The sequence below is a fragment of the Hippichthys cyanospilos genome, chromosome 22 (genome assembly GCF_059441005.1).
Source record: "Hippichthys cyanospilos isolate Australia breed blue-spotted pipefish chromosome 22, RoL_Hcya_1.0, whole genome shotgun sequence".
Classification (NCBI taxonomy): domain Eukaryota; kingdom Metazoa; phylum Chordata; class Actinopteri; order Syngnathiformes; family Syngnathidae; genus Hippichthys; species Hippichthys cyanospilos.
This window is the reverse complement of record NC_142390.1, coordinates 4706094-4848174: the sequence shown is the minus strand read 5'-3', so window position 1 is coordinate 4848174 and position 142081 is coordinate 4706094. Positions and strand designations below refer to the sequence as shown.

General features: G+C 41.3%; 8 protein-coding genes across 21 annotated transcripts; 3 read left to right on the top strand and 5 right to left on the bottom strand.

Moving 5' to 3' along the window:
* The first annotated feature begins 14113 nt into the window (after positions 1-14113).
* On the top strand, positions 14114-29008 carry ntf3 (neurotrophin 3). The gene is made up of 2 exons (XM_088406647.1): positions 14114-14259; positions 27449-29008. Exons 1-2 carry the CDS (start codon positions 14242-14244, stop codon positions 28244-28246), a joined length of 816 nt encoding a protein of 271 aa, XP_088262773.1. The 5' UTR covers positions 14114-14241; the 3' UTR covers positions 28247-29008.
* A 7666-nt stretch (positions 29009-36674) lies between these two features.
* On the bottom strand, positions 36675-58870 carry LOC148405580 (anoctamin-1-like). 5 transcript variants are annotated; one of them, XM_088406151.1, is made up of 27 exons: positions 58049-58870; positions 55872-56068; positions 55236-55268; positions 53087-53473; positions 49343-49441; positions 49116-49267; positions 48983-49037; positions 48856-48907; positions 47521-47576; positions 47397-47444; positions 47253-47317; positions 46960-47094; positions 46724-46884; positions 46517-46599; positions 46360-46446; positions 45600-45683; positions 44225-44299; positions 43937-44138; positions 43681-43792; positions 43557-43614; positions 43385-43485; positions 43180-43322; positions 42139-42291; positions 41929-41981; positions 41010-41188; positions 39231-39336; positions 36675-38301 (listed from the first exon to the last, which is right to left on the bottom strand). In XM_088406151.1, exons 1-27 carry the CDS (start codon positions 58083-58085, stop codon positions 37930-37932), a joined length of 3285 nt encoding a protein of 1094 aa, XP_088262277.1. In that variant the 5' UTR covers positions 58086-58870; the 3' UTR covers positions 36675-37929. The 5 variants fall into 5 exon arrangements, with proteins under 5 accessions (XP_088262277.1, XP_088262274.1, XP_088262278.1 ...); XM_088406148.1 differs by lacking the exon at positions 55236-55268 and having other exon boundaries at positions 58049-58868; XM_088406152.1 differs by lacking the exon at positions 45600-45683 and having other exon boundaries at positions 58049-58863.
* A 1992-nt stretch (positions 58871-60862) lies between these two features.
* pik3cg (phosphatidylinositol-4,5-bisphosphate 3-kinase, catalytic subunit gamma) lies at positions 60863-68131 on the bottom strand. 3 transcript variants are annotated; one of them, XM_088406145.1, is made up of 24 exons: positions 67955-68131; positions 67259-67478; positions 67018-67189; positions 66669-66931; positions 66386-66472; positions 66212-66315; positions 65980-66149; positions 65678-65865; positions 65452-65559; positions 65163-65247; positions 64669-65092; positions 64000-64098; positions 63804-63939; positions 63551-63616; positions 63321-63464; positions 63015-63096; positions 62828-62931; positions 62600-62746; positions 62398-62488; positions 62205-62335; positions 61727-61838; positions 61507-61664; positions 61366-61447; positions 60863-61084 (listed from the first exon to the last, which is right to left on the bottom strand). In XM_088406145.1, the coding sequence occupies exons 2-24, from the start codon at positions 67469-67471 to the stop codon at positions 60885-60887; spliced, it is 3366 nt and encodes a 1121-aa protein (XP_088262271.1). In that variant the 5' UTR covers positions 67472-67478; positions 67955-68131; the 3' UTR covers positions 60863-60884. The 3 variants fall into 3 exon arrangements, with proteins under 3 accessions (XP_088262271.1, XP_088262272.1, XP_088262273.1); XM_088406146.1 differs by having other exon boundaries at positions 66212-66312; XM_088406147.1 differs by having other exon boundaries at positions 66669-66884; positions 67034-67189.
* A 934-nt stretch (positions 68132-69065) lies between these two features.
* On the bottom strand, positions 69066-100167 carry ptprz1b (protein tyrosine phosphatase receptor type Z1b). Of its 3 annotated transcripts, XM_088406651.1 has the most exons (32): positions 99928-100167; positions 87491-87559; positions 81817-81996; positions 80248-80399; positions 80071-80166; positions 79910-79976; positions 79631-79788; positions 78773-78920; positions 77978-78162; positions 77776-77902; positions 77649-77698; positions 76989-77462; positions 76740-76923; positions 76463-76654; positions 76092-76236; positions 75928-76019; positions 75767-75852; positions 74316-74336; positions 74090-74186; positions 73938-74020; positions 73086-73220; positions 72869-73000; positions 72635-72792; positions 72429-72564; positions 71972-72118; positions 71804-71897; positions 71654-71727; positions 71445-71573; positions 71215-71367; positions 70914-71056; positions 70569-70704; positions 69066-70213 (listed from the first exon to the last, which is right to left on the bottom strand). In XM_088406651.1, exons 1-32 carry the CDS (start codon positions 99983-99985, stop codon positions 70070-70072), a joined length of 4245 nt encoding a protein of 1414 aa, XP_088262777.1. In that variant the 5' UTR covers positions 99986-100167; the 3' UTR covers positions 69066-70069. The 3 variants fall into 3 exon arrangements, with proteins under 3 accessions (XP_088262777.1, XP_088262776.1, XP_088262778.1); XM_088406650.1 differs by having other exon boundaries at positions 75767-76019; XM_088406652.1 differs by lacking the exon at positions 74316-74336.
* Positions 100168-105630: 5463 nt separating this feature from the next.
* On the top strand, positions 105631-106479 carry coa6 (cytochrome c oxidase assembly factor 6). Its single transcript, XM_088406673.1, has 3 exons — positions 105631-105763; positions 105930-106087; positions 106183-106479. The coding sequence occupies exons 2-3, from the start codon at positions 105944-105946 to the stop codon at positions 106279-106281; spliced, it is 243 nt and encodes an 80-aa protein (XP_088262799.1). The 5' UTR covers positions 105631-105763; positions 105930-105943; the 3' UTR covers positions 106282-106479.
* Positions 106475-114534, bottom strand: slc13a4 (solute carrier family 13 member 4). Of its 2 annotated transcripts, none has more exons than XM_088406670.1 (16): positions 114184-114534; positions 112185-112313; positions 111295-111431; positions 111000-111163; positions 110853-110916; positions 110291-110330; positions 110125-110211; positions 109879-110063; positions 109571-109690; positions 109410-109511; positions 109226-109327; positions 109031-109140; positions 108548-108657; positions 108318-108479; positions 108143-108215; positions 106475-107445 (listed from the first exon to the last, which is right to left on the bottom strand). In XM_088406670.1, the coding sequence occupies exons 1-16, from the start codon at positions 114304-114306 to the stop codon at positions 107378-107380; spliced, it is 1776 nt and encodes a 591-aa protein (XP_088262796.1). In that variant the 5' UTR covers positions 114307-114534; the 3' UTR covers positions 106475-107377. The 2 variants fall into 2 exon arrangements, with proteins under 2 accessions (XP_088262796.1, XP_088262795.1); XM_088406669.1 differs by having other exon boundaries at positions 106475-107515; positions 108078-108215; positions 114184-114533.
* On the top strand, positions 113901-126005 carry LOC148405575 (uncharacterized). Of its 2 annotated transcripts, XM_088406671.1 has the most exons (7): positions 113901-114006; positions 114163-114522; positions 116921-117320; positions 123691-123882; positions 123964-124117; positions 124363-124548; positions 124614-126005. In XM_088406671.1, the coding sequence occupies exons 3-7, from the start codon at positions 116933-116935 to the stop codon at positions 124951-124953; spliced, it is 1260 nt and encodes a 419-aa protein (XP_088262797.1). In that variant the 5' UTR covers positions 113901-114006; positions 114163-114522; positions 116921-116932; the 3' UTR covers positions 124954-126005. The 2 variants fall into 2 exon arrangements, with proteins under 2 accessions (XP_088262797.1, XP_088262798.1); XM_088406672.1 differs by lacking the exons at positions 113901-114006; positions 114163-114522 and having other exon boundaries at positions 116832-117320.
* Positions 126006-128998: 2993 nt separating this feature from the next.
* LOC148405574 (basic helix-loop-helix ARNT-like protein 2) lies at positions 128999-141585 on the bottom strand. 4 transcript variants are annotated; one of them, XM_088406805.1, is made up of 17 exons: positions 141363-141585; positions 137706-137820; positions 137590-137628; positions 137445-137483; positions 137059-137216; positions 136919-137001; positions 136741-136833; positions 136320-136437; positions 136090-136239; positions 134151-134385; positions 133970-134076; positions 132827-132977; positions 132658-132716; positions 132453-132564; positions 132230-132314; positions 132069-132147; positions 128999-131364 (listed from the first exon to the last, which is right to left on the bottom strand). In XM_088406805.1, the coding sequence occupies exons 1-17, from the start codon at positions 141403-141405 to the stop codon at positions 131207-131209; spliced, it is 1824 nt and encodes a 607-aa protein (XP_088262931.1). In that variant the 5' UTR covers positions 141406-141585; the 3' UTR covers positions 128999-131206. The 4 variants fall into 4 exon arrangements, with proteins under 4 accessions (XP_088262931.1, XP_088262933.1, XP_088262932.1 ...); XM_088406807.1 differs by having other exon boundaries at positions 132453-132561; XM_088406806.1 differs by having other exon boundaries at positions 132658-132713.
* Between the last annotated feature and the right edge of the window lie 496 nt (positions 141586-142081).

The following is a 142081-nucleotide window of genomic DNA, read 5'->3' as shown; positions in this document are numbered from 1 at the left end:
AACTCACACCAATTGCATACGTTAAGAATCTCCACCTACTATCAACTGAGCATTTCCCTCAGACTGCCCGATTATTTTTTTTAACTCCTACAATTCTTCACATAAGACCGCTGCATAAATCGCAAACGTACGCGCTCACTTCGAGCAGGGGCGAGGCCGGGAATTCTTTCATGATGCCGTTTGGGGATTCAAGCGCGAGCCTCACTGAGAGATCGGACTGATATGCAGTCAGGCAAAAAAAAAAAAAGCAAAATGTAGTCAAATATAACTGGGGATGGTTACAAGTGAGCTAAAGTTGTCCGTAATATGGCCCAAAAAATATTGATTTTGTTCGAAGAGAGAGAGAGAGTTTATTCATTCTTTGAAAGAAATTACAGCCCTTGATTTTGGATTTTTATGATTGTAATTGAATTTAGTACAAGAAAGAACCCAAGGTTTCTCAAAAGGTTTGATTTGTTCAAAGAAAATTGAAAAACAAAAGAAAACCAAAAACGGAATACCGATTCGCTTCACTTAATATTCCATTTTTCCCCGTCAAACGTTCATATTTTGTCTTAAGACGATTCCATGAATTTTTTTCTCCATGCTGTCGACCGAAGACGACATCACCTGTGCCTCAAACTCGGCTGACGACCAATCGTTTTTGACCTCTTGGTCATGTGACATTCTTTTTTCTGGATGGTGATTGATCAGCGGTGACCTGCGCCTTTAGCACATCTGATGTCATTTCCATTTGACAGCAAGTGAAAAAAAATGACGCATTATACTACCGTAAACATGTTTTGCAAACTTTTTTTTGAACTAAATATCCAATCTCCTATCTTTACGTTGAATTAACGATCGCATAAATGCCCCGAGAAATCGAAGAACGTACATTGCATCCTGGCGCGGACATAAGCGAGCGTGCAATCTTCGCGTGCAGCCAGATGAGCAGCGATTAGCACTCATCTCTACTTCCTGATGGCTTAATACGACGGCGCCGAGCGTGGCGTGACGACAGCAAATAGGATGTGACCCACTGCGGGCGCGGTGACCCCCGCCCACCCGCCCGCCATCTACTTTGCGCCCGAGTGCCAGACTGACACATTTCATCCAATAATCATCGGCATGCTAAATAATCATGCGTCTGGCCAGCTTGGGGGCTTTTGGATTTGCGCTCGACACAGATAGCGGATGGAACGTGAAAAAAGCCGGATGTGTTGCTTTACCGCTAAATCACCATTTGCCACTAAGTTGGGAGCTTTGATTACAGCGTGCGTGTGTTTCCGAATGCTTTTTAAAAAAGGCCGGTGCCATAAAAGCTCAATTGATATGCTTGATTTAGCCTGCCCCTTTTTTTTTTTTTTTTTAGGAAACTACTTTTGATTTTTTTAATTACCGTATTTTCCGCACTATAAGGCGCACTGGATTATAACGCGCCCCCCCAATTAATGACACATTTTTCAAACTTTTCCATATATAAGGCGCACCGGATTATAAGGCGCCCCCAATTAATGACACATTTTCAAACTTTTTCCATAGATAAGGCGAACCGGATTATAAGGCGCGCCCCCAATTAATGACACATTTTCAAATTTTTTCCACATATAAAGTGCACCGGATTATAAGGCGCAGCCCCAATTAATGACATGTTTTCAAACTTTTTCCATAGATAAGGCGCACCGGATTATAAAGTGCCCCCAAATAATGACACATTTTAAAACTTTTTCCATATATAAGGCGCACCAGATTATAAAGCGCACCGGATTATAAAGCACCCCCAATTAATGACACTTTCAAACTTTTTCCATAGATAAGGCGCACCGGATTATAAAGTGCCCCCAAATAATGACACATTTCAAAACTTTTTCCATACATAAGGCGCACCAGATTATAAAGCGCACCGGATTATAAAGCACCCCCAATAAATGACACTTTCAAACTTTTTCCATATATAAGGCGCACCAAATTATAAGGTGCACCCTCAATCAATGACATATTTGAAAACTTTTTCAATCACAATATAGTAATACTCAAAGTAATAACAATAATAATTTAAATAATATCTCTCGACAGCAAAATAACTGTCAATATGAGCAACCTTGTTCAACTGTAAACACACAAAAGAAAAAGATCAATCTTACTTTATCAGTTTATTCCCCATCTACCAATCTCAATATTGATCCATATATAAGGCGCACCTGATTATAAGGCGCACCATCAGCTTTTTTAAAAAATTCAGGCTTTTAGGTGCGCCGTATAGTGAGGAAAATACGGTATCTGTACATTCTATTTTGTATTTAATAACTATTTTTATATTGACTTTTTTAAATTTTGGAAACATCAATTGACTTACTGTGGAGTAGTGTAAAACGAAGCAATTTGCCTCACAAAGCCGTTTAGTCCTAATTCCTTGAGCCATCTTTACATGGTCTTACTTTCAGGAAAAAAACATAGCTGCCCTTGTTATTTGCCACAAGTGCTTTTTGGCAGAAGAACAGCCCGCAGGCTTGAAAAGTGGTCATGAAAGAAGCTTCTTATTGTCACTGGGATTACATAACACTCATCCATGAAATGCCAACCGCTGGCACCAAAACGGATGCGAATCAATCACTCCGTCCAGGGGGAAGTCTGCACTTGTGTGAGCCCGGTTTCACATCTATGGCGGAACTCGCTCCAAAAGCTTGACCGTGTTTGGTTTTCCCATTTTGACCCTTGTTTGCAAACTATACAAATTGCATTTTGTAAAGGCGTAGAAATTATAGTTATTTTGGATTTTTTTTTTTTTCCTTCAACTGCTCAAATTGTTCAGTGGCATCAGTTTTACACATTAACAGGTCTCTACCGCCACCTACTGTCTTGAGGTGAAACGCAAGTCAAAGAATTTTCTGTTTGCTGACATATTTTGACGAAATGTTGCAAAAATCGCGGGAAAATCAATGTCATGAATCCTATGAAAATGCATCTCAAAAATTGTAATTATAATGGTTTTATCCGGTAAAAAATTTGGACAACGGTTATTTTTGTGGGTAAAATCTCGCATATCCCGTTGCAATCACGTAGAAATGTCATGATCGTTGCATTTTTAAATTTTACACGTTTGAATCATCTGCCGGAAAATTTCAGTTCCCTAGTGTTTTTTTTTTTTTACCCTTTCTTTTATGATATCATAAAGATAATCAAAGGAATTTCCGTAATTTGTAACAAAATGCCACAAGGGTTAAATCTTCCACATAGCATCCATTCAGGCTTTCCAGATGAAGAATTCTTTCATGACCATGATTAACGGCGGACTTGGAAGAGAGCGTTCTGTTACGACGGTTTTGCCGGATAATTGCCGCATTTATCGCGGCAAAACTGTGACTTGTCCATGGCGGATAAAATGTGACTTTTCCCAAACCAAACACTGGACCTATTGAAAAAACAATCAATCATAGACAAAAAAAAAAAGCAACGCTGCTTTTCTGATGGCGCCGAGAAAAACGACAATACGATCACACCTGTACATTTAGCCACTTGGGGGCTAGCTAAAAAATCTTGATTTGATTGGGAAAATGATTAATAAGCTCCAAAATGACACACACACACACACACACACACACACACACACACACACACTGCGATTCGTTAAAACCATCAAACTGACCTTGCTTTGTCTCTCGAAACAAAAATTCCCAATTTTTTGAGTTGCGCAAGGGGAATTTTTCCTGTTTTCACTTGAGAAAAAATAGACTTGTTATTCAAAAGCGGATTACATAAAATGAGACTGGAGGCTGGAGGAAAAATATCGAATTGCCCGAATGTCCAAAAAAAGACAATGGCGGCGCGTTTGGTATCAACGAAACCCCATAGCAACGCGAACTCAACGGCTAATTATGGTTTATAATAAATTATGGGATAGCGTGACGTCACAATGGCAACATTTCATGACGGGACGTTGCGATGATTCAAAGCGTTGCTTAGGGGATTCTAAGAATGAATTATGAATCCTTTTTTTCAAAGTGACTATACCGAGACGTCCCGGCCTTGGGCTTTTGAACCTTTTGAAGACTATCGATAAATAGGTGATTGTTGAAAGAATGCTTCGCTTGTGAATGTGAAGAAATGCAGCGGCTAGCACCTACAGGAGTTAACTTGTCACAAATGGACTTTTTGTTCCGATCGCAGTGTAGCTTTCAGATGACGTTGGTTTTATCTGATCCCACGTCTCTCTGGGGTGATAAACAAAACATTTTTCATGTTCGGCAGCCCCTCCGCTGCTCCTTGCGTCGCGAGGAACGCGTGGGTAAAAATAGCAGCGATCGGACTGCCAGCGATTGCTTTCGTCTTATTTTTTTTTTAATGTACGTTCGAGTAGCGCCCGGATGTCACGATGTCAAGCGGGCTTAGAGGGGATGCGAGGGAGAGCAGATGGTCCGGCTGATGAGCGGACAGCCAGATGATGGGATGCAAGGAAGCAATCAATAAAAGGAGGACAAGCAAACTCATGGCTCTGGAAGCAATGTATATTTATGAAGAATTGATAGTAAGTTAGTACGTATAGTCCTTTTTACTTCAATTTGGGTGAATTTCGCAAAAACGCCATAAGGGAAACCGCCGCTTTTATCGACTTATAAGCAGATGATGTCATTTTACAACGGTGCGGTCGACGCGCTTCGCCGAAGGACGTGAAATACAAGTAGGACAATAAGGACCATTCCAAAATTAGAGGACATTTTACGTCCCACATCTAATTTGAAAGAATCTCCCGTATTTTCCGCACTATAAAGCGCACCTAAAAACCTTATTTTTTTTAAAAAAAGCTGATGGTGCGCCCTATAATCAGGCGCGCCTTATATATGGATCAATATTGAGATTGGTAGATGGAGAATAAACTGATAAAGTAAGATTGATCTTTTTCTTTTGTGTCTTTACTGTTGAACAAGCTTTCTCATATTGACTGAGTTTAGAGTTATTACTTAAGTAATTATTGAGTATTACTATATTGTGATTGAAAAAGTTGAAAAATATGTCATTAATTGAGGGTGCGCCTTATATTCTGGTGCGCCTTATATATGGAAAAAGTTTGAAAATATCTCGTTAATTGAGGGTATGCCTTATAATCCGGTGTGGAGTTTGCATGTTCTCCCCAAGCCCGCGTGGGTTCTCTGGACATACTGAGGTGTGATTGGGTGCATGAACGGTCGTTTGTTTCTGTGTGCCCTGCGATTGGCTGGCAACCAGTTGAGGTTGTCCCTCGCCTACTTCAGGGCCACCTGGGATAGGCACCAGCAAGCCTGCGACCCTTGTGAGGAGAAGCGGCTCTAAATAAAGGATGAATGGATGGCGTTAGCCTTACTTGAATGTCTCAATCTACGCCAGCAACAATTTCATGCATTTACTCAGAATTAGACAATCATTTTGATTGCTTTTTTTTATTTATTTACATAAGTGAGTTTGTCCTCTTGGTCAGCTAGCTAAACTGCTTCCCCTCTTGAGAAAAAGCTAAAATTAGCGCAGCTATGCAACCCTGGGAACATTTTTTTTAAATGTATTGATAAAATCATGTAATAAAAAAAATGTAGCAATGTGTAGCTGAAAATCAGAAAGCGAGCGAGAGCGAGAGAGAGAGCGTGTGAGAGACTTGTCAAAACCTGGCCCGGTTTGCAACTTCCTTTCAGCATACCACTTTCAGCTACGTGTGCTTGCGTGCTCGCCGCCCTCCGACCATCGCCGTCAAAAACCACGTCCGAGTTCGCAGGGGGACCGACAACTTCGATCCGGCCCCGACTGTTATCGCGCGGGGCCCCGACGCATCACGGCCCGAACGATGTCCCGCGAACTCCCCGAAGGCGACGGCGCGTCGTCGGTTTGCTTCGAATTCGACACGCGGGCAAGAACCGAATCAAGCCCGCCGGCAGTTTCCAAGAGCTCCTCCGGGACTCTTGAGCGTTCCCGGACGTCAATTTGAAAAGGAGACATCAGTTTTTATTTACAAATCCACAATCATTTCTCGTCTATTTATGGCGCGGTGTTGATTGCGGTGCCGGAAATAATCTATTTACCGGTTCTTAACCACGAGCCTTCCCGCAACAAATTGATTTCGAGCCCTGGGACGACAAGGACTCGGTCCTCCAGTTTCGCTGTTAATTTGAAATGAATAGTCGGAAGGAATGAAAGACAAATAATGGGGATGAGGGCTCACGAGGGAAAAGATAATGGAGGAAAAAAAGGAGCGATGAAAGAAAGTGTCTCACCGGTCTGAAATGCTAATTTGGTAATTGATCCTCGGAGGGTCTACTGCGTTTTCACTGAGTGTGTGTGTGTGTGTGCCTTGAGTGTTCTCAAGGGGGGGGGGGGGGTGTCACAGAAAGGAATTTCGCAAAGCGAAAAATAGGCTAACAGACTTGCATTTATGGCGGCCATCTTGGCAGGGGCGACATTACACAAATACATAATAAACTCAACGGAATATTCTTTGAGAATAATATATTACAAAAAAAATGGCGGGAATTGGAAGCGGGGGGGAGTCATTAAAAGCTTCCAATTATCGCCAAGTCGAAATCCGAGCTCGGGGCGGATGAGTCGGTGTGGTCCGGCCGGGTCGAAGGAGCGTTTTGGGTCAGTCGGGCGAAGGCTTGCGATCACCGCCCAGGGAACGTCCGACACCCGAACTCCTGTCTTTTTATAAAGAAAATCTTTCGTAATGCTTCCCAGAACATTGGGATTTTACTAGAGTGACCTTGGCGGCGCAGTGTCAGGTATTAAACGGGCACGGCGCGTAATTCACGACTGTTTACTTTCAAGGCATAATTGTGATATACGCAAAGTTGCTTGGGAAAAGCCTGACCTATTCCTATTGGGGGAGAAAAGGCAGTTTGGGTCAGTGCTTAGGGTAAGTCGAGCGGTTACTGTGCGCTGGTTGTCTATGATATGTGTGTGTGTGAGTGTGTGTGTGCGTGAGAGAGAGAGAGAGAGACAGAGAAAGTGAAAGGGAGACAAAAGTAAGACCCAAATCCTAACTGACAGGAAAAGCAATCTCCAAGGTCAAAGTTGAAAAGTATCACCTTGTTTTCTAAATTTCATGTTCGAGTAACCATCCTGACTCCAGATAGATTTCCCAATATACTCCCTATATATATATATATATATATATATATATATATATATATATATATATATATATATATATATATATATATATATATATGTGATGATGAATATGTCTAACTTTTAATGCATTCAAATTGCCCGACATGGCATAGGATATAATTGTGAAACTTTAAAAAAAAAAATGTAATAGCTCCAGTGTTGCAACTCGTTCTATATATTTATATTTATATATATATATATTTATGGATATATTTCTTGCACATATGCATTATATTTTGCAGGAGTCTCAACTTAGGGCAGTGCTTCTCAAATAGTGGGGAGGGGCGCGGATGACCCCAGGAAAAAGGCTTTGTTTTAGTCATTTGGAATGTAATTGCAATAAAGTCATCATTTTCATCATTTTCTTTTAGTTTCAGGCACTTTGGTGCACTTTTTTTTTTCCGTTTTAGACTAAGCTGTAACCCGTATAAACGCCATGTTGAAAGTTGATTTATATTGCGTTTTTCTGTTGGTAATGTTAAAAAGGATACATGTTTACTTATACTCAAAACAATTTTCATCAATAATAATCTTATTTATAGTCAGTACATCGACTGGGGGGGGGCACAAAAAGTTTTCTATTTTCTAGGGGGGGCGCTGGCAAAGTATAGTTGAGAAACACTGCTTTAGGGAATCAGGCACTGGAAAATGTTTACTGTGCAAATAACGCTAGAAAAGAAATCTGTCTGATGTCACAGCGGTTTAGAAAGCTCTCCTTTTCAGCAGCAGGGGGGGGGGGGGGGGAAGAAAAAATGGGGAATTCCTTGCGCAAAGATAATAAACTCAGTAAAAGTGTTTTAAAAAGCAGTCGAGCTCATCTTAAAGCAAACAGTGCAGGCGGCGCAACTTGACAGTTAATGAGCCACAAAATAAACATTGGAGCACCAGGAACGCATGAAAAAAAATAAGTTGTGCTACACTGGTCAACATTTTTAGTGTATCATTAAAGTACGTGTATATGACGTATTATGTATCATTTTAAAGCAAATTAAGTGAAGAATTAGTAAACATAATATCTCAATTTTCATTTTCAGAGTCACGAGCTAAATTTTTGATTAAAAAAAAAAAATATATATATATATATATATATATATATATATATATATATATATATATAAAAGCCCATCTGGGAGGGCTTTACGAAGATAATAGCGCAGGTGGTTTGGCCTATACAAGCAAGATCCACTTCAGATCCAAAAGAGCAGACTGATCCAAAGATATCAATTATGTCTAATTTGAGCGCGTCGCCCCAACTTGCCCGACGCGGAAGCACACATTGCGAGGCACGCTATGGTTTCACGGCTTCCTTCTTTGGATCCGGCGGGAACGCGGGCAAACGTTGGCCCGCGCCCACCGGGATGACATCACGGTCGGACGCGTGGAGAGGATATCGAAGAAAAGAGCGTCAACATAATCTGGGCGTTGCCTGGGACCCCCCTCCTCAAAAGAGGGAACAATAAAAACTGTCACATACCTTTCTTTAGGTTGCTCTTTGCCGTCTGGATCGACTTACTGCCAACACGTCACGCGGACGTGTTTCCCAACAAGCACGGCTCCCTTCCTCTGCACATTAAAAAAAAAAAGAGAGAGAATTAATCGCCGTCTGCGTCGCCAGTCGACACCCTTTTCCTACGCTATTGTTGGCTTCTCCCGTTCTCAGCCTCTCACGACTGGATTTGGAGGAGCGACTTGGCCAGGTCGACACAATTGGAGTAATGGACTCAAATCAGATTACATCACGCGGCGGACCGGCGGCGAATGTTGAGGATTACCACGCAGCCATAATGAGCAGTGTATATGAGACAAATCTGACGCTAGCGCCTTTTAAAGTTCTCTCCGAGTTTTTCTTGAGAGGCTTTCATTTATTGGAGCACTTACTCTTGTGTTACATTCCTTCCACGATCCGAGACTTATCTGACGCTGCAATCTAACCCAGAAACTCTCTCACCTTCTCTCTCGGACAAACACGGAGAACAAAAAAATCTCTTTTCCCGCCCGTTTGGCTGTGAGCTTGCCACGACAAGTAAACCGAAGCCGTGACCTTGAGTTGACCTATCCTCTTCCATCCATGCCATCCACTTACGCATGAACCACTTGCTGTCGTGGACAAACTAGTCTGACCAATTGAAGGCCTTTTTACATTTCTCTGCAACAGATAAAATGCATACTCTATAGGGTTTAAGTCGCTCGATTTGAAGGGCTTTTTACGTTTCCCTGCAACAGATAAAATGCATACTCTATAGGGGTTAAGCCGCTCGTATTGAAGGGCTTTTTACGTTTCTCTTCAACAGATAAAAAGCATACTCTATAGGGTTTAAGTCGCTTGAATTGAAGGGCTTTTTATATTTCTCTGCAACAGATAAAATGCATACTCTATAGGGTTTAAGTCGCTCGAATTGAAGGGCTTTTTACATTTCTCTGCAACAGATAAAATGCATACTCTATAGGGTTTAAGTCGCTCGATTTGAAGGGCTTTTTACGTTTCCCTGCAACAGATAAAATGCATACTCTATAGGGGTTAAGCCGCTCGTATTGAAGGGCTTTTTACGTTTCTCTGCAACAGATAAAAAGCATACTCTATAGGGTTTAAGTCGCTCGAATTGAAGGGCTTTTTATATTTCTCTGCAACAGATAAAAAGCATACTCTATAGGGTTTAAGTCGCTCGATTTGAAGGGCTTTTTACGTTTCTCTGCAACAGATAAAAAGCATACTCTATAGGGTTTAAGTCGCTTGAATTGAAGGGCTTTTTATATTTCTCTGCAACAGATAAAAAGCATACTCTATAGGGGTTAAGTCGCTTGAATTGAAGGGCTTTTTACATTTCTCTGGAACAGATAAAATGCATACTCTATAGGAGTTAAGTCGCTCATTTGCATAACAGTTGAGCGTAACTCTTCTGCGACCTACTCATAGTTAAAAAAAACAATTTCTACCTTTTATTGACAGAAAAATGGCATCTGTCCCCGTTGGCGCCTGTAAGCAGCAGAAAGTGGGTCAAAGGCAGGGAAACACCTTTGCCAAGATAACTGATTTAAAGTTGCACAATCATGTATTTTTTATGCAGAAAGCATCTATTTAATTCGGAGCAAATTATTCATGGGAAATATGCATAATGCACGATGTGTGTACACAGTGTTGGACATATCATCCACACAGAAGCTTACACATTATGCTGTACTTTTTTTCCATGCATACGTGCATGATTTGCTGAAAACGCCGTGCAGGTTATTGTTGTGTGGACACATCACACGAGGGATGCTGAGTCACATGGCACTCATCCGCAAAATCAGAGAAAGTCATTGAAAATTGATCTTGCAGCACAAAAATACAGAATGTAAGTCAATATCATTACTCTGACTACAACACGAAGGGAAAGTTGCGGAATCTTTTGCAAAAGATTCAAAAGTTTTATTGTCGTTTGCATAGTAACACTACACAATGAAATTCCGATTCACTTCACATTACACACAATAGAGCAAATAATAAAGAAGGCAATAAAAACACTAAGAGGGCAATAAGGGCAGTGATAATAGAAGAATAATATAAGAATATACGCAAAAGAAAAAAGTCATCAAATAATTCTTTATGACCTCACAAGACATTCAGAATGTCATATGGACACACCCTGCTGAGCAAATTCACCCCCCCCCCCCAAAAAAAAAAAAAAAAAAAAAAGCCGTTTGGTTTTCCATGGAGTCCAAGCACTTTCTTCCTACTTAAAAAATTCAAAAGGCTTTATTAACCCTGTCTAATTCATAACGCATCGAAGCACTCCTGCACACAGGCGCCCCGTGCAGAATGCAGCAAAAGTGCATTTGGATGGACTTGAAAATAAGAAATAAATAAACTAAGTGTGAATAAATGCAAGGAATCCCAAACAAAAACAGGCAGTTATCTGTGTAAATGAGTTGAAAATAAAAATAAATTGCTGATTTTTGCATTTTTTTGACGCATCTCCATGACTTTTGTTTGCATAAAGCTGCCATTGCTCCAACTTGATCAGCGACGGCGCCGCTGCACCTTCTCCCCAACCGCGGTTCCCTCCTCGTGCTTCTACCTCCCAGATAGAGTGTGGGATGAATAATGCAGTGTTCTGCTCTGATAATCATCAACGCTTTCCCTCTGAAAAATGGAGCAAAGAACCCGCCCCTCAACCAAAATCACGTTTGCGATCCCCGCTCGCTCTCTTGCGTACGACGCAAAAAACCTGACTGATTGTCAGGTTCGCTTTAATCTCCTAACCTCCTAGCGAAGTACGTACGTCAAATTTGGATCGATTGAAAACAATAATGTGCGGGCAAACTGGCTGCAATTTTATTTGTTGTTTTATTTGTTACTTTCCTACAGGGGCTCCCTATCTCCAAAATGTTTGAGAAGCCCTGATCTAAGCGATCCATGTGGAAGTAATGCATCGCGTCGGTGCAGTGAACGTTTCTTTTACCATCCGCTAGCTAGAAGACGCTAGCGCCTTTGCATTCCTTTAAGAGAGGCGGCCTCTCGTTGGGATACTTGATACTTGGCTATACTTGTCAGATGGATGATGAGTTTTATTGTTGGAGTTTACAGTATGTACTCGGTTGTCAGAATCAACGATAAAACTCCGGGTAGTAAATTTGGGCTTGGATATCAAAGTGAAAATACGGCTCACGTTCAGTTCTTTTTGTGTGTCTACACCTGCGGTTGGCATGCATCTGGTTCCGATAGGGTTTTATTTGCTGTTCTTTTTGCTAAGGGGAGCTGGATGTCGGTCAACGATGGCAAGGCAAACAGCGAGGGCAGAGCAAGACTTCAAAGAAAGATATCGTCCGGCCCATTTTTGATCACGCGCTCACAAAATGTGGGCGTCCATATCAAACGTGACAAAATCAAGAAACGTAGCACAATTTAGCGATATTTGTTTCTTGGTCCAATTAATTTGCTCTTGTTTTGAAAAGAAAAATGGCCTCAAGCGTTTGATAACATTCGCTGATACCTGCAGATACCCTGTTGCCTTCACACACCCAGTGGTACGCGCACACCCATTAGCTGGACTGTTTTGAGACCTTTTAATTTAATATTGTCCAAATATTGACCTATAAGCAGCAACGAATGTCGTTTTTTAGTCACCTACGCAAACGTTTGCTTTTACGTTGAAAAAAAAATGAGATCGACTTTATATATAATGCTTGCCCTTTGACAGACATGTTAGGGACATTCATCTTTTCTGAGTCATAGTTTCATCTGTCAGCTGACTTGCCTTTTCATGTCCTCTCCCACTTTCATCCACGTAAAACTTTCTCCCCTCCCGCCTCGCTGCTTGCATATTTGATGATTTCACTCTGGTCCAGGAAAATAATTACTCAGCTTGGCGTCATGCGCGGAGCCCGAGGGGCCGCGTGAAGAAAAGCATTGCCATTGCGGACATTAAAAATGCAAGACGCGCTACAGTGATGACGCCGGAACAGGAAGCCCTCGTAACATATGATGAATGCTTTGTCATGGAAAAAAAAAGAACGACGTGTGGCGAGAATATTTTTGGAGTTGCATTTGTATGCTGACATTACAAACGAGGCTTCAAAGCGTCACATGTCTGCAGCACAAATCCTTGAGTTTTAGTACGCCCCGAAAAAAATCATTGAATAACACGGGCCCGTCCATCAGCACCCCCGACCGTTATCAGACAGGTCGTATCAGGTCTCGTCTGTGGCGTGCGAAAAACCATTTAGCAGATGTTATCGAGATTGAGCGACGACGGAGGGGGAACGGCCAGATGTGAGGCCAACTCTGGCGAGTTTGTCAGCTCGCAAAAGAGCTGTGCTCATAAATACATTGGGTGAACTGTCCAGTCGATTCAGCGAGTATCGCATGCTGCGATGCTAAAAATCGAGTCGAAAATTGACTTTAGATTTCATATTTTGTGGTGGCGTCAACATTAATGAATAAAGACTATCTATCTATCTATCTATCTATCTATCTATCTATCTATCTATTTATCACTAGCTTGAATGCTATATATAGCTAGCTTGATTTCTATCTATCATCTATCCATCTATCTATCACTAGCTTGAATGCTATATATAGCTAGCTTGATTTCTATCTATCATCTATCTATTGCTAGCTTGATTGCTATATATAGCTAGCTTGATTTCTATTTATCTATCAATCTATCTAGCTATCTATCACTAGCTTGATTGCTATATATAGGTTGCTTGATATCTATCTATCCATCTATCTATTGCTAGCTTGATTGCTATATACAGCTAACTTGATTTCCATCTATCTATCAATCTAGCTATCTATCACTAGCTTGATTGCTATATATAGCTAGCTTGATATCTATCTATCCATCTATCTATTGCTAGCTTGATTGCTATATATAGCTAACTTGATTTCTATCTATCTTTCTATCTATTGCTAGCTTGATTGCTATATATAGCTAGCTTGATTTCTATTTATCTATCTATCTATCTATCTATCTATCTATAGGCTGCAACAAATTACCATAAAAAACAGTGTTGATTGTCAATTAATCCATGCAAAACACCCCCCCCCCAAAAAAAAAAAAAAAAAAAAAGATTTTAAAGTATTTAAAAATGCATGTTTGCTCCATAGCTTGTCGGAAGACCAAATGCTTTGATACATGTAAAAAAATATATATATATTTGAAAGTTGTTCCATATTAAATGACAGTTTTAAGACCATAAAATTGCGGTTGTCTTTTCAATACTTTGAATTCATTTCCCCCCTTTGCCGCTGAGCTGAACTGATGGACTCTGGCTGAAGTTTGATCACTTTGCAGCGGAGCGCTCACTTTCGATCACGAGTTCTACGTAAGGGGAATAAGAATACACTCCCGAATGACAAGTGGTACATCGGGACACGCACGGAGAGCCAGCCATCTGTCCCGCATCAGGGAGCGTGCGTAGATTACGCCGGGTGAGGAGGGAAGAGAGAGCGAGCGAGAGAGAGAGAGAGAGAGGGAATTACGCACACCCTGATCCTCTCCTCCCTTCCAGAAGCAGCGTGACGGCGTCGGCGTGCAGGCGCTCCGCAGCCCGAGTCAAGTGAGACCGAAGTTTTCGCCAAAGGATTCCGTCCAAGAATTAAATCACCTTCATGTCGACTCTGTTGGATACTAACCGGCCGATGCTATGGTTACCTTTATTACGGTAGGAAGACCACCTTTGGTTCCACAAAGACTCACTTTGGTCATCTTCAAGCGAGTGCATTTGCAGGGATAAAACTTTTTGAATGAACTGCGCGAAGCGGCTTTTAAAGAGTAAATATTGACCTTTTTGTACAAAACGCTGGTTCAAAGCTGATTTATTCCGATACAAAGCCGCATAAGACAAACGAGACCATGCAGGGAGGAGGAGAGATTCCCCAGGTCTTTGTGCAGGTAGAGGGTTGGGTTTCTTTAAGTTGCGCATAAATATTGTGAGAGTCCCCTGGAGCAGTGTGCAAAGGCGTGTGGACGTGTTCAAGGGAGTGGAATAAGCTGATGTTGCTCTGCTTGTATTTTTGGAAATATGAAGCCCATTCAAGTTGATAACGTACTCGTTTTACACTAAAAACGAGTAAATCTGAAATACTTTTTTTTTACAAGTGTAACATATTTGGCTTATTTTTAACACGAAGCAGTAAACTCAATTTTCGCTCTTCTTTTTTTTGGACTTGACTTTTATTACTCCTCCAGCTACTCCCATAAAAGTTCATTATGTACTGATTTTAGCAGTCATGTTACAACTTGGCATATACACGGCGGATGTTTACTAGTTTTTCCTATAGGCAGAGTCTATTTTTCTCAATTTCGAATTGGAATGCAACCCTAAGATTCTCCGGTACATGATCCAGCTATGCAGATTTATTTGTACAGTGCGTATAAGAAAAACACCGCTTAAATTCTGATCCAGAGCATCGCTTGCCGTGTTCACGGCTGTGATGGATTGACTGCAGATCTCAAATTTCCTGTGTGCGTGCGCATGACAATAAAAAAGATCTTCGCAGTAATATGTGCGAAAGTGAAGCAAATTCATTTGAAAGTTAACGTTTGCTGAACCTATGTCACGTTCCGTGCCTAAACCTGAAAAAAACGTCACATCCTCCCGAGAGCCGGCCGATTCGTTTGCGCGCGCTGCAACGGACGTTTGACTCGTTCGGGCTACACCGCTAAGTCCTACTGTGCTCAGAAGTGGACATCTTGCTTTTTCATGACTCATGAGTTGAATTTTGTGTTTTGCTGAGACTAATAGGAAAATTTTGCCCGCACAAGGCTTGCAGGTGTGATAGTTTGGATGCTCTTTTTTTTCCCATGTCCAACTGGAACCGACAGCTGTTGCTTGCGTCGCAGAATTAGCACGCGGACAAGGAGGCGAGACGTGCCCCAGCGCCGCGACTTCTTTATAGGCCGGGCTAGTCGATGCATTTCACTAGCGCAACGTTGGCCAGTTGCGTGCCGCTGGGGGACAGCTGCAGCTATTCGGTTGAGAGATTTCCCGCAGGACGAAGGAGAAACATGACAATCGGGCGTCAAAAAAACGCTTCCCGAGGACACGGGGCTAATCGTTACCTTGACGGGCCGACAAGGAGAATGTAAACGCTATTGCGGTGAAAGCAAAGCCGGAGCCATTCAAAACAAATCAAGGCAGGACAACTGCCAGTTTTCTTGTTCAAAAAGAAGAAAAAAAGTTACGGCTCGTAGAGACAACTTCCATTAAATGGGATCGTGTTTACTTTACGAGGAGTAGCCACATCTTCACGAGGGTCTTAATGGCTTGCTTTTGCTAGGAAGGACAAACACTTAGCCCTGTAAACTAAAAGCGTGTTAATACAAAGCGCTCCTATAAGCGCAAAATGGTCAAGAACAGAGCCTTGAGGTCCACCTCAATTACTGTAGGTTAGCGCTGGTGGATATGAAATCTCGATGTTCTTCAGTCATTCTGGACAGTTTTAATCCAAGGAGTACAAGTATTTATTGAAAGAAAAACTTGCTTGAAGGGATAAGTCCATCGATGTAATTTTTTTTCTTTTTAGTGATAAAAAGCTAATATTTTGTCTATAGTTTATTCGCTAACTAGATGCTTTTTCATGTACAAATAGTACCTTGAAAAACACACTTTCGACTTGCTGTGACCGCAAAATGGCATCAACTGTGCTCAAGGATGGAGTAATGACCAATCTGTCGGTATTGTATTTATATATTTGTATTTATTTGACAGAATGGGAAAAAAAGTGTTTTAATAGTATTGATCTGGCATGAAAAATAGTGTCATTATCAAATGAATCAATTCAAACCTAAAGACGTAATTTCACGTCTTTTTAAGTCCAGATACCCGATCTTAGGTATTTTTTAGGCCCTAAAATGGCTAATACTAAGAATTAAAGGCTATTTTTTTACTTTTTACTGCTAAATAAAGGCTAAAAAAGCGGACTGTCCCTTTAAATGCCACAATTTAGTAGTAAATACAGATTGTAAACATTATAACGGCACCTAGCCATCTCTGCAAAATCTCGATTTCACCATTGAAGAGACTGAAGGCTGGAACTAAGTTTTTGTGGTTTGAGGAGCTCCAGATGATGGGATGTCTGGATCACACCGAAACGCGCATAACGGGAATCATTTTCATAGCCAAGTTGGGGGAATTCCTGATGACTTTCAACGTGTTTTATTTTGCGCGGCATTTTCGGCGCCAATGGAGTGGTCTTTTTCATCGTATGCGATCGCAATTTTCAGAGCGGCGCTAGCCAGCTGATAGTTTATCCTTGCAGCGGAGTGTTTATACGCGGTACATTCTCATGGCTTGTACGAGCGGAGAAAACATAAGGCCTTTGATTAAACGCATGCCGCGGCACTTCCTTTTCCACTCACACGGCCCGATGGGAAAAAACATATGTGAGTTATTGCTTTGTGCTCGTGGCCTCGCGCTTATCTTAAAGCAATTTCGGTACGGCCGAGTTGGACGGGAAAAACTGAATAACTCTGTGTCCTATTGATTTTGACGGACAGGAACGCCGGATAGGGATCTTCGAAGATGAGGTCGAGACTTCCCGGCACTTTGGTCACATGACCGCTGGTCTTTCTTCTTTCTGTCCCTTTTGACCCTCTAATCTGCTTCTCTATCGGGAATAATTTACCGCCTTAACTTTCAGTGTGGCGATAGTTAAGTACCCGATTTTTCTATTTTATGAGCCCATCTTTCAAGCTCGCCATTCATCCTATTTGAAACCGCGGACTCTGCAACCTGCTGATAAAGGCGGCGGCCGTGGAACGATGCTGATAAATGAACTCAGAACTCAGAAGCTCCGTCTCGCCATTTTCCAAGCCAGTTTGGGACAAAAGTGTGACTGCAGCAGTTGCCCTCAGTTTTTTCTGCAGCCAAGTTCCCTCTTATCAGATCTTGTCATTTCATTTGCTTTATTTCAGGCTTGCCTACAGTCACAAATAAATGCGCACTGTTAAAAAAAAAAAGATCACCCGAGCACAATTTTGCAATAAATTGCTTCATGTTGCAATTATTTTGAGAAGAAAAAAACACATTCAAAAAGCATTCAATTTGTTTTGCTGAGGCCTACAAAAAAAAAAAAAAATCTCACGTCCCCCAATTTGGACCACGGGACTACACCGTAAGCAGACTGGTGTAAAAAAATACGCCAAGTAAACAAATGTGTTGGCGATGCGGCGCTAAGTCGCTGCTATGACAACAAAACGCCCGTAGGTGACTGTGGCGACGTGTGACTCGAGTTAGCGGGCGCTTTGATATTTGAGCTGGCAGATGTTCTAATGGCCGACGAGCAGAACTCGCTGCCCACTGTGTCAACCGCGTACATGCACACACACACACACCCACACACACACACACACACACACACCTAATCCTTGCTTGTCCTGCCATTTGGTTTTAACCCTAACCTTAAAATAAAACTAATCCTAACTTTAATCTCCGCAATGAAGCTAAATATTGAAACCTAAAAGTGACCCAATAGAAGCCAGTTTCCTCTCCATGCAACTTGCTGGGTTGTGAATTCAAAATGGCCTTTGATTGGTTGGACAAGAATATGAAAGTACTTTTATCGGTTGTCGACGGAGCTTCCTTTACTTTCACTGTTGTCATCTGCGTCCATGCATAGTTGTCGATTCCATCTATGTTATGGGGTCTGGTTAGCATCTGTTTCAGAGTTCTAGTATCACTGTGGTAGTTTGCAATTTGGAATGGACAAGATGCCCTCTGATGTGCGCCACTGAATTAGTCATTGTGAGAACAAAGCAGCATGTGCAATGACTCAGATTTTTTTTTTTTTTTTGTCTTATAGTTTGGATTCCGTCAGGGGCACATTCGGTTCTCGGCTACATCTAATTTTGGCTTTGTATCACAAGGAGCGTTGTAGCGCTTCGATTCAACATGCTGGAGAAGCGCTCACTTTTTGAAAGGGACCCGAACTCGAAAAGTCAACTTTTGATGTTGATTTCTCACCCTAAAAATTCCCAACAAATTATTTTCCTTTCTTGATGCATTTCTAAGCATTCCTTGCTTATTCTGTGGCTTGAAGTTTGCAATTCGAACCTCCCTGCGCCGCCTGTGCAAGAAAAATACAGGCTGACCTCACTAACGTCTTTTAGTTTGGTTTTGGTTCCAGAGCTGAGGAGTAGAAATTTTGCACCGAGTGGGCCAAGTAAACAGCAAGGATTCATTTAATAGCTACAATTTTTGACTGTAGAAATGCTTAAGTGGCCAAAATGTGCGTTTGGGAGCTCGCAGCCGGACAATTAGAGTCAGTAGAAAATAATTCACCTGCGAGCGGAACTAATATTACAAATACTGGGTTCCCACGGGGACTGATTTGATAGAAGGACCGCGTGGATTTTAATGGCTGTTTTTGGAAAGTACTTCAATATGTTACGTCCCCTTTACTGCCATTAAATGAAGTCATTCTACAACGTCCAAGTTTAGCCTCTAATTGTGCATGAGGGGATATTTTTTTTTTTTAATCTCGTGGATCTTTGGTCTGGTGCCAGCCTAGACAATGATAACATTGAAGCGCTAGTCACATAAAGCGCATGCAGCACACATTTCCAATGCTTACATTTTAGTTTAGTTCTCCTAACAGATTTAGAAATTGGATACAATACCGCGAACAATAAATGTGTGCCACAAATGAAGGATTCCTTGGAATGGCAGCTGACTTGCACCGTGCTAACCGCTAGCTAGCCTAGAGGCTAACGTTTGGCAAAAACATTGCGATCTCCTCTAAATTAAGACAAGCTGTCAACTCCATCCCGAGTTATTAAACACTCTCGCGTTTAATTCTGCTCGGTTTTGCACACGGTTGGAGCAGTACGAGATATCGGACGGCCGGTGCATACAAAGTCTTTTTAGTCCTCGTTGTGACACGCCTAAATAAATACAAAAAAAAAAGATTAGCTAATCCAAATTTATTTTGCGGTTTAGCCATAAAAAAATGAACAAAAATATTCAGGGATCACAAGTAGATGTTAACGAGTGCCAGGAAGAACAATGGCACCGCGGCTCGAATCATGAGACGCTTTGACAACGGAAACTTGGCCGTTATCTTCTATTGTTGTCTTTATTTTGAGGTGAATCATGTGCACTGAGTGAGGCAGGCTCCGCTAACAATTTTTTGGATTACGGCCGGAGGGCTACGACAAACAAGTACTAATTATTCTCACAAATTGACTCTTTTAATGTGATCGCTTACTTCCGTTGTCAACGGAGTAATAAGAATGGTCAGTTTGATGTTTCGAGATGATCGTTTGCTTCATCGTGGGGATAAAACTCAAACGCAAGCAACACTTCATAAATTCAAAAAAAAAAATGGTCGCCTCCTCAACCGCAGCCACTCTTTTATTGTGGTTAAGATAATGCCAAAGCATATGAATTCGATTTAGGTCCCGAAGGAGCAAAGCAGCCCCAGATCATCACATTTTTAAGAATATTTTAGTTTTTTTGGAAGTTTATTGAATATTTCTCCAAAGTCAGGTGTTTTTTTAAAGATGTGAGGCTAACGTTTGTACGTATTTTTTTGTCCGGTGTTCCCTCCCTGCCCACCAACTCAATTTTTACCCAATTTCATCCTTTTCTCTGAATCTCGTCCAGTCAAACTGAGAAAAAAATAAAACAATCCATCCGATGATGTTTTTCTATTTGCTTTATCGGTCTTAGCCATGATCCATCACAACCCCTCGGTTTTGTCCCGCGTCGCTGGGCGCTGAGTCCGGACGATTACCGGGTGCGGCGAGCAGCGACTATAAAATACTACCACTGCGCACGCACGCATACGAAACGGGGGAAGGAAGGTCAGAGCCACTGTAGAGCCTTATAAGTCTATTCTTGTATTGGTGATTCCATTAGGCTTGACGCTGGATTAACTCGGCCTGATCTCCGAGGGCGATTTGCTTTATAATACTGAATCAACTGTACTCCCGGTGTTTTATACACACGGCTTGTTTGGAGTCCAACAATCTCTCAGCGTGAGCGCCGACAGGTCTATTAGCTCAGTGGAGTTGGACCGTCCATCTTTTCCGTTGCCAAACGTCTTCGAGTATTGAAGGATGCTATTTACGCGTCTCGGAGAAGCTAGCGGACGCGTTCCTTTATTCTTAAAGAGTGTCGAAAATACACATTTGGGACAGTGGCGGAATGCGATTGAACCGCGCCGTCATTTGGTGTGAAAATATTTTCTTCCAAAAAGATAACTGGGAGGACTCCCTGCCGCTAATTGACTGAGACTTCTACAAGAGCAATTACTTTTGATGATAGTCATAAAAGCAAATTTGATCCAAATCTTGCCAGCCAAATTGCGGTTTGATAATAAAATGACCAGTGGAGCGTACAGAGTTTTTTTCCGTGACAAGGTCCTGTTATGGAAATAGTAATAAATAATATTCGCTATTAAATTAGTCCCTGAAGGGGATCTCTGGAACAACAATCAACATCCAGATGAACTTTGAAATGAGGCTTCATAGGACCGTTTCTTTTGATTTTTTTTCCTGACCAGATGGTAGAAATGCATGTTGTGGACATTCCTGTTATGTCTGCTTTGGTCTCTTAGGTTAAGCGGGAGTTTTTTGTCTTGGGAAATTCTTTTGTTGGCGGCGTATCGTATTGTGCTTTCAAAGCGGGTCCGGTATCATAGATCTTTTCAAGTATTTACCTTGTGGATTGAACTGAACGTAAATATGTGGTATAACTACAGCAGAAAAACGAAGGTCTCTCCTCAGTAAGTTTGTTTTTACGATCTTTATATACTGTCCGTGTTAGGAAAGTTGAACAATCATGCTTTTAGGTTGAGGTTTTTAAGTGATGCTGGCCAGCCTTGTATAATAAATAACTACATTTGTAGAAAAGGAGACTCGCAGCCTATATATTGGTTTTATTGGCCCACTTTTCATTTTAAATCAAAAGTCATCGGGTGGATACCAACCAGATTGCAATCGGAATTTTTAAAAAAATGGAGGGTCCTTATGTTTGAAACGCTCAAGACAAAAGGTTTAGAAACTGCGAAACCGCATTATAAATAATTCCAGGGGTGCATTAAACAAGGTCGTCCGCCCACAGGTTACATCTAAGCTGAAATTTCGTGAGGTTTTTCTTATTTTTCTGTTTAATTAAGCGAGGTGTGAATAACTACCTGCACCTACAGTAGTAATTTCCTGTCAAAATGAAGGCCCGTATATAAGTTCTCGTCAGCTGTTGCTACCACAAACACCCTCTGACGTCAGCTTCCCATCACGTCGGTGAGCGCACTCATACCCGCTAATAACCTGCCGGGCTAGCATTCACAAATACCATTCAAACTAGTTTTGTAACGGCATAATGGCGGGATGACTCACCTGTCCTGAGGCTGTAAAACATTTATTGAGATTCCCTATTATCAGTGGAATTTTGCCCTTCCCCTTTTAACTAAGTTTGACAAGTTCAGGGCTGAGAAGAAGTGGAGTTTGGAGGATGAAGAGGAGCAAATAAAACAAACAGGAAATCTCATGCTCGCCACTATTTACCAAAACACGGGCGTGCTGACCTTTCTAACCTACTGTTAATCCTGTCTAGGCCCAATTTAGCCCGCGCTGATTATGATGATGATTATTGGGAGGATAAAAAACTTGGCAGGAAAACCAGCCGTAGGCGTGACCTTGCGCTCGGCATTTTTCTCCGCGCAACGTCCCACATCTGGAGTCGAGCGGGTAGCATTAGCGCTCGGATGAGGATTTGCCGCTTTGGCGCACTGTCCATAAGCCCGTCTTATCAATGGGGGTCTCCGCGTTAAACGCAACACTCGCGGCGGCGCCTCACAAACCATTAAAGTCCTTCGATTTCTCAAGATCGAGAAAAAATCAAAAGGGAAAATTAAAAAAAAAGTGTCATGACCCTAGGGGCTTGGCTGTATTTGTTTTGTTTCATCTCCATTTGCAGACGTTTTTAGTCAATTGCACTTATTTTCCGCCGTCAAACTCCGTCCCTGCAACGAGTCACTACAATGCTGGTCTGCTATTGGTCGGCCTCTCTCATTTTGGTGCCAATTTTTAATATGTATGTACAATTTTGATGTTTTTACCTGGGGTTCTAAACGCATTAGCTGTTTAACAAAGCTATTTAACCGCGGGATGGATGAATCTCGTAACACGGGGGCCCACTGTAATTTATATTCTATGTTTATTTCCACTGAGCCGTTCTAGCACCGAAACAAGCAATTTATAACGCACAGCCCTGCCTAATGTAATATCTGCAAATATAAACATGAGTCTGCCGCCGAGTGCGCGCGTCGCGCTGCATGCTACAATTAATCACTAATTAGTTTACAGCGCCTTAACTTCATAGCCTGGCGGCCCAAATGCAAGTCAAATCACTTTGCCCTCACCATCGGGTCGGCGCAGCGTTGACCCTATCTGCACGCTTGAGCGTTAACCCGAGCAAAGCTGGAACAGGTTAAGTGCTATGCTAACAAATCTTGAGGTTTTAAATAAAAACAAACATGCAAAAGTCCTTTCAAAATAGTTATTGAATTAATTAATTGTTACAGCAAAATACAAGTTCATAAAATAAATGTTATGTACAGTAGGTTATTCATTTTCACGAATATAAAAAGCCAGATTCCCCGTATTAGAATGGTTGGACTCTACTTGTCATGTGCCACCTCTCGTTACCTGTCATGATCCTAAAAGAGGACACTTTAAGTTGAATATTTTTCTGTGGCCAAATATTTATTTATATTTCTTTTTGAGAACAGGTCTGACACTATATGTTGATTTTTTTTGGTAGGGGGGGTACATTTTTATTAATAATTAAGTTAATCATGTATTTTTTTTTGGTCTGGTCTGACACTTTAGGACGATTTAGATTGTACAGGGTCTGAAGTTTAATCCACCAGACACTGATGGCATCTTTTTCAATTTGATCAATTTAAATGCTCCTTAAACCTTTCAGGGTAAAGGCGTTAATTTAGAACAGAACGTTCACAGGGAAAAATCCGTTCCTTGGTGCTGGTGGCGAAAATGATAAGATTGTTTTTCTGAAAGTGGGCGCTGCGCTGTCTATTTCTCATATGACCCACTTTGCTTGCAGAGGTCTTGTGATAACGGAAGGGTGAATCCCTCCCATGCTGCAATGATGAGCCAGAAATTTGATATATATATATATATATATATATATATATATATATATATATATATTAGCAGATATTACATTATAAATTGCTTGTTTCGGTGCTAGAACGGCTCAGTGGAAATAAACATAGAATATAAATTACAGTGGGCCCCCGTGTTACGAGATTCACCCATTTTATATATATATCTGATTGAAAAAATTGAAATAAATAATCCAACAGACTGCATACAATATTTAGTGTCCTACACCGTATTTTTATGCGTTCAAAAACGTTGAGAATGTGCTGCAAACTATATAATAGAGTCATTAACAGTATTAACAGAATGAGGACAGCTACAACTTTTAAAAAGGTATTCTTCTGATTTAATTGGGTCTGAAATGTTTCCCCCACCGTATCCACGCCTGAAAGTTATATTTGAATTGGCCGGGAATTGCGAATAGACAAATAGCAACTTCCACACGCAGACGCACACACACACACACACACACACTGGCAAGAGGTCAAAGCTACATTTGGCTTCCAATCAGAATGACAAAAATAAAGAAAAGACTACACACAAGAGTTCATCTGGAGGTCCTTGTCTCTTATGAACTTACAGCACCTGGGGCCAAATGACTTGTAAATCCAGCCATCCATTCATCCTTTGCTTTTAACGTATCATTTTGAACACATTCCACATTGTAGTAACACGTCTGAATGAACGCTTGTGAAATCGCACATCGCGCGGATCCACAACGTTACCAGCGTGCCGTCGTGAGAACTTTGCAAGCCCGATATGTGAAGAACAAGCAAAAACAGGAGGCTAGATTTCAGAATGTTTCGCGGGATACATCGCTCGAATTATTTTGACGCGCAGTGCACATTTCGAAGGAAATCCGTGATATGGTGCGTTTGTTTTGCCGCGACAAGGATCTCTTACCGTTTCTCCGTTCTGCAGGGTCGCTCCAATGGTAATTGTTGTCTAAGTGGAGCTTCTGAGAAGAGCTTATCGCAAAATCACATGCGGGACAACTCCGTCGGTATCTGCAAAACCATCAAAGCGTTATTGCAAAATACCACTTTTACGTTGTGTTATTACATAATTGCCCACCAGGGGGCAGTATACTAAACTACACGCAATAGTCGTTTTGTTGCAGGGGATAAAGAATATACGCCTAGGAGGGTTGTTATATTTTCTGTTTACATGTGTTGCGCCACCGCCTGTGTTCCTAAATTGTTACTTACAGTATCACACTTGTTAAAATGAAGTTGAATCAAGTTTTGTTTTCATTTGAACATGCCAAAACCCGCTTCTTGAAGTTATTAACTGCTCCTATGAAGCATCTTTGTGATGAGCATTTACATTCATTGTCATGGTGCAGTCATGTGACTAATGCAGATTTATGGCCTCATAAATCCGACGCTAAGAATGTGACACAATGAAGCAAATTGCCGCGCCGTTTGAATGAATCGCTTTGTGTACGGATGAATTGTACGTGAAATCCATAAATCTTCGAAATTTATGCTGGGAAATGAAAAAACAACGTAACAAAACTGGGGAAATGTCTGTTCAAAAAAAAAAAAAAAATCGACATATGTTGTCCCAAAGCCGCCCAAATAAACGATTCGCTTGAATGTTACACAATATTATGTTGACAAAACACTCGGCGTAATCTTTTGCCTCTATCACTTTGGTTCGAAAACAAACCAAAACATCAGAACTTGATGAGAAAAGATAAGAACTTGACATATGAATAAAAGCGTGGCTTGTGCGGTTAAGGCTGACACCTTAAAAAAAAAAAAAAAAAAAAGTGTTTCGTCAAGCCCTGGCGTGTCTGGAAACATCTGCTTTGCATGTTAGTGACAATGAGATGGGAGGGGAAAAACAAACAAACAAACACAAAACAGCTTTCGTCTGGATATGTATAGTGACACATATTCAACAAAGTCAAATCTCAAATACAATATGCTCCTTTTTTTTTTTTTTTTTTAACTCGTTCATGCCCAAAGACGGCAATAGATGCGTTTGAACTGCGCCGGAAATAAATAAGTCATCAATCCGCTTTTTTTGTCATCTGACTTGAGGAATTATTTGCTTGTCGAATGCGCTTCATTAAGCCTTTCTGCACGATTGACTTTCAATTGTCAACAACAATCAAATGGTGGCGAGAGAGAGAGAGACGGAGAGCGAGAGAGAAGAAGAAAAAAAAAAAAAAACGGAGCCAGGACTAATTAGGAGTATAATAAAAATCACATGAAGCGCTGTGGCGGTGCGAGACAAAGCCCCCCGAAAGCGAGCATTCCAGATTCGCCCGGTTTTATTTCCACCACAAAACCATCTGAAAGTCACATGGCAAAAAAAAAAAAAAAATTGTCCTTGAGCAAGTTTCGCAGGCGCTTGACGACTTCTTGTAAACACGTTTCACGCTATTAACAACTTCATGATAGCGTTTATGGTATTTTCCGATTCTGACCCTAAAAATGTACAAATTTTATATAAAAAAAAATGCTTGGAAAGAGTATAACGTACGCTTACCTCCGCACATCATTTAATCGACTTCCATTCAAAAAGAAAAGCCAGATAATAACCGAAATCGCCACTGAAAACGACTTTGCAAAACTCTGACCTCTTGTGAATGTTAGGAATTCGCTTTTGACTCCCCGAGGCCTCAGATGCTTCTTCTTGCCCAAACCTGCCGCCGGAGTAATTTACAGTACGTACACAATGCATTTACCCTTCACGGAACGCAACATGAGCAGAATCCAAAGGCAAACTTTTGCATTTTTACGCACCTTACAGGGAGAAAAAGCAACATTTTTATTGGCCGGTGTTGACAAAATAGGCGCGGGAAAGTCAGTCTTAAAAAAACAACAACCCGTGAACACATGATTGTTGGAATCTGCCCCAAGTCAAGCCCGTTGTAAATATACTTGTAAAAGCAAACCTGCCATAATAGAATAACAAGAGGCAATTAATCAGTTGAATATATTTTATAAACAGACTTTTTTTTCAGGTTGGAAGCCGCAGGGCGTAGCTCGAAGATAAATGCATTGCCAAGTCATCATTATGCGTGAAAGGAAGAAACAGCTGGACCGCCTTAAGAAGAGCGCTTCTCAATGGGGCCAACGGGGGAGCGTCCAGATTGGAAAATGGCGTTGGGGCGGGAAGAGGGATGAAGTGACTTCACGTGACCTGGCCTGCAAATTCCCGCTCCACCGCTATCCAAATGGGGTTCTAATGTCGAGTTAAATCAGACAAATCTTGTGTCTGTTTTACGTCTCCATCAACCAAAAATGCTTTGTTCTTGTCAGATGGAGCTTGGCAGAAAAAAAAAAAAATCCCAGGGGGGCGCATCAGTGAAAAAAGGTTGAGGAGCACAGGTTTAAAGTACTGCACCATGTGCGTCGACAACAGAACAGATTTGATTTGTCGGGCAAGTTCTGTTGGAACAAATGGCGTTTCGTGAAGGAGAAAATAGGGACGATTTTGCCCAGTGGGGGGTTTCACTCAAACAAACACAAGCATGTGTCGCTGAAAACACATTGCCTCTGACATCTAACAGTGCATAAGAAGAAAAAAAAATCATCCCACGCAATTCTGGCCCTACGTTCGGCGATACAGGGCTCGCAAAGCAACTAAATCTAGAACATATTGAAGTCAACCATTGCACTCCTGTGAAACTTTTCTATTCCGTTCGATTCTGCGGTTGAACTCCGGCTGGGCCGCGGGTCTCAAAGCTGCTCCGTCTGTCTTTTCAGATCTTGCAGGTGAATCTAGTGATGTCCATCCTGCTCTACGTGATGGTCCTCGTGTACCTCTATGGTATCCAGGCGAGCAACATGGACAACAGTCGCCAGGGGCAACAGCAGCAGCAGCAGCAGCAGCCCGGCACGGATCCTTTAAACTCCCTCATCATCCAACTTCTCCAGGCGGACCTGACCAGGGGCAAGAACCGGGGCTACCAGGGCCAGCAGGGGAAAAGCCGGGACGCGGAGCGGTGGGGGGAGGCGGGCCGGGGCGGCGAGAGCGGCGCCGACCAGGGCCGGGCGGCCACGCTGAACCCGGACCTCCTCAGGCAGCACAAGCGCTTCAGCTCGCCCCGGGTGCTGCTGAGCGACCGGGCGCCGCTGCAGCCGCCGCCGCTCTACGCGGCCGACGACTTTGTGAGCCGGGGAAACAAAACCCGGAAGAAGCGCTACACCGAGCACAAGAGCTATCGCGGGGAGTACTCGGTGTGCGACAGCGAGAGCCAGTGGGTGACCGACAAAACCCAAGCGGTGGACACCAGGGGGACCCGCGTCACCGTTTTGGACAAAATCAAAACCAGCGCCGCGCAGGATATTAAGCAATACTTTTACGAGACGCGCTGTCGGACCCCCAGGCCCTTCAAGGGAGGCTGCAGGGGCATCGACGACAAAAACTGGAACTCGCAATGCAAGACCACGCAGACTTACGTGCGAGCGTTGACGCAGGTTCGCAATTCCGTGGGCTGGCGCTGGATCCGCATCGACACTTCCTGCGTTTGCGCGCTGTCCAGGAAGCGGCACAGGACGTAAGCCGTGCCGCCCGGGGTCGGACGTTCCGTTTCCGGTTCGCCGCTCGCCGCCGGGGAATTATGCGCTGGAAAAAAAAAAAAAAAAATCAAGAAATGTTCATGCTGCAAATCCACAAGCTGGTTGCTGTTTTGGAGGAACTCATCTTGAGTCAGGGCGTGAAGGGGAACTGTACATATAAGTTATTTAAATTATATGAAACGCATGTAGTTTATACATGTTATCTAAATATAAATATATATGAATATATTTGTGTTATTTATTGAAAGAAGTCTGCTTCCAGAGTCTATTTGAAAAACAGTGAACCACAAGGGACTGCAAAAGGTGCTTGCTGAAACTTATTATGTGCCTTGACCAGTGCGGCTGGATGGAAAAGTGTTGCGCGCACACACACACACACACACACACACACGCAACAATTTCCAGAAACGGGGAAAGAAAAGCTGCAAACTGTCACCGACACGTCCAAATTTGATTGGGCGCACGCAAAACATCTTCGAAATTGGCCCGAGCGGCAAATTAGATCCAGAAATTTCTGTCAGTGAAGTGATGATAAAAGAAAAAGTTGTTCTATTGTCTACACTGATGCCTGTCATCGCGAAACTGATATCACAAGCAAAATATGTTATTTCTTTTTAATAAAACGTGAAAATTTAATGCAAAGTTTGGAAATGGCTTTGAACACGGGCCGCGTTCCATTTCTTCACCGCCTGTTCCTTCAAAGTGGAAGTCAAATCCAAAATCCAGGCGCCCCATCGAGTCTAAAAATTGCTCAATATTGCCTTTAACTCGGCCTTATTATCGCCCGACTTGCATAGCAAGAACGTTGCATTATGGGAGTCTAAGCCACTCAATGAAGTCATTGAAACACTTGCAAATTTCATAAGTTGTCCGCTAGCGCCACCCGGTGGTTTTGGGGTCTGGACACAAATATTTCTATTGCACCCTGTTTGCGAGTTGCCGTTGAAAGGATTGATGCAAAAAAAAGGGGGAAATGCATAATAAAACATTGAATTTTCAAAATGTCCAAAATGAACAACACATCCAATTTTTAATGGCAGTAAATGAGCCTGACATGGGCTAGATTTGACATTTACCTCTCAATCTCCCATTTGCAAGCATTTAGACGGGACGACAACATATTTTTGACAATCTATGCAATATTTTAGCCTCCTTGTGTCTTTTTTGTATGCTTTGATATCACACACACACACACACACACACACACACACACACACACACACACACAAAATTCCTCAGTGGTTAAAGGAATATAAATAAAGCAGCAAACCCACGCGTTTTTTTACTCCCATCTCAGATGGCGGCCATTTTGTCACTTTATCCCGACCAAAAATGGCGAAACGGGTGAGCAAAGATAGTTTGCTAGTAGTTTGTTCGCAATAATAACTAAAAGCCTCAAATCTACATTTGTCAAACGCATACCTGTCATCAATTTGGGTTTCAACACGGCTTTTCGGCACATGGCGTCTAAAAAAAGCCACGTTTGCACACATGGAATCCGAGAGCGGCGGAGGCCCGCGGGCGACGCGGAGCCGACCTCTGCGGCTTCGCGCGAAACGCCGCACAGTGCGTGCGATTCACAACTCCGCTCAGTAGTCATTTATTCTGCTCTCACATCAGATGATTTATACACTACTTTGATTATCGCGCCAGATAGCGCTCACAAAGTCAGTCAGAAGGAACTGGGCATTTTCAACTCCTCCATTTTCTGCAAAAGGTGTTTTTTTTTTTTAATCCGGGAAGTAGCCGGAACTGGCGCTAATAACTAGGGGTCTTACAAAGGGGCAAATCTGATTTAAGGCGATGCGCATACACGCCGAGCCGGGATTTTGGGCCCTAATCTCTTATTGGAAGAGGAGCTTACCATTTGCCTGACTTAAGCGAGGAGATCAGCAACGCCGTTCAAAAGTCGCCTTATAAAGGCGGCGGAAGGGCTCTCCATATTTTAGACCCGCTAAGGAAGCGCATGACACAAAATATAAAGTAGCCCCCCCCCACCCAAAAAAATCACAGAGGGCCGGATCATTTTTTTCCCGCAATTGCAAAATGGTGATCACACACACGCGTGTTTACACGCAATCGGGCAGCGATCCAACACGCTTTTCAAATGCAAAGTCTTTCGGCATGGGATAGCCGCACTCGGCCAGACGCGAGTGCAAAAAAGGCCCGACTGGGGTTTTTGTTTACAAATGTTAATACCTATGGGAGGCGAGTGGGAGTTTGTGTATATTGGACAGAAACCGGGTCGGGTGTCAAAAATGGAAAGCTCACGGGAATATTACAATCTAAAGTGTTAAACCAAAGTCAATTAGATTCAACGATAACACACATTTCCGCGCCAAGAACATGTCGACACTTTTAATGTGTTTGGAGAAAACTGAATTTGAAAATGTCAGGTCAATGTTTTTGTTAAAAAAAAAAAAACTACACCATGCTATATGAGCGATATGATGCTATGCTATGCTATGTTCGATTTTGTTTAACATATTGGATAAATACATTTGAACTTTTTGCCTAATATTCCCATATAGGTCGTTGCTATGATGCAGTCGGAGCAAATAAAAAGAAAATACGAGGGAGATTCCTAAGTAACAGAGGGAAAAAAAGTAGATTTAAAAAAGTAAAAGTAAAAAAGTAAAAGTAAAAGTTAAAAGTAAAAGTAAAAAAGCACATATGATTGTGAACGGTCTTTTATTTTCCGCTTGCCAAAACCTATCATCATCAGAAGACTTTTTTTTTTTTTCTTCCTCTGCGTGAGAAGACGCTCAAATCTATCTGCTCCATCTCGCGTACTTGAGACTTTGACTGGATTACGAGCCGCGCTTTAGAAGGCCTCGCTCCGAATGGGACATTCCACGCATCGGCTTCGGAGGAGCCTCCAAATACCATCGTTTTCAAAGTCCTGGCTATTTCAGAATAAAAGTCCTAATATGGTCCTGGGGGAGGCCGAGCATCTGGGCGGTGCCAAAAATAGGCCGCTTCACACACTCGTCGGTACCGCCGAAAACCTTCTACGAGGGGAACGGGCGTCGGGAGAACGCTTTGAACGTTTCTCACAAACTAGCGCGGAGGGTTCTCCGAGGTCGGCGGACTTGGCAAAACGTCCGAGGGCGGGGAAAGGTGGCGTTTCTCCTTGACGCCGGCCGCGTCTGAGCGAAGTTAGCCCACGTCCAATTAGGTGACAATGGAAGGCCTGTGCAGCCGGCGGAGGGCGAGACCGTCCTGGCGGGTCGGGGGGATACGCGCAGAGGAGGGAAAGACGCAAAGCGGAAGGTGCTTTTCGCCGAGATGGCTTGCAGATGTGAGGGCGGTGTGAACATCTGGAGCCCGAGGCGCCGTTGACCACCCACGGGCTCCCGCCAAATGTACGCGCCTCCACCGGATCAATTATTACAGACAATAAACCAGTTGCCTCCTTATTCTTCTTTCTTTTCATCCAGAAAAATAATCGCGGTAGTCCTACTAAATGTAAAGTCGCCATTTGCAAACAACAAACAAACAAAATGGCCGCCAGCGTTATGAAAGAAGACCTACGGGTTGAATTCAAGTGAATTAGATGGTGGATTTCTGACGCTCAAAAAGGGCTGGACGTTATTTTATCTTTCATATTTATAATGATTCTATTATTTACATATTATATGATACGTAAAAAAATTTTGGTTTTCTTCATTCATTCTGGGCAGTTATCATTTTAACTGTTTCAGTTAAAAAAAATTAAGTGATTTGTGCCCTGCAGGTTTTTCTTTTTTTTTTGGCCTATAGTCAGAAAAATACGATAGTTATTAATCATTTATTAAAAAAAAAAAAAAAAACATTTGTTGAGAATTCTTGTCATTGCCGCACAAATAAAGTATTTAAGACGAGATTTATCGTCATTGAAGAAATAAACCCCCAAATATTTATTTAAAGGTTTGATGTATTTAAAAGTATCCCGTGGAAAACATTTAAAACCCGATGATTTTAAATGAGTTTTAACAAGAGCGTAACAGTCACATTTGGCGAATAACTTGCTTTAAGACATTTTTAGCTGTAAAATTATTCTTTCTCTACAATGAATATGATTAAATGAGACAATTAATACCTTGAAAAACACATTTTTCTACCCGCTGTCGACTGAAAATGACAATCTAGGCTCAAGGCTTGGGTCACAGCCAATCGTGGATGAAAATATAGTATTTTTTTCGGACTCAAAAATAAAGTCTCTTTTTTAATACATGTGTGATTTTGCATCCAAAAACTAGCATGTTTGAATCTTGCACACGATACAATTCCCCCTGGTGGCTTCAATTTCACAGCTGTGCGAAAATGTAGCCGCATTTCATCGCAAAAAGTGACCCATGGCAGATTAAGGGGGGGGGTCTTTTCGGCGTACAGGCCCCAAGCAAAATAATCACTCATAATGTATCTTACAATGGAGTATTTAGTTACAGTTTAACATCATTTCTTTACTCTGAAACTGAGACCTGTTCATTTGCTTGCAAAAAAATGACTCGAAATTATTTGCAGAAAAGGCTGCTACCTTTCCGAGCGTTGGGAATTCCATTGGCTCCGATTTTTGTTTTTGTAACGTCCGCAAGAGCGAGCATGGGAACCCCAAAAGATTGGCTTCATGTTTTTACAAGGATCTTCACTGTGCGTTTGAAGTTTACGAGATGTATGAGTCAAACTTTTTTTCTTTTTATCACCGTCGTCAACGCTAAAGATTTTGATGGTGTAAAGAAAAGAAAATACAGCAAACGAAGGTTGTCGGGGTGTCTCAAATATCAAACATCGCTATAAAACAATCCCATGTCCAATTCATGAGGCGCCAAAACAAAGCACAAATAAATGAACTGTTAAAGGAGAAGCTAAATCCTTATTTTGGGTGTGGCCCGCACCAGTCCATCCACGGACCACTACCGGGCCGCGGACCGGCGGTTGGGGACCTCGGTTTTACGCGACAGAAAATATCCTTGAAATTGAAAGCTTTTTTTCCCCGTATTTACTACGAAAAATAACAAGAATAACAAGCGTGAACCCCCATAAATTTTCCATGTTATTTTTGGCAGCCGAAAAGCACTTCGAGGTCAACTCGTTTCCTGCGCCGAATGACGAACGATGTCATCGCTTCGGGCCTTTGGGACCCCCGAGGTCGCTCTGTGGCGTCCATTTTCGATGCGCTCCATCATCGCGCGCGTGTTTGTACTTTTTCCTCGCACTGTGTGCTCAATGCGCTTAATATTTGGAATATTTCTCAATATTACAGCGAGCCCGCTCAAGAATTTATTTTTAAGCTCCTGCGCAGACCCGTCGGTTATTTTCTTGTATCGAAATACATCTTTGTCATTTGAGTCAGTGGTTATCGTCTTTTGATTTCGCGTCGTATATGACGTCACGGTGAAACGCAAAGACTTACCCGCGCGGCGTCCAGGAAGTCACGTTGAGCGTTTCCGAGCAAAGATTGGAGTCAAACGGGACAGATGGACATCCTCATGCGCATGGAATGTACGCACCAAACAGCTGTGGGCGCCTTGCCGCATTCTTCAGAAAAATCGCCTGAGGTCAACAAGAAGAACCTCAGCTATCGTGCAACCGTGACGTCATCTTGCATAATGACTTGAAATGCGTCAGGAATATATCAACTCAGAATTTGACTTCGATTACAAATTCACTGAATAGTTGGTACGTGCGTAAGCATCATAATTCTATTGCATATTGAGATATGAAAGACAAAAAAATTCATCATTTATTGCATTAAAAAAAATCTAGTACATCTGTGAATTTCAAAATATACATTTTTAAATGAGACGAAAGAAGATAAATAGTAAGGAAGTGTGATTGGCTAATGAATGAAAAGAGGCGGGTCTTGGGGTTATTGCACAAATGATTGATTTAGAACGAGTGCTAAAATGTCACATTAACTCTTTCGGCGCCAAGCATTATGGGAAAAGGCAACCTCTTGAGTGCCAGTATATTTAGCATTTTTCCTTTATATTTATATTTCTACTATATAAAAATGAGTAGTATCATATGAAAGCTTTTTTTTTCTATTCATTCTTACTATTACAAGTATTTAACGAGGGAAGTCTAGTTTGCTGTTACACTTTTTCATTTTTCAAATCGTCAAAAATGAGCTAATAATACGCAAATCCCAACTCCAAATACATGGAATAAGATTTCATGCTAACTTTTAATCCAGCCTTTCTCTTCTAACCGACTAACAACATTGTTGACAGAAAAGCTCCTCCGCTTACCGCGGTTTGCTCATAAAACAGCTTGAATTGTTAAATAGTGGTAGGCGGCCGGCCTCAAGCATCTTCCAAAAAATGTCGTTTTTTTGTTTTTTTTCTTTCCCATACACTTGTGTGTAAACATTTTAGTTTTTGACTGAAATTAAAGCACATTCTGAACATATTCCACTTACATAACCCCTTTTGTCAAAGAACCCTTTGCAGTTCTCACTTTTATTCGTTAACTGCTTCACTTTTCCGACCCGCTCTCGAATAACATTTATGAACGTAACACAATCGGATTAATTCTTAAAACAGGTGAGCCATGATTGGCTGTTACCTGAGCAGCCGTGATGTCATTTCCCATCTGCAGGAAGTGGCAAAATGCCCGCCCCCTGAAATGCATCAAAACAATTGGATTTTGCCCCTATTCATCAAATAAATTAGCATTGAACAAATCTTACGCAACATTTAGGGCGAGCATCCGCATGTAAAGGTTTTTTTTTTTTTTCCCTGTCACATAATTCAACTCTTTGCAAGGACATTTAAGCATCATTTCCTCTTGTTATTCTCCTCCTCTCCAGTCAATTCCTTCCCATTTGCAGGAGATAATTGTAGCAATCCTACGAGCGGATTGCCACAGTTATCTTTTGTCTAATCCTGACCTAGCTCATCGCTATTTGGATTTTTAAACAGGTATTGCATTCTCTCAAACACTTTAAAAGCATCGCATGCGATGACTTCATTCACCGATGATTAATGCTCCAGTGAATGCCATGGAAGACTTTAGTGATAATGAAAGCATGAAAAAAAAACAAGATTTATCATACAAAAAAAAAGGCAGATTTCGATTCCGTTCTATTGAGACATTATTATCACTACACATAGCTTAAAAAGCTATGCTAAGCTCATTTTCGGTATGTTCATTTACAACTACTTATAATACTAATAAAAAAGAACGCAATTTCAATTTCTGATCAAATTAGCTTTTAATATTCACGATTTTATATTATTTTACATAGGCTTTGTACAGCAGTTTGCCGAACGGGGGATGATAGTAGTTTTTTTTTTTTTTTTTTAAACGTTCAGGCACTTTGGTTGTATGATCGTAAATCACAATGTTTGAACGCATTTGACACGTTTTACATACGCACGGCGCCAAAACTGCAGACTGTAGTCGCTCAAAGGGGGCAAGCGATGGAATATGTATGAAATTATCACGTGCATTTGTCAAAAAGTGGCATTATTAAACGTTTAAAACTTACTTGTTGATTAAAGATAAGCAAACATTCATCGGTCACAGGTCGGCGTCCTCAGGTGTGACCATTGACCAATCAAACACATATCCGTCATCGAGAAAGACGGGAGCGTCTTGGTGCGTTCAGGAAAACTCCGAGAATTCGCAGTAAAACTACTATTTAAAAGACATACGCGTCAGTAACAATTCGTATCGGCGATTGTAGTCATTTGTGTGGTTTAAATGCTTGAGTTCAATCAAAATTGCGAGGGTTTGAATATTTTCATTGTGATTACGAAGCAATCACCAGTATCAATACACGACTGTGTCTGTGAGTGCATCGTCTTTGAACGCCACTCTCCCAGACGCCCTTCACGTTTGATTTTTTTAATATTGTTGCACTGTTTTGAGTTTTTGGTTGTATCCCCCTGACGTTGTTGTTGTTGTCATTTTGCATTGTATTCTGTTATATTTTTATTTCTTTTAAAAACGTTAGATTTCCGCAGGTCGCAGGGAAAGTAATCAAATCACGATTCGTTAACCCGCGCATGCGCCTTGGAAGAGAACAAAGATGGCCGCCGAAATTTATTTAATTATTTATTTTTTAAGATAATGTCCGTTCATTCGACATTAGTGATGGGAAAATGAAACCGTAATGAAGGATCGAAGTATTTGGGCTAAATGCTTCGGAAATTCAAAAGTTCAGTTTTCGAAGTTTCAACAAGAGTGCCCTCTCCTGGCAGAAACTAACACTGCACAAAAAATACATAGTGTAATAAGAAACCAGTGCAAATTAAAGACAAAATAAGTATTTAAATAAGTGAAATATAAAAATTAATTCAACTTCATGTTAGGAGGAATTTCTTTAGGTCCGCCTACTTGTTGCCTTTTTTTCGTTCTAATTTAGGTAAATGGAAACGTTTTTTTATGTTGATGTAATACAAATAACGGGCAACGACTCGTGTACTTACGTAACGTTACTTGCAAATATTGAAAGTGTTTAATGAAATGATTATGACAAACAAAAACACAACCGCTGCTTTGATTTGGGACCACATAATCCCCATACAAAAATATCAAAAACAATGACAGCAAATTGAAAAACAAGAAAAGGAACGGAAAGCCACAACATCGTATTTGCATCCTTCCTCCATTTTAATTCTTCCAATCCGAAACCCCTTTGGACTTGCTGCTCAAGAAAGGCAGGAAATAAATTTTTTTAAAAAACATAATGAGATAAAAAGCATACAGTTCCCACAATAGAGTTCAACTGATTTTGTAAGACATCTAACAATTATTCTTACGCATGTACCACGGTTACAATTTGCTTCATCTAAGTCAATCTAAAACACATGAAGAATTTTAACAGTCTGTTGCTGGATTGCGGGCACACGGATCATGACGAAACGAGCGTGTACAAGGCCTCCGAAACACAAAGGACATTTTCGCAGCAAGGTGTGACTTAACAGCAGGAAATACTCCGTTACTTTAGTCTGAAAACATCTGATGGGAAAAGTTTCTTACTGTGCTCAGTTTCAGTGCTGCAACAAACGTTTACATGAAATCGGTCTTCTAAAACAGCAGAGTACATTACATCATATGTCACTGTAGCAGATTGGCATGTATCTCGGTTTCAAACGCGGAGGGTGTGCTGGAGAAACAATCGGTGGCAATGGAAACAGTAAAGAATCCAAACGACCGCAAAAACAAAACAAAAAAATCACTTGAGACGGTCAGTGTAAACAGAAACAACTTGCAAAGTGCTCTCACTAATACATACTGCAAGTCTATAGAATCTGGTTTTGTTGTTGCTACAAGTTCAGAATAAATATATGTACAAAAAGCATACTGAAGCACATGTAGCAAAAATATTCCAGAATATGACGTCCATTCATCACTTAGCAAAAACAACAACAAAATGGGATTACATTCCAGAGACTTTTGGGCGATTTGGATCATCTTTGCAACCAAAATCTTCGAGCAAACATATTGACCAAGTGTTCCATTGTGAATCAGTCGAATCTGCTGGAATGTTCTTCAGCCTAATACAGGATTATTCATTATTATGATTATTGCTTGTCTACGCAACGAAGCTACGAGCTTCACTTTGAAGATAAAAAAAAAAACAACAAAAACCCCAAGACTTGATCAAGTGAAGAGTCCCCGCCAGGGATGGGCCAAATATGATGTTGTTGATGCACCCTCGGGAATGCGTGGTGTCAAACAGCTGTGTGTCTGGAATTTTCATTTGCGGGTGACGGGGGGCCCTTCCTGGTATACAGGCTGAAACTGGCCGCCCTGCACCTCGCCCTGGGCCCTCCTCCTCCGTCGTCCCCGGGCGGAGCCTGAGCGGGCCACTGCGGCAGCGTGCTGTAGCGGCCCGGGAGGGGGACGCCCCGAGCCGGGCGGCCGCCGGCGGGGACGGGGGCGTCCTTGGCGAAGAGGCTCTGGATGAGCTGAAATTTGTCCTTCTCCTCCCGGAGGAAGAGGTCCACCAGCAACTTCTTCTCCCGCTTCAGCTGCTCTACGATGGTTTTGGGAATGTCCGGGATCACCCAGGCTACGACGAGGCTGAGGAACATCACTAGGTTCTGCGGGAGGTCACGCGGAACGTCACTCCGAAAATCGTAAATGTAACAGGAATTTGTTGTTTGGATGCTTTTTCATCATTTAAAATTGTTCGAAAACTCAGCTTCACAGTCCTTGGATAAACCGAGACCAGGCCGCATCCCAAATAATAATGTTTTGTTTTTGTTAGCCTTGAACTGTTTTGGGCCTTGTTTTTGGCGCCGCCTCTGGCCACTGTCGATATTACATTTTGTAGTGAGGAAGGACCGTAGAGCATTCGCTGTTGTTCTGTCTCTCTGTGAAATCATGTTGTCATTTATGATAATATGCCCAAAATGAGCTTGTTTGTTGATCCAACAACTTGTGGCTAACATGCTAGCTAGCTAATGTTATATAGCGCTGCGTTGTATGCGTTTATCTCACTGAGAATCGCTGATCTAGACACGAGTTGAACTGTCTCCGGTGTAATAATGGCCATCGTGTTTGGTCCACATGAGTTGCAAAGTTACGCAGGCACAAACGAGGAAGTACATCATCATCAAATTAACTTGTTTTATCTTAACCGAAACATCAGAGCTACGTCCAATCATCTCATTTATCCCATAACTGCGGAACGCAACAAATTAAGAATGACTCACATGTGTACTGGATTTTATGAGGTACACCTGAACACTAATGAGATCCAGTGCTCAAAAAATTTACGCTTTTAGGGAGGTACTTGTTTGAAAATGTTCTAGCATTACGCAATAAAGAACTCATAAGTGGCTTCGTGGCTGCAAATTGCTTCCAATTAGAAGCCGGCTTGTCTTCATTGTCATTTTGGCGGTCCAGCATGTTTGTTTTACGCCCCCCCCCCCAAAATATGATTGAGAGCTTAACTTTTTATGATGAGAAATGAGCAAACGCCAGCTAATCAACAACAACAACAACAAAAAAAGAATCGTACTCATACCTGAAAGAGGATAACGAAAGCCAGTCTGGCTGCCAAGACGCACCAGTACTGTTTGGAGAAGTGGTACGCATCTGGAGACCAGGGAGGTTCCCTGTAGTCTTTATACCTGGGGGGGGGGGGCAGAAAACAAAAATCATCCTTCAACCCTGCTCAGCTTCAAGGGTGATGCATTTTACTAGGATTCCTTTCTATTATTAGCTCTCTTGTAAACATTCAACCAAAACAAACAAGCAGGAATGTTTAGCTAACCGCTAACCCAGGTGGAAATACTATTTTATATACATATATGTATATATTTTTATTTTTTTTTACCCCTCTAGATGGTTTGCTTTGACTAAAGACTGCATCTTCAAATCCAGAGCGCCATCTGGAGGAGCCAATGCGCTTCATGAAGCTTCATTGGTCCGCTCGTTCTGAACAAGTCACACACTTCCTCTATAGAAAGAAGCCCAGGACGGATATACAAGTGTGTGTGTGTGTGTGTGTGTGTGTGTGTGGTACGTATATTCTCCTTATACAGTCATGTGAAAGGAATTCGTTCTCGTTCCAGCATCTCCATATGTCTCCACACATCAATCCGTTGACATTTTGAGTGAATTTCGTGTATGGTGACAGAGCACCGACACCGTTTCAGAAAACACCTTGGACGTGGCGGTACAGGAAGCAACATTGAGAGTTCTATTCTCTTGATGAAGACTATTTTGTCTTTGATAAGCCTTTGAAGGCCCGGTTTCTCCCTCCCTGAATGCATGGGAGCGCACAAAGAAGCAAAGTGTTTGACACGGGAGGGCAAAAGGGTTGAAGAAGGCCTTGAGGCGTCACGAGCACACTCGGAGCCTTATTGGAGGTCTGAAGAAGCAATTTCATGGCCGTGAGTGGTGCGGGCCTACATCATGCTTCAGACATGTTCTGGCACAAAGACTGGCATTCTTTTATTGAGGCTGCTGGGTATCATATGCGCAGATGTCAAGTTATCGAAAGTATTTGCGCCCGAGTGATTTATAGCGCCAAATTTTTCCGTTCGCCCATTGATTAATTGAACGATTCCATCAAAATAAACTCGGGATATATCGACGAATACTATAAATTTAACAATCATGTTATCGCAGATGCACAATTGAATTATACATGTCGGATATAGCCTGAATAAAAATATAAAAGAAATATCTGTCATAAATGAAGGATGAACGAGACAGATTTTGTGCTGTTTTTTTATTTTTTTTAATTGATATATCTTTGTAGCGTGATATCTTTCAGCTTCTTTTTGCAAGCAAGTCACATTTGATCAATTATCTCTCATAATTATTCCACAAATTAACACTGTTTTGCCCTTGATTGATTATTGTATATTTGCACGTTAATTGCGCCATTTGAAAAGTAACTAAGTTGTGGAATTTAAGAGTGTTTAGTTTGGTAAACAATTGATGAGTTGTGCAATTTGATTGGTTAATAATTTCTATGGCTTTTTTGTTGTTGTCGAACAATCAACAGCATTTGTTTTGTATGGATCGCCCCATAGCTCCCCAAAATATCGCGAATATGGCAATGAAAGTAAATGAATATAACGTATATGATGATATAGTTCTTTTGATACTTTCTATATGTGATTCCTAGCATAATTTTCCATCAATAACTCCCAAGTAATTTTGTCATTCACTATTTCTGTAATATATATATATATATATATATATATATATATATGTATATGTGGAGGCCCATGTGTTATCTTTAACTTTCTTGTGATGCACGATATGAACATCAAGAGTCTATGAAGCTCACCTGCAGACGGTGACATCGCCGTGGTCGGAATTGTGCGGTGCGGTGCCGGGTTTGAAGTTGGACACGTTGAAGTAGGACAGGGTGTGGTCGATGAAGCCGTGCATGGTCCCCGACTGGCTGTACATGTACTGGTAGACCAGGCGGGGGATGAAGTCCGACGTGAAAGATATCACAAAGGCCTCCGGGCGGAAGGAGAAGATGCCTTACAGTTAGTCACAATTCAAATTTCAGCGTTTTCGGAAAGAAAAACAAACAAAAAAAATCCTTGTTTGGTTAAATCGAAGTTTGATAAACACTATTTTAGATGGGGGACAAAGAGACAATTGTCTTTCAGCTTTCATTGTTTGACAGCCAATTTGATGGGATTTTCTTTTAGCGCCATGTGATATCGGAAGACGTGAAATGATATGAGGCGAAATCTCATCGACACTCGTGATGGGGGGGATCTCACATCTCGACTGATCAGGTGGCAGCTTGTGGATTGAAAATGCAAATAACTCGGAGGCATGACTAGAAACGTCTATTTGTATAGGCTTCACTTTTCTCTTTGCACTTGTACCTGGGGGAATGTTGCTTCCCCGCCCCCATTTTTAACCTAAAAAAAATATCCTTTCATTTAACAGGCTACACATCAACAAAATGGAATCAACAACATCCTCCTGAGAACCAGCCTATTCCTTTGTGTCCACTGTTGTGGACATTTCTTTTTGGTCTCCCCTACTAAGTCCTAGTGTGCTCAGTAGAGGACATCCCAGCAATTCACTTTGCGGACAAAATGGACACAACTGTGGACTCGAACGAAAAGGCTGGCTTTCCGGAGGACAGCAACAAAATCTTTATAATCAAGCATTAAAACATTAAATGATATATTAAAACATTAAATGATATATATTAAATGATATATATCGTTATAACTTACATTTATGATCACTGAGAATTTGCCCATGCCACTCAGTATGTTGTACCATATACCTGTGGAAAAAAAAATTAAAAAAAGTTGTGCAGACTTCAGTAAGTAATTAAATCCAAATTATTTTGACATTTTTAAAGGGTTTGGATATTCAATGCCAGGAATATTTACTGTATATATATATATATATATATATATATATATTTATTTTTTTTTTACCAATGTCTTTGGCACGGGCGGCGACCGGCCGGCGGAGCTCTGTAACAAATTTCTTGGCGTCCAGGCGGATCTCGATCACGTTGTTTAGCAGGGCGAAAAGAGGAGCAAGAGGGAAGGAGGCCACGAACAGCGAGACGAATCCAAACTGGATGACTGCGGGAAAAAAGTGACAATGTGGTTCAAAACCTCATTTGTTTCGCTTTAGACCTGTTAAAGTGAATATTTCAAACACAGTTGTGTCTTAACTCACATTATCCCCCCCATTCTGATGAAGCTCTAATAATTACTTTGGTACGGTTGTAAATTTGAAATTGTGATCAGGAAAAATAGACAAAAAAAGTCTTAAAACTACTTTTGTGCAATGCATGAAGGGTCCAGCACGAGGCAGCCAATCAGATTGCTCCAATGTCTGTTTGCTGCTCACTGGGGATTTCTATGATATATTGTGATGTTTTAACAAGCCTCTACAGTATTTTCAGCTCAGAACGCCAAAAAACAAAGAGGTTTTTCAAGGATAATCTATAGGCGACGTTGAGGCTTGTCTGTGCGGTGGAATTTAAGCAGTGTGAGAATGGGGATTTCCAACTACTTTTGGGGACTCCATGCGACAAGATAAAAGGGACGTGACAGATTAGAGGCCGGCGGGCCATCTTATCGCCGATTGCCATCATTTGAGCATGTGCAAAAAAATGTCATAGTTAAGGCCGTAAAAATGCTAATGCTGGACAGCATTTTTGATGATTTTTTCCAGTTTTGATCAATGCACAGAGTAAAATTTGTCTTACATTAGATATAACTTGCAAACATGAATGAAATTGAGAAAACATATTGTACCAATACTTGCATTTTTCACGTTGTTTAACGGCCAATTCCTCTTACATGACCAGGAGAATAAAGTATAGCCTTCCTCTTGATGAATGATTAGGAAATAAGCGCCAATCTTGCAAAAACTGCAAAACGGCTTATCATTGTTGCACAGCCCAGAAACTGGTGGGAAAAGCATTTCCCAGTATGTCCCGAGGTGTGTTTTCGAGGGCTTACTCATTTCCATGTATTCGGGCGTGAGGCCCTCAAAGGGAGCCAGGGCGTAGTCCAGGTTCCACTGCTGCGGAGGTTTCTCCTCTTCCTCCTCCTTCTCGGCGCCTCCCTTATCCTTCAGCGTACGCAGCAGTTTCTTCAACTTCCTGTCGGGGCGGATCTTGTCGTTACGGCGCCGTAGTTGCAGCGAACGTTACAAACTACTTACGGGATGCCGATTTCGAAGATGTTGTTTTGGATGAGCTGCTTGCCCAGCATGATGATGCTGAGCTGGATGCACAATTCGATGAGGCAGCCTCCCGGCGCGCACTGGAGGAGACGCACACCTTTGGCCACGGGTTATCAATCGGATGACATTTACGTCAAAGGTTCACGCTCACCTCTTCCATTCGATAATCGTTAAAGACATACACGTAACTTCCCGGTCGACCCGCAAACCTAAAGGAGAGAAATACATCAGCAGAGCTAATAGTGACGCAATAATTGCGCAATCCCGCTACTTACCGTCCCTTGAAGAACGCTACGTAAAAAATGGGCGCGTATGCATTCATGAACTTGAGCAAAAAGGCTTTAAGGATGAGACGTTCCTCAAAGTTGGTCTCCGTTTTGGGAATTTCTGGTGAACAGAAAATGAAAAGAGTCAAAACCGCCAATGAAAAATGATGGCTAGCTTGTCATGATTGCTTCTCTGTTGAGCCTTAATTGTCAAACTCCTTCATCCAGAAAACACTTTTGTCTTAGGTGATCCAAATGTTCTTACCGAGCTCGGTGAGCCACACCGCCACAGCGCCGTATATCTCATCCAGGATTAGGATCACCACCAAATTGATGATAACTGCCGTAGCCGTCACCGTCACGCGCACGTTGGACTTTGTCTCCGGGTCGGGGCTCATGGCCATCAGTGCGGACACTGTGATGCGGTAAATGATGACGCCAAACACGGCTGAAAATGTCAGACCAAACTACGAGCAAAGATAGAAACAAGAAATAATTTCGCATAACTAACGTAAAAAGTCGGAATATTTTGGCGGTTTTCACTTCTGCTCACCATGAAAAGAATAGAGGAAACATTGATGCAGTATCCAGGTAGGCGGTCTTTCCAGGTTAACTTCTCAATAGTCACCTAACAGGAATAATAATAGTTTTTACTCGAGAACTTTGAGTGCCTAAAAACATCAGACAAAAGCTGCTTGTGTCAAATTTCTACGGATGTAGAATTTTATATGTGACAAGAGAGTTCATCGCCATGAAACTGCCTTCTGAAGCTGCATCATAGGCATTTCACAGAGGGAGAAAATGTGTTAGAAGTCCTTTGGCTCCCTCTAGCGGACACACTGATTCATTGCAGGTTTCTACATAGGTCTCCATGAAATCCTAATTTACTCATCGTTCATTTTAATACAGCGCAAAATGCTGAGCAGGGTCAGTTAAAAAATACACCCCAATAACCCCATTGCTTTTTTAACTGCACATTTCATTCCTTTTGTGTAATAAATCAAATGTGTGTATGTGTGAGGAGAGAGATGTGTGTCACCATAGTGACGGTCCCTAATCTTACCTCTGGCTCCATGCCCAGCATGCATCACTCCCACTCAGCCGCCCTCCCTCAGTTTCTCACCATCCCTTGGCTCGCTCTCTTTTTTGTTTTTACTTGAATCTAGTCTTTTGTCTTCTCTTTATCGTCTTTTTTTTTAAACAGCCAGACAAAAGTGGCAGAATGCTTTACAAGGCATGTTTACAATATGCACGAAATAGGTAAATGCGGCATTTAACAGACGACTAAATAAGACATTTTTAAAAGTGTGAAATGAAACAGGAACAGTGACGAAAGAACTTCGCAAAGACGACAAAAACTTTTGGCATTGCGTCTGATCGTTGACAAACTGAACGCAAAGAGCGAGAATAATTTCCCTAGACGGCAGCGGCCAATTGGAAGGACGTCCGAAACATCTGGGATGAAAAGTGACACAACTGGGTCATGTTAAATAAAGCGGCCGCTCTATTTGCTTTTATTAGTGCGCGGACCTTGAAGACACTGTTGAGTCCAGCATTGAGCCAGTCAAGCAAGCCAACGGGAGGGACGATCGTGACACAGAGACAAACGGACAAGTTTTGCATTCAAGTTTTGTATTATTTTTGTGTCCAGTACACCAGCATCATTATTTGAGTTGTTTTTTCCTCATAAATTTAAGCTCAATGTTAATATTCAAATCGGTGTACCATAATATCAAACCCTATTTTTCGCAACAGATGTAATTGGTGTTTTGAAGTTCTGACGTCCAGGTAGAACATGCAAACTGCTCACCTGAGGGCACTGCAGCCAGAGGATGGAACGGGAAGAGAAGAACAGATAGGCCTCAGCGTGCAGGAGAGGAAATGAAAGGGAAAGGAAAAGGAAGGGAGGCGGAGTTGGGAGGGGTTACCGGCGTTCCTGCAGCCATGGCAGAAAGGAGTTTTCTCCTCCATCTGTCCTTCCCTGTCACTGTCCCATCCTCTTGCTTCACTGGCTGCGGGACAGAAAGACACATTACGCACACACAGAAACACAGACTCACTGACGGTGGGAACACGAGGGACCTAGTTCAGTTTTTGGGGTGTTGAATGGCGAATTACCATATAAATGAATTCATGTGTCGACACTGTGGCTGTGACAAGAGGGGGAGCCAATGAGGGAGCGAGTGACCCAATTCGGGGACGATTTACTGTAGATCATGCGCCGATATTGAGCGTCAAATGAGAGCAAATGTGGAGTTCCGGGCTAATTTGTGTACACTCCATGTGTACACATCCTCACGATGATCACAGGCATGCTGGTGCTTACCCCAGTTGATTTCAGACACCCTGAACTGGTTGCGAGCCAATTGCGGGGCTCCCAATCATAATTTAGTATGTCCAATACTCCTGCCGTGGATGTTTTTGGAGTGCCCGGGGAGAACATGCAAACTCTGAACAGGAGTGGCGGAGCCAGGTGGATTTGAACTCGGCTCCCTGAAATGTGAGCGCTAACCACTGCTCCACCTGACCTTACGCTTAATAGAGTTCAATCGGATCCCAAATCACAATGTTTGTAACTTTGTTGAAAAGTGAATAGAAAATCACATGAAGTGCACCTGCAAAACCTGGCAATTATTTTGAAATCCGTGTCGGGATGCGTCAGTCATTGTATCAATCACATTTTGCTACCTGATTCTTTTTCTTTTTCTTCTTGTTTTTCTGCTTCCGCTGCCTCTTCTGGAGGAGGATGGTTTCGTATTTTGGTCTGGGGTGTTCCTGCGGGGAAAAGTATATTTATGGCGTTTTCTCGAAGGCCCGTTTGAATGCGTGCGCGCTCTGTCTCCACCTCGTCATCCTCTATGCCCGTCAAATCCCAGCTGAAGCTTAAACTGATCTGGCGACGCTTCCAGTGCTCCAGGAACAACACCGCTACGCCCACAAACACAAAAAAAAAATAGGTGTTAAGAAAATCATACATATTCAGTGTATAATCCGCCCGTCACCGCTCTCATAAATTCTAATCTTAGTGGCCTCATTTTGATGTGTCGCTCACCCCACAGGGACATGAAGATGGCGAAGAAGACGGTGGCGGGGTTGTCGAACAGGTGCGAGGCTCGGGCCGTGCCGCAGGCCGTGCTCAGCTGCCAGAAGTCGCAGGCTCCGTCGCACAGGGGGCACATGGTGAAATTGAGACGCTCGTCGCACATTTCCAGGCTTCGGGAAGGAGGCGACGGAGAAAAGTGAAGAGTTGATTTCGCAGACGCATCTCATTAGCAGCCATGTGTTCACCTGGGAATGTTTGTGTCCACCGTTGCTACGCCGTAGCCAAAGACAATTATTCCAACGATGGAGGCCGGCACCAGCAGCTGAGTGTAAACGCCGAGCCAGGCGAAATATAAGCCGATCTTCTCGCCAAAGTACTTCCTGGGAGGTGAGAAATTTCAATGAATCTGATTACGCATGTCTATTTAATTAAACTGTTTGATATCCAAACGAATAATAGATATTCAGAGTCATATATTCTTTATCCTCTGCAAAAAAAGGGGCAAACTCGTGCTACAGTGCTATAGTTTGATTTATACCTGACCAAATCAATGGGCTGGTATTTGTAAAAGGCCGAGTATCTGGCCCACTCCTCATGCAGAACCTCGAAAAACACAAAATAAAAAAAGTGTTCATTCTCAGCGGCAAGTGATCACATGATCTGCACAACGCAGAGTTGATACCTGGCGGTCATTCCTCTCCTCGGGATGTCCCGTGACGTTGTAATCTCCCTGAGGAGTAAAAAAGCAAAAAAAAAAAAAATCAGCAGGTATACAGCAGTCAGTTTTGCTACTTGCCGAAACTCACATCGTGAAGAGGGAAGGCAGCGTCGTAGACACCCTTTGCTATCAACGTCGTGATACCTGGGGGAGTAATTGAAAGGTATGGAATTTTCAGACCCAAACACCAGGTCAATGAGGTAAGCAGAGCTGTTTTCGTATCAGCCATTTTAAGAGTTTAAAGCGTGAAAACGTTTGAAAAATATATAAATAAACACATAGGATTGAATTTCAGGGCCCATTTGATAACTTAATTATTCAAGTACAATAATACTTTTAAGGTAAGGACCAATTATGGCTCAGTTTAGGAATGTCACATGACCAAAAGGTGGGCCTTGATTGGTCGTTACCTAAGCGTTGAAAACAGGGGATTCATTCGGTGGCAGCAAGTTAAAGTTTTATAGGTAAAATCGCTAAAATAAATGGATTATCCCTTTGAAAATTGACTTTATATCAGTGCTCATTATTTTTGTCTGAATATTTGACAGAATTTTTTTCAATCAAACCTTGAAATAAATGTTTGTTGGGTTTATTTATTCCATTCAAATAAATTAAAATATAATACTTGCCCAGAATGATTGAAGGAAGTGGAGATTTTTTTTTTTTTTTTTTTTGGCCAGCTCTCGCAAATTACAACATAAGAAAAAGAAGATGACATTTAGACACTAATTGCGAGATTTTGGCCATGGTGCACCACTTTTGGCAGGACTTTTTTTTGTGTCAGGCAAACTGGGAGCGCTGCATTTAGTCCTCTCCCGGGGAAGAAATGACCTGACCTGTGGACGGCGTCATATCGAAGGCCTCCTTCATCAAAGTGACAAGTCAGTGACGAAGCGGCTCAAAAAGGACTGTGCTGTGATGAGCTGGGTTATTAATGAAATACCCACTCTGGAGTCTGCCCCACTTAGGGAAGCAACAATCTGTGTGTTTAGGTGACAGAATGTATCGAGAAAAAATGGAGAAGCAGGAAATGAGGTTAAATAGATTCAATTCTTTTTCCTTTGCCTCCAGCTTGGGCACGACCTTCTGGTTGATGCCTTCGGCTGTGACGGGCAAGCCAAACTCACACTTGGAACATACCAACAACGGGATTTGGCACAAAGTTTTTTTTAATACTTTAAAACAAAGGTTCAGTATTTGTTATTTTTGTTGCATAAAATTCGTTTCGAAAAATCTATGGCTTCATTTTGAATCCATTTTTCTGATTCGATAATTGTTTGATTGCTTTATTCGAGATAATAATCGTTATATACACGCGCAATTACTACTTTTCATTTCATGTTTGTTAATTCATTACAGTCATCTGATGAATATTTGGCAAAAAAAAACAAAACAGGTATTTTTACACATGAGAGGTGCTTACCAATGGTTTGACACGTTCGTGCACAAACAGTTCTTCTCAAGATTTCGTACACCTAAGCAAACATGGACGCCATTTAAGATTAAATTCTAAAAGAAAAAAACCAACACGGTGTGACGAAAACGCTTACGATGCGCCCCCTTGTGGCGTTGTCAAAAAAGGACTCTTTCGATGTGATGTTGTACCTGAAAAACACAACATATTTTGAATAGACAGGTCCAGATATAGATTTGACCCCCCAAGCGGGACATTTTTGGTCTCACAGGTGGAGCTTGTCTCGGGAGAAGCAGTGTGTGAGAAACTTGGTGGGTCCGTGATCCTGAGGGGGCACTTTGGGCTGGAAAGGCTGCTTGAGCTTCCTCCACACGCTGCTCATGCTGCTGCTGAACGCACTTTCCTCTTTAATTTCATAGCGCTGTTGCACACATAAGATATTGAGAGAATCAAACATAATTTATATTGAAATTTAAAAAAAAAAAAAAGCTCTTACTGTTTTGGTTGGGACTTTAATTTTGAGAAACTCCGCTTCTCTGCAGAGCACTGGCCAAGGCGCGTGGAGGCGGGTGAAGCTAAGTCCATGGGCCTTCACCTAAAAACAAACCAAAGTGACGCACGCTTATACAAATTTAGTAGGCTGCAGTCAATTTTCACTGAGGATAAATAAAATACGCAGATGAGTATTGCTGTCTACATGTGCTGCCACAACATTTGTGTTCAAGTTGAAAATGGAATCTTATTCGAATCGATCCATCCATTCACACCAAAGAACATTTTAATATGCCCAATACACCTGCCGTGCATGCCCGGAGGAAAGCCACGCGGGCTCGGGGAGAACATGCAAACTTAAAATAGCTGTCAATTGATTTGAGCAATTAGTTGTCGATTCATTTCGAAAGCTCTCGTTCAAATTATAACACTGTATAACATATACAGTATATCTTAGCGTTAAGACAGAAATTGAATGCAAGATTTGACAGTAAATTTGAATTCGGATGGCAAAGAAGAGCTTGGAACCTCTTTGGGGAAGAATTGCTCTTGCCGACAGCAAGTGGGATTGTGCAATTTGATTCAGCAGTCCATTATCTGACCTATTTTAAATGCCGTCCCGGCGTAAACAATCCCACCCGCGTTTCCATCTCGCACTTTGACCCGGCCAAGAATTTGCGTGTTCCTGAGGCGACGCCTCTGGGTGTTTGCGACACTCCTTGCATGTCGCGGCTTGTTCCTGGCACACGATTCGGCTCCTTTGTCCAACATCGCGGCATCCCGGAAAACATTGCGTCCCGCTCTGCCGACGATGACTCATCGGCCCCGGCCGCAATTACGAAGCTTTTTCCAGACGCCTTGGCAACCTTGCAAATAAGTAATGCGTTCGTATGACGCGTGTGACTGGTTTGTGAATATCAAAGTGGCTGACAAAAGCGGATGGATAGCAAGCGGGTAAGCTTATACTTCTCGGACCACAACCGGCTACTGTAAGGGGATGGAGCGGGAGGGGGGCAACGGTGGAAACCCGATTCCCTCCCTCGACTTGGACGCCGGTGAGATCTTTCACTCCCTTTCAGCCCGCCCTCGTCTGCACGACTGTACCTTCTGTACCTGGCAGGCAACGCTTTCAGCGGCTTGATTGACGGGCCGGCTCATTCAACTGCCACTCTCACTGCTCTTGTGTTTCATTATCTCCTCTCACATCAGCTACTTCCTCCCTGCTGCTACAGCGGCTGGATACATTTCTCACATTGATAAGTTCGGGATGAGCCTCAGATGTGTTCTTTTTGTCAAGGTGACCATCATTATTGTAAAATTATACATGAAAAGGGGGGCTTTTAAAAAGTGGGCGGAGAAAGGCGTAACTAAGCAATATATATGATGCCATCAAAATGTCATTAAGCAAATCTCACTAGGAATCTCACAAAGGAAGAAAAAACTCAAAAACCCCATCCGGGGAAAACAAGAAACCTTCAGAAGGGGCCGCAGGTGGGAGGAGCCCCCTTCCAGACTCAACAGGTTGCACTATCTTTGACATCCTTTTTGAAATAAAACAGCAGTTATCTTAAGGTACATTGAATGACATTTTTTCTCACAATAACATTTTCAAATCACCCCGACTGATCTAAACCCAGTTTTCTGATCAACACTGAATTTCTCGAATATAATAAGCAGCAACATGTACCTGTTTAGTAGTTGACTGAAAACGACCAATGACAGCTCAGATTGTGAACATCCCAATAATTTAGTCAAGACTTTTTTTTTTTTAAACGTCTAAAACAGAAACGAGATAATTTAACATTCACCTTCTCCTGCCCTCTTTCGCTCCCCCCTCGCTTGTGTCAAAAGCAGCGGATATAAATACATTTGTGTCTGGAGAAGGTTAATTAGTAGAGGGATTTCCAATTAGCTCTTTATCTCAGTAGGGGGGATAACTAGGACGCAGCCGGCGGAGGGGTGTCATCGGGGGGCGGGGGCGCTTATATAGGAGTGGGTGATCATTTGGGCGACAGCATGTTGCCTAGTGAGAGGCGGGAGTCAAGGAAACATGGATGGCGAAACTGACTGATTCGCAGTAGGTGTGAAACTGTACACATCATATAAAGCGCTATGTATAATACAGCAAGTAAAGAACAAAAGATGAATATAAACGTGTACCCGAGGGGTTTTTCTTTTCGGGCTCAAAACGATTAGGGTTCTTGAGAGTACATGACGACGGGACCTCACGCCATTTAGACATGCCAGCGCCGAACCAAGGTACATCAACAGCTGAGGGGGTGTAATTATGTTTGTCAATCATGCTGTAAGAGTATCCCCCCCAACTATATTCAAATGACGGGCTGTTATTATGTTTGTCAATCACTCTGTAAGTGTATCCTGTACTATATAGCCAAAGCAGGGAATGAAAATGCTTATAGTGATCGCCTTTGGCTGTTGATCGTATCAGTGCTTCCATCTGTGAGATAAGATAAGACGCTAGCCCGGGAAGCTAATTTAATACGAGATCAAAGTCCTGTACTGTATACCCGACGGTATATTGAACGCTGTGAGGAAATGTCGCTTCTCTAAATTCAAGTAGTTTAAAGTCTGTGTTCATTTGATGACTCAACACAGAACAGAATAGAATAAAATGCCAACAGATTTGACACTTTCCAAATATCACCCGCGACAGTGGCCAAAACTGTTCCCTTTGGCGTTAGTGGGCAAAGAGTGACAAAATTTTCACAATGACCACATTTGTAGGACGGAAGCCCACAGGCCCGCTACGACGACGAGTGGGTGTAGTGCCAAGCGCCTACTGCGCACGCCATCCCACACGCGCTCGAAGCAAACGCATCGGCGGTGGAAGGATGTCTGAATGTCGACGTCGAAATGAGCCGTTTCGCAGGGTAAATTAGGCAAGTGGCACGGAAGAGGGCGCAGCCGGCAGCTGGTGTGGACACAGCAAGTGGAAGGAAAGGCTGCCAAGTCACATTAACGTTTTGTGAGTGGTGAGAAATCCTCAGTTAAAACAAGCACACGGGAATGAGAAGGGATTCGCTTTATGACGAATCCTATTGTCAGCGTCCTGGGCCCGCTGGCGAGAGCGTACGTTGCTAGGGTATTTCCCCATGATACAAGCTCCTCCTCTCCATCTGGAATGTTTGGATTCTCTCCCGCCATGCCTCTACTTCCTAAGCTGCAGTCATCATTTGCAGAGGTTACTCTTGCATATCATACTACTACTACGATTACAATGCACATTGTTCTGTCATTCCACCCACTCATCCTGGCTGCCTCTTGGAATCCAATCAGTTATGGCAAATGGCCAAGCAATTTTTCTTTCTGCACACTATTGTTGCCACTGAAAATGTATAGGACACCTTTTGGAGGAAAATGTTGATATTTTTGGGAAGTTAAATCAGAATTTTTTGAGTGTTTCAAAGGGGGAGAGAATTGGGATTTTTTTGTGTGTGTATCGCAATGATTAAAAGGGTTTTTTTTTTTGCAATTTGAAAATCGTTCGCGAGGTGGATTGAATGAGCTTAGTGGATTAAATTTGATGAAAGGAGAACAAAGGTTACGTGCATGCGCCACGACACAAATGAATGGGTAATTTTGAGACGGAAAATGTTGGGAAAATTGTGAAGGTGTGAATTGAGAAAAACAAAAAAATGGAATACTTGAATCAGATTGATTTAAATGCGGTTTGCAAATGATGCAGGATAAAAACTAGGCTCAGTTTTGATTGACAGGTCAAACTCACTTCTTTGTCTCTTTCGATTTCCAGGCCGGCCTCCAGCAGGTTGGCCTCAAATTCCTGTCTGATCAGATGCATCTCGTGGTCGGCGGGTTCCGCCGCTTCGTTCCCTCCTCCGCTTTCCAGCTCCATGAAGACCTCGCCGATGCTCACGGCCTCGCCTCCCGGTACGCCGCCGCTCCCGCCCCCTTTGCCGTCCGAGCCCCGCGACGGCGGGAAGTTGCCGTTGGAAACGATGGACAGTCGGTCGTGGGAAACCGAAGTGCTGGCGGGGGACCGGACGGAGGTGTGTCTTCGCTGGTGGAAGACCAGGACATAGTCGACTTTCCGCCGACCGTCCAAGAAATGGAGGCCCTCGCCGTTGTCTTGGGGGCTTGATGAAGAACTGACAACCTGTGGAATCGAAAAAAAATACTCTTCTAATTTGAATCCAAACATTATCGGATTTGACATAAGCTCATCGGTGGAAAATGTAAGAATGTTTATACCGTAAATGATGATCAATTCAAATAAAGTCTAGTTTGCGTCAATAATAGTAAACGACAGCAGCGGTGAGATGAAAAGGAACGCTTACGTAACGCTTTGAATGAAGTCGAGCGCGGACAGCTACGTCGGCATACACAAGCAGGCCGAGTGGCTATTGGCAGGTTCTCAAAAACTCTGAAGTGAGAACCGTTTCGCAGCAGAGTGGGCAGTCACATCACCTTTGCTACTTTGATTCTTTATTTAGACGGATTGTTTGGAAGGAGACGGAACATTGAGGACACGAGAGGGAAAGCTCGAAAGGCCCCGGGGCATGATGGGAGATTTCAGTTCTGCTTCAAACTGGGGAACCAACTTTTTTTTTTTTTAATTATTCCTCTTGTCGTCATGGTGAATTTAGCTGGAAAAAAAATATATCGCACAAGTTCCAAAGCGTTGAGGAAAAAGTAAGCAAAAGCAAGCGCGTGTTTGCTGGATTTGGTTGCCAGGTGTTCAGAATAGTAAAAACAAACAACTGTGGCCAACGGGGACACATTGACAGGCCGAGTGAGAAACAGAAAGACAATAAAGAGAGAGTGCACAAAGACTGCCTGCACAATGCGGCTGCTCTAAAGTATGAGTGAGGTATGCACATTCTCTCTCATGCGTGGCTTTTTAAAACGTCCGTTAGGTGCTCAAAGAAAGGGGGAGCCTTTTTAGGGATTGTTTAGTACACAGACCCCGGTGTTTCCCTTGGATAATATCCAAACCTTGTCACGTGCTATGTTGGGTCCCCAACTGGATTAGCTGCACCGTTAGAAACTACTTAGTGAGTGTTGTTATCTGTCTAGATGTGTTGCTGCACATTTTGTGTTCAAATATCTATTCTTAAAGCATGACAACGCCACCACATAGTTGCTATTCGTTAGCCTGTCTATGGAGTTTCCCATTTTCTGTTAGCATTAAGCTGGCGGATATGAAAAAAAACGCGATGTGCTCTGAATGTGCAGTTGCCTTTAATCTTCTTTTATTTCAGGATTTAAGAGGTTTATTGTCATATGTATAGTTGCAGCACAAAATGAAATTCTTATTCTGTTCACTTCCCCGAGCAGCTGACGACGATCCATAATTGCGAAATAACAATAAATAGCAATGAACAACAGAGACAATGGTGCAAATAATATAGTGCAGAATATCATGTAGTGAAAAAAAATAGTGCAATATATTGTTTATGCATGGAGAAGGAGGCAGATTAGTTCGTGAGTGATTTGTTGAGAATCTGGATGGAGGATTTGGACTGTAAACTAGTACGATCGATGTCAATTTTGTGAGGACGTCACCAATTATGCTATTTAGTAGAAAAGAATATAGATAACCAATTAATTGGCTAATTAATTAAGAAGTATTTTTTTTTGGGTCCCTGAATTTTTGCTACAATACACATAGTTGACTTTTGACCTTATGTATTATTATTTTACAAAAGAGAAACATCAGTTTTTCAGTTCAATGAGTTAAATTTAAAAAAAAAAAAAAAAACTGGGAAATAAACACAAGTTCTATGTTGGATCATCTGTCAGTATTTGCAATGTTATTTTTTGGTGAAAAGCAGGTTACTTGATCACACATTACACTAGCTGACGACTGAAAGCGTAGGAGCGGTTCTGAAAGTAAAAGAAGGAGCTGCTGTACTCACTGGGATCTTGTCATCAGTCTGCATGCTGTGACGCTTCAAACACAATCAGACAAGTTGAGGGAGACGACGAGTAAAAGTTGGCAAAAAGGCAGGCCAATTCATCCCCGCCGCTGCCTCCATCCTTCCAAAAACCACGCTACAGGTCAGTCCACTTAGTCCGCCGCGTGCTTGCAACAGGTTTCATGGCGCGGATCCTAAACGGGTATGAGCTCAGATCTGAAGCGAAGCGCGGAGCGGTAGCATGTTCCACACACGAGAGGAGGCATCCATCTAGCTTTCACGCTGTGAGTGTGTGATGAGTGCCTGAGTGAGTATGTGTGAGTGTGCGCGCGGGCTGCGTGCGCACCGCCGGCGAGTTTGGCAGTGCACACAGCTTGCTTAAAAAAAAAGAAAAAAAAAAAGGGGGCTATCTGTAAAGAGATTTTGTAACATCAAATTCTTTATATCATTTATTGTTTCTGCATCTCTTGGTTAGGCATAAAACTATGTTTAAAAAGTACTTTTCTGCAATTTTTGTGACATCTCCAACCATAAATCCTCAATCATCTGGATTTTGGCCTATTTTACTGCCGCTTCTCCTCCCTCTTGCCCCCCTCTTCTGCTGACTAAAAAGACCTTCAATCATTGCTCAATTACCTTAAGCAGACTTTGAGCCTCCTCATTCCAAGCATCCTCTTTGTCAGGTTCTGCTTCCAGTATGCTGTGGGTCATGGGTTCCAGGCCCACCCGGGACCCATCCCTGGTCATGTGGTACAGGGCATCGCTGTGGATGGATGAGGACTCGCTGAGAGCCGTGGCAACTGGGATGAGGCCTCGACCATTTCCCCGTGAATCTGTAACACATTGTTTGCAAGGAAGTCAACTTATTGTACAAGAACTGCATTTTTTCATGCGATAAACTTACTGGATTATTGTAGTACTCTTCTCGGGTTCTATGTGCATATTGTACACCGTACTGAAAATACTTCCCACAAGGGACAAAAGAATGAACTGAACGTGGAGGATCTTGGATGATTCAGCTGTATTGATTCAAATGTACACGACCATCTCACGATTTTTGTCTAGCATCACTTATAACCCTGGAAATACCAAATAACTGCATACTCAAGTACGTACATACAAAAACTACAGTATTATTCAAGTGGATGGAGGGATTGATAGACAGACAGACAGACAGACAGACATAAATATAGTTATACAGACAGATTTGCTTTTGGTATTGTTTACATGCAGTGACTCTAAAAAGTCTACACACCCCTATTCAAATAGTAAATACGTGGTATAGAATAAAAATAAGAAAAAAGTTAAAGTTAGCAAATAACTTATATAATGTGGTTGCATAAGTGCGCACACCCTGCTCTACTTGGAATATAGCAGTGTTCAGAATTCGATAGTCACTTTGAAACTCATGTTAAAAGTGAACAGCACCTAAAAACATTTAAAGTGCCTATGATAGAACCTCATTTAATTTTTTATTCCTAAGACAACATAATTTTGGCCATTTCAGGAGCAATATACTTTCTCCATATATTGACTTTTCTCTAGTAATTTTATTTAGGACGTCACATCGTTCCTCAACCAACAGCACTTCCAGAAGCAAGGACCACTTGTTCACTTTCATATAGTATATCTCATGGCCTTTTAGTCAAGACCGCTTCAGCCTTTCTTTTAATAATAAGGTTACGAACAGTGGTTATTTAGGGATACAGACATCTGTAGCCATAGTAACAAACCAGGCTTCTTACTGCGCTCTCGTTTCAGTACCGCGGACAGCTCATTCTCCGGCATCGCTTGAGTCTGTTTTTCTGCGGCTAAATGTACACTACATGCTAATGAGGAGGTCAAGATGGCTTTTTTGGAGGATTTTTCTTTTGTTTTCATGGCAGCAGTCGTGCTTGGCTCATTTGGCAGTGGGAGCCCGCCCGGGGTTATGCTGTAGAAGAAGGTCTCGCAACTGGAGGGTCGCCAGTTTGAAATACCGGAGGACAGGCTGAGAGAAAATCCCTCGTGCATATGTTTATGACACGAGATATGTGTCAAGAGCGATATTTACGCAAAGCAGCACATGATCCAATACTTATGCTTTTATGTAATCAGATTTGACAGTGGAGATGCATTAATCGCATTTTGTTGACTTTTTTTCCGCCTCTAAGACCTGGTAGTGTATAGATCACCTATAAAATTTATTTGAGAGCGTTTTCAACAATTGATATGACCCAAAACCTACAGAGGTGTAGTAAAAGCAGACAACTGACATAATAAATGTGTTTGCACAAGTGTGCACACCTGGTTGTACAGCTTATGGACCACATTAACAGATGAAAACATTTTAAATTGATTTAAATTGGTCCTGTTTTGTTTTTACATCCCATAAAAACTCAATTGAACAGATATATTTTTTTATTTCCGCTATACACAGTAGAATAACCTACTACAGATTCTTCTTTGAAGCCTGTTGACTTGATAGTCAGCTTTAAAATTGCAAGAAGACTCTTTGCATTTTAAAATGAATTAGCTGAGCATTAGCCCATATTGACACTATATTTGGGTTTTCAAAAAGTACTGTTCTCAAATTGACCAAAAATAACACATTATGCTAACATAAACTAAATAAGGCAAAGTTTGGTAAAACACTATTAGGATCGCTGATTTTCATCCCTCGTGGCGTTCTCACCTCATTTAGCGCACAGTAGACTATCACAGATTAGGCTTATTGCTAGGAAAGGTAACCTAAACAGGAAGTTAAGTACACTTAAGTCACTTGTCAACAGTAGCCTAGTCTCGCGTTACAATCATGTTACCATGACACTCACCTGTCCATGTCGATGAGGGCGATCGGCGGAAAGCCATCTTCCGTCCACTCTGAGCCGAACACTCAAGTCAGTCAGTCGGGCATGTTGTGGCCAGCAGGTGAGAGGAGACCCGGCAACTCGGTAGTGCAATCCTCAGATCAGTGGAAGATTAGCTCTGCTGGGATTAGACTCCAACTGGCCCAGTGGATGGATGGAGGGAGGGATAGAGATATGGACGGGACAAGCGCCAGGCTGATTGGGTGTTGGTTTGGTTTTACAACCATGCAGAGACAGGCAAAGATTATTGGGCCCTCTAATGTGTATTAATTACTCGGCCTTCTGTCATAACCATTGAGACGTCTTACGGCTAGAGGAGACGGCACCCTAATGTAAAACAAACCCATACACACAGACGTATTATATACAAGTCAATGACTAGTCTAAAAGTGCCTAAAGATGCAAAATACATTATGTTGTTAACGTTTTTAAATGTATATAAATCACTTACCTGGTGTTTATTTACCTCAAAAGGAAGGAATAGTTAATTAACGGAATGATGTTGATCATCTGCGCAAGAACGAAAGACAATTTCACCTAAAGCCATGCAGTAGATAGAAAAAGTAGAGGATCGAGAATTGAACCTTGGGGGACGCCAACTGCAGGATATTTCCTTTATTTCATTGTGACTCAAGGCACCTTGTTACATTGATGAATATCTATTTCCCACTTCTTATTTAACCATCCACATGCACGCAGACATTCTGTCAGTAAGTGTATCTGATGTGGCACCGTGATCAGCATACACACACACACCCTTCAATGTTCAATATCCAATTACAGATGCATCACACATGGCCAGGGCATTAAATTTTAAGTATTAAAGGTTATATTTAGTAGAGGCCTCTCAAAAGGTCAAGCTGGGACATTTTTCTTCAAAAAATGTCTAAGAGACATTTTTTATTTATTTAAAAAAAATTGTGGGACTTATTGCCCAAGATATGTTGGCAATAGATCACAACTGTTTTATTTATAGCGCTATCAAATCATAATTAAATAAAAAAAGGCAAAAAAAAAAAAATCTTTTGGCAAACTGCTGGATGAGAAGTATGTGGGTGTGTTTTAATTACATTTGACTGACAGTTACCATGGCAACATACAGCAGGAAATCCCCCCGCTTCTGTCAAAATATCCTGCAGAAAATAACATCTCTCACTTGCAGCAAATGAGAAGACCATGAGGAAGCTGATTGAGGAAATAAAAAAAATACTTAAACGCACGGCAGTAAATCGCAAAAATATAAACACAAAACTAACATAATCCATTGCAAATACTACTGACATGTTAAACCGATTCATATACGTGGTAGTGTAAATTTCACACTAACGTTATATGAATTCAAAAGAATGCGTACATCTCATTTAACATGAATAGAGGGACACCACACACCCACGTCTCATTATCATATGCATAGAAGTAAAGAATATTGCCTTTATTTACATCTATGCATGCTAACAGGATAGCGTGTTTGCATAGGCTCTTTTATAGGACATGAATTGAGCATCAGCGATGTGTTACGAACCTCAAGTCAAGCATGAATACGGACGATGGTTTCAAGCAAATAGTTGTGCAAAGTCCTTGGAAACACACGTGTCCGCTATGAGACATGCACCCATAAGGAACAAGCAAATTCCCTTGCTGTCTGATCTGGTTCACAAGTTCCTGGAAAGGAACCAGAAATATGAGAATACATCACACTACTTTCCTCTCTGAAACTCCTCAGCTGACAAGGTTAGCAAAAAGCAGTGCAATTGGACAACTAAATTAAAATGATTTCCCCCTGAAACCCAGTCTATTCATTAGCGTCCATCGTTTTGTCCAATTTGGCTCTATATGGCGGCAAGGTTACAGTAATATAGAAAACATCATTTGATGTAATAGTAGTAATAATGATCAAATATAAATGTCCACTCCAGTGGACACAAATGAGCTTTCAGGAGCGATGGTGCATCAGTATTTGTTCCCCTTCAATTTGTGCCGCAAAATGCATTTAAAAGACACTTCTTTTTTTTTTTTGTCCCCGCATCTCCATTCACATTTCTGCATATTCAGTAAATCGCTTCAGCCTCCACACGAGCCACAAAGGCGTGCTAAAAAGCTTTAAGGAGCCATAAAGAGCTGAGGAACGAGGGGGCTTTTTTTCTGTTCTGACAAAAGCCATTTGCAGTTTAACGCCACAGTGAGAAGAAAACAAGAAGAAAGGGTTTCAGTCGTGTTCACCTACACCCACTCATCTGCTGAGACAATGTCAATGATTAAGACGGAAAAAGATGGCACAATTAGGATGCTCGACAGGCCTGTCTTATGGTACAGCGCGCCCTCTTGTGGTGAAAAGTTATACTGTTAAATCAAACTACAATTAAAAGTCAATGTGAAAGAACTTTATTTTATTTATTTTTTTTATTGTTTCACCCTTCATGATGCATGTGAGATCTACAACCCTGAACGCATGCTCTTGAAACATATAAAACCTTTATAAAATATTTTTTGTAAACAACGTAAAAAAAAACATTTAATACTCTACGCAGTAAGTGCTGTGTGCCGTAAACACAACTAGACGACAGTAATGCCTAAAGTATGGCATTCAATAGGTGATTATTAAGAGACAGAAATTAAAATTTCTATAAAAAACGACTAAATCACTATAAACTATAAAGAGCAGTATTGCAGACATGTAGATATTTTCAAAAAACTGTACGGCGATATACTCTGGCAAGTGAAGTGCGGTATAGCTGGAATATATTTATGCACATTTTTTTTTTTTTTTTTGGGGGGGGGGGGGGGGGGGGGGGGGTGACCGTCATGCCGAGCGTTTCTCCACCCCCTGCTTGATTCCGAGCACCAGGTGAACAAACCAGTTTATCTGTACCATCCAGCCTTTCTCTCTACAAATCTCAATTTGGTCCAGGAGGTGGCGCCGCGCCTCGTCTTCGCTCCGGCCGACGGTCAGCGCCTCGCGGATGTACTCAATATCCTCCTTGCTGGTGAGCTGGGGCATGCCTATTATGGACCAAGAAAATGTAACCCCATTACAATATGTTTTTTTTTTTTTAATGCATGTAATCAAGCCCCGTTTTTTTAATTGCATGCTAGCATGCTATATATATTCAGCTTATTTGTAAATATAGGGTACACTGCCCCTGGTGGCCAATACACACACATCAGAAGAATGAAAGCATAAAATCGTGATGCCAAAACTGTTGAATTATTGACATTGTATTTAATGTCAGGATTGAATGCAGGCGATGTTGACTGTGAAATAAAAACAGAAGGCCTCATACCAGTCATCAGCATCATGGAGAAAAGGATAATGAGCAGGTTGGTGTGGTGACGAAGAGCGAGGTAAGCTTTCACGCACACTTCCTGAAACAGAAATTCAAGTAATAAATGTGCATACATGTGTTACATTCTGGATTAAGCACCTGGAATTTCTGAAAGTGGGGGCTGCTTTTCTTCCCCGACGTTCCCATGACATACAGGAAGTCTGGCGTGAGCACAAAGGGAACCCACTCCTTACTGATACCCATGAAGCTCTTGTAGTTCCCCAGGATGTGACCAAAGTCGATGTGGAAGAGATTCCCTGCGGCAGAGCAAAAATTTCCCGTCGTATCCATCGTGAAAACCAAAACCGAGAACGGTTACCGGATTCGGTGATCATGATGTTGTCGTTGTGCCGATCGCCTATGCCCAGGACGTAAGTGGCCACACAGTAACCGCCACAGGAATACAAAAACCTCTCCACGGCCTGCTGGAACTGGAAAAACAACTTTGTCACAACTTCCTCTCCCAACTGGGCTTATAAATTTGCTTATAGTTCATTGAAAACATGGCAAATGTGGATGTAATAGACGCAGTTAGTGCAGGTGACGAGTCCAAAAGTAGCTTAAATGTGCATTGTGTGACAGGAAACCACTGAAGCCCACGTCCTTTTCCTGTCTGCCGTTTGTCTTACTTCCTTCTAACGCTGAGAGGAAAACAAACAAAACTTCAAAGAGGGCTGGGCAATATGGCCTTAAAAAAAAGGATATATTTTTTTCACTTCACTTTCCCCTTGAAATATACTACAGAAAAACCATGTGACAGACTTCGTTCAAAACAAGGTTTTCCAATCGCGTCATACCTTGTCTTCACCAGAACACTTGTCCCGCAGCCACTGATGCAGGATTTCGTCTTTGAAGGCGCCCGTGCTTCCGACGACACTTTGCTGGATGTTAGCGATGGTGGTGGCGTCCTTCACAATCTCGATCATACCTAAGAGACAATTTGGGGATCGTGTATGGAATAAAATAGGGGCCCTCGCTATTGAGACTAACCTATCCTGTTCCCTGTGGAGATGCAGCCGTAAGGCAGCAGGCACAAGTCCAGAGATTCTGTCTCCCAGATGGACTGCATGATCAGCAGAATCTGTCAGGAAACAAGAACCACAAAACCTAAGTATGAAATTAAAAAAATGAGTTGAAACAGCTATGTGTTCATTAAGAAAAGCGATGAGGAGGAAATGAGCCCGTGTAGCACCTGCAGGATGAGCATGTCCTGTCTGAGGTCATCCCCGTGCTTGAAGATGATCCCAATAGGGTCCTTGGATAAAGTGGTGGGGTCGGCTCTTTTAAACTGCAGCCACAGCGGCTTCTTTTTGGAGGCCATCACTTTGCACTGCTCAATCTGAGTCCCCCCCACCACAAAAAATAAAATAAAATAAAACTTATGAGTCACAGAGTTTCTACAGTGTGTGTCTTCAGTTACCAGTAGGCCTCCAGCTCTTAGTCCGGGATCATACGGGACCCTGAAGCCCTGTGGAAGACCGGACAACTGGAGTGTCTCCAGCCGTTGACGCATCTGACACACCACTGAAAATAAACAATAATTGGTTAATAAATCAGTTCCACTGTAATCATACTATATGAGGAGTACGTATATTATTTGTACTGACCTTGTGCTGTGACGTCATACTTGTCTGGAGACATGGTCTTGATCTCTCGGGTGACTTTCTGCAGAGCCTCGGTCACCTCCACCTGCAATTCATACATGCGGGGGTTCTCAACCCTTTTTCAATGATGTACCCCCTATGAAATAGCCAAACCAAGTACTCCCAAAACAGTGCAAAGTATTTTGGTAAAATAACAAAATATAGGGCATACGTTTCGCAAAGGAATCACCAGAACACAATTTAGCAGGAAGGTGTTTTATGTTCCAATTAATTTCCTCTTAAATCGAAAAGAAAACTGTACACACACACCTGTTTCCCAAAATCCTGCAGCATGGCCTCTCCACATCCTCGCAAATAGGCCTCCAGCAGAACCGCAAACCTCTGCTGGTAATGTTTGGACTGGGCAATTTCGCTGCGTAGGAACCAGAAGAGGAAATGTCCGATGCGCTTACTCTGAAATGCAAAGAGCAAATGTAGAATCCATGAATTTATTTTTACCTTTACTGAAGATATTTGCTGCATTTTTCTTTTATGCTTACCCGCAGAGCTCTTTTGAGTAAGAACCTGACAAGGGCGCTGTCGTGGTAGGGTTCAAATTTAACAGCCTAGATACACAGAAACAAATATTTTGAGTCAATTTGGCTGTAGAATGATGCATGGAAAGCACACACACATACACACACACACACACATACACAAACACACACAAGTGGCCTGTTTACACATGACAAAAATCATACGCTTTTTGAAAGCCAGATTTAAGAGGCTGCTGGGATGCAACAATAAAGGGACCTGGACAAGTTGCAGAAGGTATCGCAGCACGTCGTCGTCCTCCAGTGTCTCCAACTTCCTCACGGCCATGGAGCGGACTTGAGCGTCGGAGTAGTGGCAGTCGAGCAGCTGCATGGCCAAGCCGACGTCCAAAACACTGACGTGCGACAACAAGAATTGTAAGGTAGGTTTTTAAAAGCGGTGGAAATATTCTTACCTGCTGTCCCAAGCAGTGCAGCGCTCCAAGAGTCGGTGGGTGGCCAGGGCGTCTTCCTGTTTCCCCCAGCTGACTGACGACAGCAGTTTTGGATAGGCCCTGACAGAGAGACTTTGTGAAGGTTGGGTGCCTTGGATGAAATTCAAGCAGAGATTATAGAAAATGTCTACACACCCCTGTTTTGCCATTTTGCGAGCTCATCTGCATTGGGAGCAAAAAGGTAGAGAATCCATTCCTTGTCAGTTTGTGGGTTCTTTTTTTTCCACTATTTCAAGCAGAACTCCTAGTATTGCCTGTTAAAAGCTTCTTTTTTATTTTTTTAGTTGTAGGCTTGTCACCTGTCTCCTGACTGAGTCTTTTATCCTTCCCAAAGACGTCTATTTCTCACATGTTTAACTTATTTGTGAGTTAAATTTTGGCGCTCAAGTGACTGAAATGAATCTAAGAGAATCTGTCCAGTTTTCAAATGAAAAGTTTCTCAAAATAAAGCCACTTTCAGGAATACATAAAGCGGAAATAGCTCAATATTTCAGCGCGGCAGGTTGGGAACCTCAGGTTTATAGGACATAATGACGGAGTAAAATCTTTTTTTTCTCTTTAAAAAAAAAGTTGTATCATCGGGGGTGTGCAAAGTTTTATATTCACTACTGTATATGTTTATCTAAATACCTGGGATCACGCATACACTCGTGCCGAAAATGCCAAAGCAGTTCTTTGTCCTCAGGACTCAATGGATGCAGTGGATCAGTCGCCACGATGGCGCCAAACTGTTTCCTCAGGTGATTGGGCATCTCCCTCTGACCTCGCTCTGCGTCCTCCGTCGCGGGACCGCCGTCCCGACTCACGTCACGGCTTTTGGGGAGCACCACGGGGTAGCAGTACTTATCCAGTAAGATGGCGATAGCCATGGACGAAGCCTTGTCCGGGTTGGTGGCCGACGTCAGCTTGTCGGCGTTGATGCTGCTGCTGCTGCTTTCCTCGCTCTTTTCGGGCATTTTCCACATGTGCAGGACGAACTCGCCCTGGCGCAGCAGCGAGCGGTGGTCGATCAGCAGCAGGTTGACGTAGTACAAGAGGCGGCTCTTGGTCTTGCCTTGATAAACGGAAGCAGCAGAGATGAGGCTTGCTTTGTGAAGGTTCGGCAGGATTTGAGACGGACTTACCGTCGTGACTTCCGCCCGCTGAGGCGTTATCCTGGTGGGAGGATCCTTTCAAGGTTGGGGTCTGAGGTTGTTTCCTGCACACCACCTGGGAAGTAAATTATATGCCGTAGCGTAGTCACGACATTATTATAGTGATCCTCTGTTCATTAGAGAAGTCACGCCATGGGTGAAAATGTATAATATTGACCAGTAGTTTTGAACTTTTCAAGTTTATACCCGCTGTGAAATATTTTTTAGACAAATACCCCCTAACCAATGCAAAAAAAAAAAAAAAAAAAAAGAACTTTACCTGGAGGTTGAGTCTGGACCCTTTAGGGAGATCCTTGATTTTAATGTTAAATTCTAACCAGCAGTTCCACAACACCTCTTCATTAAAGGCTTTGGGAGCCGTCCGCTCCTATTCGTACAAAATGGAGTCATAGTGTTGATTATTTATGTTTTTAGAAACTAATTTTAGCTTTCTCTTTCAGACTAAGAAAAAAAATCATTTTTTAAAATCAGCATAGCTTATCCACCTGGGCAAGAAGCTGTTGACTGTGAAAGATGCTAGCCTCAATGAAGACGACAAAGTCGGGAATTTTAGGAAGAGTCGGGATGTCGATTCCAAGCACCTTCACCCGGAACTTCCTGTTACAATCCCACATGGAGACGGTGAAGACTCGCTCGTGATCCTTCTCATCGATGGTCAGCTGTTCATGCGTGCCTGGGATAAGACAAAATTGTATAATAGCTCCAAATGAATTATTGTTACTGTTTTTGTGTGTTTCTTGGATAGTTCAGGTCTGTTATTTGTTTATATTTGTGCAAGTGTAATGACCTGCGACACCAGTGCAATCATCCACTTGAGCCCAGTCTTCTTCACGAACTAGATCCAGTTCAAGATCCGGCAGCTTCTCCAGAGCCAAGTGGATCTCCTCATTGTTCTTCAGACACTGACGGATCCAGTTGAAGTTGTGCAGCGGTTTATCTCCATACAAGTACTCCTCCCTGTCCAAAGAACCAATGTAACCAACTCAATTGACTTGGTAGCTTACTTGATGAGAACAAACCTGCCACACACACGGAGCACAAAATCCGTCTCGCAGGTGCTGTCAGGGATACCTAGCAAACCTCTTTTGTTTGCCATTTTGGAGAAGAAGCTGGACAAAACCTGCTTGAGACAGGCAAGTTTGTGAGAAATCACAAAACGAATTGAGATCATGAAGTGGACTATTTTAGCGTACCTCTGCTGGTGTCTCATCAATGGACACCTTGATTGTCTGACTGACTGTGCGGATGTGGATAACTACGAGGATGTGACCGTTGCTGACCTGAGATGATCAATAGAACGGAACAAGAACATAATGCACATCAAAAGTTCGAAAATACACAGCATCTGTACAACCAAGATAAGATAAAACTCCAAGTTGACGAGAACGAGAAGTTCTAGCTTCCTCATCATATGGCACCAATTCACAGATAATGTGTTTTTAGAACAAAGACTCAACAGTTAAAATTTGACCATACCTTCCCTAGCAGGTGCTCTGGGAACAGCTTGTGTGTCACCCATGGGTCCATGGAGTAAAGCTTTGCGTCGCGGTCAGACAGCTCGATGCGTCGTGGCGTCAGCAGCTTCCGACGCGTGAACTCTAGCTCGTCGTCGTGCACGTTGCTAACGTCGGTGACGTCGTAGCCGATCAGGTAATTGAGGTACCGCTGGTACTGAAGGGTCTCATCCGAGGGCTGCGGACGAGGCACCAGCTTTATTCGGCCAACATCTTTTTTCAAGGCTATGAAAAAATAAGAAAGATCCACGTTTCCTTCTAGCTTGATCAAGAGTCACTGCTTCAGACACGTAGTTTTCCCCAAAACAAACCTCTCCAGTAACGTACGCAGTCCAGCGTCTGAAAGACTTGGTGCTTGTCATAGATCTCGCACGTGTTTCCTTTCTTCTGGTAAAGCAGTATGCAGTGGTCAGGAGAAAATCGCTGGTAGAATTCCGGACAGAGGTTGGATGTCACCGCATTGACCCACACTTGAGCCTTAACCTGGGAGCACAGATTTTCATAGTCACCTCAAGTGTCACTTGAATGGACAATTAGATAACAACGAGCGACCTGTTCAACTGTCCAGTTTCCCGCAACCTCCAGTTGCAGCGAATCGGGGCAATCGGTGCCCCGCGCCGCAGTGGGGAGAACGAACTCAACGGTGACGTTATCCATGGAGGCGCAGGAGGACGACGTGATGGCTTTCCTTCGTCTTCGCCGCCTGCTGTCTTCTCTCAAGACCACTCTCTCGTCGTCGCTAGCCTGGATCGGCTGCTCGTCCATCACCTAGCTGAAGGAGCGATAGTGACATTATTTTCTGTAGGACTAGAACTTTCCCAGGGTAACAGAGGGAATGTTCTAGTAGGAGCCCAGACCTAAAACCAAAAATAGTACAAATACACACCTATGGTCTTGTGAAACGTCTGTCCCAAAACAAGCATAAGCTAAAAAGTGTGTATATATATATATATATATATATATATATATTCCGTATGCTGAAACGCTTTGCTAACATTTTTATTTATATTTTTAATACACAGGATGTAATGTTTTTGTTTTGTTTTGGAAGCTAAAGTAGAGAGTATGAATCCGAAGCAACACAAACGTAACACTAAATTAAAATACTTGGTTATATTTGTGCTGAATATGTCACAAAGTAGCTACTTGGAGCAAAATGAAAGTGGAAAAACAACTTTAGCGGAAGTTGCACACGAGAAGTTTGACTATAACGGTACAAGTTTCAAAAAGTCTCGAAGGAAAACTCACCAACAGACGTGGAAGGTGTTAACACCCGCAGTAACCAACCCGAGATTCGGCATTTAAGCGAGGCGAACAGAACACGTTACCGTTAAAGCGAACCAAAGCGCACTTTAAAACATTAAAAAGTACATTGACTCGCCGTGGCGGTAATGAGTTGGCGTGACATGGTTGCATGAATAGTTAAGCAGCGTCCGGTGATTCCTTCAAAATAAAGGGCTAGTCGGAAATATAACGACGGCTGGTTTAATGCTCAGTTACAGTATTCGTGTTTGCTACTACCAGCGTTTGGAATCCCGAAAGTGCCAAAAAACAATTAACAAAGTTACTATTCAATGATTGAATAAAAGAGTCATTAATTTAATAATTGTTTCATCCATCGAATCAAACATTTATTTAATTATTTAAACGTTTATTTAATAATTGAATGGTTCATTGATGTTTTGAATTTTGGTACTTTTGGTTCTCCATACCAGCAATCTTAGTGAGGAAAAGCGACTATAGAAAATGAATGGATAGAGGGATGTTTGCTACTACCTAGCGGCCAAATTAAGCAACTGCATGATAATTGTGATTTTGTGATGGACTTTTCCAGCATAATGTCACGGTTAAAGTGAGTATCCTAAAGATAGTTTTAGAGTTGTATTTTGGGATGAGTTTTGGTAGAAAAAGAGACTATAGTGCAAGCAGATATGACATGTTTCTAAGATTTTTATTTACCTGCGGGCCGATGCTGCTGTCTCACATCGCCAAGGTGTCTCTCTGAGTCCACTGGTACAGGAGCGTCACCACAACAGGTACAATCAAGTACAGTACTTACTGTATTTCTCCGAGTACAAGTCCACCTCGCTTATAAGTCGACGGGGCGGAAACAAAACAGGTGCGAGGCAATGAGGCAAAAAGATCTTCCGAGATGATTTGCTGATCATCTTACTTGGGAAGTTCTTTACAGTTATAGTAATCACATTAATTTTGTAATGCATTACTCCTAACACTGCACACCAAATTCATTTTTATATGAATCGAAATATATTTGATTTGATGCATTGGAAAGTTTGAAAAAAACAAAACACTTTATTGGGATTCATGTGTGTTCAATAAGACACCGATTTTCTAAAAGTCATATTCAAGTCTTTATTCAATCTGTTGCTATTTACATACTGCGCATATTTCTGCAGATAAATGTGTTAACATGTTACTATTACCGGAACAATGAAAAAAAAGTGTTAATGAGTTAAATCTATGCTCCATATGTGGAATTACCAAATAGAATCCACACAGTTATACAGCATGTGTAAATGGCTAGAAAATGTCATAGAAAATATAGATACAGTAAAAACATACAGTAATTTGGACTTTTGGTATTTAAGGGATATTTACACACAAAAAATGATTTCGAAGAAAGCCGGTTGGTTTATTGACCGATCGTTTCTGATTGGGGACAAAATACTGACAAAAATGCTCAATACGCATGACAGATTTTGGAAGGAATGTCTAACTTTTCACATTAGACAAGTGCAAACAAGACATTGGCCACCTTTAGTAAAAAAATCACAGAGCATTATTTTGGTTTAGTCAAACAGTCGCATTAGCAAAAGAGCTTATAAAGTACAAGCGCGTGGATGAGTACAAAAGGCCACAGAGCCAAGGGCAGAGACAACAGCCTTTGAGGAAGTTACCCAGAACTACTTTTTTTTTTAAATATTAAAAAAAAAAAAAAAAATCAGCAAGTGAAGGAGGGAATTACCACAGGAAATGTATTTATTTGTTTTTTATAGGTAGTCATTTGTAATGGGTAAACTGTTTAAATGCTGGAAATGAGGGAAGCAAATGCATAAAGAGAACATTTGGAACGTTCAGAATTTTGAATTAGGCTGTGTCCGTTTTTTTTTTTTTTTTTTGCTCAGCTGAGAATAGTTTTCTGGTACAGTTTTTTTCACATTATGAGTCATCACATGACTGGTGATTTTGACAGGAAGTGAATTTGGCTTCAACTCTTAGTCATGCCATTTTAGAATGAAGACTAAAGTGTGTAAAAAGTACTCACAGTTCTTGGTACGCTTGCAGAGGAGCTTCAACACTGATCTGTTGTGTTTATGTGTACAGTATATGAGAGTATATCATCTACATGAGTGACTCAAGGCTTTCAGCAATGTTGGTCTTCCCCAGCAACACTGATCCATTGGTTTCTGGACTCTGGAGCGCTCGCTGGTCCTCCTGGCTGCTTACCAGACTCAGCACGGCCCGGTACAGATACTGGTACTGCTCCTAAGAGGTGACAACATGTCTCTTTGTTAAAGACGAGGTGTGCATTAAGACCAGTAGGAGATCTGTCCGCTCTCCTCGCGAGTAAAAGCTACTTGTCTTCCTTCTGGTTTGTAGTAATATATATATATATATATATATATATATATATATATATATATATATATATATATATATATATATATATATATATATATATATATATATATATATATATAATATTCTGTAGGCCTTGAAAGATGAGTGAAAATGCTAAACATCGGCTGGCACTTTAGGGGTTGCCTTTTCCAATAACGCTTGGCACTGAAAGAGATATGTGCATTGTTGATAAGCGCATGTGTGTGTTTTGAGTGCTTACGATGTCATTAAACACCCCTGGTCTCATGAGATTGGTCATACGTGCCACCTGGTAGACATCCACTTGCCCCTCCTCTTGAAGCTGATTGGACAAAGTGGTGAGGGCGCAAAAGAGACCTGACGTCACGCCTCCCAACCTACACAAAATATGGTTAGGTATTAAAAGGTGGACAAGAGTCAAATAAGACATGAAATCTATCCATTTTCTGTCGCTGCTTATTCTCACAAGAGTCACAGGCTCGCTGCTGCCTATTTCAGCGGACTTCAGACACCCCGAGCTGGTCCCCGAACTGTGAGGCGGACGAGCTAACCACATGCGAAATAGGACATGAGAAATGGTACTCACGGGTCGTGCACTACTGTAGGTCCTGGTGTGCGTCTGCTGTGTTCATGGACTATGTTGATAAGTTCAAAACAATTCCGAATGGGGCTGTCAGGGTTCGGCCAGCAGGAGGCGCTGTACAGACAAACCTCCAGAGCGTAATTGTTCTAGAAAAGAATATGTTAGATTGGATCCAGTTTAATCCCCAAATGACAACCACGTTATTTTTGCAACAACTAGACCATTAGAAATAGAAGCCGTGCAAATGCGGCTATTAATTCAGAACCGATAAGAAGTGAATGTAACTTTAAATAGTGGCGAGTACCTGCGTGGATTCTAACGTGACGTCCTGCACGAGCACTTTGTCGTCATTGGAGAGACAAACGTGCCTCTCCCCTGATTGCGACACAGTGAATCCCTCGAAGTTCATTATTTGATCTTCGGAAGGCCGATACGCACACAGACCCCCGTCCTCGCTCTGCAAATACACATATACTATTGTGTATACAGTGCATTTGAAGTTGCAAATGTACATCTTAAAAATCATGCACATACTTGACAATGCGGGTCGGGCAGATGGACCACGGCATGCGCGTTGTGCTCCCAGATCATTCGCCAGAAATCCTCCACAGTGCTGCTGAGCGGCGTCTGACTTACAATGAACTCCTTACTGTGGCGGTGGCCCTGCGATTAAAAGCAAAAATAAGCATTTTTGGTTTAAAAAAAAAATACTTGAATGCGTGATGTTTTGAAGTTGTTTTTACCAGGACATAGGAGGCGTTGATGTAGCCGGAGGAGTTTGCTTCTGTAGCAGTTAGACAAACTCTTGATCTCTCCACTGCAAATCCAAGACGCACTAGCTTAAATATGACTTGAGGGGATCTTGGGGAAGTTTATGAGAATTTGAAGCTCACCGGGCATGAGCGCTCTGGCCCGGTTCCTCATAGCGTTGCCGTCTCGCAGAGCCGTGCTGTAGTCGGCGTGTTTCGCTTGCCGCTGACTGATCAACTGAAAAATCCCATCAAATCTTATCGGAAGGTAAAAGCTACGGAACACACAGCGAGTGCTTGTACAGCACGTACCTTGAATTGCTTGTCCATGCGCGTCCGGCCTGAAGCTCCAGGTGTCAGCAGGCCGGATACGTACGAGTGGAGTTGGTCGCAGGTGACGCAGGTGTGGCGGCTCAAGATTGCCTCCACTAAGACGTCGTGAATGAACACATACTGCTCCTAGAGGAAAGAACAACAACACATTTTGGAATTTTCCAAAATATCTTTGTCAGTCAGTGCACCATACAACAGGTCCATTATTTCAAATATGCCTGAGGGCCAGTCGATTCATTTGTGTTCACTGTTATGTCTTCGCAAGTTAAATACATCCCTCCGAGACACAAATTAATCAGCTGGGTCCTCGTGAGTATTGTTATATGGTCAATAAATCAAATGAATAATAGGAAAAACTACTTTTCCGGTTATAGCATAAAAAACATGAAATCAGATTTGCTGAAACCACTCTATAATCTGTGTGTGTTGTGTTTACCTCCGTTTGAACCAGGAAGTTCCTCTGAGTCCGCACATGTTTCAGGAAACCGAGGACATTGACCGTCCCTTGATCCTCAATTTGCTGTAGCATGCTGTCTATGACAATATATGTCCCTGTTCTCCCTACGCCGGCACTGCGACACAAAACTGTCATAATACTCTGCATTTTACCTTTGTAAACACACACAGATGTAAACAGGCTACCTGCAGTGCACCAAAACGGGTCCCATTTCCTGCGTTCTGGCCCGAGAAGATGTTCTGATGAAGGACAGGACAGGCAGAGTGTATTCCGGGACGCCCATGTCTGGCCACTGGGTGTAGTGGTAATGCTGGACTGTGTGTTCAGATTTCTTCTGAGATGCCTGGAGGACAAGAGATGTTGGTGGTCCCTGTCTGTTCTGGTTCAGAAAGACTCAGCAGGTGTATTAGAACGTTTACCTTATTTGCCATATCTCTGACATTAAATGTCCGCAGTGTGTAGTAAGCTAGGGTTTTGCTGCTCTTCAAAGTCACCTGGTATGAACCGTATTCCTCTTGACCATCCTCGGGCCAGTACTGATCACATTTGGTCTGTTGTCCATCAGAATGAATCAGAAATAGATGAATCACGTGATATAATCAGAAATGCTGAAAAGTTCGCAACAAGTCCTCTCACCCGCCCTTTCTCCTTAAGGTTGGTGATCATGACAATGATGCCGATGTTCTGCTGCCAGATCATTCTCCAGAAGTCTTCCCTGCCTGCTCGGAGAGGACCCTGGGCCGCGATGTAGGCCCTCGTACGTTCGTAACCCTGCAGACAAAACAGTTCGTTGGGCAAGAAATACCCTGAAAAGTTTTCTTAATGGGGCCGTAACTTGAAAAGCCAACTTTTAGGAGCTTCTAACAATGTTCCAATGCTGATTTCTCATCCTAAACACTCCCAATGTAGTATTTTCTTTCACTGATGCATTTATAAAACTTCATTGCTTATTCTGCACTCCGACCAAGCGGATGAAAACGGCTTGAAGTTCACTTATGACGACAGGAGTGAGACAGGAGCAATTTACAACTCACGGCCTGTGCAAGAGAAAATGCACGCTGAACTTATCCACGTTTTTTAGTTTCATTTTGGTTACGAAGCTGAGGAGGATTCAAGTAAACAGCAACGCGCCAAACATAATTTATATGCACGTATTATACTGTGGAAAGTACTTAAATATCATGTTACGGCCTCTTTAAGACCTTCTTTTTACATTGTTGTCAATATGGGCTCAGTGTGGCCACAGGAGGGCAGTATACTACACTCATGAATCGTTTCACGTCTGTAGTAAATGATTTAGGACAGTACGATTAATCTTTATTCCTTTGGATGAATAGTTTTAAAACGTAAAAGGCAGGCACGTTAAAGTTTGCTTGGAGTTTAATAACAGCACCACATAGATCTGACATTTCGCATCCTTTTCTAGCTAACATATGTGCCTTGAAATAGTATCCGTTTGAATTGAAGAAAAGAAACAAAAACACTCACATCTACAAAGTTTGCGTTGATGTAGTCTTCACATTTCCCGTCTCTGTCCAAACTGTTGGTGAGCTTCACTCTACTGTGGTCATCTGGGATGGAGGAATCGTTTAGGAATGGCATTTGGTTTACGCATTTAGCAGCATCGTATGGAGACGTACAAGCCAGGATGTTGATGTATCTGTTCTTGGATTTGTTCTCGGGTTGACTGGAGCTGTCTGCAGTGATGCCCATGTCCACTGTGCATGCTTGCACCTCCTATAACACAATACAAATGTTTTAAATCATCAGGGCTCCGATAATCACATTGAAAAAATAAAAATTGCGTTTGGCTGACTACACTGTCAGTTCAAAATGTCAACTTCCAAGGGGTGGCGAGCATCTTACCTCATAAGATTCTTTGACAATCTAATGGAGGGTGGAAGTGAGGATGCAGAAAGCACAACGATGGCGGTGGTAAAGGAGAGTCGAGGGGTTGGGGGGTGGTGACACACAGGCAGACAGGGAGTCAGTGCAGGTACAAGGTACAAGGGGCTCATTTACACACAGAAAGGTTGAGCGCTATGTCAAAACTCTTCTTTCCCAGCTATCTCTTATGTATCATTCCCACTGTGCTTCTCTCTCTTAAAGGTCAAAAGAACGCCAGTGAATTTCCTGTCTGTGTGTTTTACACTTAAGGTTCATGCTAGGAAACAGAGGGGGCTGATGCCATGCAGATGCACCCGTTTGGACATCAATCCAAGGAGGCAAAATTTAGATTGACTAATGTGAGTTGATGACTATTAAGTTGGTGGGGATCAGTGGTTCTCAAATGGGGGTACATTAAGGTACTTCAGGGGGTAGTTGGGATTTTAACAGTTTCTAAAAGTATCAGCAACTTAAAAAAAAAAGAAGCTATTTTAAGTTATTTTAATGCCGTGACAGGAATACTACAGTTGTTTTTTTTTTTTAAATTGAGAGCAAATTAATTGGATGAATCAAGCCATAGTTTAACTGATTTATAAAAAAAAAAAAAAAAATCTGTAAGCCTTTATTTTTTTAGGTTTTATGTGGATCTGCAATGTCATTAAAGATTTCAATTCCTTTTTTGTATTTTCTGACAAACAAGCCAGAAATCAAAAAGATGCAATTCCATGATCTATTTTCTGAAGTTCCTGAGTAAAACACAGTGAGAGATGCTGATACAAATGTAGTTCCCAAGTTTGATCAATCAAAAATGTAAACATTAAACTGTAAAAACGTCATCATTTATCTTGAACTTATTTGATAGAATTATGTTTCAATGCAAAATTACTTCCTTTAAAAACATTTTCTACTTGCTGTCGACTGAGAATGACATCGCCTGTGCTAAGGCTTGGGTAACAACCAATCATAGCTCATCTGTTGGCCATGTAATGGTCACAAGCCGAGCCCTGATTGGTCGTTCCCTGAGCCTTCAACATGCATTTGAGAAATAATGTAGTCATCAAGTTAAATATAGGCAATAGTTTTGATGCTGAATCATAGACAAAATAGTGACCGCTGAAAGTGGCCAAATAAAAATAATTTCATAATTAAAATGCTTCGTGCTGGTTAGACTAAAAAAAAAAAAAAATGTCATAAAAAGTTGAGAACCACTGATGCAGCACATCCTTCTTTCTTTCACATTGTTACATATGCTTGCCAACACTAACATGTTGCTAATAGCTTTTCCTAAACAGCATGATGTTAGCAGATATGAAAGTGTGTTATTAAAAAGCTTTGACAGATGATGTACTGTCAGCTAGTGGAAACTCTGCCTCTAACAGCTCCACCAAAACAATACAAAACTACAACCGAGTCGCAGATACTGCACACACCTCAAACTCCTTGGAGAAAGTGTTAGTGTTGTGGAGCTCCATGACGTTCTTCACAAACTGTTTGACCGTCAGTGGCTCGTGACCGTCTGGCACACAAGGGGGGAATGGAGCTCCCGTATCAAATAATAACTGCGATGTTATGAGAAACTGTTGAAGCTTACCTGTGGCAAGCAGCAGAGGAGTAGACGGAGCCGATATGACTTTAGGTGATGTGCTGTCGTCGGGGTAGAAGTTAGCCGTCTGGAAACAGTTTCTGTGAATTAAATAAAGAGGGAGGAACAAATGTGGGATGTCCGTGTGACGTCAAGGTTTTTGTAACTTGTACCTCCAATAGACCAGAATGCCTATCAGCACCAGAAGACACAGGATGGTGAGAGTGGAAACAACAGCCAGAGGAATGATGGTCCTCTTCTCCCGCTCCACACTCCCAACCAATCCGATGTGAGATTCGTGACTGCTGTTGCTTCCCTCTGATGAAGTAAAATTACACAAAGTTTTAAAAATGCGTCTTTAAGTGTATTAACTGCATGGTAAATAATTTTGGTATCAAATTAATGACAGAAAAAATATGAAATTTTACTGCTAAAAAGTAAAGATAAAAAGACTATTTTTAAGCAAGTTCTGCACAAGCTAAATATTAGGTTGACATGCAACTGCGTTGCTTAAAAGATATGACAAGACAAGATGGGCTCTTACCATTAAACATGGGCTGGGTGGTATGCATGAGCACCCTGAGGAGCGAGGAGGAGGTGAAGGATTTGTAGACGCTATCGGCGAGGGTGTTGCTGTCCGTCGCCATCCTCTCAGGATCGGGGATCCAAAACCAGGTGCTGGTTTCCACAGGTTTGTTGACGGGGGAATCGCTTTCTAGAGAAGATCCAGTGGTGCCTGTAAGAATAAAATGAGGTGGACCACTGAGGAAGTATTCAAAGTCATTGAGTTTTTGGTAAGGACTTAATTTCTTGAAGCTGACCTGGGAGTTTGACAGAAGATTCCAGGGTAGAAGAAGGGGCTATTTGGGTTGAGCTGTTGATTGTGTCTTCATAGAAAACGTCGGTAACTTGGATGTCCTCCACAGAGGGTGAGAAGAGGTCCGATTCGGGAGAAGAGGGGTCACTTTTGTTCTCATTCGAATACGTTGGGCTGAGATCTTGCGTCTGGAACACAAAGAGTTCAAGGATAATCCGTTCTGAGGAGTTTGATGAAGTTAAATGGTCGCTACCTGATATGGCAGAGAGGCTTCTTCTGTGATTTGGCGGCGAACGCTTGGCTGAGTGTTTGGCACAGAAACAGGAAACAGGAAGCCCGGTTGTTGGGTTATATCAGTGACCCAGATTGCGCCGTTCCCATCCAAGCCGCCATGTGTAAATATCCGTTGCGTTCGACTTCTCCGCCGGTCATCGATCTGGTTTTTACTCATCTCGTCGCTTTTGGACTTGTTGGGTTTCTTTTTCACGCTGGGGTTGAGCCGTGTTTTCTGCCCGGGCGACTCGGGAGGAGGAGGTTTCGGGGTGGCCTGAGTGGTGGGCTGGGCCGGGGGATTCCGAGTTGTTTGCAGCTGGGGGTGATGTGTGGGTTGGTTTTGGTAAACTCTGGTCTGCTCTGCTGGGATTTCCTCCACTGGACTGTGATCTACTGGAGTCAAATCCAGAGGACTGGGATTCTCCGGCTTCTGCCATCGGACGTTAGGTGACATCTAGAATGAAAGTTGTATTTTATTAAATCAATGTAAAAAAAGGTAGCTTTTAACCTTTGAGGGAAATTTTGACACAACTCTAGCTTTTTGATGGTTTCGATGTGTGAAATCATATGAAATGCATAAAAAGACTAGGAGGCTAAAATATTGCATGGATTGTCAAAGTTCCATAAGATAGTTTCGTACCTCTTTGCTGCTTTTAAAGTCTTTGGAAACATCAGGAAAGGTCTCACTCTCTTGTGAGGAATCGCAAGAACACACACAGTAAATGTGATGTAGTATATTTCAATTCATGCTTTGGCCGTGTTGGTACCTGGATCCTCTAATGGCATGTCCACTATAATTTGGTCACTCCATCGTCCTCTCAGGCCGTTGGTGCAAACAGCCACCACCTGAACCACATAGCTGCTGTTGGCTAGCAGGCTGGTGATAAAGGCTCCCTGGATATAAATAAACAAAAGACGTTGACAAATAAGCGTAGCAAATGGAAATACAGACTTTCTGTGTACACGTACTACATCCTGATCCCCGTCAGTCCTGTACTCCTGCTTTCTCTGGTTTTGGCCTTGCAGCCTCTCATAGGTGACGGTGTACCAGTCGATGGTGGTGTCATAAACCACACGGGGGCGCTCCCATGTCACGACGATGGTCGTCTCATTCTGGGCGTCAGCTTGAACGTTTTCTGGCGCTGAACTGCAGGCTAAAGTCCAAATGCATGTCAATTATGTAAGACCGGTGTGCTCAAAATTGGCGCAAAAATACTGCTGGGGGTACATAAAGGCATTTCAAATGTGCTTCAGATTTTAAAAAGTGTTCTGCATGTATCAGAAAATTGAACTCTGGTCTCGTAAATGTGAGGCGGACGTGCTAACCACTGCTCCAAGGTAACTGCTGCTGTAAGGTAACATCAACATGAAAATGCATCAAAATACTAAAGCCGTTTTTGACCTTTCAATCTTCATATTGATTTCGGTGGATTCAATGGATTTATGAAGAAGAGAAAGATAAGCGGGCAGTGCTTGTGCGATACATACATTTGTTACAGACAGAAGGGCTCTTTTCGGAAATACTGAATACTTTATTTCAATTTCAAAAAGAGCTGCGGAATAAATTGAGAGGGGGAGAAAGGGGGCCCTGATCTACAAAGTCGGGCAACCTCAAAAAGCTACTTTATATTTCAGAGTTTAAATTCATGCAGATGGAGGGGATAGCGAATTACAGCTTTTAGGGGATGACCTTGGAGGACACGTATGCATGATGAGGTTCATCACAGGTAACGTTTTTTTGAAAATTCACAATTGGTGACTTACTAGGAGTGGGCACATCCTCGACTCCCGTGTATGAAGCGAAAACCTGCCCCATGAACTGCTGTTGTTCTCTGAAGTTATTCTGCAGGTAGTCTGTCAGCATGACGTAGCCCGCTTGCTCCATGGTCATCACCTCGCAAAACACCTCCAACTGCAGAGAGAAGCCCAGCAAGAGGAACAGTGAAAAAAAAAGTATTGTTTTGATGCCAAAGCAAACACAGTGTGGAAGAGCCTTGTGTTAGTGCCAGGCGAATAGAGAGTTCTATTTTTAGTTTGGCGCCTATGTGCCCGTGTCATGCCTTGTCACTCTCATTTCCGTCACGCAAATGCACATTAACACATGCGGACGCATATGGTTTGTACTATAAACAAACAACCCCCGCAATCTCTCTGTATTTATGTTAGATTTGCTGGGGTCCCCAACCTTTTTATCACCACGTACCACCTCAAAATGTACAAAAATGTACACAAAGTACATTGATTAAATCAATCATATAAATGAAGCACAAATGTGTGTGTCACTGACAGTGACAGTGCTCTCAACTGAAGCCGCACCGTCCTTCCTCACTACAAAATGTAATATCAACAGGGGCCAGAGGTGGCGCCAAAAAACAAAGATCAAGCACAAATAAATGAACTGATTAACTAAATCAGTTCCAAAATATCATTATTTTGGGTACGCCCCATGCGGTTCGGTACGTGTTGATCCACGGGTCTGTACCAGGCCGCGGACTTGTGGTTGGGGATCTCTGAATTAGAGTTTCTGTTTTTTTGGCTGTGATTTTGGGCACAGAAGTCAAGAACGAATGGGAGTATATCGTGCTTGTTCTGTGCCTGTTCCTCATTTTGTTGTCTACTCACCTGCGTTTCCGATATGGGCACGGTGTGTTTAAAGACGACCCACTCGACCGTTTCTGTGCAGGGAGGTGAAGTCAGTGAGCCGTTGTAAATGTAATATTTGGCGGTGTTGTTTGGCAGCAAGGACTGCAGGGCCAAGGCTTCCATTGATCCACTCTTTCCTGCCCAACAACATGAAACAGCATGAGTAAGAAAAATACAATTTTTTGACAACTAAAGTGAATATTTCAGTTATCAATAGCGGCGAAGAGGTGAAATGATTTTTTTTTAAAGGTGACTCACCAAATCGACTGACAGTGTTGACAGCATCGATGACAGGATCGAGGTTCTCGTTGTCATCCAAGCTGATCTGCAAACATGTACTTCTTCAGTAAATTGATTTGTTTTTATTTTATTTATTGCCTTCTGCAAATTCCAGGGCAGACATCAACATGTTGACTTACCTCAAAGAGCACAGCTAATGCTGCAATCCTGCCTCCCTCCCTGATGGCCTCTTCAAGACTTCGGAAGGCATCTGGATCATAAGCGTAGATTTGCATCTAAAGAAAAAAAAATATCTGCAAGTAAGCCCAGAGCTAGCGTGAGGGTAAATATATGAGGGGAGAGTTTGTTTTGAGTACCTCAAGAGGGTATTTCATTCCATTGAGGCTGTGCTCAGACCCGTCGGAAGTTGCGTTGCAGCGCCCCCAGTGGAAATTGACGGTATCGACACGAAACCTGGAACTCAGTCCACCACCACTTATGTAGAAGTCGCCGTCCACGTTGATAGCCACTAAAACACAAGCACATGCACAGTTGTATTTAAGCCTGTGAGACACTATCAAGTCATTGAGGAAGGCACATTGGGAAAAATCCCATTTGGGTACATTACACTTAAATGTGTACTCACTTTTGTTACATTCAACAAAGACATTTTCTTCTATGTGTTGTTATTTTAAAGGGACAGCAAATGTATTCCTGTATTTATTTTTTTACTTTACAATGTACTCACTATTGTTAGATACGCTCCATCAGAGGTGTCCAATCGACAGCTCGGGGCCATTTGTAGCCCGCCATCCACATTTTTATGGCCCGCGGCATTTACTAAAAATACATTTTGATATGACTGCTATCAAAAAGTAAAAGTTTGATGGTGGACAGCAATCAAGTTTGAAAAACAAATCCTAACTGGCCCCGAAAGCCTTGACACATTTTTTTTAAACTAACTACTTTATTAGACTGTGTAGTTGCTTGCATGATTCGAATTTCAACGTGTACACAAACTTTTGATCGGAACTGTACTCACAACAACAAAAGCTCCTGATGCACAATCTAATGAGATCTAATGCTGTGTGTGTGATGTGGTTGTACAACTGCGCTGGTGCATCACCACTCTTGTATTAAATTGTGCATGTGTGCCTAATAAATTCCAAGTATCTCCTCAAGGATATTAAGTCCTAACAGGATATGAAATAGAGTTAAGTGAGACAGTACCGCCCATACATTATTCTTCATCACATCCTGGTATCTCTGCACCACTACCTATATCTAATTTCCTTTCTGACTTAAAAGAGCGAGGGAAACAGATGAATTTGAAGGATCCTGCACAGTGAAATTGCTCCAACAGGATTCATGTGTTTATCAGGCAAGACATCAGTCGTTACACTTTCCCCTCGCCCCAATTTTTCCAGCGCGACTTCTCGTCTATACATTCTAGCCTCCAGCTCCTTATTGACTCTTTTCTTTTGCCCGGCTTCATCTCTGCCTCTTGACATTGATCTTTTTTTCTCTTCTCCACACGCTCGCTGTGTAGTGTTGTGCCTCTGGCTGCCTCTCCCTCAATGAGTCCTTCTCGCTCTGTTCCTTTAAATCCTCATGGCTCCTCTCCTTCGTTAACCCCCGTGTTGTGAAGCTTCTATTTTTTGCTGCATCTGGAAACTTAAGCTTCTTTCCTCACCCAGAGATTAAGATGCTGTGTTTTACAGCAGAGGTCCCCAACCGCCGCTCCGTGGCTCAACTAGTTACGTACGCTACAATGTGTAACAGTTGTGTGCCTAAGTTTACATTATCTAAGAAAAAAACTCAAAAAAGTGTATGTATATACATTATACCGTGCATGAATTAAAAAAAAAGCATAACCTGCACGGGCAAAAAAAAAATGTGTAAGATTCGGGTTTAATTCGAAAAGCAAGAGAAGAACATCAGCTGACCTGTTTTGCCATTATTGTGGATGGTGGTGGACTCGGCCATGAGTCTGTCCCAGCCCTCCAGTCGCAGGTTCTGGTACTGAAGTCGGACCTGCGTGAAGGTCTCGTCGATATCCACGGGGGACTGTTTGGCGCTGTTACAGGACGGGTACTTCTTACCCCAGTTACGTTGGTTGAGGGCACCTGCACAAAGATTTGAAGTGTAAAAAATTGTTAAGTCTTTATTTTGAACTAGGCATGAATAAGGAGAACAAAAAGCTTTAAGTGTGGCAATATATTACACTTATAAGGTGACCAAGCACGTGATGTAAATCCGAGCAAGCTGTGCAACACATTGATATTCCACCCACCGAAAAATTTCACATCGCATTCAAAATTCACATCAAACTTCTTTCAGTCAGAGACTAATAGAGCTGGCGGTGTGGGAGGTAAAGTAACATCTCGGGAAGATTGCATCAGAACGGCAACGGGGAATATGGAGCTCAATAGTGTGTATGCAGACTCAAGGGCGGCACTGCGTTAATAGGAATCCACAGTTATTAACGTGTGTGGCACATGTCATGAGGTACAGTATGTGCTTTACAAGACAGTGTATTTCTATCAACAATCAAATACAAGGCTTTTAAATGCCCTGATGGGGACGGCTCATTTTCTTTTCAAAATAAGAGCAAATAGACTGCAACATGAAGAAGCCTATTGGACAAGGATGAATAAATATCCCACAAGACTCGTCCAGATTCTCCTTCGCTGTCAGGTACTGAAATTAAAGTGAATGAATAAGTAATTTACATTCGATAACCACAATGTTAATGTCTGCTTTCATAAGAAGAATCCACGGGGGATAGCAGTCTCATAATATCAAAAAATGAGGAAAACATTAGAAAGACAGATCCCGCACATGCAGTTGAAATGGTCAAGACTGAAACTATTTCCGTCTTCTGGCACTCCACTCATCATTTCTGCTCACTCTGCCGTAGTGAGCGGATAAGTGACGATAAGGAGAGTGAGACTCCGCCGAGCATAAAGGGAAGCAATGACCAGGAAAAACTGCAATGGATGAAAGTGTTTCGAGTAGTCCCTGTGAAATCAAAACGCAAATTTGATGTCTGACGAAGACACGGAACCCCAAATATTATAATAACTACCAGCTTGATCAACACATTTGGCCAATTTCAGCAGTAAAAAGTCAACATTTTGTCTCAAGTTGGATTGGAATCAGTTTTACTCTGGTAAATAGGCGTAAAAACCTCAATTTGTTTTGGTTTCCTTCATCTAAATAAAATCAGAAGTTTGAATGCCCTAATTGCAAACACAATCCACTCTGAAGTGTTTTCATGCTGAATGATAGACAATGTCTCTCGCCTCCTGCTTATGCTTTAACCAATTAGACTCCCTCAGATGGTGCGCGCACACCCACACACACACACGGTACAAAAGTGCTAATTTCATCTTCTGAAGACGTTCTGCCCTGCTGAGCCAGGGAGCCATTCAGAAAAACATGCAAGATTATTGAGTTAAATAATGTAAGGGCTCAATTTTTTGGCCAAGACTGTCTGTTTCTGTTTGCCTCAGCCCTGGCAAAAAATAGCCAAATGCTTATAAATGATTAAAAGCCGGAACGTCACAGTTGGAGCTGTTTAACCCGACTTTTGAATATGAATTATCGAATGGCGGGGAACACAGCACAAGAGGTTTTAGCTAGCAGCTTTTGCCTTTTTGTTTAAATATCTTGGGATTCATTTCTAATTCAAATCTTTTGTTGAATTTGGACATGATCGAGGATGACAGGAAATCTAAGAGTATTATTTCATTTGAACTGTTACTCTTAAGAACGAGAGTCCGTGCCTCTTAATGGGGAAACAATCGCACTGACAAGATGGCAGCGGCACGCCCACGCAGACGCAAGGTGGCAATCTATAGGAAGTGTTTCATCTTAGCTTCGTCTAGACATGAAAGTATGTCAAAATCTCAGGAGGGCAAAAATGAATAAACGGGACAAGACGACTCAGTAGATTGCATGCATGAATAGTAAATAGTGTTCACTACTTATTAAAGAGAACATACACAATTTAGGGAGATAATAATTTAGCTGGCCGGCTCGGTGGAGCAGTGGTTAGCCCGTCTGCCTCACAGTTAAGGGATCCGAGTTCAAATCTCTCTGTGGAGTTTGCATGTTCTCCCCAAGCCGTTCCTCCCACACTCCAAAAACATGCACGGCAGGTGTATCGGAAATACTAAATTGTCCTTAGGTGTGATTGGGTACGTGAATGGTTGTTTGTCCTAGTGTGCCCTGTGATTGGCTGGCAAACAGTCCAGGGTGTCTCCTCCCCATTGACAGCTTTGGTAGGCACCAGCAATCCTGCGACCCTTGTGAGGATAAGCAGCTATTAAAAAAAATGGATAATGAAATAATTACAGACAAAATATTCATTTTTACTGCTAAAAAATGCTAAATAGATGGAGTGTCTTTGAAGCAACTTATGCCCAAGTTTATGTTAAAAAGTATTGTAAATACAAATTCATTCTGTACCGGTTTGTACAGGTGAAACTTTAAGCAGTGGTTCTGTTTTATTTAGTGCAAATGAAAGCTGAAATTCGCCAACTTGTATCAGTGTGTACAAGGCAAAAAAGCAGAGAAGAAGGACAAGGATGTGGCGCATGTGTGTGCACACCTCACCATCATTAACCCACGTGTGAAACAAGGCTGTGGGAGCAGCCTCACCAGAATGCTGAACAACTGGAGCAGAAGAAAGGCCGGTCTCAAGTATTTGGTGACTGGCTGAGCGCTCGAGAGCTGTGAACGTGTGCGTGTGGGTACAGATAGCGAGGGGGGGGCGCGCAGTCAAAACAGCTCGCGGGTTCTTTAGGTTAAAATATTCAAGGTGGGATCTATGACGAGTACAAGACAGGAACAGAAAGAAATAGAAACAAGTCAACTATGTGGTGTCAAAAAGGGTGAGTGAGTGGCACTAACAAGTACTGTACCATATTTTTCGGACAATAATCCTCAACTTTTTTCTTATGATTTGAACCCTGCGGCTTATAGTCCAGTGTGGCTCATCTGCTTTTTTTTTTTTTTTTTTTTTTTAGCCACATGCAGTCAATCCATTGGTATACTCTTTAAGGTGTCTCTTTCAGGTGTCAATGTATGGAACAACTATCAAAGAGACTGAAATAGAACTTTTGGGAGTTCTTATGGAAAACACAGGAAACCATCAAAGTATTTATTTTGAGTTTGAACTGCTATTTAACTCTGCAGTATGTTGAAAATATCTGCCCATATCCGTCCATTTTCAATACACAAAACGTACATATACCATCTTCCGTGACAATTTTTATTTGCTGCTAAGGCTTGTATACTACTGCGTACTTTTTTTGCTCGATTTTTGAAGATTTTCAGAATGGATTAGTCTCCCAATCCTGCCATCATTTATTCAAATAATGATGTATTTTGCAGTAAAGGAAACAAAATGTGACCTTTGACTTTATGTGTGGCTTTAAAAGGTGGGGCCTTGTCCGGTGAGTGATGTGGGAGTGCATGAGCTCAGATTAGCAAATCACTTTTAGATATCATACACAGCAATCAGGGGACTTTACACAAAATTGTGCACAGCAAAATGTGCTCAAACAAAGTTGACGGGACGGCACGATGACAAATCGTTCCATTGGAAAATCGTCATAGCGAAAGCCAGCCCAGCGGATTGGCTTTCAAACAGTTCTGGCAGCTTGTATTTTGAAACAAATTAACACAGCAAAGTGGAGCGCTGCAGGCTCCAGCTGTGAACGCTGGTCCGAGGTCAGTACATCACATCGCATCAGTACTCCTACACTCCCACAAATGTAGGCAAGTGGAAAAAAAAAAAAATGCACTACATTAAACAGATCTGACCCAAATTGGCTCGCCGCTTCCTTGGCCCAGGCTGCACCCCGGCGCCTAGTTTCATCCAACTAATTTGTGGGGTGGTGCCCTTTTAGTCTGGGAATAATAGAAAATGCAGTTGTGTTAAATAGGAGATAAGTGAGAAATAAAATCATGCGTGCCATCGCCTCGCTGTGGATAATCAGAGTGCAAACTTGCATGCAAACGGAACAGATGGGACCCCGGGGGGATCCTCCAGGCAGAAGGATCCCGGGGCCACCGGGGAACATGAGGAGTATATCATGAAGGAAGTGGAAGTTTGTCCAAAATCTCATGCAAATGGCAAACCGATAAGTCCAATTAACTCCAATTTAAAACAAAAAAACGCCCTATGGATCCGTGACAAACATACGATGCTTCACTTCTACTTTTTGGGATTTTCTCACACTTGTCATCACTGTCACTGCCTCTTGTTTTACCAAAATTTTCCTTTTATTATATAATCAACTTCTCTCTCCCAAGCATTCCAAAAAGAAGCGCATGCTGCTTCACAATGAAGTGTGCTTCTTTCACATGTTAATTTTTTTACTCACGGCTCAGTGAACAGCACAGGGGAAGGGAACAGAGCTGCTCAGAAAGACTCGATTGTGACCAGAACACACACACACACACACACACACACACACACACACACATACATATGGCAGGAGTGTCTCCGGTTACAGTGAGGCAACACAAACTGGCACCAGCCCGCCTTTCCGTGTGACGATGAGCAGACTGACGAGTGTTGTGTGATAAATAAGCAAGTGGCCCCCAAAATAAGACTACAGATTGAAGTGAGGAAGAGGAGGCACACCGCCTAACAAAAACATTGTCGCTCCGACAAATGAAGTGTGTGTGCCGAAGAGCTGATTGGAAAGATTCAACGGAGGGAAAGAAAACAAGTAAAATGCGGAAAAACAATTCTAGCGGAAGAGATTGCCGTCAAGGCAAATGAACCAAATTTACATGTGGGAACCTCAACTACTGCATCATAACTCATCAAGAAAAAACAAAACAGTTGTTTATAATTGATTCTGTTGTGAAACAAACTAACAATAATATATATATATATATATATATATATATATATATATATATATATATATATATATATATATATATATATATATATATATATATATATATATATATATATATATATATATATATATATATATATATATATATATATATATATATACACACACACATATACATATATATATATGTGCAAGCTCCACGTAGGAAGGCCAGAGCAAGTTAGATTTGAACTGGGGTCCCAGAACTGTGATCCCATAATTATAAAAAGAAATACATTTAGTGACGTGGCACAATGTTGTTTGTAACTGAATGCAGCCATCAAAAGACTAGAAATCCGCATGAGGTTAATAAGTTTAATGGCACTCCATTAGCCCAGGAATGACCCCTTCAGACCTGATTCTCCTTTAGCAGGCCATAATCTCCCCCCATAGGGACTCGGACTATTATTCGTCTGCCTGCGACCACTCTTGTTTCTGTCCAGCTTAGCACAGCAGGGCCCCGCGCTGAGTTAGCTGTAGTCATGTGAGCATATGGCCCCAGGCAGATCAAGGCTCTCCAATGGGAGATGTTGACAGATACGGTAATTCCTGCAGATCAAGTGATCTGAGACTGACATACGCTGGGCTTGTCACTGAGGCTTTGGATGTTTTCAAATCACTCTTAAACGTCAGGATATGTTCATTCTCTTGTCAGGATTTTGATAGGTGGCGGTCGTTTGTTCGGAATGGTGCCTACCTGCGTACGACCAGTCGATGTCCTCTTGGACTTTCTTCAAGTTTCGGACCAAAGGTTCCACCGTTCCCACTACAGAGCGAAGAAAAAAAGAAGACAGTTTAGTGGTGCTTTGTAGTCAATATTTCATCAAGGTTTTCAAATCTCATGCATTGTATGACAAAGTATGCCTGAGCTCCATTTTGAATTCAGCCAACGCACACTGACGCTGAGGGCATTTCATGATGTCATTGCAGGGAAGAACATGAGCGAGTAGGCAAATTAGGTGAGTCACAGCATGAAAACCACGGCAGGGAAGCGAGTCAACATCATGAGAAAAGCGAAAGAATAATGATTACTTATGCCTGAATTCTGCAGAGCAGGGATGCCACGTGAACATGAATAAATCAAAAATAAGGTGAATATGGCATCCTTGTTTTTTTTCCTTGTGTGCAAACCTTCCTTCCAACTTCCAAGCCCTCAGCGGAGTCAAATTTAGGTCAGAGGCAACTACCATCATCTCCACAACATGAAGTCAGCATAATCCTATTGTTTACCGCGGCGGGATGAAAAAAAAAAAAAAAAAAGATGGTGTAAACAGTGTGTACTTGTAGCATTAAAATCACCTTTGAGCTGCTTATTAATTTTGTTTTAAATGTATCTACCGTGTACAGACCCGGTAAACAAAGTTCTTCTCTGCATTCATGCATATTCAGGTGACCCCAAATTAATAATGCTTCAAAATATGAGTGATATGGCTAAAAAAATATGGTCTAAAATTTTGTTTCTTTTTCTTTTCTTTCTCGACTCCTGAACTTTTGCACCTGAGGGCCACATTTCTCTTCTATTCTACTCCATTGTGATGTTTTAAGTTTTAATTTTAACATTCAGCTTGTCCATATCTTGCTTGACGGAATAATGTATTTCTTTTGTTATTTTTAGCAGTAAAAAGTTCATATTTTGTCCTCAATTAACTTGAAACTTCATTTTTTGTATGTCTAGTTAATACATTTAAAAACACATTATTCTACTTGCTGTTAACTGAAAATGACATCACATGTGCTCAAGGCTCGGGTAATGACCAATCATGACTCACCTGATGATCATGTGATGTTCAGAAGCTGAACGAATGATTTGTCATTAATTGATCCTTCAGCACAAGTGATGTCATTTTCAGTCAACAAGAAGTGGAAAAAAATCATTTTTTCAAAATACTAATTGTACAACAAATTAGCTTTCAAATGTACTCATTCAATCCCAAATATGTCATTTTACGTTTTTAGGAGTCCTGTCATTCAATTACAGGTATTTATTTATATATATTATTTATTATTTATATATATTATTTTGAAATATCGTACATGTTAAAGGAGTGTCTAAAAAGTGTCTAACCCTACTAAAGAGTTAATTATAGAGCCCTACTTCAAGATAACATTACGTAATATAAATCACACATAATTTAAACTCTTTATTTTATTTGTAGAACGTTATTTTCAAAATATTTCTATAGCATCACTATAATACCATTCCAGCTTTAAATTATGATTCTGTCAGAGGTTAAAAGAGAAACAACAGGTAATAATTAGCTTCAATGGTGTGTGTGCAGCAAAGAATACATGACATGAAATACGGCTGCGGGATGTTAATGAGGCAATTACTGATGCTACAAGCCTGAGGCTACTTCTTTTCTTCTCTCTTTTATTGGGCCCTCATTCGCTAATCTCGCTGTTCTCCTCCTCGTTAAAGTCGGAATGATCGAAGTTTTACCGCGCGGTTGAAATTTGGCGCACATCAAAGCTGTATTGCCCGCTTACATCTTTTTACCTTATCTCATATGACACATTTAAGAGTCACTTTTTTTGGCTCGCTGAAATCCCTTTGAAATTGATCAGTGTTATGTTTCATTCTTTGTGGTACAGTAGTCCCCTTGTGGCGTTCGGATTATGTTCACTGTACTCTTTGCGCTCTGGAATTCATTGTTGGTTAGCTTTCATTGTTCACCAAAAAATGTACTGGGCTTACTGGCCATGGTTTATTTGATTTTTTCGGCACACCCCTATGTCTTACAATTGATTTGCCTTAAATTTGAAAATAAAAGTACTATTCCTGTCATTAAAAAGCATATATACCTACAGAAATCCTGATATTCCCCAATTTGAGAACCGCTGATCTCATGTTATGCTGAGAACAGAGAGTAAATCACAAAAGCCCAAATGTACAAAATCAGTCTATTTTCCACTAATTACAAAATCCGACTAGTATCCCACAAGCTCAAGCTGTGTGAAGATGCTGCAAGCAGGCTTGTTGATCATTTTGGGATGATGGAGCCTGTCTCAGCAGAAATCTAACGAATACAACAGTGCGGGATTAGCAGACTCCTGGGGGCTGATTTAGCCCAAATCCTTCCAATGGGGGAATCGCCCGTCGGCTTCCTTATAGCGCCGCAAACTGATTAAAAGAACCCCAAATACCAAGTCATCCTATTTATCTTTCCAAAGAGCCTTTTTCATTTAATTGTCTCCTTGTCTTGCCATCACTGAGAAAAATAGAGTACCTCTGTACAAAATAGATAACAGCTAACTCTGCCTCATCTATATTTTTGCCACATGATTTTAGCGTTCTAACACATATTTACCTCACTGGAAACATGCTGAGTGACCTTGCAAGAATTCAGTGTATCATTTTCACCAGAGGGTCCAACTCAAATCCTAGCGATAATTTGGAAGGCGGTCAGCTGTGTTCCGTGTCAAGAATTATGGAGACCATGTGGAGGAAGGCGAGATGAGGTAAACCTTGCAGGAATGGAAATAAATGCAACACATATAAATAAAGTCTCAATTTTCTTCACTCATTATGGACAGTTACAATTTTAATGGAAGAAATAATTAATATTTATTTAAAGGTCAGATTCATTAAAAAAAAAAAAATCCTGTGTAAAATTCAGAAAAAAATTGTGAATTCTGATCGAAAATCAGTGTGAATGTAAGTTGAACATTCACAGTTTGCACATAACTTTCTTCAAATATTATAAAAAAAAAAAACAACTTTTTACTGCTAAATATAATATATAATCCAATATTTGTATTTTGCAATAAGTATATTGGTAGATTATTAGACATGGACGCTTTCTGTTGGGGTTTTTGTTGGTTTTGATGTTCCTGGGAAAGAAGATCACAGCATGGACTTGTACCTACATCCCCCACAATCACAAACTGATTCTTTACGCTGACATGGCTTTGTAACTAGGGCTAACCCAAATGAATAAATGAGAACGGACTGGGTGTGAATTTAGACCGATAGAATACTGGTGAACTGAACACACATCTCTGACGGCTCACCTCGCGAGTAAAAGCTACTTGTCTTCCCTCTGTTTTTTTTTTGTTTATTAAATGTTCTAGGTTGCCTGAACAATAATTGCCTGAACAATTTACATTTTATGCATCACAATTAAGTAGTTAGTACATGTATTGTAACCACCCGTCCAGCATTTTGCCACTTTTCAAATCGGTGATTTTAAAAAAGCTGAATTAATTGAATTAATTTAATTCTTTCCCGGCTCTGGTAGTGAACATTTTCAGCCGTACAATGCATGCTAATCTCTCGAGACTTGCTATGAGTTTCAACTGACATACTGAAAATGAAGTTTGAGCCCCCACAAAACTCGAATTCCTACGTCTGTGATATGACTTTTTAATTAAGTTATACAGACGTGTAGGTTGATAACTAAGCACCTCACGCAAAGATGAGCACTTTGAGAGTCATTGTGCTCCATTTGCTGCCTACTGATAGGGCGGCAGCACAGACATTTACTCTTCATCTCTTCATCTGTCTCACACTCGAGTCCAGCAGCAGAAGGAAGCAGTTAATGGGATCAGGCTTTATGTTAAGTGGAAGACAGTGGAGGTTTAAACAAACCGTGCATTGTTCCACTAGGCCTGGGCAGCAGTAAAAGCTGCAATTTAAAACCCAAGAAGACAAGCTTATCATTGGGATCTGTGTGTGTGAGAGGTGATCGTGAGAATTCGGGGCCCTGTTGGACAGCTGTATATGCGCGTACACACATATACATCCAAAGACAGAGTGAAATGTAACACCCCATTATATGCAGACATATGGGGTACTGAACCTTTTTCTATTTTAACTTTGCAGCGCTTTAACAGCACACAAATGCATCACAAGCCTTCATTAAAAATTAATATGCCCGAGGCGTCCTTCACACATTTATAGTCTTATATTTGTGTAATTGATGGTGTAATATATACCATGCAGTAGTAAACACTGAATGATGCCGTGTGTTTATCGTAATCTTGCCTCCGAAGGATGACAAAAAAATCAATGTTGCACTCTCGTACTGTGTAGTGAACCACGGCAGGATTAATAAAAGGCAAGGGGTTCACATGAATAAATACTCTGACAGCCTGACACCACGCATGATGAAAGCTTAGCTTTTCCCCACAATTTCATCAAGTCGAAGCGCCTTGAGTGCCGCTTTTAAAGTTCAGCCCTTTCTTCATGCTGGGGATTTAAAAAAAAAAAAAAAAAAAAGGAGCCACTCCAGACAAACACTAACATTGACATAAATTGACTGCGCACAAAAAAATATTCAACAAATCCAGAGGTTTACGCCACACTTGTTCTGACACCAATTTGGGTTTTAATCCTTCAGATTTGCAGCCAAATAGGACAACTACTAGACATGTTTTATGTAGTCATAATAAAATCTCCCAAAATATTATTCAGAGAAGCAGTTCTCAAACGGGGAAGTACTTTTGGAAATACGTGAGAGCGCTTCAGACGTGATGTGAGATTTTAACAGGATTTCTGTTGGTTTCAGCAAATCTAATTTCATGCTTGCTGTTTTTAATGCAACTCAAAACAGATTTAATTCATATTTGTACGTTGGTGACAGGAAGAGGAGGTTTTTATTTTCCAATTAAGAGCAAACTAATTGGACCATGAAGCAGCATGTGTACTGTAATCATTTTAAACAGATGTCAAAAATGTACAAAATATACAGTAGGTCAGTTTAAAGAATAGCGCCATTTCTTAAGAAAAAGAGTTTTAACAGTAGATTTTTTGATCCATTAACAGTCTGGGAGTATTGCATGCTCATCTATTTGTCCTGTTTTCCAACTTATATGTTGGCTGTTTACATATGGAATATACATACAACATTTTGGGTTGATGAAATGTTTCACTTTGCATGAAAACAGCTCAATGAGCAAAACATCAGGGGGTTGAATATTATTATTATCAATATTTTGATTACTATTACAACCACTTGGACAGAGTAGGTCACAAACTCACTTCTATTTGGCAAATTCTCCCAAAATCTCAACCACAACCGAAAGTCAGCGGGTAAGGTGGGCTGCTTGTATGTTAAATCCAAAGCCTCAAAAACGTAATAAAAACATCATTCTTCATCCAGCCATTTGCAATTACAACCTTCCACCTCCGGCTAGCAGGTGTAAAAGGATGAATAAGCTTTCTTGCTGCATTCTAGCCTGCAGCGAAGATATTTTTGATGGGTTGTAAGTGTGTGATGAGACTAGAAACTATTTTGTCTTCTTGACTGCTTTCAAATTGAACCTTGGGCTAAGAAGCAAACCAGAACACATTATTTATATATACATATATATATATATATATATATATATATATATATATATATATATATATATATATATATATATATATATATATATAGTTCACCTCATTTGTGTGACGCACTAATCTGCCTGCCTGCATGGTCTGAGCAGTGAGATGCACCAATCCCATCTGCTTGGCACAAAGTGAGAAAATACAGCGTGCGCGTGCATGTGTGCGATTAGTAATCCTTCATCCATTCAGCGGCGTGGCCCTGCATCCTAATACAGCGGCGAAAAAGGAAAATAAAAATCTGTATGATTTTGCGCTGTCGGAACGCATCCTTTCTGCACAAGACAGAAACGATGAAAATATTTTCAATGTGATGTCTGCCAGCGGAAAATATTCATTAATGAATGATGCCAACCTGTTGTCCATCAGCATTCGGTCTGAATGAGTGGAGTTTCCATGACAACGGAACATGACAACCAAAAAGCCCCCCGGAGGCGCGTGGAACACCCTGACTTCCTGTCGGCTTCTTGATCCGACTCTCTCCATCGCCATGGAGACGTCTTTCAGTCGAGGGTCACGCCCCCCAATTCCTCACTTGTTTGCCGCACTTGCTAGTTGCTAGCCACTGTCCCCAAAAACCAAAATAGCGCACAAGGACGCTGTCCCCAATTCCGCAAGCTTAGCCTTGATGAAAATGGAGTGAGGCGTTATGAACAATTTTGAGTCAGAACATTTGTGTGACACGAAAGGCACTGTATTAGTATAAATAAATAAATAAAGATAGAAATAGCAGAAATAATTGTCTCTTGAATTCTCCCCAATTTAAAGTCAACCCAAAGTTTTGTTTTTGTTCAGTAATATATTGCTCTGATTACTAATGCATTTGTGGAATATGAATTAAGCAGCAAAAGTTGTCACCTGAAAATGACATCACAGTTGCTCAGAACGTCAATAACAACCAATCACGGCTCACCTGTTTTCTGAGCTTGTTGTGACCTTTGCAAGCTGAACTGTGATTGGTTGTTGAGTAGCTACTAAGAGGCAATATTATTTTAAATGTTTCTGTTTATTTTTTGTTTTTCATGTATTCATTTTTGTTTTTTTACGTTTTTTTTCAGTTATTGGTTGTTTTTTCTTGAATTTGCTCACATTTTGATGTGTTTTAACAGTCAGACCTTTGTGGAGGGTAAACAAATCGGAATGCTTTATAGTTGTGGAACAAGCGTCTCATTTAAGTGAGGATGTGTACCCCTTGCTGTTTGCTTGTGAAGGACCACCACCCGGTTGAGGGCACTTGAGAACTCGGAGCAGGGCCAAGGGGAGGGGACTGGAAATGGGCCAGACTGTCATTCTCTGAACTCCTACTCATGGATTACTATTGGAATGTGAACATGCTTTAAGGGTGGTTGGGGGGGTGGCTGAAAAGTTGGACGGGGTGAGCGTTAATCAACTTAGATTTGGTCACAGTACCCAGATGACCCTGCTCCTTGACAGACGCAATACATTTCACATTCATTCAACCAATCGCTTTTGGCTTCCACTTCACTTTTGACAACCAAAACAACGACGCCTTCTGTTTCCCACAGAACCGCCGCAATTATGTCAAAACCTCGAAGTCAAATGCGTCAGCGGATCTCGACAGATTATCACAACAAAGGCAGGCTCCGAATGACAAATCATTCAATCGAAGAGTCTGACTGGCTCTGTTTGCATCCAATTTTTGTTAACAAATTGCAAATTGGGATGCAGTGAGCGCCGGCATGATCGGTGTGCCATCCAATGTTGTGTAGCAGCCGTTAAAACTTTGTTGCTGGCTGTCAACGAGGCATCTGTCGAAATAAAACTGCAGAAATAGACTTTAAACGAGCAAATTGGGAGTGCTGGATCATTTCCACAGCCTGTTTGCTGTTGATATCGCATTTTGTAGTGAGGAAGGACGCCGTGGCTTCAATTGTTCTGTCTCCTACGAGCGTCGGTAAGTTGTACTTTCTTTGTAAGATAATATGCCCAGAATTAGTTTGTTTGTTGAGCCAACAACTTGCGACTGTGTTTAACATGCTAGCTAATGTTAGTTCTTATGTTCAGCATATTATATTGTGCCGCCTTGTATGCGTTTAGCTCATTAGCATTTTTGTTTGTGCCAGGTTATTTCCCCTTGGTATATGTTAGCATATTTAAAGCTAATCCGCCTCTTCCTGCATGCATAAATAATATTTTGCACTGCATGATATTTCCCAATATATTATTAGCACCATTGTTTCTGTTTTTTGTTTTATTGCTTTTTTAATTGCTATTTATTTATTTGCTCATGGAATGTAGTCTGTTGAATAAGAATTTCATCGTGTGGTATAATAACACTATACATATGACAATAAAACTCTTGACTCGCTTGATGTACTAATTCGCATCTAGTTATAAAAATATATTTTATAGGTAGATTGTGTCCTACTGGAAAATTGTCATGAATTACCATGCGCCTTTGTATAAAACCTATAAAAGGAGGGATCATTTTTTGTAAAGGAGTCACCATAACACAATTTAGCCATAAGTTGCTTCATGTTCCAATTATTTTGCTCTTAATTTGAAAAGGATAAAGGTATTTTGTGCTCACAAGGGTCGCGAGCAAAAAGAATTCAATTAGGTTTGCTGATACCTGCAGAAATCCTGTTCAAATCCAATGTACCCCCTGAAGTGCCTTCAATGGTCATCGGGAGACATTTGCATAAATATTTTTTTGTAAAATGAGTCAAAATGCCAAGCAGATTGTAACTTGTCTTCATAGATTACGTTTTCCTCTTGCCCCATCAATCGAGAGTAGCTCCGGAGAAAACTTTGGAGCACGTTGCCCGAGCCGCTTCCTGTCCAAGCTTTTCGCGATCAAAGAGAAGAGCAGCTGTCCTCATGACCCGGCCTGGCTTTGTAAAATCAACTCACAGCAAGCAGGCAGGCATGGCAAGAGGAGGCTGCTGCTAAGTGGATTAAAGACAAACTTATGAATAAAATGTTTGGGATGGTGAAAGCAAGAGACAAAAGGAGGGACGGCAAAATATCCCAGCAGAAAGTAAATCAATTATTTACTTTAACATCTGTGCTTTGTATCATTGCCAACACATTAGTTCCTATCAGCGTAACCCACTTCTATTTGTGAGGAAATCTTATCTCACGTTCCATTCGTAAGACTGAAACAACTATATAAGGAAATTATAAAAATCACAAAAAACCAGACAGCTAAGAAGGCTTTAGGAAAGCTTTCTAACAAGATTTATTTGCCCTCACGGAAGGTTTTTATTCAGATGGTTTACAGAGCCTGGCTTCATGAGTGGAGGGGGTAAAGTTAGTGCAGCCATAATCTCCTTTTTAGCAGGGAGTTAAAAGATAGAAGAGGAGCAAATTACAAATAATATCTCATAATGGGCTATAAGTAAAAAGCGGGCTTTTGATTTGCAGGGGAATTAAACGAGCCTTTAAGTATTGTGTAACTCGACGACAACGTACTTATCTATTATTTATGCTTTTTATTTGCTTTAACCATCCAAGTTCATTCCAAAAAATGACATCATCTGAAACCAACACCTCCACGTCTGGTAGTTAATCAATACTGTAATCAATAACATCTGGTTAACCGCCAACAGTGTTCCATGTCATCTATACGGGGATTGTAATGAGTTTGATGGATCTAATGTAAATAAAAGCATATCTTACACATAATTAATCCATACAATAATTCATGATCCAGACCGTGTCATCTGCGCTTTCCATATATTATTCATGCTTTCACTTAGGGAGTGTGCCAGATTTTGAAGGCAATTACTATTACACCAATCGGCATCCCATAATGTCGGCGGATGCCCCGCTTAGACCAGATGGTATCTCACAAGGACAACATATGATCACAAGACTCTCATTAACATGACGAGATTGGTGGCATCTTTTGATAAACTTGATTAGAAGAGATTTGTATTTTATTTGAGCAACACCAACACACACACACACACACACACACGCGGGCTGGCAGCAAGCCTTGTGAGCTGCGAAATGATCAATAGCACGCTGGCTGTTTACGTGAGAGTCCATCACACCAATTGTCACAAGCTAGCGAGCCATCAATAGCCCAATGTGATAATTCACAGTCACAAGGGGCCAAACTCCTGAAACATTACAACAACAATAAACTGGAGCTGTTATTGCTTCATTTGTATTCCAGCAGAGACACACACTCACCGCTATCAAAACATGCTTTAGTAATACGTGCAAAATATGCTGTTTCCTGGAGAACAGGGCATATGGAAAAAGGCGCAGCAGGTGCGATCACAACTGAGAGAACATGTGGTTGCAAAGCATATGGCGCAGTGACAGAGCCGAACGGATCATTAAGGTTTTAAAACCTTCACGTCGCATTTACTCTGAATGTGATCGAAGGAGGGATTTTTCAAGCAACAAGCTCACTTAAAAAGAAAGAAACAGATTCAGGTTTTGAAAAAAATAATGTGAAAATGGATTCTCATGTTAAGTCAATGAGTCGAAAAACTGCTTTGCAAAACAACTAAAAAAGGGAGCCTTGGAAGGTTCCTGTCAAATTAAGAGCAAATGAATTGGAACATGAAGCAACCTTTTGCTAAATTGCGTCATAGTGAATTCTTTGTAAAGTTGTATACAGATACACAGTGTCTAACGTAATTTTCCATCAGACGAGCCAGAAAAAAAGTAAAGATGTAAAATGATCTATGTTTAGGAGTTCCTGAAATTTCATCCTGAATAAAATAGACAAGCATGTCACTGCATTCAGTTTCAAGTTGTTTTTTTTCCATGCAAAAATGCTTTCAGGAGGTACTTGCTGAAAAAACATTTCAAAAAAACAATCGCTAGGCCATGTCGTCCAACACGAGTGACCTCCCAGTCCTCCCGAATGCTCTCTTGGATGACCGAACATCAACAAAACTACCCAAAGGCGAGGCAGACCGTGTTCGGAACGACTCGTCCGAAAAAGGTCACGAAGAGCGCATCGTCCAGCTCGCACAGATTTGAACGCGCGCGTGTTTATCGCATGTGTGATACTGCGCAAATCAAACAAGAAACTGTTTGGGACTTGGCATACTGCGAGACAGATGGTTGGACAACGCTGTAGTCATGTAGCTGCAGGGAACGATGCCTCGCTGGCTACTCTGAACTAAATCTGCAATATTTCAGACATATTCCGTGCATCTGAAAGATACCGCTCTCAAAATACGAGGGTGAAGGCTGAAAAATGTTTGAGTTGATACTACATGAGGATTATAGGGAACTCGAACCAACGCTGATTAATAAATCATACATTTTCAAAGCAATCCACCGCATTATGCCTCCTAGGGGCTGGGACGATAATAACAATAATGAAACGAGAGCAATCTAATTAGACCCTAGCACTGCTTTGATCCCTGTAAATTTACATTGAATTTGATGTTAGATTTGAAAGGGATACTTGTTTGGCTATTTTAAGCAGCATTTTTTTTTTTTTTGTCTATAATTAAGCATAGGGCTGAATGAAGAGAGATTGAATGAATTGGAATGAGATAGACTGATGTGGAATGATGTGGAAAGTTGGAAACCATCCCTAAGGTGAAATGAATGAGCTAAATCTTGTGGATGTGAAATGGGAAAGCTTTAATAATGATGTCAAATCTCCCATTGGAAATGAATGGAACTTATTGGGGTTAAAATGAGTAATTGTGCATCGTGGTAAATATTTGGAATACCAAAATTCGAGCACGCCTCACATGAATATTTGGAACATGTTAAAATTGGAGTGGTGTGAATCGGATAAATTGGAATTGAGTTGAAACGTGTCAAAAAAGTGAGGGAAACAATAAAAATAATAGTTGAGGAATAACATACACTTTAATTTTGCCATTTGACGTCAACTGAAAATTATATCACAGGTGCATAGGTAACAAAAAAAGCCATGATTGGTCGTTAGCTGAGCCTGAAACACATTTTCTGTTAACAGAAAATGGCAAAATGTATTTTAAAGGCAGTAATTGCATGAGAAAAACAATGGTTGATGAATTAATTAACAACATGTTTACTCTTTAATCATAAAAAATGGCAAAAAAAAGTTACCATCACGGGTTGTGATAATATATTACAATACAATCATGTTGGCTCGAGCGCTGGTGTCACGTGTCTCATGTTAAATACCAACAATGTCGCCTTTCGTATTTTGAAATTTCTCTTGTTACTAGATTTTTAAAAAAAAAATCCGTAAAGGGATTTTGTAAGCTGAATTTTTCACAAGAGGTGTTTGTAAGTAGAGGTACCACTGTAAAGTGTATTGTAAGGTTTTTTTTGCAGCTTTAAAACATGTATAATAATTATTCAAAAAATAAAAGAAGATAGCTACTTCGCGGATTTTGCCTATCGCTGATTAGTTTCAGGAACGTAACCCCCGCGATTAACGAGGGATCACTGTATTAAAACTATAACATTTGGTCTTTTAAATACGTTTAGAGTGGAGGACCTGCTTTGCCTCTTGGTGTATTTCCAGATGAGTAGCACATGAAGAAAAATAATGAGCGTGAAAAAATGATCAATGCAGATGCTTCAGCGAGCTCACGGAATGGTGAGATGCAAATATGGCAGCGCTTTGCACGCTAAATATCATTCAAAATAGTTGGGGCTGCTCGAAGTGAGTGCACTATGTAGCAGGCATGCATAGCAGACGGCGTGCTTGCGGCACATCGTCTCTAGTCACTCTTCAACATGTGTCTGCATTCGTAAGCACAACAATGCATTGCAAAAAAAAAAAAAAAAAGTTTCATTAATTTGCGCACAAATGCGCGTTATCGTAATTAATGACAGGAGCGATGAGAAATACCGAATTTTCTTACCCGCGAGGCTGAGGAGGAAAAACCCCGATAAGACTTGCTGGACCCGTCCAGTCTCCATGGTCCCCCGCGTCAAAAATGAAACGTTGCCGTGTGCGTAAAAGATGCGTTAGCAGATCATCGCTCCGGCGCCAGTCGACGCTCGGGTTCGGCTGGCTCGGATCTGGTTGAAACGAGCGCTGTGCAGCTCGCTGACTGAACGTTGACGCTGCACTCGCGAATCGCAAAGAGGGATGAAGTGAGCCCACCCACCGCCTTAATGAAAATGAATGAGGGCCGTCTTGTTGATGTGACTCCGGGGATTTGATTATGTGTGTGTGTGCGTGCGCTTGACATCCAATCAGCGTCTTTCATTCCTGAAATCTCCTGTTGCATAAACTGCGCTTCATTGAAATTAATTGCAATTTCATCACTGTGGTTATAGAACTGCACTGCATCCCTTGTATGCAGAGCCGGTCCTAGCTTGAATTTGACCCCCCTCCCTTGTCGTCCCTTCTAGCATCCTGCCTCCACAAGTGGTGAAAACTTAGCTAGCAATCAACCGGTTGAATTACTTTTTACTCAAACAATGATTTATTGAGTAATTTTCAGCTGCACGAAGTAAATATTTTCTCAAACTCAATGTGACTGAATGTTGAATGATCATTACCTTTGAATGCACTTGCTAACCACTGAAAATGACGTACTAATTTATTGTACTGAACACAGTATTGGATTATCTGTAAGGAATTAGCTAAATATAAATCCAAAACTCGAATATTTTTGCACTCAGGCGAGGGGATTCTTACATTTATTTGGTGTTTATTATATTTTATTTCAAGCGCAAAAATGTTTGGAGTAAAACGTTGGTATTCCTTTAATGGACAACAAAATAGCTACCATGATAAAATAACATGTATATTTTTGTTATTGTGTCAATTTAATTTTCGTGATCTGTGCCCCAAGTGAGGTGGCACAAACTTCTCGGTGGGTGGGCACGGCCCCCTACGTCCAACCCTTTGTGATCGTTCTGAGTATAATGATCTCATGAAAAAGGGGGATTTTTGCACAAGCTCAGAAATGGAATCTTGTTAGCTTTTGCATCAACATGGTTGCCATATCCCAGATGACATTCAAGTCTCTTTTGGAGGACCTTTCACAAAAGGGTGCGTTCGTGGAACTCGGGATTCAGCAAAATCACGGAGACCCCGCTGATCACGGTGAATAATTTGTGGAAAAGAAAGGCTTTTAGTCCAGTGAACTGGAGCAGCCTCACACAGCGGAACAAGACAAAACTCTCCCACAGCGGAAATAAAGTGTGTATTAACGTAAAAGGATTAGGCAAAGGTTGGAGAACAACATGGGCCCGAAGGACCCGACTGAACAGCGCCGAGTGTGAGCGCTGGGAAAACAAAAAGAGAATGAGTCGGGAGCGGGGTTCACATGCAACAGGCTTCAATGGTTGAAAAACACACGGCGGTGGCAGCTTTTCAGTGTTTGTGTGTGAGAATGCGAGAGACGGGCTTGAGTCTCACAAGAACAAGCTACTCTCGTTACTCCCTGTGCATTCATTTGCATAAATTAAGAGAGATAATCCCCCTTCAATTCCGCCAGGAGAGCCTTTTTGTCCCACTTTGTAGGGCCAACATTTAGGTTCCGCTGTTTGTTACAATATCCTCTTCGCTCACGTGCTTCCGGAATATACAGGAGAGATCCATGTATGTGTGAGAGTTTTCTTCGAGAGCCTCTGACTTTGGACGCCCTGAACTGGTTTCACATAGAGACGAACAACCATTCACGGAAGGACAATTGAGTATGTCCAATAAACCTCCCGCGCATGGTTTTGGAGTGTGAGAGGAACCCACATGGGCTCGGGGAGAACATGCAAACAACACACAGGAAGGCCGGAGCGAGGTGGATTTGAACTCGGGTCGTGCTAACCACTGCTCCACCGAGCTGCCTCGATACAAAGGAGAAAAATATACAGTAACGTGCTTTTTCGACCAAAAACACCTTTCATCGTCCAAAAAAAGTCTTGGTGTAGTGTGCCTACCTATGAGCACTTTACACCACATAACCCGAGTATGGATTTTTTAGATGTAATAAAAGTGTTAGCGATGAGTCACGTGTCTTTTAAGATCTATGGTGAAACCTTTAATGATCCGGGAAGGTAAATGTCAGATCACAGACTCACACACACGCACGCACGCACGCACGCACGCACGCACGCACACAGATGGAGCCAGACAGCTTTACGACTTTTTGAAGTGGGCCGATGCAAATGTTGAATGACAGAAACTCTACCGACTTGCTTTTCAAAAATAGAAGGTATCACGGTTCTCCAAGATGGGGAACAAATTGATTATTAAATGGAGCATGAGTGTCCCTAAAGGAACATTTTTCTGGCAGAGCATCCTTTAATTAATAAGAACAGAGAGCCTATCAATAAAGTGTTTAAAGATAAAGCTGCTAATCTCTCTCAATCACTGAAAGCCATCCCACTTTTAGGCTTTCGATGTCACACAAAATGCGGGCGCACACATTGAATAAGTTCATGACAAAATTGGCGACGTCGCTGTATTAGTTCAGCTTGTATCATTGTCACAGCACACTCATGGTACAAGTCGCACAAACCACACATGGCCTCACTGATGGCATCTCACACACACACACACAAACACACTGAGAGATAAACATCGACCGGTTATCTGTCAGGCATGCTGTGGCCATGACAGTGACCTCCAGTTGCCACCCCTGGAAATCAATACCACTGTCAGCACAGACTTCCAACTACCGGAAATGCCATGGCAACCACAAACTGACCCCAAAAAAATATTTAGATGAAAGTGGCTCTCAGGTCCAAAAAAAATTGTACAAATAACAATATTACTTCACTTTTCTACTATGATTAAATTCAATATTGACAGCGGGACTTTTCCACTGTCGTATTCATAAGAAGATGACACTCACCTGCAGTGTAAGCATGCGTTTGGTGGTGTTCCACAAGGTGCAACTTTGAGGCCCATGACGTTTTGATTGAATTGGGTGCCCCTGGGTTCTATCTCAAGAAAGTATGGCATTTTCTTTCAGATGAAACCCTGCAGACACCAAGCAACAACTGTTAACTAATGAAATGAACCAATTTGGTAACATTTTGCTGGCCCATGCTTTGTGAAACTGGGCTGGCATTCGGTCACTAAACCTTGCTGAGTCTTTCACTTTCTTCTTTATTCAGCCGCTTTCAAAAAGCTAATGTCGCGAGTATGAATGTTTGCTGAACTACTGATCCGGCGCTACACAGGCATCAACACGAGGAGAAGAAGAATATTTTTTAAAACATGCTGAAAATCAGACCTGTGGATAACCTCCTTTTCAAAAAAAGTTTCAGTGATTTGAAAAGGTCAATCTAATAGGGTTGTAACTCTTCGGTCAGTAAATATGACCGTTTGCGGGAGTATTTGCAAAAGTGACATATTAAAGTATTTACCATTGAAAAACTTGAATGGAATCAACCTGAGGCATAACCTTGAAAAAATCCAAGCAAAAAGCTTCGCTTTATTTCCCTCCTCCATCCAGCTTTCAAGCATGTTTTTCAGGGTGTGATAAAAGGTGTACCTCAGCTGGAGAGTGGAAAAAAACGAACATTTTTCAAGGTCAGAGGTCAGTGTGAATGGAGTGCATTTATATGAAGATGAAAGCCTGGCCAGACATGCGCAATTATTGTTTATCACCGGTATACCTTGTCCTAGAAGAGATCTGGAGTGGATGGATGAGACATTAGGGAACCAGAATGAGGGACTCGGTGATATCCATATTGATCTCTCTTCAATGCGCTGCATTGACCTGCAGGGATGACCACAAGGTAGCTTAGTCAACAACACCCTTGGAGCACATAAATTATCCTTTTCCAGGATATTTTTTTTTTGTCGCCTTTACATCAATTCGCGAGAACAAATTGGGGAAATGATTTGTCCAGGACCACAATGACTCGTTCCATTATGTAACAGCAGGATGCAGGCGAGCTGTAGCTTTCTGCATAAGTAGGTCATGAGATTAAAGAGAATAAAATCTGTCTTGTGGCCTCTCCTGTTTGCCTCAGTTTACCCGAGTGTGCAGGTTTTCATTGATAATCAATGCATATTGTTGTATTTTTCAGGGCATATCAAATTGTGTCCCTTAATATTGCGATATATTGTGGAATTATTTTTTTCAAGGTCCTCTTATTTTGCTATGTATTACAATGAAGAGATTCATAACGCATAGACCCTGAAAGACTTTTATTTCACGGCTGTTAACAGCTTGAATTTTGTACCTCATAACATGCAAAGACTATTTGAATCTGAAGGTGTTTCCAAACTTTTGACAGGTACGGTTTGATTTTTTTTTCAAAAGTGCATCCTCTTCGAACACAAGGCCGAGCATTTGAAAAAAAAATACACGCTTGCAAGTGTTATTGATGTTTTCGGAAAAAAAAACGGGCAGGTCGCTGGGCAGGACTAAAAAAAAAAAAGTGGGATCACTGAGTAATATGTGTCATCAAGTGTAAATTGGGTTTGTTCGTGTCTACATATAAAGGGCCAAACACTTATTTGCCTTAAAAGGAGTGCCAAAATCACATCCTCTGCAGAGGTTTGCCTGTTTTTCATTCCCTCTCGGTCCACATGAGCACACAAACGGAGATGGATTGCTGCTTGGCGCCATGGCAACCTCTGGGGCTTTTCTTCATCACTGTAGCTGCTAGGAAAAGCAAGGACGAAAAAAAAAGGAGGAGATAGTTAATCAACACCGCGAATTAATTATGCCTTTACGCCCTGTAAAGCTCTCACAGACACTTTTGTGCATCTAAATAGCTGGGTCACAAAAACAGCCTAGATGGGGAAAAAAACTTTCACTTGAATGAGGCCAAACTAGGTGAAGCTACATTTTGGGAGAATGTCTGCAATCTTAGTTATAAGTAAGTTATAAGTTTTGTTTTTGTTGTTTTGTTTTTCCAATCATTAATGAGACCCATTTGAATGTATTTAATCGGTTAATTGGGTTATATATTACATTAATGGCATAAAAAGTGCGCGTGTGTAAACAAAAACAGATTTTCTACATGTAATTTGAAACTAACCCTTTAAGATGTTTTTTTCTCATAATGTCTGTACATTAAATTACTATTATTTTTATCATTATTATTATTATTGTACTTGTTAGGGCGCATGTAAAACAACATATTCAACTTCATCATTTACTTGTCGCAAATATTCAGATAATAATCACTAAAAAAATATATTTTGTTGTTGTAAATTGAAATATGGCTTGCGATTTTTCCACCGACGAGCTATTGTAAAATTGTTAGTAAATATCGCCATCTTTTGGTAGCTTTGAGCACCTGTCTTTCTTCAACTGGTTTGCCACATATGTCACGATAATTTGAGCGTGAAACCCTTTAAATTTAAATGATTTAAATCGTTTTTCCAAAGAGTACAGTAATACACACAATGTAATCATTTTAAACTATAATGGAGTATTGTGAGTAAACATCGCCATCTTTTGGTACCTTTGAGACAGCCGCGTTTCTTCAACGAGTTTGACACATTCGTCGCTATAATTTAAGTGTGAAACGTTTAGATTCAAATATTTGTATTTTTTTCAAAGAACATTTTAATACACAACATTTAATCATTTTTATGGTTCGGTGTGTGTGCGCCTTACTCGTCAACTGTAGTCTGACGTCATCAACGCGCGACGGAAATAACCTGCCCTTCGTGCTTATGCTGTAACCTCATATGCGTTGCAACTGTATTTTGTGGTATTTATGGCATAAGTTAGTCTAGATTTAGACTCGACCCTCAAAGATCTGATCGAGAGACTAGTAAGTAGCTAAAAAAAACTTTTTTCTTTTACATTTTGCGTGCTAAACGTGCTCTTTGCTTAACAAAACAAGTAGCATTATATGTGTGTCATTGAAAGTGATTTAGCTGTTTTCGATCAGCAAGAAAAATCACGTGTTTCCCTATTTCGATTTTCTCTACCTACAGTCAAATATTGAGTGATGGCCGCTCCAAGCGCAGTTGAACGAAAGGCCTGCTGGGATGCTAGAGACTTACTATGGAAATGCCTTGATGACAACAATGACAAGTCTGCATCCTGCCAGAATTTCCAAAGCGAATTTGAGTCTAAGTGCCCTGCTCAGTGGGTAAACTATCCCTCCCCCACATTTTGTTTTTCAAAGGTGGTTTCTTGTCATCTTCTTATGTGTTGTGCACTTTTAATAACTGTCTTTGTTTGCAGGTCAAGTATTTCAGTAAAAGGAGAGATTTCTTGAAATACAAAGAGAAGATGCAAAAAGAGGGTTTCACACCTTCCGAAGGCCCCCGGGAACCCTCTTAACCCCAAATTTGCTGACTAGTGACTTTATTTTCTTCTCTGGGCCTTGAGGGATTGCAACCATTTCTTTTTCTGGGTGATTTTTAAATATATTTATGTAAACATATGTTAAAATTGCTTTGAGTGTAATTTTGACTCTTGATGTTCTAATATGTGATCATTCATACTTTAATATATATATATTAAAAAATGCATATTGGTTTCATGTATTTTATTCTTGAACACATATTTGGTCTCCCTAACTTGCATCTAGACCCAGCTCTGTAGGTACTTACAAAAAAAAAAAAAGGCCTTGACAGCAACTCCGCTGGGTTGCACAGAGCGTGACAAATTGTATAAATTACAAATAAAACAATAAATTCACAGTAGTTTGATGATTCTGCTTATAATTATGTTAGAATAGATATGAGCCACACAGTGCATTTATGTGAGGACACAAAACACCTTTTGCAGAATACATGTTGATATTTTCTTCTACCTGCGAATCTCATCGAACATTGATTATCATAAAATACAAATATGTGCGCTCACCCTTTAAACCATAATGTTGCTTTCAGAAAATGACATTCATATATCAAAGGCATTCATTCATCTTTTAGCAGCTTATTATTGAACTGTAAAATATTTATCTTTTTCTAAAATCGTTGCTGTTAATTTCAGCGGTCACCACGGTGACTCAAAAAAATTCTTGCCTTGTTTCCATGGTGTGAATATTCCGTCCTTGGTCAGGATTGCATTGACCTTCATTATTGCGCAGCAAAAATACAGTACTATAAAGAACTTCTAAAAATGTTTTCCCAAAATACTGTACAGTAGAAGGCATTCTGTGGTTTTGAGCGCCATCTCTAGAACATTTCAGTGTCATCACACAGCAAGTGAATACAGTAATTACATACATTTAAGGGTATAAAATATTTTTTTACAGCTTTCATTGTAAAATGCGGATTGCCCCCGAAAGCAGCGTCTCCTTCCCTCGATCCACCTTCTTCCCAAAAGTTCAGTCGAGACTTTTCATGTCGCTTCTTCTGTAGAAAAAAATGCTTTCTAAACACTCTCACCTTATTTATTTATTTTTTTCCTCTCTTCGACTGGCTTGTGGCTATAAGCTGCTGGTGACGTTTGCGGCCACTGCCCAGGCTGGGAACTCAGTCAAATTAAAGAGGGGAACCCCCCAAGTGGTGATAGCCAACATCACCACGGCGACACCGATCAGATTCACCCCGAAACCTGCTTTCACCTGGTGGAGAAAATGAAATTATTTCGATGAAAGGTGGAAGACCACCGCGAACATCAACGCAAAAAACAATTTTCTCATTTGTGAGCAAGCCGGTATATTAAATGATAAAAATGCATCATAAACTGTAAACTATACGCTAGACATCACAGGTTGTGATAATATATTACATCACATTCATGTAGGCGGGAGTGCTGGTGTCCCGTGACTATATTTTTATACCAACAATGTCACCTTTCGTATCTTGAATTTTCTCTTGTTCTCTTGTTACTCTTGTTAGTAGAGGTACCATTGAAATACAGTTCAGTATATGCATTAATGATGTATCTTCTGCCCTCTAGTGGACAACAATTTAACATTATGAGTCATGAACAGAGCAATGTGAGTGCAGTATATCATAGCAACCTTGAGTGTGTTTAAAAAAGTGTAAATGCTTCTCCGGGTATTCGAGAGTTACAAAATTCTTTTTTTTTTCTCTGATTACATAAACCACTCGCCGGCTTTTTTTGATGCTGCAGGTGCAAGGGAGCATGTGATTTGGGGAATGTTTGTGTGTGTGTGTTACCATGTCGCTGATCTGCAGGTGTCCGTAGCTGAAAACGATGGCGTTGGGGGGGTTCCCCACTGGAAGCATGACCCCAAATGACACGCACATAGTGGAAGGGATTAAAGTGTGCAGAGGGTTGATGCGCAAGGTCTCTGACTGTGAACGACGAGTAGAAATAAATGAAGAAATGAAGATCATGAAAAAACGTTGAGCGTTAACTCCCGAGTCATGGCAGAAACGTGACAAGCGTAGACGTACCAGTGCAGAAAGAATGGGCAGGAAGACGGTAAGAGTGGCCGGGTTGGAGGCGAACTCGGTGACCGCCGACACCAGCAGGCAGGCGAGCAGGGTGACGGCCCAAGGCGGGAGTCCGCTCATGGGCTCCAGCTGGCGACCGATCCACACGGACAAGCCTGACACCTGCGCACCGCAATCGGTCGCTGGGAATCGCTTGTTGAACGAACCACTCGTTTTTGAGCTACGGCTACCTTGCATCCGGCGGCCAATGCGTAGCCTCCGCCCACCAGGATGACGATTTCCCACGGCATTAGCCTCTGGAAGTCCTTCCATGTGATCATGGGAGCTAGTGGGTCTGATGCTGGGAATACGGCGGTTGGAAAAATGTTCTTCAATTCAGCTGCATATTTTTGATTCAGGGATTAATCGAGTAAGGAATATTGCTTAAGTGCAAAGGAACTATGCTGAAGTGAGTTGAGGAGGTTTACTGAGACAAACAGAAGTAGTGCTTTCTCACCATCTTGAGGCATCTTAGTTTCAGGAAAGCATATGCTGAAGTGAGTTGAGGAACTTTAGATAAAAATCGTGCTTAGATCCTTTCTTATGATTTCTATAGATAGTTTTAAACCTAGTTGGTGCAGGACATTTTGATTAGGTGCTGTGCCATTAGAATTGTTTATGGAAATAAGATTTTTTGGGGCAGTGCAGAAAAAAAAACCTTGTGTTTATTTCACCTGGGTTTCGGTAACTGGAAGAGGGGGAGGAAAATGGTCGCTTTGCCGGAATGAGGAAGAGCAGGAACCCCAGGAGGACTGACACGGTCGCATCAGTCCGGTAACCTTTCCTAAACGAGGAAAAGCAGATGATATTTCGTGTGTACGACACACAACTAAAATATTAGCTCGAAATGGAACATTGAGAGGACTTGCTTCTCAAAAAGCGAGGTCCAGCCTGGCACAAAACCCGGCTCTCTTGTGAACCACAACAGAGTCATCAGAATGAAGAAAACACCCGTTACCACCTCTGGATAGCTAGAACACGAGTAAAAAATTAAATAAAATCATTGATAGGGATTTAACATGATGTTCTGTTCTAAAATAGATCTATAGATACCTGATGGGTCCCAGTTTTTCATACTCCTCATGGATTCTCTTCTCTGACATCATCTCCCTTTTGGACTTGCGTTTCTTACTCAGCGAGCATGTTTCCCTGAAACTGGATCAAAACGCAGATGACATCATCAGCCATGCACGAGACTCTCACACCACACTCACTTGCAGCCCAGGAACAGGAAGTGCAGCCACAGCCAAGTGAGGACCAACATGATGATGGCGATGGGGAAACTGAAGATGAACCACGTGCCGAAGTTGATCACCTTGGCATCCGGATAGCGGCTGGAAATGGAAACAATTAGCATTTTTTGCAGTGTTTTACGAATTTTGTATATATATATATATATATATATATATATATATATATATATATATATATATATATATATATATATATATATATATATATATATATATATATGTATATGTGTGTGTGTGTGTGTGTGTGTGTAGATGTACACAGCACATACGTGTTAAATTGCTCAGCGAAAATGAGGTTAGTGGAGGTGCCGGTGATGGTGATGAGTCCACCGATGGTGGCGGCGTAGGTGATGCTGAGCGTCAGACATTTACAGATCATGTGATCCCGCTTGGTGGGATACTGGGAGTCTCGTCGGGCCTTCACACGCTTCACATTTGGGATTTCGATGGCCACCTGTGTGGAAAAGCTAGTTAGTAACTGATTTTTGCTTCTAGGTTGGTGAGCACGTTGTTACCTGTGGCAAGTGTCCATTTGTGTGTGTAATGCACTCTTGGTTGGTATTCGGATTCACAATGACCCCGTTGGCATCTCCGGTTTGTACCTGAAGAGTCCAAATACAGTCACTTATTTTGTTTTGTTTTTATTATTCTTTGTTTACAATGAAAGTTAGTTGAGTTTACCTCACTAAGTGTCGACAGCTCCTGTTTATTGCAATTTTTGCTGGAGGACGAGAAGAAATCAAAAGCCGTTTTAAATAAATGGATTTTTTGTGTGTGTATCTCCTCATTTCATAATCAAATCTGTGTTCAGTGAGACAACTATAAGGTAGACACAGTTGCAGTTGGATTTAGGAATGTAATAAGATTTAAACAGATGAGTGAAATACGATACATATACAGAAAATATATATTATAGTTTTATTGTCAAATTAGGACCAAATTAATTGGAACATGAATCGTCGAATACATACAGTTAAAATATATATTACGTATAGTTTTATTTTCCAATTAAGTGCAAATTAATTGGAACATGAATAGTCAAATAAATTCAACTATAACTATCGGTCTCAAAATCATTTTATGTGGCTCGTGAATTGCTGTTTTGACTTCAGGTTTCTGGCTAAAATACCAAACTTGCAAGTTGTTTTCAACTTTTAAAAATGACAGAACTCCAATGTGGCCCACGATAAAAATGAGTTTGACACCCCTGAACTTTAAGATAAAGTCAAAAGAAAAACAATACCTGTCATTGCGGTAAAGAAGCGCCAATTGGTTCTTGTCTAGGTTTTCCTCTTTGTCCGACGCAGCTGCGGAGCAAGAAAAACTTGACACACCCCGCAAGGAATTCTGTACATCAGCATATTACAGCAAACCAAAATCTTCTTCATACCGCTGTCATCCTCGGTGGCTTCGGGCTCCAGGTTGTCGGCCATGCCGGTGCAAATGAGTTGCTGCAGGACGGCCTCGGCAATAGGCATCACCATGGCTGTGGTGGACGTGTTGCTGAGCCACATGGACAGGAAGACGGTGCAACACATGAAGCCCAGCACTAACCTGTGCAAGAAATCAGGTGAAAAATAAAAACCGGTAAATTTGTCTTGCTTTAAAGTGGTCTGCTTTAGAGCGCCTTCTTGTCAGAAGCGACCTAGTTTTTTTGGTTTGTTTGTTTTCTATGTAATGCTCACATGCCAGGCTTGGCCCCCGCGACCATCACCATGCGCAGGGCGATGCGCTTGTGCAGGTTCCATTTTTCGATGGACGCCGCCAGACAGATGACTCCCATCAGCAGCAGGGTGGTGTCTTTCGAGTATTCGGCCGCCACCTGGAGACAGAAAACGATGATCGAATGTGGGCTTTTACTTGCGCGCCCCTCCCTCCCCTCACTGTATGGATCAACACTTAGCATTTTGTTCTTTTTAATCTCGCCGTTGTGTAAGCCAATGTCTCGTCACCTCTCACCTAAAGCCTGCTGGACTTTGTCCTGCTGGACTGCGGGCCATACTTCATACATGACGAGAAACAATTCTGTACTGGTGATTGGTTGCAAAAGCTGTATTTGATTTTTTTTGATGAGTAAAAGTAAGTGTATACTGCATTATAAAAACCATCATATAGTGTACATGCACAAACATTTACATATAAAATTGCTTTTTTTGCAAAGTGCTATCAAAAATGAGCCAATCTGCCTATGATGTCATCACCTTTTTAACTCTCTAATCCCATCAGGTGTTTTTTAGTGCAACATTCCCAGCAATCGCTTGGATCTAACAGACAGGAAATGTTGCATAAAATCTCTCTGTTTGCATATTTATGGCCCGCCATCTCAAGAGGCTTACAGCATGGTTAAGAGGCAGCTTTGCAAATTGGTCACATGGCACAATTTTTTATGTAACGCTGTGATAAGAAAGGTAAAGAAAAGGAATTCGGGGAGTCACTCGGCATGTTTTATTAGAGACCCCCATATATATATATATATATATATATATATATATATATATATATATATATATATATATATATATATATATATATATATATATATATATATATATAAATGAATTAAAATTAAAATCACCTCGCTTGACTTGAGTACCCCAAAAAGTGGGTAGAGGAAGGCGGGGACAAGGGCTGCAGCGCCCAATGGAACAGCCTCAGAAACCCAGTAGACTGCAGTCACTATTAGCACATAGGCACAGCATGCTTCCTGCAAACACACGGAGCCATAATACATGAAATTCATCCATGATAATCATTTTATTTCCCAAGAAGGACAGCTGAAGCGGAATTGTGTCGTCATGCTTTCAGTTGGAGTTCCAAGTCTATTTACTTCTTCTGAACAGCTGGTCCTATGCCGACTCAGCGGCAAAAATTCACACAAAGGTTCACCGGGCTGAACTGATAGTGGGGTTAAAAGCAATACACATGGATGGGAAAAGGTGCAGGCCAATGACGAGGAGGATACATGCACAGATAAAACGAGCAAACAGAAGGCGAGATAGAAGCAACGTGGCCTGATTCAGCACTCACTGATTAGTGATTATTGGCTACTGTTTATCAGGGCACGCTAGGAGACCTTCAAACACGCGTGCTCATTTATTTGTTGCTGTCCTTATGCTAGTTGAAGCTAAAGTGCAAAGTAAGCAACAACCACTGATGTAATAACCAAAATACATACTGATAGGGACTGCTGGGATGGGAGTGTCGAATGTTCTGCAGAAACATCAAAATGGACATCCATCCATCCATCTATATATCTATCTATCTACAGCTAATTGATACAAAAACGTAAACTGTTATCATCATTTTAAGAGCATTGAGTGAAATCCCTTCGAAATTGGCTTTGGTGTCAATTTGCTCACTAACAAGCAAACAAACATGAAAAAATGTGTTAAATAATGAGCCGCTTTGACTGTAACTCGGACTGCAACTGAACACACACACACACAATGTCACATTCCTGAAACGGTCTGCAGTCCCCCGGTGTCGTAAGAAGCCAGCGGGACGGCGACCCAGCATGCAGTTGGTGGCCATGCTTTGATTATATAACTTCATTACTGGGATTATTTTTCTGTTTCTTTGTGTTGATGTTCTGGCACCTCGGCCTCATCCTGGGCCAATGAGCACGGTGCCAAACATGCGCCGCCGGCGCTGATATAACAACAAGGAGACATGCGATTGGCCGGAGGGCCGCTTTCACGCACGTGAGCGCTTGGGGAAAAGCCAAAACATCAATATTTGTATGCTACTTTTGTGTTTCTACTCCACAACACTCAACTTTTTTTTTTTTCAAAGAGTCCAGACATGAAATGTCAATGTAGTAACTGGTGAGAAAAATATTCGTAAACTGTAATTTTCTTATAAGGGAAATTTTAATTTTGTTATCTGGAGTAATCTACAAATGACCATAGAAAGTTTTGTAAATCACATTGCGGTTTAGAAATTGTCATTTTTAAGAAACCATATTTATATTAATCTTGAATTTGATGCATTTTTGTACCCAAATTCCCCAAAATCTGTTGTCATATAAAGAACATTTGAGTATTGGTTATGAATTAAACAAGATTTTCCCAAGGCAAGTGGCAAGCGCTCATGGATTAGATTTTGCAATAATCCTATTGTTCCTGCAGCAATTTTACTGAGATTTGCTTCTATTTTTTTTTCTTATATTCTCTCAAGCATGAATGAAGCGTTGTTGCATCTCCGAAGCTGTTTGGCCTCATCTTGCGTGTCATCAACATGATGCGACATCTCTGCTCTGATCGGGATGAGCATTCATCACAACAATGGGGCCTTTTGATTGATTCGCACACAAACTAAATCCCATCAGTTGACTGCAGCCCGCAAAAAAGGAGCTTCAACAACACCAATGGGAAGAATTTTGTTTTATATTTAATTGGGTAAGTTAATTTGAGATTTGATGTGATAGCAACATGAATAACTTTGTTTTCACGTCGTTTAGCAAAAGAGAATTTCAAAATTGAAGTTATCTGTACTTCTGTTGGATGATTTAGAAATGATGACATGAAAATACATTCTGTTATTTATGGTTCTAGTATCTGGCGGGTTTGACTCACGCTGGTGGGGTGGACGAGAGGAAGAGGCAAAAGGGAGAGCGGGATGAAGATCACCACAATCAGATTCCTCGCCCTCCAAAGCTTCCTGAAGAGATCCATCCTGGCTGCGGCCTCCAGCCTCATGGGTGACCCGGGGCTCTGGACCCAACAGGAGCGGCCGTGAGCGTCGCTGAGCAGCCCGGCTAGGTGAGGGGGAGAGGCCCCGGTCGCAGCGCCACAGGAGCGAGGAAGAAGGGGGGCCACGACGTTTCGAAACTTCGCCTGGCTGTGCGCTTTCACGCATCAGTTTCACTCTGCTCCGACCCTCTGCGTGATCCCGGTTCCTGACTGCGGTGTCAGGTGAGGCCTCCGGGTCCCATTTATTGGCCTGCTTAGGTATGCTAATCAAAGCATTGCTTTGTACCGACCTCTGCTGCAGGGTAGCCAATCGGACTTGAGGTGTTTGCATAAGGGCGTGGGCGTGTGCAGGGGGCGCGTCGGTGGGGGTCAAGGGATATGACTTGAAAAAAAAAATAAGATACAACTCAAACACATCAACATTACAATTAAAATGTGATTAGCGTTATTGAATATTAACTTGGTAACACTTGATCTTGTTCATGAAAGTATATTAAGGCGGTGGGGGGACTCTAAAACTATAGTGCAAATGTCTACAAACACCATTGTGCAATAATTCAGTCGTACTACACTACCCTCTAGCGGATGATTTGTGTAACTGTACATGCATGCAAAACCAGACTACTCTCAACCACACTACCTGTGCTTAACACACCAGATGGTGAAAAAAATGTAGAAACAATCATTGTCCACAAGATGGCAGTGTGTGCATGTTCCAATCTACCATGTGGACTTCAAACAACTAATGACACGCTTGATAAAAAAACGTAAATATAAAAAAACATAAAGCGGCATAAACATTTTGGGTTATTTTATTTTGGCACGTTTTCACGAATATTTGGTTTAATGTTGGATTACACCAAAGCAAAGCCATCTCGCGTTTACAGCTTAGTGAAAGAGACAAATTTTAAATATACTTGCCATGAAAGCCACCTCAGATTAGAGGTCATATCCACCATAATGCACTATTGATTTTTCTTCTTTGGTGGATTATCTTTTTTTACATGGCAAACACTTGTCAGTGTTTCGATGTGTGTGAGCCAGATGAGACAGACTCAGACGGATTATAAACACACAAAAAAGAATCCAGTCGGATCTGAATGCAAGTGTGTGTTTTTGTATTACATAACAGTATTTGATGTGCTTCAAGAAGGCTGCGTCAGGAATTAGGCTCATAATAATCGTTCTCTCACTTTACCGATGTCTGCAAACACGTTTTATATTCCTTGCCTCGCAATTACTTATTGTTGGGGGTCATTTATTATGGGGGAGAAAAGCAACTTTATACCCTCCCAAAAAGTCTACACACCCTTTCTTTTTTCCACCAATAATATGAGCTGTAATTTGTACAGTCCTTTTTTTTTTTTTTTAACTTTTGTTGCATAAGTGTGCACACCCTCTTCTAATTTGGATCGTGTGTTTACCGAATACGTCCAAATAAATGTGATATGGGAGTCAGGAAACACCCTGTCACCATTTAAAGTTGTTTATATAAAGTTCAGCTATTCTAGTAGGCTTTTTTTTTTGTTCTTGCTAACCGTGGCTGCTATTTTGAACTGTTTCTCATAGCAACTTGATATATGAATCTCCTCTTTTGCCGAGATCTTTTGACGGTAATCGTATAACACTGACCGGAAAAAATGAAAATGCGACATATTAATAATAGATCACTGCCAAATCAGTGACGTTCACGACATTGTTGTATCATCACTGTACAAAATAGCGATGCTAACCTGTGGTAAGCAACAACACAGAACTCCACTGAGACGCATCTTACTTTTTGTGTCCTTCCCCCTTTGTCCGACATTTGAGATTTTCGCTGTTCTCGTCATCACTCACTGCCCTCTTCAATCTCTATTTAATCAATCTTCAGGGTTTCTTTATTTCCCCCCACTTTTAGTCGCTTCCTATTTTTGGTCCCACGCGCATCAATGATTCATGCGTTCGGGTGGACGTTCTGTCTGGAGAGGCATCAACAAGGACGATCACGTTCATAGTACACCTGAGCATCCATACTGGACCTGGAATAATAAGACGCACAGCAATAGCACTAACAGAACGTCTCAGAGTGGACAGGTCACGTTTGAGGACCCAACTTATGTTAGGAACGTCAAACAGTGGTCTTTGGGTCTCATTTACAAGCAGGTGTATGTCAAAGCTGTGGAAAGCGATGCAAAAGTGTAGATAAAGTCCAATTTGGGGGTTTCTTGGGGTGAGGGGGGTCTTTTTTAATGCAATTGGATAGGCATTAAACTTGACAGCTGGCTTAATTGAACCAAAGTTTGCTTCTTTTTTGCTCCATAAAAAGGTTACTTTTTGAGCCAGCTGTTTGGTTTGCAATTATAGCCGATAGCATCGTTGCCTTTGTGAAAGCTCGCTGCATGGAAAGCCCCGCCACCACGACAGCAGCAGGGGTGCACGTGAGCGGGTCAGAACGGTGGGAGCACGCAGCCGCTGCATGAGCGAGAGCTCAGCACAGCTCAGCCGATGAGTGGCTGTTACGCAAGAGCTGAGTCGGCCCAGCTGGAGATCAGAGAACAAGTTAGAGAGAGAGCGAGAGGGAGTAGCGAGCAAGCAAAAGCACGGACGAAAACAAACGCTCTCAAACTCTGCTTCACAGCCAGCATCATGAATGGGATTTCCCAAAGTGGACCTGAAGCAAAAGGATCCGAGAAGTGATGGGGTCAACGCATGTGACCTTGGTGCTGTGAACTTCTCCACGGATCCTCTCGCATCACTCGTCTCCATGGTTCCCAATGTTGGACCCGCTCCTCAAAGCTGCCGCGTCTGGGTGCTGCTGAGCCCGTTACTATGTGCTCTGGTTCTGAGCCAAGGCTCAGATGTAAGCCAGGAGGACTCATGGAACGCAACCGCCGATGCGACCCCGCCGCCAACTCCGGGCGAGTGGGTCGGCACCACGGCGCAGACGGAGCCGGGCGTACGGACGGAGGGCCGAGCAACGAGCACGGCGGAGGTGCGGCTTGAGTTGGAAACGCAAACCCCGACCAGCAACTACTCAGGTGGGTCTGTCGCCGGGTAAACTTTTCATCCAACTTACAAAACTTTGGAGAAAAGTTCAAATGAATGCCAAGGCTAAGTAATTCAGCACATTCACTTCCATTGACGGCGACAGACGTCAAAGAGGCTTTTTTTAACTGAAAAATCCATTTTAACTCTGAATTTCACGTCTTGAAGATGACAGAGAATGTGCAAAGCAGCTGTGCAGGCAAAAGAAGAATATTTTTTTATTGTTTACAAAGTAATACCAAGAATATTTCTTCATAATGTTGTTAATATTAAACTAAGTGCCAAATATTGGTACCAGCATTATTTCAAGGGATTGTTACTCTCTCTCTTGGGCCATTTTGACAAACTAAATATTACAAATTATGAAGAATAAAAATCGCCATCAATATTATGACATTTTAAGGACAACGCAACATTGGAATACTGTAGTAACGTGGTTCTGTGAAATGATGTGTCATTGTTTATTTCAGGAGTAATATTTGTGCTACTCAAGTGTGATTGAACCTGCTTACTTGAATTTTAATTTTGTGATTCCTTCTTATACCACTAGAGGGAGCCTCCATAATCGTAACAAACTGAGAATCACTGCAATTACGCGCATAAATGACATGAAAAATCAGTAAAAAGGTATTTTTTGTCATGTCTATTTGTTTCTCTGGATATAAAAGTAAAAAAAAAAAACAGTTAAAAATAACTTTGATTATTGCCATCCCATTACTGAGTGATTAGGAGATACTCCGTTGCCTGCAGGGGGGCGAAGCTTAAGTCTGGTCTGTTTGAATTACAGGTTGGGCTTTTGGATCAAGGGTTGAAACAGAGGTGAAGCATTTATTTTTCATGGTTGTGGTCAAAGATAAGGCGCTTAGGCTGGACAGCGGCACGTCGCGAAATGTCGGCAGCGCTCTCTGCTGTCTTCCAAAACGAAAGAGGTGTGTGTGCGCTTAAGAAGCAGACGATGCGTTTAAAGACAGTTGTCCAAAGTGGAGCATGACTTCACCTCCACTGGAGCATGAGGTGCTTTTCTCCTCTGCTCCAATCCATTCTCCATCCCTCCCTGATCCTTCTTTTCCTTTTTCTACAAGTCTGCCCCCATTTTTTTTTTTTTTTTGCTGCTCCAATGTCCCCCTCCTTTCTTCTCCCCTTTTCCTTGTCTCCTCTTATTTTGTCTTCTCCCGTCCTATCCACTCTCTTTTACAAGCCGCCCGCCCTGTCTCGCAGAGTCCAAGCTCACGTGGAAGCAAAATAGCCGTCAGCAGAAGACAAAATGCAAAGCTCACGTGCCTCACACACACTCATATTACAAATGGACGCACAAAAATCTTCTTAAAGGTTTAGAGAATAAACACAGTTGCTTGTTTCATAACGCAGACTGTTTCTCACAGAGTAGCAGTAAGTACTTTATACTTTAATAACACACACACACGTACACACACTGGGCTTGCCACATGCATGAATTACCACAGCAAAGCCCTGTTCGCTGTCCAAAATGTCCTAAATCCTGGAGGTGTGATAAACACTGCGGTGTGTGTGTGTGTATGGTACATACACATACTTATTCCCACAAGCATTATGAGCATCTGTGCATATTTTGTTTACTTTTCCTCCTCGCTCTTACATTTTATTTTAAGCTCATTCGACTAGTCTCCTCAGGTCTGACTGACAGCGGCGAAACGGTCTCACTTGTTCAGATAGTGACTAAATAATTATGAGGCAAAGCAATGCTTAGGAATATAGATGGCGGGATGATGAAGTCTTCATTAGTTGCTGTGCATTGTCAAAAGTCAAACACAGAATTGAAAATTGCATAATATTGTGTCAGCAACAGAAAACGGTTTTTAGTATATTATTCTATACTGTAAGCAGGAGCAAATGCGGCATGGAAGTGCTACAAAAAAAACTACGACTGAGCCCCAAGCCTTCACAATAACACGGTAACACCTGCAATTAACCTCAGCAGAGTGTGTGTGTGACACTTAAGAGTTAGCGTAAATCCCACCCTGCATCCCTTACTTAGCAGCCAGTCAGGCTTCTAATCTGGTCAAGCACCAGTTTATGTTGATTTGTTTTATTCTGTGTCAGTGGAGAAAAAAGTTTCATGTGAAAGTCTAGTCAAGGCAAAAACTAAATTGTGCTCCATAAACTGGAATATATGCTAATATTAGAAATTTTGGGTGTAGATCAATATAATCCAAGACTGATATTGGACCGATACCCAATATATAAATGATATATCTGATCGGGACATAGTTAAAGTCAGGTTCAATCCTTTCTTGACTAAAAGTGAAACTAAAGGTTAAAGTTGTGAATTTTTCCCTGTCAATGTTTCCAATCCAGTTGATGAAAGCTAAGTGTGGAGAGTCTCCGTCAACAAACTTCATACTGTAAGTGCAGTCAGTGAATGGGGCCTTCTGTCTTTGCAACTGCAAGTATTTTCATTGATGTATACTAGAGTTGAGCACGGTATCCACCTTACAATAACACTAAGCTGCTTATCCTCCGCTAATAAAATCACTACGCAGCCAAATGTCCATGTCAAATGTTTCATTGGCTCCCTTGCGATTATCCCCAAGCCAATTACCTTTGTCTATCCCAGGCTATTTCCAGCCCTGGCAATCCTGTTCACGGCACGGTAACACGCGGGGAGTAGCAAGCGCACGGACACGCCCACTGTTAGCGGGTTGTAGTTTTGAAAGCCAATTACTTCTGTCCGTTCGAGTTCAGAGGACGCCCAGGTGGAATCCGCCGCCATGTGTCTTCGCCACCTGGGAACCACAGTCAGCTTGATCCTGCTCTTAAGTTAGTGGCGGTTAATAGATTGATTGATAGAGTGATGCGCCAGGTCAGCTGGGATACGCTCCAGATTTCTGGGAGACGCAATAATGAATCTCCACTCCATTATTCCTTCATTAGCCATTGTTATGAATAATTCAAGCAACGCATTGAGCAGTCAATGTGGTTTACCTCCGCTTGTCTTGTTAGCTCCTCCAAGGAGTTCTAAGGAGGATTGTGTACCAAAAAACGTAGCTCAAAGATGATTCAACCATTTGACAAAAAAATGAGACAGGTGTCTATTGTATTTGCTATTAATCTTGGAGAAATGGCCAGGAAATGACTTTTTCAGGTTTCTGATTGGCTAATTGCTGTTGTAAATGCAGAATTTTTAGTATTTATTTTAACATGGGCAAAAATCACAATAAATACTTGGCTGCTTTCTATTCTATTAATAATGTTTGACTGACTTATGATTGTTTAGTTGACTTTCTCTAGTGCAGCTCTACCTAGTGGATGCATAACGCAACTCCAGTCACTACTATAGCTTCAATTCAGTGCGGTGTGCCTTATTTATGAAAACGGTTTTAAAATAGGCCATTCATTGAAGGTGAACAGGCAACTTTTCAATTTATATGGTAGTTATTTAATTGGTGATATGAATATAGGGGGAAATATTTCCCCAAGGTCTAAGTAAGTTTGTTTCGAAACCCAAAGTAGGCTAACTGGGAATCCAGGCGGCTTCCTGCAAACACAGTTGCATGTAAAGCCTTTTCCCTCTCATTCACGCTCTGTTTCCTATCAAACACCTGACACCCACAGGACAAGATAGAACCGGCATGCTACCAAATCACATTATCTGACCCAAAAGCAGCTAAGCGGGGTGTGCATTTTTGTACAACTCAAACGATGGTTGTGCTGCGGAGGCTCACATGTTCAAACACACACACGCGCGATTAGGTAATCAGCGGTGATACCGCACATCAGAAATAGATACGCCCCGTGATGGCGAGGAGAAGTTGCTATGAGGTCATTTCGCCTCCAGCTGGGGCAAAGAGACGAAGGGGGGGGTCCAAAAGGTTAGCAAATTCGCTTTAAACAAAATAACTTTGGGGGTCCGCAAAACAAATCATGCAAATGTTTGGTTGTTTGCATAAGGTTGCCAGGCTTCACGTTGAACAGAACAAAAAGGTGGAAAACATCCCGACAAGTCCAATACAAAGTTTTCCCAGCGAGAGTACCTTCTCAATCTTTTGGGCATTAATTCCCCCTTTTCATTTATCCTACATGGCCTCCGTTGGTGGGATAGCAAATGAGTTTACCCGCAACGCCGTAGCAACAGAGTCTTAAAAAACACACAGTCACGTAATACATTCAATAATGGATGCAGCTTTACAGCAGTGACGGGAAGGGTGTGTGTGTGTGTGTGTGTGTGTTTGTGTGAGAGAGAAACAGCTCAGGGGATCTCACACACACGCATATTCGCTATACATAAACAAAGCATAGAATGCATTCATTATTCAGAATCTTTGAAAGGCATTTTAATGGTATTAATGAATCTTTTGAAAGACTTTGAGAAATTTATATTTTTAAATTAGTAATTCAACAACAGAATGAGTATTTTTCATATAGAGTATCATATACAAGTACTTGTTGAGATTAGCAATACCGGCAACTGATACATCAAAACATTCTCTACACTAAACCAAGCATAGAATGTGTTGATTATTCATAATCCTTGAAAGGAATTTTAAGGTTATTTATAAATCTTTTGAAAAGGGAAATAATAATTCAACAATCGAATGAGTAATTTTTTTGCAGAAAGTAAACATAAGATCATGAGGATTAATATATATGTGCTAATATATATATATATATATATATACATATATATATATATATATATATATATATATATATATATATATATATATATATACACAAAATGATGCTAGTTTTTAGAGATGGGTGAGTATCTAAAACCAGATGTATTTCCTGGTATCGGATACTTGTAGAGACTAGCGATACCAGGCACCGATACATCAACTAAGTCATTTTCTGTGGCAGAGTGAGCCCGATCAATTGTCACCTCCATCAGGAAAAAGTCTTTGTTTACAATCATTATTTTATATTTCATAATATATTATAAATATTTAAGACTTCATAAATATTACAATTATTATCAGTACTCTGTGGTGAGCACTCGAAGTGAATACTTGTACCAATATCAGTCTGAAAAAAAGTGTTATCGAAGATCTCTCGTGGTTTTGTTAGCCATCTATTAAATTTGTGTTAGCATTAAGCTAGCAGATGTTCTTTGACATCCGCGAGCGTCAATGGGAGTGAATGAGTTAACGTGGGTTGGTTTAATAACATTCTATAATAAATGTAATATTTATTACAATGAAGATGAATAACTTGAAGAATTTAAAGAGAAATTATATCACTATATTGTGATTTTTTTGTTTTTCAAGCCCAGTTTCACGCGTATACGCGGACATTTTTGTCCTCTAAACACCGAGTTAGCTCATCCTTGTTGCCGTGCAATCGAGCGGCCATGCTGCACGTGTCGGATGTGTGTGCCTTCGTGTGTGTTTATGTGCGAGGGAGAGGGGGGAAAAAAACGAGAGAGGGGACGTGCCGTCATCCTCATACTGGATGAAGGGATCCTCTCTCAGCATCTCCACGGCTACAGAAATCCTCCCATCTGTCGCTCCTAATCAGCGGAGAGCGGTTCACACGTTCGCACAATGTCAGCTCACACAAATACAGTAGATGGCGGATTAATCCAATACCGACAGAGAAAACCACAATGTCACACGGCCCTCTGGCTGTTACTCATTAGAAGCAGAATTAGTGAGGCCGATGCCCGTATTTGCGAGGACGCTCGCCACGCTAATTAGCAATGCTTCATGATGCGCAAAGTAAGCAGAGTTGCTCTACATTGCATGCAAAGTGGAGCCACTCCGGGGGCAAACATTTTCATCAAGAGAATGTAATTGGTAACACAATCTCTTAATGAGCTGAATAGCGACAGAAATAGGATATAGATGCATTTTGTTATTAGCCTCGCTATTAGCTCGTAAGCCAAGCTCAGTTTCCATTAAAATCAGATATGAAAAAAAAATATTTCAGGGCGAACAGCAGCATCCCAACACTAATCAATAAGATTGAGCGACACCACTTTGGCTATGCATGCAAGGTCCTGGAAGAGTCTAACAATAGCAGCTGTATCAAGAGACCGTATTTATGTATTGCAGCTTAAGTATGATATAAATAGAGCTTTCATCTCCCTCTCAGTGTACAGTATCGCCATGTACGTGAAAACAGATACTCGGGCTTCAAGTTGTAACATGGAAAAGCCCAAAACTGAGCATTTCGGAGATAAAGGCAGAAAGTGCTGGTTAAATACATGATCGCAAGCGTAACAACTCAAGAATAATAATCAGAAGGGTACGCTTATATACATATACAATATACATAAAACCACACACACACATATATACATATATATCTGTATATATATATACGGATCAAAAATGATTTTCCGATTGAAATTCGTGTGTATGCATAATTTAATTGTTATTTCCCCAGGCCTGTCCTGTATCTCTGTCTTGCCTCCACGCCGGGGCTCCTTCTACGTCGAAAGTGGCACCGGGGTGTCAGTGGGCAGCACGTTGACCTTCTGGTGCCGCGGGGGCTACCAGTTGGTGGGCAGCGAGAAAATATACTGCAATGTCCGCAACGGGAAAGCACAGTGGAGCAACTACTTGCCCGTGTGTGAGGGTGAGTGTCATTTGCACCTCAAGGGTGCAACTACCTGGATAAGAGCACTGTTAGATTCGATTTTTTTCCCCCTCCCCAAAGCAATCCCTAGGCCAGAAGACCGCGGATTGAGAGTGGCGGTATTGGCATCGGTAGTGAGTGGCGTGGTCATCCTCGCCATGTCACTGTCCTTCCTCATTTGCTGCCTGCAGGAACGATCCAGCAAGAAGAAAGCCAAAAAAGAAGTTCGCGCCAGGTAAATGAAACCTTAAAGATCGGACTAGAACTTGATTAGAATTGACGCTAGCCAGCCACTGGCTGCTAACACCTAGCAGATTCCATTCGATTCCACCCTCCCATCACCATAATTAGCTTAGCAATAGTTTTGATATATATAAAGTGTTTGCATCTCCGTTGTCTTATCCATGGAAACCGTGTCAAAACGGCTCTTTTAGATGTTAGAGGGTGCCGACCCCTGTGCTAAACTTTGCCTATTCTCAGGCGTAGGGCAAAGCGTTCGGCCCGCCGCGGCGAGCGATGGCTGGACAGAGAAGGCGGCGAATGGGACGCCTTCCCTCCTCCTAAGATTTTCCATCTGTCCCAGAGGATGAACCCTCGTCTGGCCCCGGACAGCCCGCTCTACCTAACTGGAGGCCTCGGCGGATACGAGAACAGAGGATATCAGAGGTAGCGAAGCAAAAGTCACAAGCGTTTCTATTTTTCCTCTTAATTTGAAATCTTTGTCTTCTCAGGAGTCAGGAGAGTCTACTTAAAGGCACCCCGCCTGGCGTCTACCGCTCCGAGTCGCAGCTCTACCCGCACGTGGTCCTCCAGAGGGTCCTCCCTCCGACGACCCCCTCAGCGCCATCGGCGCCATCTGCCCCCTCTGCCCCGCTGTACCTCCACCTGCCCACTTCCTCGTCGTCCTCCACGCCGGCGCACACGAGCGCCCACTCCCAAGCTCACCTTATGGGCCAGTACCCCACGCCGACGTACCCGCCCAACCCCAACACCTCGGCGCCGCCGTTCCAGCCCGTCCCGGCGCCGGTCTACCCCAACCCCAACCCGAGGCCCCAGCAGCCATGGCAGTGAGCTACTCGACAAATATTTTAGTGCATGCAAACTGAACTTGTCCTCCATTTTCGGAGTCAACAGGAAGTCAAGCAGGGTTTGGTTTCCTGTGCTCAGCCCGGTTGAGCAGAACAACAAAGACGAGAGACGCCTGTCTGCAGGCTTCTCAAATCTCTTATTCCCAGGACTGTAAGGAAAACCGATCGGAAAATCGGTTTTTGATTTAAAAGCCGTACGTTACCAAATCGTTATGACCTCCGCAGAAGAGCATGGCTTTTTTCATTCCTTTATGTGCAACTTCCTGTGTACCGATTTTGATATTTGACCCTAGTTTAGGTACATGTATTCCTAACTTTTTTTTTTTTTTAATCGCCAGCCATTTTGCAATTCACTGAGTTATAATAACATGAATATATCGATGATGTCTTTTCCTGAGCACACCAAAAACAAATACGATATTCTTTATTAACCATATTGCCCAGCCCTGGGCTGAGAATTTACTCGTAAAAAATGTATATTGCAATTTAGAAACAATAAAACAGGAACAAAGATAAGAGTAATAACTGAAAATAAGATACTAAAACCAGAAGTTGAGCTACACTGTGTTTGTTTGTGGACTACCACTTCTTTTCTCTTCCCTAATATGATCCTTGCAGACACTCGCAATACAGATATAAATTATATAAATGCCCTTGTGTTTTGGTTAGCATCACTTTTACTCTCATGAGAATGGCTCTAAAACTCATAAAATTATGTAGGACCAATTCTGTGAATGTGTACAATGTGAAAAAATATTCATGAACTTGCTGAACCTTCTTTTTCCTGAATGCGCTGGAGACTGCACTGAATAGGAAGCAATTTGTTTCCAGTTGTTTATTTTGATTTTTTTTGTATTATAAACAACAACAAAAATCTGTTGCTTTAGTCACTTTAACTGATTTTTTTTTTTAATAGCACTAATTTAGCAGCACTATTATATTTGCACTTTTTGGGGGGGAGGGGAATGTTTTCGACTACATGTTGTTCTTTTTAACATAACGTGAGTGTGCAATAAATGCAGAGATTTATCTTGAGTTTTTGTGTGAACTATTTCAGTGCTGTTTAATTGCCACTAAAGACAGGTAAATAATAGCAATTTGGATTTGAAAAGACATACACAGGAAGTTGAAATTCATTCACTTTTATGATACATAAGTGCCCTGAGGGAATAGAATATATATTTTATATATTATATATATTTTATATATATTTTAGTGAATATTACTCTTGAATTGTGTGATGCAGCAATTTAAAAAAAATGTCATTTTTAACCTATTTTTTACTTCATTTCATTTTTTTTGTGGGGCATGCTAATAAAAGGTGTCAGAGACAAACACTAGCAACGCAGTGGAAATGAGTTATAATAACAACATATCGTTTTGCATCACAGACAGAAACACAACAAAACACCTGCTCATTTGTTTGAGTGGCGGCCATTTCAGGAGGGAGACCATAAATATCCAAGCACTTTGACGAGGACATATAAAAATAGGTCACGCGTTTTACATTGAATTTCTATCGTTTATTTGAAAGCATTTAGCTTCAGACTTGTTTTTCCAAGTGGAAGTCTCTTGAAGATATCCATGTATTTCAAATCCCGCCTCGCGGCTGTTGACGCCTACTGCCAAGACCATGTCTGGGACAACATCTGGTTATTTGCCAATATTTATGTCCTGGTTTCAGGTGTAATGAGCAATGGCAGCATGTTATGGTTACTTCTCCGGGAGATGAAGTCAAGCTCTGCCTCAAAGGTCAGTAGGCTGCATTTCTGTTGCTTATTTTTATTTCTTTTTTTGCAGCTAACAATTTCACAAGTCTCCCATCTTCTAGGTCCTTGGTATGAACCTTGTTGTGATGGATTTCTTATACATCAGTTTTTTACCATTCGCCTGTGCTTATGATCCCTATAAGGTTATGCCAAATACTACAGGTGAGATATCATATGTAGGAAACTTTGACTATCATGAAAAGCCATAAAATTGAAGATCATTAATATTCAGGTCCATGATTTAGTACAGTTACAATCCCATCTATCGCAAACCACCCTAGCCATAAGTAAAATATGTGATTTGATTTAAGTACTCTGTAGGTATGTATTTATAGCATGAACAGCACTTTTTAAGGTCTTTAAACAAACTTATGTTAGCTATATAATAAAATATGCTGTTTTAAAAAGTGCTAGTTATTGATGACATGAATAATGAAGTAATATTAAAGCCCTGGCATTTTGTAGGCATTAAAAAAAAAAATATATCAAGGAGTTGGCTGCCATTTTTTAAAAAAAAAAACAGGCTTTAAATAGTTATATTCACTCATCTTTCCAATTTAGTTAGAAACAATATGGTGCACCACCCTCTAGTGGCCAACAATGGAATTAGATTACTGTACACTATTTTCAGCGAAAGAAACAATCACAAGGAAAAATAAAACATTTTTGTCTCCAAATGAAATGACAAAACAAAATTAGAGCCCTGTACACACGACACAATTGTTCCGTTTAGAGATTAGCGTAGCCTTCGCCATTGTAGCTGTTTTGTGAAAATTTTAGCACTCTGCAGTCAACGATAGGAAGCTTTCGCATGCTTTTGAATGGGTGCTGAGAAAACTAGCACATATTCGAAATGTTTGAAGCAATGTTCTTAGATTGACACGTTATGAGTGTGTTAACTGCTTTCAGAAACCCAGCTTATCTACCACACCGCCATCAACATGACAGAAAACATATTTGCGATGTTCAACGTGATTGGTTGCCCTTTGCTGTTGACCTGCATGTGTATCGAGCGCTACCTGGCTGTGGTACGACCTGTGCTATACTTGAAAGTGCGAAAGAGGGAGTACCACATAGCCGTGTCCATTGTGGTGTGGGTACTCACATTTTTCTTCAGTCTGGCTGCCGGTGAGTTCCGTTAAAGCAATAGTAAAAAAAAAGGAAACAGTACCCCCTACAGGGGTGGAGTATTTATTACTGGAGTTGTTTTTACGGTAAAATATCGGCAACTTGGTTGGCAGAAAAGTGCAGTTAAATTACGGTAATAACTCATTTTCTACATTTACTGTAAAAAGATGCATTGATACTGTTGATTTTACAATTACAAAATGCATTGTGTGCTGTTGATTTTACACAGTCCCTTTCGCAATTACAAAATGGACTGTTTACATTTGCAGGATTTTTACATTTTTCATTTAATTGTGTTCATGTTTTACTATCATCTGATTGGAATTGTTTTGCACAGGTGTTATCAACGACCTGTCTTTCATGCTAGCGCCCGTGTGCGTTGTCATCTCGTGCCTTTTCTACGTCATGTTTGCCAGCCTCATGGGTGTGGTCCTGTCGCTTCGTCAACAAAGCCCAGCATACACAAGCGCCAACCAGGCCGGGTCGCCGCTAAAGAGACGAGCGGTGGTGAACGTGCTAACCGTGGTGGTGCCCGCCGTGATCACCTACATGCCTGTTTGCGCCATGATCCCCTTTATTTTTTTGATCCTCTATCGTAAGGTGGAATTAAACAAATTGACGTGTTATGCATATCAGTTCTGTCAGCTGTTTCCGAGGCTCGGCGTGCTCATTGGGCCTTTGTTTTACTTTGCCAAGGCTAAACAAATCTTTTGTGTGACGGAGAGGTCCAGTAGCAGAATTGTATCATGAGGCTACTCCCTCACTTGCTCGAAAAATGTAAACTTATTTCTTATTCTTATTTCCAATAGGCTACTTGTATCCCATGCACTGATTCGCTATTTAACTGTCGATCTTGTTGTGAGAGTATAATTGGGTCTAATAATGCATCTATGGGGGGTGGGGGCATATCAAGTAGCTCTGCCCCTGGCTTTGTCAAATGACCAAAATTGAACAAAAATTTTGAAATGATGAAAATGGCATTGTGAATCTTTTATTTTAGTGGAAATTGTGTAATATTTAATGCACATCTTAAAATAATGAAATAGCCATTATTTTTATATACTTGTGAAAAAAGTAAGCTACATATAGACTGAATAATATGCACTTTCAGCATTTGCATTGTATCCAAAGTGCATCGAAAGGAAAATTTAACTACGTGCTATCGCTTTTCTGAAAATTGCACAATATCAATAAATTATTTGTCCTTTAAAAAAAAACAACAACAACAACACTTGTTGTCTGGTGTCATTGATTTGCAAGCTAAAGTATGAGAGATCGTCGTAATTGCTTGTACCAACACATTTGGCTCCACCTTTTAAAGCAATGGTAAAGGGGGAAACAGCACCCCCTTCAGGGGTGGAGTATTTACAATTGGAATTATTTCTCTTGGTGATGAACAAATGAAGCAGGTGATATTTTTTTACTATGAAAGGCAATCTTGATTTAAAAATGCAGAGGAAATGTAATACAATCCCTCTACACCATTTTTAATCGAAGAGAACCATATAGGGGTGTAAAAATAAATCACAAGTGCTTCACAAAGCTTCATTTTCCCATCACTAATTTTTACACACAAAAACAGGCGTTGTTTTTCTGTTGAAAAAGTCATCCTGATTTTATACACCGGTAAGATAATTATTCTTGTTTTTCAATAAAACAACAGAGAACAATTCCTAAAAAAAAAAAAAAAAAAATACTTTACTTCCAAATTCAACCTCCACTCCTTACAGCAGAAACATCGACATTTACCACATACAAACGAGACACTTTCTTCTCTGATAACGGGTTCAAAGCTACATTTTTTGAAAGCCGCTTTGAAAGCCACATAGCATTGTTGATTTTACACATTTATAAACACAAGGCAACACAATCACATTTTGTTTTTCAAGATTAGAGGAGCCAGTGATAGAACCCAAGAAGTTTGCATGAGTTGGATGAAGAGGATTACAAACCTTTTTTTTCTTGCTCCCCCCGTTGATTTGTTTTTAACCCTCCAAACATCGTGTTCTTTAGTCTAGCAATGTGCTCTGGTACTATTTAATGGACTTGAAACTACACGCAGTGGTTTAAAAGTGAAGAACACATGCGCACGAACCATGTTGCATATTCTCAGTAGCAAAGTTGAGATAGGCTGACATTTTCTTTCACAAAAGGCTGCTGTGGTATTGGGACATTCCGCAACATACAAAAACAAACGGACGCTATTAAATAAGTGGAAAGTCACATCCACACAACAGAGAATTAGCCAGTGGGCTTTTCAGCTTGTCTGTGACAGAAAGCTCAGTAAACATCGTCCTTCTAAAATACATATTGGGCTTTCAAGTCTTTTCCCGTACATCAACATTTTTTTTTAAATTATGGCCCCATTTGAAGACAAAACATTGTTCCAATCCCTCAGCAAATAACCTCCACATAACTGCAAAATATATACAGTAAAGATATGTCATGACAGTACAATGAGTGAATGAATTGACCGCTATTATGATTTCATAAAGGAGGAGCAAAATATTGTGTTTGTTCTGCTACATCCCAAATAAAAGAGTTCCGAGCGCATAAAGTTGCCCGGGTATATTTTCGAAATGCGTCTATTGACTCACTTTGTTTTGACAACTATCAGAACAAATTTGATATTTTACTCCAATTTGGTGACAGGATATTAATGTGGCTTTAAAGAACAAAAGGTATTAGTATAAAATGGACTGGCTGGGGTCATTACAGCTATCTGTTATTCAAAGTCTAATAAGGGCCAAATATTAAGGCATCTAACTAAATTCATGTCACCAAGATGGAGTCAAATATTTTTTTTCATAAAGAATTTTCCTAGGTAACTATGTCACCATAAGGTATATATATATCACTGGGGATGGAACATATGGAATATGCAACATTCAGAATAAATCTCTAGCTGAGTAACTTGGGTTTTAGGAAGGGTCATGTAATAACTGCTATTATAACCCCACGTTTCTGTTTTTGTTTTGTTTTTTACTATGAAATTGGCATGTAGTAAAGGGGAAGAGCAGTCGTGATGATGGGCAGTCTGTAAATTAAGGCATCATCATGTCCATATTTGCATAATGCGAAGAGCCTAGAATGACTCTACAGAGACAATGTAGAAAGATGGAAAAATACATTTGGTGATGGACACACTGTTTAAAAAAAAAAAAAAAGTTTCATCTAGCAGCACTGCAGGTCATCAGTCGGATTTTTTCCCCTGACAAACCGGGGTGGAGGAGGGGGGTAGAAAAAAAAAAGATTTGTCTGTCAATCCCACCGGAAGACACGTTGACTTCAAGTGTCATTCCTTAAGGAAAAGTCAAAAGTCCGGATGTCTTAAGAGGCTCAGAAGGGCCAGTGTAAGTCGTCAAAGTCCCCCGACTGCCCCATGTTTACATCCGTCTCCAGTAAGCTCATGATGACCGCCATGGCCGCCTCGTCGCTGCTAAAGCTGCTCAGGCCTGGCACCAACATGCTGTCCAAGTCCTGCTGGGACGGCTCGCCTGGGACACGTAAAGATACACAGCTACAAGTCGGGCTTAACCTTCCCAGTCTGGACAGTAATGGACACCCTGTGGAGCTTGATCTCCACCCCCATTTGATTCCATTATTTCGAGTTGTTTTTTTATTGAATTTCCCCATAGGGAAACAATGGAAAATGCCTGAATAAACAATCCAGGGATTCAAATAGTTTTCAGCAAAATGAAAAGTTAAAAAGCAAACCTTCACTTTTCTGATTTTCTGCTGCATATCCATCAGTCATAGGTAATCATTATCATAGGTCTTGATAAGTCCAGCTAAGATAAGAACACTTTTGACTTTATAAATAATTACATCAACTTACTCTAATCACAGTAACAGGGTTGCAAATCTGCGCTAATGTTAGCTTTTCCTCAAGAGGAGAAACTATCTGTTTAGTTAGCTATTATTGCTGACCAACAGGACAAATTTATGGGGGGGAAAAAATTAAATCATTGTCTTATTCTAAGTATATGCATAACAATATTGCGTGACGTGAAGTGAGACATTTAAGTGAGTCTAACTTTTATAAAATTATGATAAATAGAACAGAGGACGTAGCATTGCTCTAGCTATTTATCTCTATTTTTGCTGTAATTATTTTGTTTTTTCTTTTCCAAGATTTATCATTGTTTTTTTTGGTAGTGACTGTCTTTCTACTTACAATTTTCCTCAGGTCACACATTACCTGTATTTTGAGAAACGCTGGGGACTGTCTCTGGCTTTGACTCGGACGAACTTCCTGTTTCCTCCTCTCGACTTGACAGCTGAAAAAAAAAAAAAAAACATTCAAACAAAATGTTCACACTCAGTATGACTTTTAGGCACATTGTAATAATAATCACTCACACTTGTGCTAGCTTGCGGGGATTCTGGTACACTCTGGGCCGCACCAAATGGACTGGACACACCGCTTGATGGAGATGAGTTTGCCCTGTTTACAAATATGTGGAGACAAGGTCAACATTCTGAATAATCACACACATTTTTTTCCATCAAATTATTAATTGTGGGCTCATGCAGAAGTTTTCGCTTAATACAGCTCACTTAAGAGAGTTTTAGAAGAAATGACCTGTAGGAATCGATGAGTTCATTTGCAATTTGCGTTCCAATGCTTCCTGCGTAGATCATTTTGCCCACACCACTTGTAAGGCCGGGAATAATGGGTAACTGTTTTGATTCTTCTTTGGGGCAAACAGTATAAAATAAAGAAAGGGAAAAAAAAGATAAGAAAGATAGAAAACACATGATATTTGAAATTCGATTATTTCTGTTACCCTGAGGAGCTTTGGAGCTGCCGGCGGTGTCATCATCTTTTGTGTGATTGTGCCCCCTGCTGATGAAAAGAGGTACTTTAAAGTTAAAATTGCAGCCGTGAAAAATGAAAGGAGCTAACACAAAATTTGGATATTGTATAGCTTGTAAAAGTGTGACGTTAAAACTTACGAAACAACCCGGTTTAACGACACGACAAACTCGACTTCTTTGGTCCACGGGTTTGTGAAACTAAACCACTGGCTTTGGAGTGAAACGTAGGGGCCGTATTTTGTTTTGAACTTGTAGCATTTTGTCTCCAGCTTCTCTTTGCTACGCAAAACTGCAAATGACAATGAAGAGAGTCAGGAAACATAAACAGGCTGGAAAGGACAAATGTTGAAAAAGGATTTAAAATACTCTTAATGTAAAAATAAATACAATCCTGGGATTCCTGACCGATGTAAACGATATGATCCCCTATTACGCCTTCAAGGGGCGTGGTTTAGTGAGCTGTGGCCGACAGCAGCTCTTTGCTATACATCTTATATTGTATTTATATTTGACTGCATTGTTTATGAACGGAACAACTGAAAGTGCATTTTCTTTTCTGTAAAATATGTGCCTTGCCTCAATAATCAGTTGAGAAGCACTTTGCCCAAGACAAACTCACAAATGTAAAATACTAGCTGTTGTAAAGCATATTCTTGAGTGGGCTAACTCAATTTTTGCCATTTTGCAATTATTTTTTAATCTATATCATAATGATCATTTCTTCTGGATCATTTTTTGACAGAAACTGTGGTTTTAACCCGGTTTTGATCAATTCAATAAAATGAGTTAAATAATAATAACTATATATATTTAATACATTTTTACAAAAAAGTTTAGTTCGATAGTTCGCCAAATACAACCTGTCAATATTTCATGAACGATCATTAATAACATTCACTTATACTACTTACTTTCTGTGTCTTCTATCAATCTTTGAGCCTGGTTTCATGGGTGTGGCCATCTTGGAAATTGGAGTTGGCCCAGTGTTGCACTGATGAATCAGGAAAAGTACTGAGTGCAAAAATAAACCGCCTGCTATATGTCAAAATTGGATCGTAACCTTGAGTTCTACTCAAATTTAACTTCAAAGGAGGTGAAATTCGAGTTAGCCCACCCACTCTTGTTCACAGTGGTTCAAAGGTGGTCCAATAAGCGCTACACCTAAAGCGTTTGGAGATATCGACTTTCATCCTTTTTTTTTTTTTTAAATGGGGAATTGAAACCTGTGACCGTTGCTTTTGAACGACAAGAATCCAAAAGTGATACACCACGCTCCATCACCTTGCCTGTGTTTTTCTGCCAGATGCTGCAGGTCATCCTGGTGGAAGTACTCGTAACAAGACGTGCCCAAAATATCTTGCGGGAGATAACCGATGACAGCAGTCGCTCTGTGAGAAAATTTTTTTTAGCTTGACATGAATAATAACAAGCCACCGAGCAAATCGGAGAAGCGGGAACTCACTGTTGCTCTACAAAAGTGAACTTGCCGTCGATGGCACAGCGGGTTACAAACTGGGTTGGCTTGACTTTGATGTCTTTGGGGGGCTGGTTAGACGCGTGGCTCTGCACACGGCACATGGTGACCAGGCAGCTGAGGCCCGAGGAGTCCTTCTCGCCGTCGGTTTCCCAGTCCAGGTCGCTCCTGGGCCAGCTGCGCATGTACCCGGTGCAGTGGAGTGTGCAGTATCTGCTCGAGTCTGGAGACACACATTTGACAAGTTTCTCAAGTTTGAAATTGCATATTAAAAAGACTTAGAATTTGTTCTGGCTTTGAAAAATAATAATACAACAACCTGAATTAATATTTGGTCATAAACATTCCTAAACTCAAACACGTCAGGCACTTTTAATAATTGATTCTTTGGCATACCACTAGAGGGAGCCAATGTACCAATGCTGATCTCATTTTATTTATCGGCATTATTTTTTAATTAATGACCATAAAAGGAGTATTTAATTGTCTGATAGTAATAATAAGTACGAAGAAAACAACATATTTACAACATCGGATTGCTTGTAAGTACATTTCAATGGTCATTTCAAAATAACATGCATATTTCCGAATTTGAATACAGTACTGACACTGCTGTGTAAAAAGATAAGTATTATAATTATTTTCAGTCCTCCTCTAAGTATTGTTAACTCTCCTTCTCTTTTCCCAATTAGATGTAAAGCTGAGTTCAAGTCTGTCCTCTCATTAAGTTAACCGCCTGCTCTCTTATTTCATTTTGTGGGTTTTACATTAGCTATAACACTGACCTACTTCCGGCGCTCCTTCCTCGGTTTAATCAGCGCAGCCCACATTGTATGATGTTAGGAAAAAGGAAACATCTTTTATGGAGCGTATACATTCAAATGTCATTTGCTGCTTTCATTTCAGTAATCACTTTTGTGGGCTAATGTTTGGTTGGGACCTTTGTCTCGACCTGGTTTTCCTGCAGACACTGAACAGATCTTTTTTTTTTTTTTTTAATACCGACGTGTATTTCTGTCCATGACTTCCTAAAAAGGGGTTAAGTGTGCAAGATCTTTTGAAGGATTTTGATTATTGCTATTGAGTTGATGTATAATGTTCAAGTTTATTGGTGAACGTCTGGATTCACCCTTTACATTCAAATCGTATTATTGATTGATTAATTCATTGATTCACTGAGAACATAAACAAAACAAGAAGCAAATAAAAGAAATTGTCAGTGTATATTCAGTTCAATGAGGTTTATGTTCAAAAGGAAGGAGGAAGAAGTATAAAACTGATCTAGTCCTATTCTATTTACTCAGATGTTAATATACATATTGTTTCATATCACAGACAGAAAAAGTCACACTCCTTTTAATTAGATATCAGCATTAATATAAATAAACACATAATAAAATTCATAAACACAATATTTCCTATGTTTCACAGTGTAGTAGCATTGTGTTGTATAATTTTTGTTTTATTAAACTCAAGGATAATTTGTGTGTCCTGCCAGTTCTTTAAAGTATTGAATTCTAAAGTAAAATAATATAATTAATAATAATTTTTTCCATTACCTCTCGTGTCATTCGCACAAAGTTCAACGAGTTCCTTTTCTGAGGAAAAAATGTTCCGCATTTCCGACAATAACACACTCATCATCTTTCTCATTTTCAGCAATTATATAGAAGCTCAGTTGCAGCATTCATGTCACCGTTTATAAGCATTACACAACCATTTTATAAATGACAATTACATATGCTGGGCAGAAAACCAGGACATGAAAACTCACCACAGAATAAAATATCTCCACAAAGCCTTTTTTTTAAAAGTCCTTGCTGCAAATTGTGCTATATTTCTGTTGAGCCGTCTTTTTTAAACGTTTTTATTTGTTCATCTATGTCTCGATGTAAAGTTCAAAGGTCAAGCATCTCTGTTGACTCACCTTTCTTGATGGAGGCAGTGGGCAGTGTGCGTTTGTCCTTGTGCTTCCCCTCCACTCGATTGTGCTTCATGCGGCAGAAAAAGGAGCGTCTGGCTCCGGTGGACAAATGAGACGCAGCCAATGGCGCATCTGCGTGAACGGGGACGCCGGCTACATGCGCAAAAATATGCACATAAAGTTTCATAACGTGGCTAAAGACATAGGACTTCACTCGTTGTGATGACGCTCACTGGCAGCATCGATGAGGCGTTGATGGTTGTTCAACTCGAACGACGACAGCTGCTCCTTCACCTTGCTGATGTCTTTGGGGTGGATGAAGTCAAACAGACTTTGGCCCGTCAGCTCCACCTGTCGCCAAAAACAATAAGAAATGCATTATTGCTGTTTTGATAGAGTGAATACATTCAGAATGTTATTTCACAGAATTACAAAAACAGAATGAAGGGAAATGCAATTTAAAAGCAAGTGTAAAATTCATATTATGCATGAATGAGTGTTTTTTAGACTTACACACACACCAAGAATCGGTCAAGAATTTATTAAAAACGAGAAAACAATTTATGGATATATTAAATGCTATTTGAAAGTTAGTATAAACATTATTAAAATAAGTACGGTTGATTAGAAACAAATTTTTGAAGTGGCACCAACCCTGCTAAAGCTGAGGATCTTGGAGATGGATTCAGAGATAAACAAAATTTTCGCTCGGTCGCAACTCACAACTAACAGGAAACCGTCCGCAACCTGGAATGGGCACACAGATGATAGAACGATTTTTTTTTTTTTTTTTACAATAAAAAAAGACTGTCATTGAATCTAGGCTACGCACCCTGAGCAAAAGGTGCCTGAGGTCATCATGAGGGAGGATGGAAGGCTTGCAGGAGGCGTCGGCAAAGGCGCTGCCCGACCCAGCTGCAAAGAAATTCATGCGAATGCAAACTCCCAAAAAACGTTTGAGGCATACGGTACCTTTTAGGACTTTTAGGTGCTGCACGGCCTTCCGCAGCACAGTCAGTTTATCCAATTTTCGCGGCATGGGCTGACAGGCGGGGATCATGGCGGCTAACTCATCGATAAGGTTGTTCATTTTGTCTCGTCGCCGCTTTTCAATTTGTCGGTGAGGTTGCCTGGAATGCAGAATCAAAACGGACAATAAGGATGTCAATTATGTTTTATGATATGTAAGTGTTTGACGCCATTTCAATTTGAAGGTGTTTCCATTTGGCGGGATATTTATTTGCTGGTGTGCCCTGAGATTTTTCCCCATGTAAATCATTACTCATATTTGCGCACACGGTGCTGCGATCAGTGTTGGGCATCACCCAGAAAACTGGCGAATTGGTGGTCAAAAATACCTGAAGCATTTCATTTTGGCTTGCTGATCATCTTCTGCTCTGTAAAGCAGAAAAAAAAACACTAATTGGAATTTGTTCATTATATTAAACAAATAAAACACCTTATGAGAATTCTGGAACGAACCAAAAATCAAACCGAGTGTACCTGTTGAGGTCTTCATCCATCTGGAAGTCAAGACCCTGGCTGTTAGATGACAATACATCTCAGTGACCTGTATTAGAGCTCATTTGCAGTTTATGTGATTGTGCACATTGTCTTACTGCGCAAGGAGTGTGTCCAGCGTGTCCTCAACATCCCCCTTGCGTTTCCTTGGCAGCTCGGCGGCAGGCAGCAAAGTGCTCGTTTGGCTCGGGCCTTCCTCCTCCGCGTTGCCACCTAACACCCAAACACACACGCGCCGACCTTGAGTCAGTGTGGGCAGTCTCCCGCATCTATTAATAACACACACCGGTTTTGAGGTGCAAATGGAAGCGGCAAAACACTAAATAATTGCGTGGCGGAGAAGCATTAACATTTTTAAATGTTGACTAATTTTTCTGGGATTATGTTCACTAAAATACCAGAATTGCATTCAATATGTTTCCATGCTGATATCTATGCTGCTCTCTATAATAATTATATATGTACTATATGTCACAAATACGTTTTTAGTTGATTTTTTGGGGGATGAACACAGGGATTGAAAATATAGGCACAATTTTAAAATATGTGTCCTTAACAATGATTTGATTTATAAAAAATAAAAAATCAACCATAAGAAATGTTTTAAAATACAGATCAAATTCAAACGTGTTGAAATTTTAATACAGGACTAGAAAGGACACAGGTAGTGATTCTTTTACACACCGCTAGAGGGAACCCATGTAACACACTGAGTATCATTGCAGCTGTATGATTCTTTACCCAAGTTTGTCTTGGTTAGAAAATAAACTTGATATCTTGCACAAGTATCCCCCAAGGTCACATGAAGGAAGTGAAATTTTAGCAGGTTTTATGCAGGTATCAAAGCTAACGCGTTGCCTCTGGATGCTGTTTTAAATGCAACTTAAACCAAAAGTAATCACACCTAACTGCATTTATATACATTAGAAGTTTGTGAAGGGAACTGGACACTTTTCAAAACAAGAGCAAGTTCATTGGAACATGTGTACTGCGCGCTAGTTGAAATAAAAAATACATCGGGCAGGGGGGGTACATAAAAAAAGGATTAAAACCACTACTCATACTCGTGATGTTTTTAAAGCAAAACAATACTCAGTCTAAAAATGGTTAATTTTGCACTTATTTTGTTGTAAAAGGCAGGGAAGACAATCTCCCCAATGATTGTCCAACTTGAAAATTTAGTTCACTCAACATTTTCTTTTACAGTGCGAACACACACTCACACTAAGCTCTGCACAGCTGTCATGTGTTCCGATAAGTGTAAACTTGCATGACTCGCCAAAGATTTGCAAGCCTCAACTATCCCTCAATCCAGAAGGCACGTGAAGGTAAATTGGATTTGGGCTATCATTTTACCTCAAGCTTATATAACGCTGTAACACTGACCTACTTTCCTCTCACAATTTTCAACAACGAAGTTTTGATAAGTGATGAAAATGCTGACCTTGACTGACCTACATTCACTTTTTTTTCCGAATTATTCGACTGATAACGTTATTTTGCCCCAAGGTGAAGATCTGCAGTTTATCTCGCATAGATTATTTTCACTTTTCACCACGACTATTGACATGATTCTCATTAATCCCTTCTGGGGAGTTTAGTGGGTCATCAGTGACGCAAAACGAGGAACGTGGGAGCTCGCTGGCTCTCTATATTCCGCCCACGACCGCCACCGTACGTGCACACGGCATCGCAGTTTACTCTGGCCCTGCGTCATCGTTTCCCTAGAATGCGACGGAAGCCAGGAGCAAACGTGCCCTTGAGACGAGCTGCCATGTTGTGAGTCATGCTGCGATTGCAATGTGAGAGAGGAGAAAACACCACGTGAAGGAAAAATGCACAGAGCAAAACCCAAGAGAGTATGCATAACATGAGCTAAATGACATGCTTTATCGTGGGGATTAGCACATTCCACATGATTAACTACAAGGTATTTGGTGATGGTACGCAAATTATCCAATAAATGTCTCTGGCGGCCCCTCATATATTAAACTCATACATAGCCAGCGGAATCGGATCGACCTGTCCAGTGAGAAACGATCTAAATCACAGGGAAGTGAAAACATCTCTGGACGCTCACCTTGTTTATCAGAAAAATGGTGCCAGGGATTGTGAGTATTTTTTGGCCTACATTTGGATCATCTTGGAATCTCAGTAAAATAGGTTGATCTCATAAAAAAAGTCTGAGCAGAGATTTCCCAATTAAAATGATGAACTTTCCGAGTAGTTTTTCAAATTTGATTATTGATTATTATTATTTGATTATTATTTTACCTGATGGGGAAAAAAAAAACATTATATGGAGCTGTGAGTAAAGATCGCTGCATTAAATGAAAAACACTAATATTACTTTTGTTATTTGAACATAAACATGTGCATCCTGGTATAATTAGAAGGCATTACAATCTAATTTCAGCTTGTTTTTACTAACTAGTGCCCCAAGCTGTTATTACCTTTTGAGAGCCGCTGATGTGTCTTGCATGTGTGTGTCCATTTACCAGGGGGAGCCTTCAACCCCGGACACACACACGCAAACAAAGTGCATTATGTTCGAGGTTATTTCTGGACGCCATGACCAAGAGAAAAGTTTTCTTACATATTTATAATGTGAAAATACTTTAAAAGGTAAAAATAATGCTGTGTAGTCCATGACTGGGTAAAGAGGTAACTATATAGCCTAATAAACACATGAAAACTAAACACATGGTTGAAAAAACAAAGAAGTTATCTTATACCATAATATTATTTAAATATTTTATTTTGCCAGTTAAAAATGTACAGATTTGAGTTTGTTCCAGCCAAGTTTTAGAGAGCATCTTGACTTTGTCGCCCTCTGCTGGCTGATATGAGAAACTGTCGCTCCGCTGGTCTACTGACCCACTTTTTCTCGTGCCCGCACGTGTCCAACTTAAGCCCCTTATGCACGGTTAAATCAAGGTAAAAATATGTCAGTTTAAAAAATTGTGAACGATCAGAGATCAAACGATTTTTCAGTGGTCGATCTGTCATATTTAGTCATTTATTAAGGACGATATGTTGTCATAGTTACCCTCACGTGCCGACGTGAGGTATGTCGGCCAACCAAGGCCACCACCCCTCCTCCCGACTTGATGGTGCGTTCCGTGACTGCTGCAAAATCGGAAAGTTCCACACAGCTTCAGAAGAACACATCGTTATAGTTTGAAATAAGATAAAACGCTCCTAATAAACACTTGATATGTAAATGGAAAGAAAAACGCCATCTTCTTATCAAGTAGCAATGTCCATTTTTTACTTAGCGAAATAGTTTAGTATTGTTCATATTATCTATGATTTATGCAGCTAAGTGAAATAAAAAGTGTTAAATGTTTATTAAGTCGGTGGTAAATGAGTGACCCTCGAGTTGGCGTTCCGATGCACTTGACCAGGGGAAAGTAAGCCGTCCGACTGTTCAGGAACGCAACACAAAATAAGCTTGTAGTACGGAACAATGAATGGACAAATTACCCGTTTACAACTAGAATTTTAATTTTTCATATTTTTAAATACGGCAAATTGTGCGAACAGTGGTCAGCAACTGTTAAAAAGTTGCGGTATTTTAATATTGTTAGGAAAGCACTAAAAGTTTTCTTCTCCCTCAAAAACCCAGATTTATCTCAATTCAAGGTCTTATATGTTAACATTTTACCAACGTAATACTATGCCAAAGTTATGAAATAAAACATACACTCAATGCTAATAATGTTACGGTTTTAAATTTTGAGGTGTTTTTTTACCTGCCAGGCGGTCCGCGGTCCCCCCAGAGCCCCCGTCCGACATGGCCGAGCGAGAAGAGCCGATGTCCGGGTGAAGGCTTTACGGTGCACCGCGGCGCATGTGGAGGAGCCGAACGAGAGAGGAGGGAGCCACGAAAAGCCGGCGACTTGTATAATTGACTTCATTTTTGTCTTCTCCTCCCACCCCTTCTTGCGTGTGAGTATTTTTTTTTTTAACAATGGAGGTGGCGTGGGTGTGGGGTGAGTACGAGGGCCAGAAACGTGAGTTGGGCGGTCGCATTTTTTTTCCACTTCCGCCATCATTCATGTCGAGCGAGATGACGTCACTGCCATGTCATTCGTTTTATTCTTCAGCACAAATTCATATACGAAAGCCTTCGAAGAATATTTGTTTGAATGGAATGTAAATTGTGTAGTAAAAATAATAAAAGCTCATTTATTTTATGTATCTATCTTATATTGGGCACGTGACTCGTACAAAGCAGTCTCGCTCAAATCTGAGGTCTCACTCTGATCTTCCTCAATCCAAAATCTCGTCTTAATTTACGAGCGTGAATGGTTCCGTAACCACTTTTATAATTTAAAACACTTGAGTTACATTTTCCCTATTGTTTGTGAAAAATCCTATGTCGATACTAGATACATTGCGCCTGCATGGAAAGGAATAGTCCTACAAAAAAAATACTGCGAAGAAATTTTTATAAGAGAAAACCTTTAAA

Excerpts from the sequence above, each read along its gene's own strand:
- LOC148405580 (XM_088406151.1), bottom strand. The coding sequence starts at position 58,085 with ATGGCTTTCCGCCGATCGCCCTCATCGACATGGACAG. Across the intron at positions 53,474-55,235 it reads AGACTGATGACAAGATCCCA|GTTGTCAGTTCTTCATCAAG; the intron begins GTGAGTACAGCA and ends TCGATTCCACAG. Across the intron at positions 49,038-49,115 it reads TCCCGAGACAAGCTCCACCT|GTACAACATCACATCGAAAG; the intron begins GTGAGACCAAAA and ends TGTGTTTTTCAG.
- pik3cg (XM_088406145.1), bottom strand. The coding sequence starts at position 67,471 with ATGGACGAGCAGCCGATCCAGGCTAGCGACGACGAGAGAGTGGTCTTG. Across the intron at positions 67,190-67,258 it reads GAAACTGGACAGTTGAACAG|GTTAAGGCTCAAGTGTGGGT; the intron begins GTCGCTCGTTGT and ends CTGTGCTCCCAG. Across the intron at positions 66,316-66,385 it reads TTGATGAGACACCAGCAGAG|CAGGTTTTGTCCAGCTTCTT; the intron begins GTACGCTAAAAT and ends GCCTGTCTCAAG.
- ptprz1b (XM_088406650.1), bottom strand. The coding sequence starts at position 99,985 with ATGGAGACTGGACGGGTCCAGCAAGTCTTATCGGGGTTTTTCCTCCTC. Across the intron at positions 76,237-76,462 it reads CACCCAGCCCATGTTTAATG|AGGGAAGCAACAGCAGTCAC; the intron begins GTAAGAGCCCAT and ends TTACTTCATCAG. Across the intron at positions 71,368-71,444 it reads TGCCCGACCCGCATTGTCAA|AGCGAGGACGGGGGTCTGTG; the intron begins GTATGTGCATGA and ends GTGTATTTGCAG.
- coa6 (XM_088406673.1), top strand. The coding sequence starts at position 105,944 with ATGGCCGCTCCAAGCGCAGTTGAACGAAAGGCCTGCTGGGATGCTAGA. Across the intron at positions 106,088-106,182 it reads CTAAGTGCCCTGCTCAGTGG|GTCAAGTATTTCAGTAAAAG; the intron begins GTAAACTATCCC and ends CTTTGTTTGCAG.
- slc13a4 (XM_088406669.1), bottom strand. The coding sequence starts at position 114,306 with ATGAGGCTGGAGGCCGCAGCCAGGATGGATCTCTTCAGGAAGCTTTGG. Across the intron at positions 110,064-110,124 it reads CAAATGGACACTTGCCACAG|GTGGCCATCGAAATCCCAAA; the intron begins GTAACAACGTGC and ends TTTTCCACACAG. Across the intron at positions 109,691-109,878 it reads TTCGCTGAGCAATTTAACAC|CCGCTATCCGGATGCCAAGG; the intron begins GTATGTGCTGTG and ends TTCCATTTCCAG.
- LOC148405575 (XM_088406671.1), top strand. The coding sequence starts at position 116,933 with ATGGGATTTCCCAAAGTGGACCTGAAGCAAAAGGATCCGAGAAGTGAT. Across the intron at positions 117,321-123,690 it reads CCCGACCAGCAACTACTCAG|GCCTGTCCTGTATCTCTGTC; the intron begins GTGGGTCTGTCG and ends TTATTTCCCCAG. Across the intron at positions 124,118-124,362 it reads AAAAAAGAAGTTCGCGCCAG|GCGTAGGGCAAAGCGTTCGG; the intron begins GTAAATGAAACC and ends GCCTATTCTCAG.
- LOC148405574 (XM_088406805.1), bottom strand. The coding sequence starts at position 141,405 with ATGTCGGACGGGGGCTCTGGGGGGACCGCGGACCGCCTGGCAG. Across the intron at positions 134,077-134,150 it reads TTCACTTTTGTAGAGCAACA|AGCGACTGCTGTCATCGGTT; the intron begins GTGAGTTCCCGC and ends ATTTTCTCACAG. Across the intron at positions 132,978-133,969 it reads GGCAGAAAAACACAGGCAAG|TTTTGCGTAGCAAAGAGAAG; the intron begins GTGATGGAGCGT and ends TGTCATTTGCAG.